This window comes from Seriola lalandi, unplaced genomic scaffold, assembly GCF_002814215.2.
Source record: "Seriola lalandi dorsalis isolate HSWRI2012SDOR001 ecotype SW California unplaced genomic scaffold, Sedor1 jcf7180002054663, whole genome shotgun sequence".
Classification (NCBI taxonomy): Eukaryota; Metazoa; Chordata; class Actinopteri; order Carangiformes; family Carangidae; genus Seriola; species Seriola lalandi.
This window is the reverse complement of record NW_019525216.1, coordinates 1231444-1360899: the sequence shown is the minus strand read 5'-3', so window position 1 is coordinate 1360899 and position 129456 is coordinate 1231444. Positions and strand designations below refer to the sequence as shown.

The 129456-nt window shown below is 40.2% G+C and overlaps 3 protein-coding genes across 13 annotated transcripts; 1 reads left to right on the top strand and 2 right to left on the bottom strand.

Annotated features, from left to right (window-relative positions):
• Positions 1–8336: 8336 nt before the first annotated feature.
• On the top strand, positions 8337–53857 carry mpdz (multiple PDZ domain crumbs cell polarity complex component). Of its 11 annotated transcripts, none has more exons than XM_087177938.1 (49): positions 8337–8423; positions 10881–10966; positions 12701–12867; positions 15358–15519; positions 15854–15993; positions 16449–16662; positions 17072–17194; positions 17496–17696; positions 18356–18458; positions 19163–19251; positions 20024–20258; positions 23111–23197; positions 23493–23572; positions 23803–23949; positions 24891–25061; positions 25841–26029; positions 26305–26514; positions 27615–27773; positions 28140–28292; positions 29742–30086; positions 30492–30603; positions 31553–31751; positions 32829–32870; positions 34213–34320; positions 34789–34869; positions 35006–35183; positions 35326–35436; positions 37605–37694; positions 38843–38908; positions 39173–39244; positions 40048–40228; positions 41317–41513; positions 41670–41761; positions 42652–42730; positions 43136–43204; positions 44073–44168; positions 44266–44340; positions 44596–44704; positions 44911–45056; positions 45753–45836; positions 47015–47208; positions 49793–49940; positions 50030–50116; positions 50240–50336; positions 50443–50606; positions 51267–51371; positions 51710–51804; positions 52041–52164; positions 52313–53857. In XM_087177938.1, the coding sequence occupies exons 2-49, from the start codon at positions 10951–10953 to the stop codon at positions 52457–52459; spliced, it is 6339 nt and encodes a 2112-aa protein (XP_087034064.1). In that variant the 5' UTR covers positions 8337–8423; positions 10881–10950; the 3' UTR covers positions 52460–53857. The 11 variants fall into 11 exon arrangements, with proteins under 11 accessions (XP_087034064.1, XP_087034061.1, XP_087034056.1 ...); XM_087177935.1 differs by lacking the exon at positions 37605–37694 and adding an exon at positions 36478–36564 and having other exon boundaries at positions 44073–44147; XM_087177930.1 differs by lacking the exon at positions 37605–37694 and adding an exon at positions 36478–36564 and having other exon boundaries at positions 44073–44147; positions 44509–44704.
• Positions 53858–69093: 15236 nt separating this feature from the next.
• Positions 69094–73861, bottom strand: lurap1l (leucine rich adaptor protein 1 like). The gene is made up of 2 exons (XM_023421062.2): positions 73351–73861; positions 69094–70605 (listed from the first exon to the last, which is right to left on the bottom strand). Exons 1-2 carry the CDS (start codon positions 73567–73569, stop codon positions 70216–70218), a joined length of 609 nt encoding a protein of 202 aa, XP_023276830.1. The 5' UTR covers positions 73570–73861; the 3' UTR covers positions 69094–70215.
• Positions 73862–74287: 426 nt separating this feature from the next.
• Positions 74288–79401, bottom strand: LOC111665957 (5,6-dihydroxyindole-2-carboxylic acid oxidase). Its single transcript, XM_023421123.1, has 7 exons — positions 78837–79401; positions 78121–78443; positions 76576–76780; positions 76320–76487; positions 76051–76230; positions 75780–75926; positions 74288–75663 (listed from the first exon to the last, which is right to left on the bottom strand). The coding sequence occupies exons 1-7, from the start codon at positions 79189–79191 to the stop codon at positions 75476–75478; spliced, it is 1566 nt and encodes a 521-aa protein (XP_023276891.1). The 5' UTR covers positions 79192–79401; the 3' UTR covers positions 74288–75475.
• Between the last annotated feature and the right edge of the window lie 50055 nt (positions 79402–129456).

The following is a 129456-nucleotide window of genomic DNA, read 5'->3' as shown; positions in this document are numbered from 1 at the left end:
CTTACCTGAAAATTGATGTTTTGACTGTAAAATCTGCACACTTCCTCTCACAGCCATCCAAATTCACATGCAAGATCAGGGAGGAAGTGGATATACATGAAATTGATCACATGACTCTTATGTTATCCCTTATTGGTGAAAGTGATGCTGTTACAACTATCCCTTTGTTACAACCATCCCCGGTCTCCCCTACTAGGTTAAATTTAGATAAAGACAGTATCAAGGTGATAGTAAGATGGAATCAGCATCAACTGCCGGAAGGAAACAGACAACGGCCCCCCTGTCCAAGTCACACCTGTTCTTCAATCAAACCCCCCCTTTGATCTCCAGTCTAAAAGGTTTTGTAGCACCAATAACATCACCCTACGCCTGCCTTTGTTCCTGACAGACAAGAATCATAATTCACACTGTCTCTAGAAATCCTTGTCAGGTGAGCCGAAACATATTTTGCTTCAGGAATTCAAACAAATGACAAAAGCGGTGTTTTTTTCTCAAGAGGACAGTCTGGGCTCAAAACTAATTCTGGGAGAAGTACAGTACAATGCAACAAAGACTCAACATTACTGTGTACCAAGGTCTTGCAACCTTCATCAGATATGAATGAAATGCGGGCGAAGGTCCTGAGACTGAAATGTAATGTCTTTGTTTCTGAACGAGCTTTCCATTTTTCAAATGTGTCGGCTTGGAATGGCTGGAACACCAGCACCTGTGAGAATAAGCGCACTTAACAATAAGAGTGTGGAAGGCTGAATTTGACATTGTCATGATTATAGCAAAAGCAGCCATGGCAGCTTTATTTAAACAAGAACTAAACCATAATTTGAGTTCCTCACAGTCAAATGTGGCACAATCTGTTAATCTATACAATTTATTTTGCATCATTAAATCACTTTGCAGATGTTTCTTAATGTGTGGAATACTTGTCTGTGTTTAACTTCAGCGTGCGCACGCACATGACTACCCACAGTCAGTGGGCATGACATGCCTGCCTACATTCAATATTACATCAGCTGCAATAAACTTCACCAAGCAACTCCTACATTTCTTTCACCCACTGTAACATTAATTCTTTGGCAAGGGGATGTTCCAAATTTCAACTCACCCCCCACCCCCACCCCCCCATACACACACACACACATTTAAGAAAACCAAAATTAACTAATATTGTATAGAGTGTACTCTCAACTGACTTGTAACTAATTAAAATGGCTCAAAAAGGAAAAAAGAAAGGTTAAAGTCAGTCCAGCTTACATGGTACAATCCAATAGGCTGGTCGTGATTGTTTGTATTTGAGTGTGCGGGTGTGTGGGAGTCCATGTGCATACAGACTCGTTTTTTTTTTGTTTGTTTGTTTGTTTGTTTTTTTGGAACAAGGTGAAAGTTTTTCTTTTAAATCTCATTCGACGAAGACATATTGGAGTCAGTCCTAATAGAAATTCTTGCATAATTTAATCCACAACAATTCTCCTATAAATCAGCTGCTATCCGCTTTAGATTCATTTGTGGCCCAATGAATAGTGGTATAATGATTTTCACACAAACTCCAAAAAAAAAAAAAAAAGATTCACTATAATTCAATACACTGCAAATTGAAAACTCTCTCCTCTACTGGATGAGCGGGAGCATGTCCATGGATCTGTAGTGAGTGTGTGGGAGCAAGGCCAGATACACACTCCTACTGTCATGCAGGCAAAGGTTGTGTGCTTCCTTGCGTGTGTGGAAAAGTGGAAAGAAAAGATTTGAGAGCACTGGGTGTGCTAGGTGTGTTTTAAAGTTTCTAGTGCTTCTATTTATTGATGCATTTTTTAAGACGCGGGCTATGGCTTTCGAAATCTTTGCCACTTCTGCACATAAATTGTCCGAGCTGCTGTTAGTAATGCTCCATCGCATTCTTAATGGTTTTGCTAATCCTGGTAACATAAAAAAGCTAAAGTTTGCATGTGTGTAAACATGTCAAATGTAATAAAAATACCATAACAATAGGAGTTCTATTAATAATCTCATATATACTTACAGTGTATCTGTGGGTTCCTTGATATTTGGGTTTGACCTTTCCCTGCGTTTAAACGCCCACATGACTGAAAAATCACTGCAGCAAAAGACACACGGCAGCACATATAAAGACACACCACAAAGCAAAAGACTGGAGCTTTGTACTAAAAAAAAAAAAAAAAAAAAAGGAGACTTCCTCAACCCACATTTCAGTGTTTCAGAACAGTTTCTACTTGTTGCACTCAGTTTATGCACACTTGTTAAAAAAGTTTATTTTGAAAAGTTAAGTTTATCTTAATGGCGCTACTACAGCTTTTCATCTTATTTAAAGCTGTAGGTACGTTTGAGAGAGGAGAGATCAAATTCAAACACACACTAATAATGATACACATCCTTGCTCTTCTCCCCCTGTTTCAGAGTTCTCATTGGTTAGATAGATATCCACACAAAATCACTAGAGAGCAAAGGGAATGGTGCTACGACTGTTTCTGCAATTCTGACTTGTTATCCACATTGTTTCTGGTCAATACATAGATTTTTACAACAACTTTCACATTGAATACGTTCTGTTATTAGTAAATTTGCGGAGTTGAGTGCAACTTCCTGTGCTTATGCAGGAATAAATCTGACGTTCCAGTTAAAGAAACCAGTTGTTTAAAAGTCTAAAAATCGACTAAGAAAAAAAACACAAAGTTAGCAATGCGTTAGCTAGCTACTTAGCTAGCTGATGAATACAGTGGAGCATTCATTAGTTTAAAAAGCACTTCAACAAAAAGCACTACAATATTTATCATCATGACGGGCATCCACGGACATCTCTGGTGCTCTCTCTTTAAAGTTTGGTATGAAAATTAAACAACGAACCAAATGTAGAAAATACACAAGTCACACTATGTTACTGCAACTATAGTTTAAAAAAGTCTGGAAAATATTCAGATGCCTGCATGTAGCCACAAACTTTCTTAATAATTACGAAGAAAAAAAAAAATCCTTTGATAGAAGCCACACTCCAAGCGTTATCATCCTGTCAGTTCAGAGCTGCAGAAACATATAATTAAACACACACACACACAAAAAAGATAAAAAAGAAAAACTGACATTTATTTCTACCACTGTGTTAACATATAATTAAAAAAAGTATTGATGACAGCCTAAAAATGTGTAATTACTAGCATTCAGATGGCAAACTATATTGAGGGATAACCTAACATTATTAAGAACATTAAAACAAAACATCATCAGCTGAGCTCCCATTTATCACATTCTGTCTAGAGAAATATGCCACCGCACATATGCACTTACAAGCAGCTTATTAGCCGTGTGAAGCACAAAGCTAGTTACATGAAAACTCCAAAATTTTCATTTGTTCAACAATTGTGTTTGACCAAATACTTGTATGGCTAAAGACATTCCTCATCACCCTCAGCTCTACTTTGCATTTAGTGCTAATTGGCAGAAGCTAGAAAGTGAACACGCAAAAGTAAAAAGCCTAACATTGAAAATATTATAGTTAATAGCTAAATCGAGCATGTTAGCATTGAAAATGTGGTCGGCAAAGATATGACTATGTTGTTTTGAGTGTAAAATAAGAGAAATATACATAAATTAATTTAAAAATAAAACAAGATTAACAGATGATTATGCCACTTCAAGCTAATCTCCATCTCCAAGTCTATTGAATTTTTATTTTTTTTTGATGCAGCTGGATAGTAGAGAAGTATCTTTGTGATCAGATTATGTCTTCAAAACAGCAGTAAGTGCAGTGAGACAACCTGTGGTGTTTTTCTAATGGCATCTGCAAGACAAACAAATGCTCTGTGATTTGAATCTATTCATTAATATGGTATGAAATTTAAAGATGATGATTAGGTGAACTACAAACACTAACGTGTGCCACTTTATGTAAATGAACCAACTGTGACCTTTTCTTCCTCAGCAGTGATCAATACTTGCATTTAAAGAACGAGTGCACATTTCATTCATCATTAATTCATCAGTTTTTGTTTTTTTTTTCCAACATCATTAAATGCAAATATTATCCTCGCTGCTGCTCACCTCACCTGCCGGGACTCAGGGTGCATTCAAAAGCCCTTAAATCTGAGGGGCATTCAGAGCACGACAAGATGAAACCAAGAAGAGCTAGCTTTAGGCCTTTCCGGCTGCCAAATATTCTAAGGTCAGATATTGTGGGGACATGGGTCGGTTAACTGCTCTCGAAGCTCTTTCAAGTGATGCAGGTTGTAATTTCCTCTGAGTGTAATGTTACAGAAACTTCAAAAGAAGATGGAGGCAATAAATTGTCCCATTATAAGCCACCATGCCAGGTTAGCTAACAACGACCTATTGCACAGCTGCCAACTCTCACACACTGACAGCAATTGACTGTCATTGCAAATGGAGAAAAGAAAAGTTCTTTTTCTCACTTGTTTTCAAGTCGCTTGTGATCAATATTTCTTTCATTTGTTAGCATGCATGCATGAGTTACAAGAGGGAACCAGTCTTGGTTATGAGGAGAGGATGAGTCGTTTGTTGTAAATAGGGCTCTTGAGTTATTACATTTATTATTAATTTAACAATTAGGGAAACTGTACCTTTGCTATATTGGTCATATATCTAGCAGTCCTGCGTCATACAGTTCAATAGTTATCAAAGAATGTGTACAATTGACTTGATTTTTAGGATTTTTAGGATTGGCATTACATTTGGTGTGCACATTCATGACCCCAAGAGGCAGAAGCTGATTGGTTGTGATAACCCTATGCCCTCTCTTCTGGCGCCACCGTAGACATAAATTTTTTTTGTTTCGACCACTCAAAGTCAAAGTCTACAAAATCTCCAAAAGTCTCCACTAGATTGGCAGTAAATTTCATCTGCACATTCGCATTCCCAACAGGAACAGACCTATCGATTAGCTATGACCCCTGTGACCTTTCTTTGACAACACTATCGGGCAAACTTTCAATTTTCAATCTTCTGGCCCCGAAGACCTACTGACATAAAGCAAGAGTTACCTCTAGGGCCAGCATCAGGATAACGTCCTGATTCTCAAACTCTTGATTCTCCTACACTTTCAGTCGCACTTTATTGTTTTATGCCATTTACTACCGTTGACCTCACAGCTGCATTTGAAAGCTTGTCTTGTAAATTACTGCAAAGTGCAATAAGAATTGCAAAGATTGTTCCAATAAAACCAGGACCTACTACTACTTTGTGAATTTTTATTGGCCAGTCCTATTGTATGGAGAAATAAAATCATGATGTCTGATTCCTTCTGTCAGCCTTTGAACATCTTTGGGGAGGTTATAACTTCAAAGGCTATTTCAATGTTGATGGCTTTATTGGCAATAAATCAAGACTGGCAGACAATGCCAGCTTTCAGTCTGCCAATATGGTTCAGTCATTGAATTTGTGATTCCTTCAGGACATTTCTTTATTGCACCATATGACTTCATACACCTAGCTGGTATCCAATAAAGAATGGAATGTGAGATTGAGTTCCTTTAAAGAAAATGTGTGTTTTTCAGGCATTGACGTCATATTTGTAGCAGAGATGGTTGTCATGTTATTACTAAATCACTGTGACCTTGAACAATCACTCCTACGATTAATCTCCACACTAAGTTGCAATCAAGCACCGTCAGCTAAGGTATGAGAGTATGACTGGCACAACGTGCTGCATGTCAGTTATCTATCTATGGACCAGTCACACTGTAGACATTTCGACCTGTCAGACACACTATTATTAATAATAGCATTAATCATGTCAGCGTGCCATTTAGGTGTGCTACTTCCCCGGTGTGTCTGCCTTTGTTAATGTTATTAGTTACACCTGCAGTCAAGGAGAACGTCTCATACTGGCCCCAGAACAACCATGGAGACTGTCAAACACTGCTACAGCTTTAACTATGCTGAACTGGGTTAAAGGAAATGAACAAATGAAATGAAACGCTAGCAGGTATGAGCACGTTGAGAAAAAAATAAATAAATAAAAAGACTGAATAAAACAATGAAGATTTGAATCTGGTTTCAACAGATTTGGTGTGTCATGTTACTAAGCGGCCTCAAACAATGACTACCGCTAAAGGCCTGTGATAGGCAGGTACAAAAATACAAAATGCTGAAGCTGCCGAGCACTGAGCTGAGATGTTTTTTTTCTTCCCTTCTCCCTTGTTTCAATCTCTCGTCTTTTTCAGCGTTTGGCTGAGTCAGACTTCCCACATAAAAGTGGCTTATTGTCAAAGTAAGAGGGGAGTTATAGGGTGGATAAGAGGGAGGTAGAAGTAAAGATATAAATGGTGAAGGGATTTAGTCAGTATCAGCTTCCTGAAAGCAGCTTTTATCCCTCTCCTCCTTGTTGAAATGACTTCTCACTGAGTGACCCCGCTCCATCCTGCCATCCTCTGAGGTCTTGATCCATGAAAGCAAAAAGTTCTGGAGTTGGTCGCATTGCGGCCAAAGGGCAGACCCCGATCAACAACCAGGAAATACAGTCCTCTCTTCTTGACAATGAAGGGAAAAACAATGCAAATATAATCAGAGTATTTCTATTTTTGTGTTGGAAGAAATGAGTCATGAGTTAACAGGCAACAGCTTCTATCCCAGAGGGCTTTTGAGACATTTCATTTTGAGTAACAGCTCATATCAAATTTGATAAGCATGGAGCATTGCTGACTGAAATAGAGTGCATAATCCTATAAACAGGACACATACAGAGAATTCTGGTTTTATCAGCATGCCATGTCCTTTTTCCAAGGTGCTTCCTGTGCCTAAAAATACTTGCAATCAAAATCACACCGTGTATCTTTTAGTGCACTTCAATGCTTGTTACCAAAATATGTTTAGCTTTTACATGGTCCTGTGTGGGAGTCTGCATTAACTGTTTGTGTATGAGTGTGGGTGAGTGTGGGTGTGTTGCGTGTGGTTGACATATAAACAAAATGTTTGCTGAATTTGGATCATTAATGTTTTATTTGCAGGATGGCCCATGCAACTCTATGCAAGACTCTTTCACATACTCATGTGCCCAAATCACTGGAAACAATATTGTTCACAAATTATTTAGTGGGAAAAAAGTGACAGTCAACAATGACACATTGATGAGATCTGAACCATCACACAAGTTTGTGTCAGTTCTACCAAGAATGATTCTCTTGCAGCAATGTTTGTAAAAAGCCTGCATTAAGAATTCAAGTCGAAGCGTTACCCTTCCTACATAGAATATTTTACACAGCTCGGGATTTTGCTTAAGGGCAAATAAAGAGTACACCACTGCACCTGTAACACTTATTACCAGGCACTTTTGTTTCATTTCGGGAACCCAACTCAACTGCCTTAGACGAAAGATTTTAAAGCTTTGTCTGACAGACTCATGTAAAGAAGATGTCCTACTAAGCAACTTTATTGTGAATCACCTCTATTGTTCACACTAAAACAAACTTCATAAATGCTTTTGTACTCTTGGCTGAAATATTGAGTTATGGGCACAAAAGTTAGATGTTCCGTAAGCCTACTTTAATAAACAGACTTCCCCAGTGTGAATCCAAGAGCCCTAGATTGTGACAGGAACTTGCTATAGCTTACCCTTTATTATTTAAAGCTGTCTCTCATTCTTTATCAAGTCTATCTGTCATGTCTGCTCTTGGGACTGATATACTGTAGACTCCACTCAGGTTCAAGGCTGAATTACCAGCTTTGCAAAACAGAAAACTGGCCTGGACCCTGTAAACCCCAGGTTCACTGTGTGTCAGCTGCCTTTTAGTAATTTGATTACCTGCAAATTTGTGAAAAGTGTACACCACTAAATTACAATATCAATTGACTACTACTTTATTTTGCAGCTGTGTGACCTCGTCTTGAGAAGGCCCCCTGTTAAAATCTAGTTCTAACTTTTTAATTATTTTAGTTTATATTGTGCTCACACTGAGCATTTTCATAAATAAAAAATCACAAACTGGCTCATTTGGGGTTTCTGGGGTCAGGATACTTAGGCAAAGGCAGTGTTCCAGTATAGGAGTAGCCTAGTGGTTATTTTCTGGATCTACATATAAAAATATAGGCCTAATGAAGCTGCCACGAAGCCTGCTTTTATGGGAACTTGAATGCAACACGGGCTTAACAACAAACTTCTGCTCCATACCTCCATAAAATGTCAAATGGGCCACATTAGATTAATTTTATTTATTGTATTATTTGACTGTAGCCTTGGCTGGAGTTGGGAGCCAGGTTTGACATCTCAGGCCTAGGCGTCAGCACAGCCAGCAAGCGGCGCTTCAGTCCCAGCTCTACTCTGCCGCTATCGCAGAAAATGTCCATAGAAGATCGAGTTACACTACGCCCCATCTTTAAGCCCCAGTCAGTGCGCCGTTAGCCGCAGGACAACAGAGGATAGGCTAGGACGCTGGCCGCCGGGAAACTAAAGGCTCCACACTCATGTAAGTGGTAATTTTCTGATAAGTTTCGCTCGAGGAAATGTAACTGAACATTTTGTAATTAAACAAATAACTTCAGGTTTTGAAAGAGTCGCCTTTGTTCGCTACAATGTCGCTAATGAGGGGGAAATATTCTGAGACGCCTGTTGTCGCGTTTGGTCACTACGCAAGAAAGACGGGATTTAAACAGCTTTAAGTGTCTCTTTTCAACTGTAAAGTGTTTTATGTATACTGTAAGTAGCCACCGTGGGTATTTTTAGCCACAAACCAGCGATACTACTTAACTTCTTTACCGTCTCCTCGTCGGAAGCCTGTTGCTTTCTTGCTCCATGGATGAGATGGGGAAGACGGAGGAGGAGGAGGAGTTGAGAAAAGCGGATTGTCCCAAGTGTCTTGGCGACTATATTAAAAATACTAACAAACCTGACTGGTATTACTAACAATACACATAGCTAATATATACTGTAGAAAACGCTTTACTAACATTATAAAGTATTATGTAGGGAAGGGACGTAGCCTCGTCGACCGACATCGCCTATTATTTTGGAAAAGAACTTGCCTACACGGTAAAATGACAACCTGTTATTATTAGATTTTTGTGGTCACGGCAAAGCTCAGCCACGACTTCACCAACGATTATTTTCGGGGGCAAATGCACCTTAAAGCTCCCATGCTTTGGGTTGAGGTTCACTTTGAAACAGACGCTAACGAGTTCTTTAGGCCTTTAGTGAATCATTACAAGCCATTGTGCAGCTTAAGGTGAATCTCTTCAGCTGCTTTAAAAGAGGAACCATCTACCGTACTTTTTTACAAGACCAATATATTAGAACGGACACTCAACTTGTGTCCCTGAAAGCAACATATATAATACTCTATTGTCTCTGTAGTATTGTAATAGCTCAAGAGAAAATGTAAAAAAAATAAATAAATAAATAAAGTAGGCTATAAAGCCACTATACAGATAAACTAATTAAAAGCCAAGACCATATCATATTACAATATTATAGGATTGTGAAATGTATATAGCCTATTTCTATAAGACAGAATATCAGTCAGTTGAATCATCATTTAGGTGGTTATACAGTTAATTAAATAAGTGTTTTAATAGCACTAATAAAGTAGTAAAGATAATCATATTTATGCAGCACTGATATCTTTTCATGCAGCAAATTATCAGTAAAGAAAATCAGCACTGCTCCAAAATAAGTTTGACTTTACACCTGTACATGAAACAAATTCACAGGTTTAAGACAAGCAAAACACACAGCAGCCACATACTGTATTTAGAAACCTCATTTGTCAGTTGGAAAGTTATAACCATACAGCAGATGAAGCAAATGGAATGAACATAAACAAACCAGTGCTGTGGTGATCCTGTTGCCACATGCACTGTAGCTATTCTAAGAGTCTGTATAGGGCTTTTAATTATCTTACCGATCTCCTTTAATCGTGTAATGTCTCCCTGAGTCATGCCATGCTTATAACAAAGCCACTTCTAAAGTCAAGTGTAATGTTCCTGAGATGGGAGTTGACAGGCATCACACCCTTAATGAAAGCATCAGTCAAATGTAAAGACAAAACCACCTTAATATGTTATCATTAGGCTTTAAAGATGTGATGTTTAAAGGTAGGTAGATAAAATGCTTATGTATGTAGTTTAGCTCCTGTCTTTGTATTACGAAGCAGCTGCATTTTGAATTACAGAGTAGCATAAATGTAATTTAGATATCTAGATAAATGTATGTAATGTCTAAAAAAAATCCCCAAAAAATAAATAAAAAAAAGCAAAACTAGTGTAACGCGACACTGAAATAATGACGCAAGAAGGTTGTTATGTTAGGTTTAAAATAACTGATAAGATTGTTTGCCTGCATGGGATTATTAATCATCAAAATGTTGTCTCAGCAAGAAGAATATGGATATATTTATCTAGAAGAACAATGGATATTCATATTCAGACATGAGCCAAAGTGCATTGAATGAAGTCCCAAGAATGTAAATTCCCAGGTGTTAATCTATCAATAAGAGCATTAGTCAGCTGTAAAGGAACCAACGACCTACAGTTGATGTGTGCTCAAACAGGCTGCTTGTAAAGAGACTCGGTGGCACTGTGCTGGGACTCAGTAAATAGCTTACAGTTCTTTAGCACAATGATTACTCTGTGATTTTTTGATGAACCATTCTTAAGAGATAAATATGGGCCAGGCAGAAAGAAAATTTCCCTTTCATGTTGACCTTTTCAATAGAGAATGTGAAAGAGGTTGGGTTCAGAGGAGAATGAGCCTTTGCTGCTCTTACTTTCTGTTTGTATGAGTGTGTGTGTGTGTGTGTGTGTGTGTGTGTGTGTGTGTGTGTGTGTGTGTGTGTGCGTGCGTGCGTGCGTGTGGCTGAATTTGTGTCCTGATATTCAGTTCTCTGATTGTTAAGAAAAAATCATAAAACACAGTTTTTTCTTTGCAGGCCTTGAACAAGGGGAGAGTGTGAAACTGCTGTTAATGGAGAGAAATCTCATTCACCTGGAATAAAGAAAATGATTGAAACTATGGGTAAGTCATCAAGTACATTTTACAATTGGTGCATACCACAGGCTTGTATCCCTTACATCTATTAAATGTTTCTTTTTCTTGCCTATTTCTGTCACTTATTAAACTGAAACAGGCCAAGCTTTAGCATCTCCTGTTGTCACGGTGACATTATTGTGATGCCATTACAAATACTCAGTCTAATAAAGATTCAAAAATACTATGATAAACAAGGCACAAAATGAAATATTGCTGCTGTGCACTAACCGAGACTTCTTTTGTTTTAATTTCACTTTTTAAATGAGCAGTTTTTGCAAAGGGGTTTGGTCTAGTCAGTTGGGTATCCGTCTTTGCTGGCTCTGCATCCAACATTTGGCCCCTGCTGTGAGTTTTCTCAACCAGCGTAAGAGGCCCTGGATTCAGTTCAAAGCTAATGGACTGCCAATGTTGCCATATCTGATAATGTTGCTATATATTTGATTGTGTGTTTGTCCCCATTGAGATGTATTTTTCCAGCTGTCAAGAAAAGGAGCCAACTTGGTGTGACCAGCCTAATCTTTAAAGCTGCAACCAGTGGCCACTCTCAAGACAGCCATGTTTACCCTGTACAGTTGGTCACAATGTGCAGGTTGGGGCAATGGGGTATTATGCACCAGTTGTGGCTATAATCATTTCAATTCTAGTTTTACCTCACAGTTAAAGAAACTGTATTTGAAATTACAGAATTCAAATCTGACAAAAATGAAATTAGTGAAAAAAAAAAAAAATGGACATTTAAAATTTTGCCATCCCTACACTCTACTACCAGAACACCCTACCTTTTAGAACTCACACAAATGCAAACATACACACATACGTCACACTCTGGTGGGACTCCTCATTATGCACACTGAGGCGAGAGTAATGAAAACAATACAGGTACCTGCATAGGGTCCAGTGGCAAACAGAAAAAAATATCTGCTGAGGCTCAAGTGTTATTGGCTTGTTTACAACCTTTGTTCAAACAACAAAGCATCTCAGTGCAAAAAGTGCTTTGGACCTTGTGCACGCCCTATTAGGTGTTAGTCACAGTTGGTGAGCTTTGGAAATTGCTTGATTTTTGTCCAGATGACGTTGGGCTGGCCCAAACTCACTAACAAGCCTCTCTGGAGTTGCTCGATTGTGGGGCTTATGCAGGGTCCAGCAAGCAAACTGTGGCCGGCCTGTTTTTTTTTCTTTTTTATCTTTTCCTCTTGATACCCATTCTATGCTCCTGTGCAACCCACAATTGACCCTAAAGGCAAAAAAAAAAGGAAATATTGCTATTCTGGAAACAAACAGTGTGTTGAAAATAGAGGGTTTTTTTTTTCTTGTGGTGAAAAACCTGATGCTACGTGATTTCAATATAGTAAGGTCTGTTGAGCATCAGTCAGCCTTAGCTAAGCCTACAGGTTGTGATGTGTGGCTTTCTCCATCCTCCCTCTATGCTTAATTTACATGTCATTGTTAAACATAAAGACATAAATTAAAAGGCATTTGCCAAATGGTTATGGGAAACTGTATATTTTTAACAAGCACATTATTGAAGGTAACATTAAATAAGGATATTTAAATGAATAGATAAGGTCATTTCCACACACCCTTCGCTGTCTCACTATCTCTGCACCGTACTGATAAAGCCTGTGTCTCACCACCCCTTTCCACGTCTTATCAACCCCCCCCCCCATCCACTCTTTCACTCCGGCCCGTGCTGTCACTAAAATATTCGACGGCTTGCAGATACACAGCGTGCCTTGCAGGCAGTGGAGCGTCTCCAGGCCAAACTGAAGGAGCGAGGGGAGGTGCCCACTGAGGAGAAGCTCAGCCTGCTTAAATCAGTGCTCCAGAGCCCCCTCTTCCACCAGATCCTGGCCTTGCAGAAGTCTGTCCAGCATCTCAGAGACCAGGTGAACTCCATATCCATACACTCCTATCCATAATAATGCAATAAACATACCTACAGGACTGTTTCATCTACTAAAAGTTAAGTCTTGATATATGTAATACAAGGGAGTGGTGCTGGGTTCCCAGGATGCCAAGCCACCATGGGAGGTCATGAAGAGGTTACAAAATTATGGTCACGTGAAGTTCTGCATTATTAATAAATGAGTATAAACTTGCCACAATGCCAGATGGCAGCGTCATACTTTGTGAGTACACAAGTAATATAAATAGAAGTCATCATGTTTGATGAGAAATAAAAGCAAATTTGTCTTTCTTTCTTCTATGCTGTTGGACAAGGAGGGGTTGAGGCAGGAGAGGGGGCAATATAACTTATCACCATCCATTTGTATATATGTTCTGTATGTCTGTGCAGTATTATGACTCCATTCATTTTGTTGCTGTGGTGCAATTTATAGTACAGGATTTTTGTCTACTACCAGTGTGTTCAGAAAATAAGGCCTGTACTTCAAAGACAGAGTTGAGTGGCATTGTGGAGCAGTCTATTGTCAGTGGTTAGACCATAAGATCATCCAGAAAAAGGTTGAAATTGAAATTCCTGCATTACCTGTGTCTCGCTATTTATCTTCCCTGTTTCCTGGGTGACCTCCCTGATGCTGTTTCTGGCTCATGTCAGGACACACGCCCCCACTCCTTTCAGTCTCCATCCCCAGTTGTATTGCTGCTATGGCCAAATTGCTGTCAGGGTTCACATGAGCCAGATATAATATGGGTACATGAGCAGAGATAGTTGGTCTAAAGACGGGAACTCTTTTTCAAGCTGATTCTCCCCCATTGAGAATTGAACATTTGAGTGGAAGGAAAAAGCTCTTAAGTCACAGTGGAAAGGGGCCAGGGTAAGCATTTGAGAAATAGAGACGAAAATATTTGAGCTATGCAGTGGGAGGCAGGGATGCTCAAGCTTTTTGCCCCTTGTGGAATTTAGATTATAAAAGCCCTGCTGGCATTTTTGTGTGCTGGCGATTTAGCTTATTTCAAAAGGGGTACATTCCTGTGTGTGTGTGTGTGTGTGTGTGTGCTGATGGCTATGTGTTTGTTTTACTGAGCAAAATTCATCAAGCAGCCATTCATCGTAAAGTCCCCTCAGTTCTTAAAATGGACCCATTCCATGTTGTGACAATGGTAAAGAGACATATTTCAGAAACTACAACAAATACATGTTCCTCTGTTATGTCTTTTATAGAGCTTCCAAACCCAGCTGCACTTGTTTGCCCCCCTTAAGCAGAAACAATTTGGAGAGAGGCTGCCTTTTGTGTTTTGTTGTGAGACAAGAGCCAGACACATAAACACACACACTGTCCGTCTTCTGGCTCTGCTAGTTAGGCCTTGCTCAGCCCATGTCGCTATGGCGACAAGGTCCCTACTCTCCAATGAGAAAGAGGCCGCTGCCACCGTGTGAAGTGGGGCAGAAACAATTTCTTAAATGTGCAAGAACCAAACTGGAACTTTAATCCTCTTAGCAAGGCCCCAGCTAACAAAGCTTATGCATGAGGACAGCAACTTAGCAGCATGCTACGCTAACTTAGCCCGGCCCATAGGGTTTTGTTTGCACTGTGCAGCACTAATGTATCCTGTCCAATGGACTTTTGTTTCTGAGGACCAATTTGGGACTGTATTTAAAGGAGGCATAATTTTACTGTACATGTTTCTCAAGCTCTGAAAGTTATACTGTCAACTTCCTTATGCAAATGCACAAGTTCACAAGGACAGCTTCTGCTTGTCAGTGCCATATGCCAAATAGAGTGTTTATGAAATTATCGCTGCGAATCGATATGACCATCTGAATTGAATCCAGTTCAGATGGCCATAAACATTACAGCCTTTGGCTAATGAAATCGGAAAAACACTGTTTTATGTAGTTGTCGCATTCATGTAATTCATCTGTCACAGAACTAAAGTCATTGCAGTAATTAAAACCCAAGCACATTAAGGCATCCAGATGGCCAGTGATGCTTTTCCCCCACCATGACAGAAATATTGTATTTGGAGCCTAGTCATTGTTGGAACATCAGCTAAGTGCCATTATCTCCTGAAGGATTAGGCTGCCATAGATCCAGCTAATCATGGTGGGACAACAAACTATCCGCCATCCCTGTGGTTTTAGACACCCACGCCTCAGGGTTTTTGTGCCTAAAATTAAACTTGATAAATGTTTATGTTCATCGTATAAACGAGCCATGATGGTTTTTGTTTAAACTTTTAATTGTCTTTGGATGGGATTAATGCCAGAATTACTGTGGTGTCCAAGATCAGAAATCCAAAGTTGTTTGATTCAGCATTCAAACTGGAAACCAAGCCACAGCTTTTATAATGAAGGTCCAGTGTCCTTTTCAATTTGATTTGCCACTATAGTGTTATTTTACACGTGTATTTAGGTGAAAACGCATATCAGAATAATCTTTATATTATATTATACTCTTTATTTCTTTTTTCAGGGGAGCGTCCCAGCATCACGTGGGAGTGACCCTGCCGATCACATCACAGCGGCGAAGCCCAATGGAAGCCATGTCTCCTATTCAGATATACCAGCTGCTACACACATTAATGGGAAGACGTCAACCGAAGAATTCGATCATATTATTCAGTCCATGGCACAGGTATAACCAACTCAAACGTCTGTGTTATGATGTCAGTGTAATATTAAAGGCTAATATAGTGTCGTTCTGTCAGGTCCCAGTAGAATTATTACAGCATTTTTAAATGTTTTGCCTATTTTACCAGATTAAGACAAATCAGTATCTCATCTGTGAATAGGTAGATCACCTTGAATTAGTCTTCAAACTAAAGACGGTCGAAACCCCAGACAGTGCTCTTCCCTCTTGAGGCACTTCAAATAGACTTCTGAAGGCTGCCTGTAGCTTTGATGCTATAGTGAATCACCACGGGGGGCCAAAGTGTACGTGTGTGTGTGTGTGTGTGTGTGTGACACAGGGGCGCTACGTGACACATGTGGAGCTGCAGAAGCCAGTGTCAGGAGGTCTGGGCTTCAGCGTGGTGGGCCTGAAGAGCGAGAACCGCGGAGAGCTCGGCATCTTCATCCAGGAAATTCAACCGGGGAGTGTGGCTCACTGGTATGTATGAATCAACATGCCATCATTCATACAGCTATGAAAGATTTCAAATGTGATTAAAATCTTTTCACAACAAAGTTAGCATTCCAGAAAGTTTTTCAACATCTTGCCAGTTGATGAATTAGAGTTAAAAAGTTAGAGAAATTTTTATTTTGCTTAGACTGTGGCTTTCTCATGTATTCTTTGAATGAACCATAACAACTGTGGAAACTATTCTTTTCACAACTTCAAAACATTTCCAGAGTTTAATGAATTTAATTAAAATAGGAACAAAAACTAAAATATACAATTTTAACCTTCAGAGTAATTGAACAAAATCTAACCAAAACTGCAAGCAAAAATGACAAAATCACAGTGTCACTGAAACAAGTATCAGAGACAGAATGAGTTTAAGTGTCAGACAAGTGTCTCTGACAACATTTTCTAAATGACACTCTCTGCTTCTGTCCATACAGTGATGGAAAGCTCAAAGAAGCTGACCAGATCTTGTCCATCAATGGCCAGCCCCTGGACCAGACAGTGACCCACCAGCAGGCCATAGGCATCCTGCAGAGTGCTTCAGAGAGGGTGCAGCTCACAGTGGCAAGAGGACCAATACCTCAGCTGACCAGTCCTGTGGTGTCCCGCACGCCCTCTGCTGCCAGTACACTGTCAGCCAACTCCAGCGCGGTATAAATACATTCATACAGCAAACAGAGAACAGTGCTCTGTATGAGAACATACAGGGTTCACAGTCTGACCAGACGTTTAAGTGGAGACCTAGACTCTTCCAGTTTATGCATATGCTACGAATATGCACACATGCTTGTTTTGACATTCACATAACAAATCACACATATGCACAGACCCATAGAAGCATCTCAATCCACCACAACACCATATTTCCAATGAATACACCTTTTACATATTACATATGTACATACATATGGATATTACATATCCAAAGCCAAAGCTTTTGTAGATATTTAATGTTTTAACTGGATAACTGAAACTCTACGTTCTTAATCTCTCAAGTATTCCCACAACATTTCTAGACTTCACACTAGCCGTATTGTGTCTTTCTTTTTCCTCTACCAAGTGGCAGCACGTGGAGACAATTGAGCTGGTCAACGATGGCACTGGCCTTGGATTTGGTATTGTGGGAGGCAAGACCACTGGAGTTATTGTCAAAACCATTCTCCCTGGAGGCATAGCTGATCAGGTGATCGCATTAATGCATCTCTATTTTCTTTGGGAACTGGCATTGGGAGGCTTTAGCGTTGTTAATAGTTATTTATACAGAGAATACTATAAAAAGATGATTTTTTGGTATTTTATGACACTTTCAGTGTTGTAGAGAGATGACTCTTGTCAGCTGGGTGTAATGAGAGTGAGTTAATTGCAAGCAAGCACAGAATTAACTGTCACTCTGTCTTTTCTTTGGTAGTGACAGTCTCATTATAGGTTTGATTTCTACTGGAACTACACAGACTAAGACTAAAAAAAAAACCTTTCTACCTCAGGATGGCCGTCTGCGCAGTGGAGACCACATCCTGAGAATTGGGGAAACTGACCTGTACGGCATGGGCAGTGAACAGGTGGCACAGGTCCTCAGGCAGTGTGGCAACAGGGTGAAGCTGGTGGTTACCAGGGGTCCCGTAGACGAGAATCCCTCAGTCTCTGCGGTAATGCCTGTGGTGCTCCCCACTGTCAATGAACAACAGGTGAGAGAGGCTGTTTCACTGTACTGTAAACCAAAAAAGTGACAGGAAGTTGATACACATCCTTATAATCAAATCAAAATTGATCTCACGATTTGAAGAATCCCTATAGTAAAACACTTTGTCAATATCAAGAGGATGATTGATTATCATATATGACACACATTCAGAGTTATACACTTATATCAAGAACACTTCAGACCTTAAGTTCAGGTCTTTCATCTCTAGTTTTATCTGTTCTTACCTCTTGACAGCCCTGGATAAATGGAATTAAAGAATATTGCAGGTTATATCACCTGTGACTCACATTTTTGAGTGCAGATGCTGCTTTACTTTCTCAGGAACAGCACTTCAGCAGCAATTCCATGGCTATTCTCAACAGTCAGCCCAATTTAAATGTGAATGAATTTCAGTGACTCACTATATTTAATGACGAACACCCTTTTGATGCCAGACATAAGCTGTGTGTTTTTTTTTTTTATTGGCTGACAAGTTCAGAGAACTCATTAATCAAAGTTGAAAACTGTGTTTTGGTTAACATGTGGTGCAGTCAGATGACTCAAATGTCATGACTTGCTTTTCAACTGTTGTCAAATGATTTATCCTTTACTTTTATTTGCTTAGTTGATGTTGACTTGTCATTCGCATTCATCTTTTCACAGGGCTATGAGGAAGATGAGACTGAAGCGTTTGATGTGAGCCTAACCAAGAATGCCCAGGGACTAGGGATCACCATTGCTGGATATGTTGGAGATAAAAATTCAGGTGAGTACCTTCTCACAATAGATGATAATTTTAATAAATTAAGCATCATATGATAATTAATTACATACATACATTATACATTTAAAAGCTGCATTGATCAATATTTTTCTAGCATATAAACAATGGATGAAATATATCGGAACTTATATTTATCAGGAGAACAGAAACACAGCTTGAAATGAATGCTAATGTTGCTCCATGTCTAATGGATATGGCAGTCGTTTGTAAACACTTTGACAATAAAGCAACTTTATATGGTGGTGTCAGTGTTGTGTTTTTAGCTTTTTCCACTGCTCTCAATGTGCAAAAAAGTCAAATAAATAAACAAAAACAAGCAATTAATGCAACTTTCAAATATGTTTTCACTTCTATCTGCCTTAAAAATTCTAGCCATTAGCCACAATAAATAGCACCACAGAAGGCCTTTTATTATAGCATGTTATATTCATTGAATGGAATTGAATTGAATATTTAACTGCCTTGCCTGAAAAGTGCTCTACATTCTTTTTATTTCCAAGGTAGGCTTAAGTGCACCGGGTTCAAAACATCAAAGTTTATGACTTATAAACATGCTGTCTGACTGACTCTTACCATCAAGCTCTACCACATCCGTTTCCTTTTCTCCTTGTGTCTTATTTAATGTCATGATTCATGGCAATCTTCCTCATGCCTTTAATGTTTTTTGTCTTGTTTTGACTTCTCAGAGCCCTCTGGTATTTTTGTCAAGAGTATAACAAAAGACAGCGCCGTAGATCAAGATGGCCGTATTCATGTGGGAGACCAGATAATAGCTGTAAGTACCCCATTATGCTCTTTGTAGCTATTACTATTTTCTCTGTCTTCAATTGCATGAGGTAAAATATGCAGGGAATGTTTTGGATTATCAATTACAGTGATCACATTTACTCATTCAGTCAGTGGAGGGAAATAATGAGATACATAATTTTGAATAATTCACAATTAACTGATAGTTCATAAAGTGTTTTTGTGACTGTGAATATTTATAAAAAAAAAAAAAATAATAAAAAAAAATGAGTCTTGAATTAGCACAATGGAGCAATTAAGTTTTAATTTCATTACTGCAGGACATTAACAATGAAGTTAAACTGTGTGTAATTTCCTTCATCTTTTGAAACACCATGTTAATGTCGGCCTGTTTTTCCTCAAGTTCTCCCAAACTCTTGTTTTGTTCGGGTATATTGATGTGTGTGTGGGTGGGTGTGCTTGATTGAGTTTTGTCCTTAAGTATAAATGATAATGAGCTTTGGGACTCAAATTAGGAACTTAATTGGCTATGAATTTATTAAATTGTTCTCACCTGCCCACAATGATCTAAATAAATAAAGTGAATTGCTAAAATAGATTGGAATACCCATGTGCAGCACTTTGTTGTTGTTTGTTTCTGTGTATGCCTGCTGGTTTTTATAATCACTTTGATCCTTTTTATTTCAATTTGACCTATGTCAAACAAGAATATTGATGGCATTTAAGCACGTTCGTAATGTATGCACAAGGTCTTTTGCCCCGATTAAATCCATTGGCTCACAAATGATCGCCCTCTGCAGGTTGATGGTGTAAACATACAGGGATACACCAATCAACAGGCTGTGGAAGTGCTCAGACATACCGGCCAGACAGTCCATCTTAAGCTGATCCGGCGGGGCTTCAGGCCTGATGAGATCCCCCCTGCTGTGTCCCCCAGTGTCACCATCCTGCCCCCCTCTACCACCATCCCCACCACCACCACCGTCATGAGGGAGCTCGAGCTGGAGAGGAAGAAGGCTGAGGAGGCTGTGGAAGGTAGGATAAAGGATAAAATGAGAGAAATTTAATGAGGATAGGAAAAAAAAAAAAATAGAATCCTTGTTCCTCATCATCCTGTCAGGAAAAAAGTGTCATTTGATGTGTAAATGTGGCTCAGACAGGAGTGTTCATGATGCAGTGAGGAGTAATTTCCCTGTGACTCCAAATGGAAATTTCATTCACTTTTATCACTATTGTTACAGCACAGAAACAGAACTTTCTCCAGGCACATATTAAAACAACTGACTTGAGTTGCACTCTAATACAGTCTAAACTGATCAACATTGTGATAAAATACAGAATGAGAAAAGTGTCCCTCGAAAGAATATGTAGCAGGTGTATTTACTCTGCCACAGAGAGATTTATTTATTAATATGTTGAGCAAACATTTTGCACTGGGAGTTAATATTGAAATTGACTTTTTGCCATTCAGGGGGTTCCTCTAAAATTGAGAGAGTGCATCCACATTACTCATAATTTTCCCCTAATAAGAGAGGGAACTGCACTGCTTATTAGTATATTGTGTTTTCTTATACTGACAACAAACAAGAAAGTCAGAGAGTAAACAGAAATATTCTCATCTCCCAACTGTCCTGACAGGACCTTCAGACTATTACAGAAGCAAGAAAAGCAATTTGCATAAATTGTTTTGTGTCAGTATTGACACAAGTATGTGGAGATTGAAAGTGATTAGATTTGGCACCAGGACGTTCTAGCCCAAAAACCTGCAGAAGAACTAGCAGCCAGCAGTTGACAGAAAGAGACTGACGAGTAGGGATTGACCGATATGGTTTTTTCGGGGCCAATACTGATGCCGATTATTGGTAATCAAGGAGACCGATCACCGATATGCCAACACAAAACTACTGCTGTATAGGGACACTCACCTAGGATAAATATGAGAAACCCCTCTGAATAATGTGATACAGCTCCAAACATTACATCCTCCCAAATGTTCACACAGTTGAGTCAACAACTGTCTAAAACTATTTTAATAAACACTGAACATTATAACCTTCATGAAGGAGGACTTACTGCAAGGCTGTTTTATTACTCTACTCTAAGTTTTATCTAGATGTTCCTAATAAAATGAGAAGTGAGTGTATATTAGTAATGATTATTTGTTTGCATAAGCTGCAAACTGATGAACTGTGAACGGATACACCTGGCAGCCTAAAGATAGTCTTTATGACTTTTATCATATTTTATTATTATCACCAAATGTGTCATCCCTCCACTTTTAAAATGTAACGCAGTAACACGTTTACTCAAATACATTTTAACTGACTTAGTTTTCACTTTTGTCTGAGAACATTTTTACACAGTGATTTAACGTCTACTGTAGTAAAATGTCTTTTTAGTAACAGTGGTTAGTGCAGTGCAGTGTCTCATCTCCAGTCACTGGAGTTTCTGGTGGCGTTTTTTGTCGCTCTGTTTAAACACAGTTAATGTTGCTGTTTTCTTCATCACAGTGGATAACTACCCGCTGTACATTTACACTTACATTAGTTCTGCTCCAGCACCCGGCGTTCTCTTCGCCTTTGAGCGACTTAAACTAAATCAGCTGTTGTTTTACATGTTATTTAGACCTGCTACTTACTTTAGTTTAGCAGTTGGCGCTAGCTTCCTTCTCTCGCACCCTTCTCTCTCTTGCTCGGGGCGTCTTGGATCAATAGATTAACTTTTTCATCGGAGTGTGGTGTCGTTTTAACATAAGTGTAGAAGACTGTGATGGTGTGATGTTTTTACAACCTCAGTGATGTCTGTTCTCGTACCTCCGACGCACTACTACCGTTTGCTAAAGGGAGCTGCTGTTTGTTACCGTCTGTGTACACAGCAGCCTTCAGCGTGATAGGCTATTACTCGTGACGTGTAACCAATCAGATCGTATAGTGGGCGGGACACTGCCCCAGACCAAAGAGCGGTGACTACAGACCAGAGACAGGCGGCTGAATTAGACCCAAAGTAACGAATTTTTAAATAAATTAATTTTATTGGTCATCGGTTAAAAAAATAATGATACCAATAATCGGTAAATGCTGGATATTTTCGATCCTTACTGAGAAGTAATTTCTTGGCTGCTGTCAGAAAATAACAGTGCAGGACTTTTTTGTGAGTGTAATATACAGCATAATAAAGAAAGAGATAAGAGGCTTCTTCAAATGCACTACAAAAGGGCACAAATTATCATTTTAAGTGGTTATATCTCTACAGCTCCCTGGGTGCAAACAGAACAGTTTAGTGAGTAATTAATTCACATTTTAACAAACCTTTAGCTTAGGGAACGAGATGATACAGTAGGTTTGGTGTACAAAGCTGTAACAGGTCATTTAATGGTGTGTGGGATATTGAATGAAACTATGCACTTAGATTGTTGTCAAGTCACTATTAGGGTTGTTGAGTTCCTTTTCACTTACCAGACTAGCTAGTATTAGTTTAATGTTGGCACTTAAAAGATGCTGATGTGAAGTGTAGACCATGGCTTGCTCGGGCGCATAAGTAGTAATTTCATGGGCGACCAGTTTGGTGCCCTGTGGAACTCCAAAGACATAAACAGTACCATGAAGTAGTAAAAAAAAGTACCAGGATCATTAAACATATATTTAAAGTCCTGGAGTGTTTATCGTTATTGTTAACATCATCAGGGACATGCATATTCTTTTTGGACCGGTAGGGAAATAGGTAAATAAATAAACACATGCTTACTTTTACAAATTAATTCAGCACTGATATATATTTTTGTGTATCTTTGTATGTATATGAGCTGTGAGTGGCTGTGTGACTGTAATGTCAGGTGTGTGTGCTGATGCCTGATTCCGCCTGACCGGCTGTTCATTGTGTGTTTACAGTCACTGTAGATGAAAAGCCGCTCCAGACAAAGAGTGAAGGATCTGATGTCAGCCCAGCCACGGATAAGCTAACAGAAGACAAAAATGGTAGGAGCTTGGATTCTTCTTTAAGTGCATCAGCCAAGATACAGGGAGCACACATCTGACAGATAAGTTCTTCTTGTTGGGACCATACTGACTAGCGACACACAATATGAGGAAAATACTGAGATGGATGCTGTTAGTAGTTTCACAGACAGTGTAGGAGGGGAAAAAATTAAGAGGCACAGATAAAAGTTGTCTTGAACACATCACAAGTCCTTTGAATGATTTATCATAAATTTGCCTTTATTTTATGTTGTTTTGTATATTATTACAAGCACTTTGTATTGTGTTTTCCAAGGGATGAAGTTAACACTCTTTGAAGAAGAAGAACTAATGAAGAAATGGCAGGGGATTCTGGGTCCAAGTAATGAAGTTGTAGTAAGTTTCATTTTCAAAGTGGATTCCTCTCTCTCATGCATCAAATTATACATACCACAACTTTGTTCCAGTGCAATTGCTTCTTAATGGTAAACAGCTCAGAACTGGTATCATAAAAGTAAGGATGACCTTCGTAAGCAATCAAAGGGGCTTAACTCATTAACATACAGTATTTACAGATAAAACTTTTCAACCAGCTAACTGAGATATGGTTTGTTGTTTCATGAAAGGTGGCTCAGGTGGAGAAGTTCAGTGAGAACAGTGGCCTGGGGATCAATCTAGAAGCCAACAGTGGGCATCATTACATCCGCTCTGTTCTACCTGAGGGACCTGTTGGTCGCTGTGGCAAGCTATTCAATGGAGATGAACTGCTTGAGGTACGTGGTCACTTCAATGAAATAAAACATTTAACTACCAACAGTGTAGACCTTTTTATGTTACATTTGCTATTAATGTTTACAGAAGTTTAAATATTTATACTTATTTAGAAAACGACTTTGCTGAGGGGGGCAATTATGGACGTTATGTTACAGTGATATGTAGTGTTTACATCAAAAGAGAGACATGAACAAAAACATCAAAAATTATTAATGCCTCACGACTTAAGTTACTGTATATAAAGATTAAATGCAGTGTTTGTATTTCACCCACAGGAACTGATAAAATATAAACTATAAATTAAAGCTGCACAAAGCAATATTTCTATATTAACAAAAGATGAAGGTCTGATGACTAACTATGTGTAAGATGAAAGCAGGCTCTCATAGTGACAAAACCACAGAGAATCAACGCCTGGGCGCATTTCCCTTCAGTTCCACTGAGCATTTTCCCATCTTTCAGCACTTTGTTTTGGATTTACAGCCCGCAACTTTACTGTTTTGCAGCAGGAAGTTGTTTTCATCAAAAGAGATATAAAATCCCACTGTATTCTACCTACTCAGCACCAACCAACAGACTAAGTTAGCAAATAGCCAGTGAACACAGTTTAGCATTTAGCAGCTAAATTGCCAGATACAACATTTCCCTCAGGATTTGGTGCAGATCAGACTACAGCTAAATAGAGAGTGAATATTAGACTGAAATATGTCAATATGGCCAGAAACATAAAATAAATGCAAATGTTGCTCCATCTCTGCTGGATGTATAAATAGGCAATTGTTTGCTAACAATCACAACAATTTTGTTGAAAATGTGTCAATATTGAGTTTACAGCTTGTTCTACTCCCCTAAAATAGCCCCAAAACTATTAAGACTGCTTTAAGCCCTATATATTGTACTTATTTTCGTTCTGTGCTAAGATGATTATTTTCCGGCACAGGTCAATGGCATATCTCTGATTGGTGAGACACACAAGGAAGTAGTAAGAATCTTGAGGGAGCTTCCACTCTGTGTATACATGATATGCTGTAGGCCCGCCCCTCACCTGCCAACTGACACGGATGCTTTCCAACCAGAATCAGAGGCTTTGTCCACAACACCTAAATTGAAGGTATGACTTGGCACTGCTACGCTATAATAATTTTTATATATATATATATATATATATATATATACATACATACACAGTATGTGTACACATATACAATGCTATGCTTAAATATTATGTTTGAAATGCAATTTTTTTATAACTCACCATCACAAAGAATTTGTTGTTTGAAGAATAAAAATGTAAGATTAATCTTTTCCTTCTCAAGACTAAAATCATGCTGACTATATTACTAGGAGAGCAATGCAGGAGATGGTACATATGAGGAGAGTTGGAAAGTCCTTACATCAGCTTGACATACAGTAATGCATCATGAAAAATGTTTCCTCGCCCCTGTATATAAGCAAGGGAATATGATTGGAGAACGATAAGTCCTCCTCCTCCTTTATAACCCATCAGCCATTATTAGCTTAGCCTGGGCTGTCAATCGCTCCATTGGCTTTCCACATTGCCAACCGTGATGGATTAAGACTTAGTGATAAGCTGGGGAGGCTGAAAGTTTATTAAGACCAATTCTAGTAATACCTCACCAGCAGTTGCCAGCAACATTTGCTAGATATATGAAACATCAAAAGCAGCTTTCCTTTGGGGAACGGGTTTTCATCTCTCCAGCTTTATCTGTGATAATGTACTAAGGCCCTACCATCCCAAAGATATTTTCCTTTTATCTACTGCCAGAAACCTGAGCCAGAAACACAACTAGAGGGTAGCAGCCTATGGGCTGGGAGTAAAAGTGGGGAAGGCATGCTGTTACATAGAGATTTTGGGTTTTTCCTCTGCAGAAACAAATAGATCTGAGCAGAGTGCTGGTTGTTGAAGACTCAGAGGTGAACACAGCAGCCGCAGCGACACAGGATAATGTGACAGAGGAGGCAATAGGATCTCCTTTGGCTATGTGGGAGCTGGAGATCCAGAATATCGAGCTCGAGAAGGGAGAAGGGGGATTGGGATTCAGCATTTTGGACTACCAGGTGGGAATTCTTATAGGGAATTATAGATAGTCTCATGAAAAACAGTACATGTTATTGTGGTGGCAGGAAATATAATTTTTTGGCTTATTTTACACAAATGTGTTGGTGTAGTGTTAGTTTAATAAATGTTGCTGCATTGTTTATATCGTAATCTTATGGCATACTCTACAAAGCTTACCAAATTTAAAGTGACTTTCCTGGAACTTTCATCTAAGTTGAAAGCTGTGATGGTTGACCTCTTCTCACTTAACTTTACTGGGCCGGCTCCACCACAGGACCCACTGGACCCTGCCAAGACGGTGATCGTGATTCGCTCTCTCGTTCCCAACGGTGTGGCCGAGCATGATGGCAGACTGTTGCCAGGGGACCGACTCATGTATGTTAACACCACCAACCTGGAGAACGCCAGTCTGGAGGATGCCGTTCAGGCCCTGAAGGGGGCCATGCTCGGCAAGGTCCAGATAGGAGTCGCCAAACCGCTGCCTGTAAGCATTAGCATTAGTATTCTCTCTTTTTTCTTTGCTTTAAATCTGTCTGAATGTACAGTAGGAGGTAGAGTGTGACTACTGCATTGGGGGTAAAGGGACTCGTATATGCGTATCTGTTGGCGTACACTAAGAATTTTATACATGCTTTTGTGATTTTTTTGTTAATTTGTTCAGCATGCCAGGGATTTATCACTGTGTGTGTGCGAGGTTGTGAGTCAGGCTGTCTTTATACCATTCGACCTAGTAACCAGTCACAAGGTTTCAGTTTACAAGGGCTTCAATTTTTCATGCTGGAAAATGGTTTAGCATTCCACCCACTGGTCTTTCAGAGGAAGTGACCAGCCTAAAATGCTCTTTGTCCTTTATTTCATGATTATATTCTTGAATTTTCCAAAAGCACAGACCCTCTTGTTCATTTAAACACATCGGGGCACCTGTCAAAACATTAAGTCTGTCCAGTGGCATGTTCATTGCTCCAGGCACCTGTACTCTTTGTACAGGATGTTTCTCGCTGCAAAACTGCTCGCATTCTTTCGGCTTTAGAGCTGCATTTCTCTTGTATTGAATCTGCCACTGGATTACACAATGAGACCTCTGGGCTGCCAAGGTTAGCTGGATTACAGAGCTGTAGGAAGCTTCTGTGGGGTTATCCAACTCTCCTGCAGGACGTGGAATGTACTTCTGAGGGGTATTTTGCTGTATTGCCTCTCAAAATTGAGCCTGACAAGTGTAATCCTCCAATATGCCGTCTTACTTTTCCTATACGGTCTCTGTCTGAGCAGCATGCAACATGAAATCAATATCCAGAGCTCGTCCTTAACAATACATGTGAAATGTTTAAGAGCTGTTCTGTTAAGAATTACTTCAAATAAATTGTGAATGTGTGATTTGGAGCATTTTCTCTGCTTGAAAGCATAGACCAAGATCATTCTTTAAGTCTATAGTAAATGTATAAAGTTTCTTAATGATTCCTAACATCTTTCTCCCATTCCATACTAATTTAATACATTTTTTTTTACTTGATTTGGTCATAAAAACAATCGAAAAATAAATTTAATAAAGCTGGAGACACTGAAAGAATTTCTCCGCTTTCCTAGGGAATATGTGGATATTCCCAGTCTCCACACCCATATGGTGAGCAGGAAATAACATCATCATCCACCATCCATTCATTTGACTTCAACAGTATTTTGGTTGAAGAAGGAGAGGAAGAAGATCTGGCTGAGGGCATCGTTTACCGAGCAGAGCCTGCATTGGTTAGTTAGCTTTGGGAGTATCTGAAAAATCAATCAGGATATGTTGAAAAGGGGGACAACAAGTTGTACATGTGATATTTGCTTCTGCCTAATTATTTACCAAGAGTGGTCTGTTTGTTTGTTTGTTTGTTTGTTTGTAATCATGCAACAGTTAGCTTATATAGGCAGTGTGTTGACGTTAAGGGATTTGCTGTACTAGCAGTATTCTGTAGTGAGATAAGTTAGATAAGTTTAGCATTAGCGACATTAGGGTCGTAGAATAGCATGTTAATTTCAGCTGTCTGTGATTGGATAATTCACCAAGTTTCTCATTATTTAAGACAGGTTTTCTGTCCCAGTTAGTGATATGATCATCTATTATCACAGATTGACACCAGTGAAGCAGACCTCTCTGATGACAAGGTGTTAGATCATACTTACTCTGGGATTGAGGACGACACTTTCCAGGCATCCATGATTGCACTTCACGGCAGCGGCTGTAGTGCAGACCTGGATTACTTGCACTCATCCACACCTAAGGTAAGCAAACATTTATATTCTTATATACCACAGAGTATAAGAAAACTGAAAACAGAAGCACAGCTTGAAATTATTCCCTCATTCCATTACTGCAACAGTAAGTGCCCTTTGTTCGAATGAGCTGTAAAGCATGTAGTCATTACTCCTTTGTTTTTTTTGCTTTCAGGAGCCAAAATGTCATGAGAAATGTTTTTTTCTCTCTTTGTTAAGGCAGTAACAACATTACTGACTTTGTTGTTATATGAAGAGTATAGCTGCGGTTGATTTTGTTGCCTTAGGTGCCCCTAGAACAGCAATTCCCCAAATGGATATTAAATTATAAGAAAATAAACAAAGAAGAGCAAGGGCTGCACGAAGTGTTTTCCTAGGGGTATCTGTGCTTCCATTTTAACCAAAGGTCACAGTATATGGATGACATAATACAATATGGATAATATGGATGTTTTTTTTTTTTCCTCTTTCTGGTCTATACCTGTTTATGGAACGACAATATAAAGGTCACCTGGGGTGTTTAAGATCAAATAGGCATAGTGAGTCCACAAATATAGCCTCAAAGTCACCGTCAGTGAAACAGTGACAGCTCTTTTACTCATGATTGCACTGATAGATTACAGTCGTGTTACTTGATTTTCTGGTGTCTAGCTTTGGAATTGGTTGTACAGTTCAAGACCACAGAAAGATATATATGAACTCCATATAAGCACTTTAGCCACTACACTCTCTATAATAAGGAAACTTTGCCCTTGGATGAAAATAACAGACCAAACCAGACCAATAATGTAATTTCTTTCTGTGAAATTTGTGATTCATTTATATTATTTGGTTTACTGTACATATACCATATACTATCAACACTCAACTATAATACAGTTGGATTAAAACATGCACAATATACTAGAAACTGTCATTTTTTTCAATGTTGATTGTAAATTTTTCTATTTTTATTTGTTTGATTATTTGTTCATACCTGACCTCTGCTTTGCAGGGATACCTGAGAATACTTACACCTATAGATGTCACAGCTCAGCACATCCCAAATTTATAACACTGTTCTATTAAAATTAGACTCCCCATTTCTTGTTTTTTACTCAGCTTCACATGTCTGCTTATTGAGCCCCACGTGTATTACATATTTGCATATTTTAACTTTTAAAGATTCATACTTCTGTTCTGGCCCCCAGAGGGAATTGCTTGCAGAGATTCATCACTAGCCACTCCGGTTCTAATAAAGTCTCAAATGCTGTTATAATGAAACTACATTTTGTGCATTTCACTCTCAAGATCACCAGTAATTTCTGCTGTTCTCTATTGGCCACTGATGGCTTTTCTATGGCTCATTACAAGGAGGGCAGGATGGCGACTGAGCTAGATGAATCCCCCCCTGTTGGGCAATTGTCTAACTAACAGAGGGGAACGTTCATTCAGCTGCTATGCTATGTTTTACCCCAGCTGACAGCTCGCCTGGACTTGTTGGCTGATCACCCGCGCTTCACAACACCGTCCGGCCTCGGAGACAACACTCAAGTGTTCTCACCAGAGAAGTCGGCCTGTTTCACCCCTCCGAGTTTGAGAGGTCACGTCCCGGCTTTTAATGCCATATTAAGCAGTTCTGATCAGTTCCTGGCTCAGCACTCGACCAGAGAGGAACCAGTGGAGTCCTCGAACTCATTCAGCCCGTTCGCTGAAATAGGGACCAGATCTAACGTACAGGAGGAACCTGTGGAGTCCCTTCACTACCAGAAGGAGCCACCCATCCCCTTTGGAGATATTGGAGATATAAAGATTTTGATGAAGGTGAAATAATCTGTCTAACTACCAAACATAAATTTGGAGGATGTAACATATAGTAAGTCAGTAAATCTTTAAAAAAATAAGATGATGTTTAACTGATGAGAGAGTTGTAGTGATTGACGTGTGGTGAACATCAAAGATCTGTCAAGGTGCATTTAAGGAGCTACAAAATAATCATACTTTTAAAAGTGGAATTTTAAAAGGTAACATCTAACCTCTCCTGAGTCGAATGTGAGGCTCTTGTCAAATATTAGATAAACAAAATTTGAAGCTTATTTGTTTTATATTCAATTCCACAGACAGTTCATTGCACCTGCCTTTTCTCTAGAGATGAGCGCTTCGTCTGGAATCCACACTAATGTTTTCATTTTCTTTCATGAATAACTGTGTTGAATTATCACCCTCAAGGACGAGGAGGCCGGTGTGAGAGAATCAGCAGAAGACGGTGACAAGGCAGCACTGACCTCAGGGAGCAATTTTGAAAGGACTATCACAGTTGTCAAGGGCAACTCCAGCCTTGGTTTGTGATAATTTCTTCACACTCTTTTATTTGTTCTTCTTTATTTCTTTTCTCCTTATCCTTCACAGAAGTGTAAATGAGGTTGTAGCACTGAATGGCGTCTTTGGCCTTTATTTTTGGGTTCTGTTTCATGAATGCCAGATTTGCACGATTTTTGGCTGTTTTCCAGTCTGAAAGGGTAATTCCATTGCTATACCGGGGATTTGCATTTCAAAACCTGCCCACGGGGCTGCTACTGGTTCAGAGAAAATTAAGTTTTCACTTCTAAAACAAATAGGTGTTATGAAGATAGTTTTTAAAATCCTCAGTGTCTCATTGAAAACAGTACCCCATTTTGCTCTTTAGTACTCTTTGAAGGCCTTTATTTGGTGGTCGATTTAAAATTGCCTCCATAATAATATGTTTGGGATTTGTTTCCTTTTTACAAAATCAATTTCAAATCCACTCTTAAACAGACCACACTAATGTTATGATTTCTGCAAATTAACTCCCGCATACTGTGCTGTTACATTTGGGAGTTTTGTTTCAGGCTTCAACCACACCGTCTCCCAACTGGATAAAGAAAACCATTTTTATTTTAACTTTTTAAGTTTTAGGTAGACTCTCTAAAAGTCTCTCGATATATCATGCCACACTCTGAAGTTACTCCATTGAGGATGGTATGAAAAACCAAATTTGTGAATGCTGTTACACTTTCTAGGATTATTTGCTCTGACATGAAGACGTTTTCTCCTGGCAGAGCTGAAAACTCTGATTTGTACTTTTTCATTCATAATGGAGTTTCTCTTTAAAGTGTCCCTATAGATCGCAACTGAGCACAGTTCTATGTTCTAGGAGTTCAGTTTACAACCAGAACCAGTTGCTGTAATATCTTAATAAAGTATTTGTAATCATTACTGATCCAAATCCATGATTGGGGTGTAACAGATACTTGTGATCTACCTTAAAGGCATGACGGTGTGCGCCATGAAAGATGGTTTGGGGATGCTGATCCGCAGTATCATCCACGGAGGGTCAATTAGCCGCGATGGACGTCTTGGTGTCGGTGACCTCATCCTGGCAATCAACGGAGAGCCCACTGCCAACCTGACCAACGCCCAGGCTCGTGCCATGCTGCGAAGACACTCTCTCATTGCACCGGACATGGGGTAAGACACTGTGAGACTGTTGATAGAGAGCAGATGCACACATGGTTATTACTGAAACTCTACAAGGTATGAGTTGAATTTGTCTGATAACAGTGCCGCCATAATGCTGTGACTTTCAGTACCAATACCAAAATTATGTTTTGTGATACTGGTCTGAAAATACAATTTAATAATGTGAAAGCAAAACGTGTCAAGGTTCTCAAATGCTTATGTGTAATGTAATGCTTTCTAGCTCTACCTGAACAAAATGAATATAGTATTATCAAATCAGGATCTGTAGAATGAGTTTTCCCATTAGGGTTTCATTTGTTTGAGTTTTAGCAGGAGCTTGATTGTCCCCTCTACCGCAGCTCTGGTCTGATTTAATTATAGTTCACTGACATTTCTATGAGTGGTACATTTTCATAATGCCTTCTTTAGTACACTGCAGGAGCTATTTTGATGTGAAAGTTTGACACCTGCAATGAGATATCTGAGACCAGGAATATGGCATTTGGGCAAACTGTGTGTATATCTGGTTTTTGATTCTCTCCTGGTATTTAAAAAGTACTGAGGTAACAGTGCCAAGGTCTTGTGATTGTTGTTCTTTGCTGTTGAAAAATGAATGGTGGTATAACCACAGAGAGTAGCAGAGCTGTCTAGTGTTTGCCATTTTTTTTTGAAAGTTAATGCGTATTGCACCTTAAGGTCCAACCTCAATTACATCAGGATTGCTTGTATGCATATCTTGCAAACAATACATGTTGCCATTTGTAATATATGTATTGTATGTATTGTAGGGTTCTACGCACATGAACTCTGGGTGATGTAAAAAGGTGTTACAGAGTTGCAGTTTAATAAGCCAGGGATTTCTTTCTTTTTAAATGTGAATACAGGCTGAAAATACAGACAAAAGTTAATTCTATTACTTCCACTCCAATTTTACTGCCTAAGCTATATGATGCATTTAAGGAGTTAACATTCCTGCCAACCTTTTTCAAGGTAAATCGGATGTGGTATTGTACAAGTTCTGCTTGCTGAACTAAACTTGGCAGTGTGTTAGCTTCGGTGCATAAAAGCCAACTCTTCACATTCTAGATCTGCTTGTTCACCTGAGGACGATCTGTGCCCATTTTATGTGTGAGTATGACTAACTTCCACACTTGTGGTGTTTCAGCAAGAAGCTGCCGTCTTCGTTTTTTTTTTTTTTTCCTTCCTCTCACTCTGTCCATCTGCTGCCGGGCTTCACTGCAGTCTGTTTAAAGAGTTTTATCCAGACACAGAATTATGAAGTCACTTCTGTTCAGTGAGTGAGGGTAAAAACAGTGAAAACTACAAAATACAATACTTACTGTAAATGTGGAATTCTGCTGATTAGGATGCTGTTTTTAATATCATTCAGATACCTTGATTAACATTTCCATTATGCTGTGACGTTACACTCGAACATTAACCAGCATATATTGAAAAATTGTCTTCCTGCAACAGAACTTAACACACAAAGTCAAAATAATTTCTGGATAAATCTTGACTGACTGCATCACTTACTCATTGTGCTTATCTCGCTGCCTAACCTCTTTTCTTTCATTCCTGTGACTAATACGACGAACACAGTTTCTAACTCACATCTTAAACTCACAGTTTTTAGAGTGATCATTGGTATTTAAGCTCTCCCATATCTTTCTCTGCATGTTGTGATGTTCTTAATGACTCATCCATTTCATCATTTCACTGGGATTCATTTCCCTCTCTGTCCACATGCCGGCATCTTTAAAAAACCAAATCAACCCATCTGTTGAAGCTCTGTCACTCAACTGTGTTAATGTGCCCTTCAGAATCAACTCTGAAGGGCGGAAATGGGGTTTTAAGTGGATATCAGATTTTGTCAGTTAGCTTTTAGTTGATTTCTTAGCATGAATTAGTAACTAACTTGTGAATTAATAATATACGCCCTTCAAATTTGTCACATGTTCATCACACAATAGGTGATAGGAGACATGATTTGCTCAGACTTTTATGAAGGTAAACATCTGTTTTGAACAGTCAGATGTCAAGAGCCTATATATAATTCATTGACATCTCACCTTGGGCTGTTGATAGGGAGAGAGGATTTGCTGAGAAACAAGCTGAGTTCAGTGTTGCTGCAGTCTTGTGAGGTAAATCTGATGGAGTTGAGAAAAACAAGCCTCTGAATTTGAATGAGCAGATTTAAAAGACGCTCTTTTGTTTAATGAAAAAGGAGGTAGTTTTAATGCGTTGATACCAGTTTGTACTTGACTGCCGGTTCTCTATTTCTGGTAAATTAACATGCGAGTTCAGTGAGAGGGCAGGGGCATAACTGCCACTAAGGTGGGTAATTGCCACTAAGGTGGGTAATGGAGTTTCTAAAAATGGAGAAAGCTAAATTGTTTGGTTTAGTTTGACTCATATGAGTGCATATGTGTGTGCGTGCGTGCGTGTGTGTATGTGTGTGTGTCTTCAGCATTACTTATGTTCCAGCAGAGTATCTAGAGGAGTACAAGGCCAGCCTAGAGCAGGCTAAAGATGATGTCTTCTCTGAAGCGGCTCCACTCCCAGTTCCAGCACCAAAGTATGTTCTCACACTCTACCAGAATAACTTTTCTCATGATAGCCAGATAAATTCAATGCGGCACTGTTGAGATTTCTTGTAAACAAACAAAAGTTAAATTTACATTAGTGTTTCTCACCAAAACACATTGTGTAAATCCACGAGGCCAAAAAAACATGTTAAATTTATTTCCGCTCTCAAAAAAGCCTTTTTTTTTTTATCGTGCAATGTTTACATGCACATTTTCTAGCTAGCAGTTTTCTTCTTTCTTGTTTTTGTTGGGGCATTGCAGTGCCTCTTTGTGTGTTACCACCACTCCCTATCAATCAGTAGAAAGATGGGAAATAAACAAAAATGGGACTCTAGTGATCAAATCTCCACAAGCTTCCTTTAAGCCCTAGAGCTTTAATGAACCCCTGACAATCGCATTAATAAATTTTTTTAATTAAAATTCATCAAACTTTTCTTTCCTCATTATAATCTATTTAGAAATATTCCTAACCTCCCTGAGCGTGAAGATGGGGAGGGAGAGGAAAGTGCCTCTTACAGCAACTGGAACCAACCTAGGCTGTGAGTACTTACGCATTGTATCTAACCTTCTGTGCTTTTGTGAACACGTCCATGACACAGTTTGCAGAATCAAATCATTAAGAGTCAGAGCACGGAGAGTAAAAATCTAGCATGTTGATACTGATACCTTCCTCAGAGTGGAGTTGTTCAGAGAGCCAGGCAAGTCCCTGGGCATCAGCATCGTCGGAGGCCGAGGGATGGGCAGCCGCCTGAATAATGGAGAAGTGATGAGGGGGATTTTTATCAAACACATTCTTGCGGACAGTCCTGCTGGACAGAACGGGACCCTGAAGACTGGAGACAGGATTGTAGAGGTAAAGGAATTCAAGTCACAGACCATGGATACATGACTAATAAACCTGAGGTTGTTTTTGAGAGAAATGAAGAAAAATCCATGAAAAAAAAAAGAAATCCAAGTGCGTGCCCAACTCTTTTTCTCTGATATCTCTTTGTCAGGTGGATGGTGTAGATTTAAGAGATGCTAGTCATGAGGAGGCAGTGGAGGCCATACGCAGGGCAGGCAACCCTGTCTCCTTCTTGGTCCAGAGTATTATTCACAGGCCTAGGGTAAGTCTGTGTAATACTTCTCAAACCAATTACTAACCCACTCAAAATCTAAAGGTCACAATTTCTTCATCCTATACCTTTTTTCCACCTCCAGTAAAAGTTAAGTGTATCTATCTGCACAGGCCATTCAGGGCACTTTCAAAAACTCAAATGTAGCCTACAACCCTTGTAGTATCTGGTTTGCTTTTGAATGTTGAAAGAGAGTCTTCTTTTATAACAGCAACAACAAGCCCTGCTTGGCATTTTAAATATATTAGTGAGTTTTAACCTAAGTACAACACTCACTTGAAAATCACCGTATCAACAACATCGTTTGTTGTTTGAAAGTGCCCTTAGGCTTTTAAAGCATGACTAAGTAGTTTCCTGCTGGGGCTTCTACTGGCTTGGCTCCAGTGTTAGATCTCTTCATAGTCAATCACTTTTCATGCATTGTTATCTGTGAGATATTCCCACATGCTTTCCTTAACATTCTGGTTACTCATTAAGCCTTGCAGCAACTCATAATGTAATGTAGCACATTCAGAAGGACACAAAGAGGGGGGTTAATACAGAATCACATATTAAACTGTGGAGAATTAAAAAAAAAAAAAAAAAAAAAGTATTTTAAAGTAGCTCATTTTAACAGGAAGCCGTTCTGAACAGAGAGGCCCTCAACCCCCACAACATACAGCACACCATTTCCAAACTGCAGACAAAGTTAGCAGTGGAGAAGTTAGCCGTTTACCTCAACAGCCTGATGTTTCCAAAAACAGAGCTAAAAGGAGAGTGAATATTGGACATACATTAATCACGTGGAAAGATAATATGATTATGTATGTATTTGCCAGTTCGGTGAGAGATATTGATATCACTTTCGTGTCTGTCCACTAAATCGGTTGCTAGCAGGCAGTTAGCTTAACGTAGCACAAAACTGGAAACTAGCTTTAGAGCTAACTCTAAAATGTCTGTTACTTCATGTGTTAATATTTGATTTTTGTAACTACGGTTACATTATGAGTTGCTTCAACCCTCCATCTTTGTTCCTCCACACTGCTTCCTCAGCCCGAGTCAATATATAGCCCAGCTCCATCGCCTGCTGTAGAGAAAAACACCACTGCTTTCACATGCATGCCACATCGCACATGTCAGGTAATCTGTCTCTTCTCTTTTTTGTCTCTCTTCTTTCTGTTGCATCAGCCATCCATTACACTTAATCTTTGTTGCATTAGGTCTCCTGCCTCCTCTTTCTTTCCCTTTCTCACACAGTCGCACAGCCGAGTCTTTCTTTTTTTAACTGCATCTTAGATATACACCTAATACTGACAAAATAGAATTGGAGATTCCGTGTGGGAGAAAAAGAACTGCAGGCAAATTTTGACATCCAGAGATCCTTTCTATTTTCTATCACAGAAATAATCTTAATCGTAAGAATGACCTGACCCACAATGATTTATTTTTTAATCAAAAAGGTCGGCAAGCGGTAAAATCAATTTTGTCACCGGCAGTTGTGTTTTAAAAAAAGTCTATGCCAAAGGTGTGTAATGCTGACATTCAATACATATCCAGACTAGATTCCTAAAGCAATTTAACCACAGGGGTTATTGAAATTGTATTGCTACCGACGACGACATCTTTCCCATTTACTAAAAAGTCACTGATATTGAGTTGCAGCTCCTCTGAAATTCATCAGTCATCATCCTCTGAAATAGACTGAATAGTCTGGAAAATATCGTTCTGATTGGACGATATCTCTAAGTGCTTTAGGTGGGTCAGTAATGCCATTTTTAAATGCAGCCACTGTGGGCCACCTAGAGAGCATAATAGCATATCCTTGCTATTTCCCTTTAAGTTTTAAATCCTTCTTTTGTAAGTAGTGAATAATCTCTGGGTAGCCTGGAGGAATCTTTGAAACATTTTGTTAAACTATTTCAGAGAAAGAGGCTTTACTCTGATTTTTTTTTTTTTTTTTTTTTTTTTGATGTAGAGGAAACTGCTGTCCTGAAGGAAACCGCTTGCTTTAATGGTTCCTCATTTAAATAAAACCTGAGGTGCTTTTGTCCTTCGTACACCCCTCGCTTTTTTTTTTCTCCTGGACGGCCTCCGATTCAATTTTGACATAAAGACTCAGCCATCACATTAAATATTCCTCATGTTGTCAGCTTGTTGATCCTGTGTGTTGCTTTTCGAAGCCACCCCTGCCCTTTCCGCAGCTAAGTAGCCACCGCGGGTCGAGCCTTTGCTGCACTAATCAAACCTACTTAGCACCTGCCCTCCCTCAGGTTAGAAAGCTACCCCATGTCTGTGTCTGCCTGCTTGTGTATGGGTGTGTCTTTTGCTTGACCTGCACTGCTTTGACTTGTGTGTGTGTGTTACAACAATATTACAAATAATTTGGTTTCAGTCTGCATGTCGCTTTACCACATCAGAACATATTCAATATCAAAATGCCCATCAGTCCCATTAAAATGGGTCTAAATTGTTTCAAAATACAAACCCTTTTTCGCCTCTGCTTTCTGACAGGAAAATGATTACCATAAACTTTCTGCATCTGTTTGTGTGTGTGTGCGTGCATTTTTATGTGTTTCTGAACCGGCGCTTTTTCTTCAGCTGCGCTTTCCCGCGTCGCTATGTTGCACCAAACAAAAAAAGTAAAATCATAGTTGGGGCTTTTACTGTAAGTGCATTTTATTTTCCTTCTGTCCCCCAGCTGTGAAGGCACATTTTTTTCCTAACTACCCCTGAAACATCACCCTAAGTGTCTCACTGCTAATGTAAAGACGACAACTTGATGAGACAGTAGGCAGTCAACACAAACGCTGCTATTATGTGAAGAAGTGTAAACTGCAGTATCTTTTTTTTCAGAAAGCCAGAATTTCTGGCAAAACCTTTTAAGCTCGATCAATGGGGAGTAATGGTCAAGCTTGGATAGACATGCGGTGCTGGGCAAGCTTTTTCACTCAACACATCAATGTTCTGGCATGGCCCAGTGTGTGTGTGTGTGTGTGTGTGTGTGTGTGTGTGCTTCAGTTCTTAGTCTGGTGTTGCCAGACTCCTAGCTAGCTAGAGGAAACAAGCGAAGGTTTTATTTATTTATTTTTTTTTCTGTGTTTAAGAAATGTGGAGTTTTTCTTCAGTAGTAACATTTATAAACAGATGGGTTTTCATCACAGAGCATATGTTGCATGAGACTGGTTTTAGTCACTCAGAAGAGTTACGACTTTGTATGAACTTATTAATATTTATGGGATTACTGTTTTGCGGTATGCAGCAGAATGATACAGCATCTTTCACTATGTGGTGACATTGAAGTGAATATTATGAATTTGCTCTCCCTACGTACGTGACACAAATTAATGAGAAGTTTATTATTGTGACAATCTGATCGAGAGTGCGGTGATTTACCTTTGTGTCGTCTTGTACACAACAGTCATCGATAACGGACTCCAGCGAGGAGAGAGCAGCAGCAGCTGTGAAAAGGGACAACAAGGACAAGGTTGGTATTTCCAGTGACCCTGCACTGACAGCTTGTATCAGTGTTCTGTATTTGTTGTTGTCTCACAGTCAGCTATCGGAAAGTGTTGCTCGCTGCAATAAGATCCAGGTTTGAAATATGACAGTGTTTCAGATCAAGAGTCGGTGAGCTCAACTTTTCAACACGAACTCGGGATGCGCTGTGAAAGTTAACAGCGGCATATGTCTGTCATATCTGTGTATGTGTTGTCTTCTAAAGTTGTTGCCCTTTGTCTCTTCTCTGTAGGAGGGTGACAGTCACAGTAGACTTTTCCTCCGCCTCTCCCCAACTAACCCTTTCACTCCTACCCCGTTTAAGGTTTGTGGGTCTCTGTGTTGTTCTTCCCGCTTTTCCTTTCCGTGCATGCTTGTACAGATGTGTTGATTTACTGTGACACAGGTCATGGTATTGGATAATCTTAACATGCTGTACATGCATCCACTTGTATGTGTCCTAACATCTCCTCTGTCTGTCTGATTTCCTTTGTGCATTTTTGTGAGAACATCAGAAAATCTTTTGTCTTTTGTTTTTTTTCCACTTTCTTTCAAAGAATAGCTGAATCAACACTCAGATCTCAGTTGATTGGTGGACTTAAGCAAATTGTAGATTTTTGGCTTAGTATCACAATTCAATTATCTAAACATGCTTTGTATTTCTACGCAACGTGATATTAATCAAAAGTTCGATTATGTTGCTCTTGTTTTTCAGGTAAGTCTATTATGAAAGTCTGATGTGTGAATATTTTGATTATAAATGATTACAGCACTTATAATGAAGTAATTCAAATGACTATTTTTGACATAGTTTAATTTTATCATAATTTAAGGCTGTAGCTGAAACAGGCTGATTAGCCTACTTCTGATTTTAGCCTCTGGAACCATATTACATAACTTTAAATTATGTTCCAACCCGAAACTAACATACTCTGCTCAAAGTGATGAAGCTGTTAATGTAAACCAAGCATATGGCCTCTGTTGATTACATCAACAACTCTCATGTGCCTTCCTATCCCTTTAAACCTGACATCAATTTGATTCAAACTTAATTGCAGAGTGAAATCCTCTCTTTCTCTGTGCTTTGCACTAATAAACTATTTTCCAACTCCATCTGCGGCGTGACAGCCGGCGAAGCGTGAAGTGGCGAAGGCATCTCCCACCAGCACTGTCCTCCCCCTGCCAGTGGTGCCTCATGTGGGAGAGACTGATACAGACACGCTGACAGAGATTCCTGGCAGACCTGCCGAGGCAGAGGAGGAAAACGAAGAGGAGGAGGAGGTGGAGGACGAGTTTGGATACAACTGGAGTGAGTTCACTTTGTCTATTTCTAATGGTGCGGTTATATATTCACTTAGGGATGACAGTAAAAATGTGCATTTAGTTATATTTTTGTCTTTAGTTTTAATTTATTTAATACTGGGTAATTGTAAATTAAGCAGATATTATTTCAAATATGACACATGTGAACTGTAAACATGTGAATGTGACCAGTGACCAGTTTTTGACTTAATACATGGACATTTCACCTAAATAGAGTCAATTAATTGAGACAGACAGGATATTTATATGCTTGCGGTCACATGCATTGTCACATAACTGCCACTAGAGGTCCCCCAACTTCCATGTTAGTATTGCCTGCTCATAAAATCCAGCCAGTCTGCAATAAAACTACACGGATTCACATGCTTGTGGTGGTTGTATCTCAGCAAAACCTGAAGGACTCAATGCCCCAATTAAGCTATTAGCATCCTGCAGACGCTGTAATGTCAGCTGTAGGATGAGCTCTTTGATTCAAGGAGAACCGGTCATATTCAACTCAGGCAACCAGCAGAAAGGACAGACTTCCAGCCTTCAAACACCTGGGACTATATCTGTCTGTATGTGTGTGTGTGTGTGTGCCTGTGTGCGCATGTGTGTGTGTGTGTGTGTGTGTGTGTGTGTTAGGGAGAGACAGAGCCCATCCTGCGGGGATAAGATTGATGAGGTTGGGCCCAGGGAGGTGAGTTGTGGAGATTAGTACAGGACTGATGGTTCAACAGTGGCAGGGAGCCCAGAACAACAGGAGCCCATTGGTCTGAACAGCTATCTAACACACCAGAGACAGGAGAGGTGGAGAGAGAAAGAGAAGGGACGTGAGTGAGAACAATAGAGACAAGACTGAGACAAAAAAAAAAAAAAATAGAAGGTGAGACCGAGACCAAAATAAAATCTGCAGTCTGACATTTAAAACTTTTTACAATTTACTTTTTGTGACCATGCATCTTACACCTGCCCCCTTTTCTAAGCAACATGACATGAATTGATATGGGACACCAGGATCAAGATAAACCTGGCACTATCCAGCAGCATTGTCATCTTGCATCCGTCTGCCACGACTTCATCTGCCTCTTTCAGAGAACATAATCCGGCGCTATGGCAGCCTCCCAGGTGTCCTACACATGATTGAGCTGGAGAAAGGCAAGACAGGCCTGGGCCTCAGCCTGGCAGGGAACAGGGACCGCTCTCGCATGAGTGTGTTCGTGGTGGGAATAGACCCCAACGGGGCGGCCGGGAGGGACGGACGCATGGTGGTGGGGGATGAGCTGCTGGAGGTGAGCTGTGTATTGATTGTATTTCTCAAGTGATTGGTCATTTTGTCAAAGCTTTTTTTCTGATGTTTTCCTTTTTTTATCACCATTTTTGCATTGCATGTTCACTCTTGGTGATAAAGTGTGTGTTACTGAGCAATTTTGTTTTTATTCTGTTAGATCAACGGGCAAGTCCTTTATGGCCACAGTCACCAGAATGCATCCTCCATAATCAAGAGCTCTCCATCCAAAGTCAAGATCATCTTTGTGAGGTATAAAAACACTTCTTAGCGCTTCTTATTAAAGCATCTATGATCACATTTCCATGGCAACAGCTACTAAATTTTACTATTGCTTATAATAATAACATGAGTAAGTTTATTCTAGGTCTATTGTAATGCTATTTAAAATCCAATAGAGGGAGCTATTGTAATTCAACAGAAGGATGTACTTGAAGGTGAAGTAATGCAATAAATATTCAGTAGTGACGAGCAGCTTCTGCCACATGTCTCTGTGAAAAAAGGAACGGATTTATTCACTTGAAATCATTAATCCACCAAAGCTTCTCCAGTAATTTAGTCTTTTTCTTTTTCTTTTTTAAATATCACATAGATCAGTCAAGGTGACACTTGACTTTGTTACAGTGATTCACCCAATTTGTAGTGTGACAACCAGAAAAGTGACAAAATAAAGTCAATCTGCATACTAAACAACCCTGGATTTTTTAGTGCCTTGTTTATGGACAGCTATACTCCCACAATGCAATGCACATAGAAACTGCAGGAGCTTTTAGAGGATTTTGAATGGTGAACACCTTCCGGAAACAATACCTTTGTAGGGGCAGTTTGGATTATTACATCATTTTGTGAAGGTATAAAAGAGTCCAGTATGATTTCTTTAACACTAACTGCAGAAACACTATACTGTAAAGAATAGCATATAGTTCATACTGTCTACAGTTAATATGTAACATTACCACAGACATATCATGACCCTCTTCCACAAAGTCCTTACCAGATCACGCTACTTAACCTCCTACTTAACTCGCATCCCTTTCCTGACCCCCTGAAAGACACACTGTGATCAGCGCGTGTAAATCACGGCTCCGCTGTCACGAAGCAGAGGAGCGACGATTTACGTGAATTATGACTCTTTGAAACAGGAACACTGAGGCGCTGAACCAGATGGCTGTGGGACCTGTGAGAGAACACGAGGGAGACACAGCGGAGCCCCACGCTGAGGTACGACTCTGCCTATGGCCACACACGTTAACACACAAATTACACACGTGACGCACAAGTGCTCAAATAGAAGGCCTCATGGGAATGTCATAGACAAAAGTTCCAGCTGCATACAAACTGCGAAATTCACACAATAACCTTTATTGCCGTTTAAACTCTACCCTTAGGAAATTCAGCGTGTTGCCTGTGCCAAGCTCCTGAATTGTTTTCATGTATGTTTGCTCCCAAAAGTCACTTTGTGTGGTCTAAACTTCCCGTGCCTGTGTGCAACTCCCAAGAAAACCCAAAAACCACAAACAGTGGTGTAGACACTCACAGTGCTCCACTCCCACCAGCCAACAGACACGCACACCAGCGCCAGTTATTTACTCCATACTGTACCGACTACCTTCTGTTTCCTTACAGCTAGAAACAGCTGCGGCTAATGGTGATGCCGACGCTTCAAAATATGTCCATCACATCATAAAGCTGAAGGTGAGATACACCGGACCCCACACAAGACAAACCCTGTCCCTTTGAAAATGCCAAACTAAGGACAATAATAGAGTCAAACTCTTGGAAGCAATGCAATAATGAGAGAGATGTTCACACAAAAAAAAGTCAGTGGGGTATGGCAGAAAGACAGAGAGGGAGCACACAGGAGCAGTCGAGTCTGACAAGCTGCCAAGACAAGAGAAAGGAGTCAGAACATTGTCAAATAAAAGAGTGCATAAATAAAACAATCAGTGTATGGGAGAAATAAAAGCAAAGGAACAGATTTTTACTTCATGTGGTTATTATTATTTGAAGTTTTTTTTTTTTTCCTTTTCAAATTTCATTCTTCGAGCACCACCAGTAAAACTCCACTCAGCTCCATCACATTTGGGTGGCAGGAGACATCTCACCAGGGGATATCTCAAAATCTTACCAAATGAAACTGACAATATCTGCATGGCTAGACACCACAAGAGGTAATTGGAAAAACATGCCATTTGTGATTCAGGTGAACGGACTAAATCTAGAGAAATAGAGTGTGACACGAAACAAGAGCGAGAGAGAAGGAGAAAAAGGGGGAACTTTGCTGGAAGAGCTTTAGCATCTGGATGGGACCCCCCCCTCCCCCTTGTCTGGGACCATCCATATGGCGTATTAAGCGACAGGGGATGACAGTGTAGACGCAGCAGCATCTGGGCAGCTCATTGACATGACGTACACAATCCCACAAAATCCTCTATAGGAACAAAAGATCAGGCTAATTATCTTTTCTGGAGATAATAGTGATGAGTAATGCTTGTTTTCAGTAGCTGGTGCAGCTCTTGTTATTTAGCACCTGTTTCGCACTAACGCTGTTTTTCTCCAATAGGAGGACGGAGGACTTGGCATCACCTTTGTCGAGGGAGACACTGAGAGCGGAGTTGAAATTCAGACTATATCTGAGGTGAAAGGACACACAGGCAAAGTATGCATTAAAAGAAAAAGAAAGAAAAAGAAAGGTTCATATTCATAATACAGTTAATTTTGGTTTGCTAATCAAAGATGTGATCTGTTCCATGTAGGAGGGCTGCATGAGACCGGGGGACAAGCTCTTAACTGTGAATGGTGAATCAGTGCTGGGGTACAGTGTGGAAAAGGTGTCATTATCTCTTACTATCTTCAGAAATTTGGATTTGTTTACACTGTGTTTCTTAACGTAATACAGATCAAATACGATCCTTATTCTCGGTGGTATAATAATTTAAAAAACAACAGCTGCCGCAGTATAAAGACAGGGTCTGATTAGTAACTGTGCTGTGTTTTAGGTCAGTTCTCTACTGAGAAAAGCCAAAGGTCCAGTGAAGCTAACCTTCTCTACAAATGAGACCTCCTCCTCCTTCTCCTCTCCCCAGTCAACCTGCCTGGACGGGGGTTACTCAGATGGTGTCCTCGCCAGCCTGCCCAGCATGCCTAGCGCCGCCACAGCTATGCTGAGCCCAGCAGAAGCAGAAGCAGTCACTAGTGAGTCTCCTTACACTTCCAAGATTTGCTTGACTTGCTTTTAATGATTTAAAGACTGAGTTTGGTTTCTTATCCAGGAAGATAAATAATGTATCACTAGTCATTCTATAGGCAGATAACTAACCCAATTCCCTGCTTTTAAACTGAATAGATGGCACATTTTTTTTTGTCATTATATCTCTATACTTTTGCTTCATCTATTTTAGGCCTGAGTCGCTCCTCCACCCCTTCCACTCTGGCCTGTGACCCAGCGACCTGTCCCATCATCCCCGGCTGTGAGACCACCATCGACATCTCCAAGGGCCGCACAGGCCTGGGCCTCAGCATCGTGGGAGGCTGCGACACCCTGCTGGTAGGAGACAGAACAATATGAAAACAAATCTGCTGATGTGGCTGTGTCACTTTCCTAATGGGCTACTATGATCTGGGGGGAACACTGTTACTAGTTGATTGTCACCAGAAGCATCCGTGGAGTCAAGTACAACCATGGCAACACAAATATTGTTAATAAATCCGGTATTCTCAGTATTTAGAAGTTACATGACTGTACTTTGTCAGTTCCCACGATGCCACCCACTTTGGTATAACTATAAGCCGTGGTGGCTCAGGAATGTAGGAAATGATGTTGTCACAGCCGTCCTCCTCCTCCTCCACCCCACCCCCCACCCCCCCGCTCCTGCCATCCTTTCCTCAGCCCATCTATTCTGTCTGCTCAGTCAGGCTTGGGGGAGCAGCTCTTTGTCTGGCCTCGGCCGCAGCAGACAATATCCAGCCCTGGAATGTAACCTCTGAACCCCAAATGACACTCGCACTGGAACGCAGAGAAAAACACCCTGGATGTCAGCACCATGCACACTGAGAATACAAAATAATGTCTGTCTGCTGTCAAATGCAAAAGAAATTCACGAGTACTCGTGGTTTTTAAAGTCATTCTCTGTCTCCAGCGTGGCACTTGTACAATCTCTAATTTCCTCTAAGCAAACCGTTACTCCTCACCTTTGTCTCCTCTTTTTCATATTTATTTGCTCTTCTATCTCTTTCTCTCCAGGGGGCCATCATTATCCATGAAGTTTATGAAGAAGGGGCAGCCTCCAAAGATGGCAGGCTTTGGGCAGGAGACCAAATCCTAGAGGTGCAGTATAATAAGCATCACATATGACCTAGATTAAAAAAAAAAAAAAAAAGAGGCATTACACGCTTCAATAAGATGTTGCGGCCTGAGGAGTTTCAACATGAAAGCTTGGGTTTCAAAGTTCAATCAAGGATCATGTAGTTTGATTCTGCAAAAATGTGTGATAAATGAGCTGATATATATCTCAAGTGTAAGTGATATCATTATTTGGCAACAAAAAAAAATCTACTGGCTGTTGGCTGTTAGTGAGTCAATATACTGAAGGATGAAGTGATTATAAGTCGAAAGTCAGGAAGTAACCTCTCGTATGAAGCCTGTATGTATTATGAGGATTGACAAGTTAAGTATCTCGGCTCAACTTGGATTTGCCCTCTATTTGACCTCATGCTTTGTCACAGAGGGAGGGCAGGGGTGGAGCTCAGGAGTTTCATTATGGTAGCTCAATCAGACTTGAACTGAAAAGTGCACATGCATGCATGCACGCACGCACGCACGCACACACACACACGCACACACACGCGCACACACACACACACACACACACTCTTATGACTTAATTGCCCTCTACTATTCATTTCTGTCCCAGAGCCAAGCTGTTGTGTTTAGAAAATACAGTCAGAGAGAAAAAGTGAAAAGAGCGGTTTCCTGGTCCACAGCGACGCTATTAGTTACTATGGGAAAAATCCTTTGTATGTCCATGGCGAAAGCTAATGAGGTATTTCCCCCGTTTAATGTGGTAAAAAAAAAAAAAAAAAAAAAACGCTGGACATGGGTCCTTGAACTGACGGGTTGAGCTTCTCACAGTTTTGTGGGAAGGCTGCTTCCCTTTAGTTAAACTCAAGTGCTCTAACATCACCCTGTGGTTTAAATATTATGAACCAGTGTCCAGATTTGTCAGCAGTTTGGGTTTCTACAGAAGAAATGTAACCTCAGTGGTGATAGGAAAATTCAGATTTAGCATTAAATTAGGCTGTTAGCACATTTCATAGTCCTCTGCTTCTTCCACTTTATATCAGGAACAGAAGAATAAGCATTCGCTGCTTTGCTGAATGGGCAAAAATGGAAATGTGCTCAAGCAATTTTGTATTTATGAATTCAAAATCAACCTTAAGTAGTTTTTAGTTGGAACAACCTCATATTGCTGGAGCACACAAATGTGTACGTTTTTCTCGTCACAGGTGAATGGCATCGACCTGCGTGCAGCCAGTCATGATGAAGCCATCAATGTGCTGCGGCAGACGCCGCAGAGGGTCCGGCTGTCTGTCTACAGGGATGAGGCCCAGTACAAGGAGGAAGACCTGTGGGACTCATTCACTGTTGAGCTGCATAAGAAGCCTGGTCATGGCCTGGGCCTCAGCATTGTAGGGAGGAGGTGAGAGAGATTTATTATTAGCATTACTGCTTAATGTGTAGTATGCACTTATCAATGTACAACAGAAGATTTATTATAATACTGAATAAGCTTTAGATATGAAAATAGTGGAAAAGGTATTTGTTTTTCAAGAGCTTGGTTTTTTTTTGTCATATTAGGAATTTTGCTAACCCTTTAAAATGCTTTTAGTTATCCAGTTCTACCAGATATACATTTTTTAAAAAATTGTTGGTACTCTGGTAACTATTGTGTTAAAAAAAAACATGTTTAAAGAACCGCCAGGCTACAACTATAAATAATAGGGAGGTATAGAATGATAAAGGTAATCAGGCGAACATAACTACCTAGTAGTGTAAGTGTCAACATAGTAATTGCACTGTTTTTCTTCCTTAATGCAGATCACGGGACCAGAGGTAACCTATTATTAAAAACCCTTACATTTAAATATAGAGTAGAAGAAGTAAATAGACTTAATAAGTACAAAATCATATGTAGTCAGAGGTGTGACCATGTATTTGTTTTTACCATCTTTAGACCTTTCCCCTTATGGAATCCTTATCATAACTGGGTTTAGTTACCGGGGAAAGCTATTGTATTTTTTTTTTTTTTTTTAAATGTTTACATATAGATTCATAAAATTTCCTTTTGTCCCACACGACATGTCTGTGAAAGATATGAAAATAAAAACAGCAAAGAAAAAAAAAAAGTTCAGAATCCTCACAGCTAACTGGAACACATCACGCTTAAACGGCTTCTAAATCCTATTTTATGGTTGAATGAATATTTACCTGCCTGGCTGGATTGCTGACATGTTCAACATCATAGAAATGAAAAGTGAGTCAGCACCTCACCAGAGCTGGTTTGTGTTCCACTCATTTTCAGTGGCACCAGTGGCAATCGGGACCCCGGCGTATCGCCGCAGACAAGCTTGTAACCACATGTTCACTTTATATAGGAATGTTGCTCCTTATGTCTCCACTAGAGCTGTGGAGGAAGATTTACACGAGTCTTACCAGGACGTGAGCTGGCAAATTGTTTTAAACATAAAATCAACTCGCACTTTTATTCTGGTGGAGAATTTATGGGTTAAGGCACATGTGGGAAATGGCCTGCTGGTCCACAGGCTGGCAGTATGCTGCTGCCCGGTGTGTGCAGTGCGATGATTGATCTCACCCTCAGGATAAGCCTCAGGAACGGTTTAAGCAGGCCACACATGCACATGAACTACTGATTATGTGTATGAATGTGTATCTTTGTGTGTTTTTTATACCTTTCTGTCTGCAGTCTCTGCAGAATTTGTTCAAGTGTGTAAACGCTTGGAACCAACACATTTGGGTCCTCGTAGGACAACTGCACTAAAATGCAGGGGAAAAAGGCCCAAGTTGGGGCCACAGTTAGGCCAAATGTTTGGGCAGCAGTAGGCAGATCAACTGTTAATGCAGTTGTAATCGTTTACCTCCGTCACAGCGTTTTTGCTACACAAGTGGAAAAAACAAATGAAATGCTCAATCGGATGGAAAAACAGAAAAGATAACAGACAACCTAAAGCCCTCTGCTAAAATGGAAAGCGCAAGCTAGCAGTTAGTGGTGAGGAGCTATGACAGCCAAGTATCTCTGGCACTGTGGACTGAGTGGGATCGAGTTGCCTTGCTTCACAGCTTCTGATTTCGTTAGTCTCGATCCACGTGGAGACTGGCACCTAAGATATGCAAAGTCTGCAGGAGACGTGCATTTGGAAAAAGACGTAGGCTAAGGATTCATCATCTTCTCTGTAGTCAAGTTAATGTCCCAGAGGTCTGTGTTAAGAGCAAGCAAAGGTTTTGACAGTGTTGACCTTTGACTGTAGCCAAACATGGACATACTGTATTTTCTATGACCCCTCAAACTGCTTTGTAGACGGACATTATGAAGCTTAGATGCAGGTTTACCACAAGCTGCCATCTTGTCAGATAGTAGAGCCTCAAAACCAAAATTTGGTCAAAGCTTTAAAGCATACAGGGTGCTGAGGTTGCAAGCGGCAATCATCATAGCTGAGTTTGGCAGGTGCAGACACCCATCAATCAAGCCCCAAAACATACGTCTCCTAAAGGCTCAGTATACTGTATCCTTAATAGAACAGTGACTCTCAAAATTGTCACCAACACACTTATTAGAGGACGCAAAATAACTGTTAGTTACAGCGCCAATAATGTCTTCTTCTAAATAATACACAGTAACTTCTCACTTGTGTGTGACTGCAAATTGTTCACATGAAGCAAATACAGGATCCAAGATGGAAAACACATTTATTGAGGTCACAGTTTGGGTGGGTGGGGGGGGGCACTCTTTGGTATTAAATATTCCATTTCACCAGCTGTTTGTCAGTGGTTTCCCAAAAGCTGTATTCCATACTTGTGCAGAGGTCCATTGGAAAAATTTGAAATTGCTGGATCAGTAGTGTTTCATCAATTACAAATTCAAAATCAGAACTCTAGGGAATGACACGGATAAGGTCAACGAGCAGAGTTGTCAACGTAGACGTGCAATACAGTAACAGATAATGTTATCTCATTTCCATGCCTTTTCTTTCCACCTTTCCCTCCAGGAATGACACAGGAGTGTTTGTGTCTGATATCGTGAAAGGAGGTTTGGTGGACACCGATGGTCAACTGACGCAGGGCGACCAGATCCTGTCAGTCAATGGTGAGGACGTCAGGTCGGCCACTCAGGAGGCCGTGGCTGCACTGCTCAAGGTACAGCTACCCCAGTGAGAGTAAAACATCTGCTTTAAACTGCGCTGGGAAAACCAAAATGGAAAACAATGTGGCATTTTGTGTTGTAGTGCTGCGTGGGGCCTATAAAACTGGAAGTGGGGAGGTTTAAAGCTGGCCCCTTCCACTCTGAGAGAAGGCTTTCTCAAAGCAGTCAGGTAAATTATCACTCATTTAACATCTATCAAGGATAAGCTTAAGGCAGAATGGAAATCACTCTTATGTAATCCCTGAACGGAACAGAAAAAGAGAATAACACCTCTGAATGCCTTTTGTTTCAGATGAGTGAAACAGGCAGTTCTAAGGCGGCCTCTCAGTCGTGTTCAGACTCTGGAAACCTTCCTGCTGACCCTGACAAACTAAGTCAGAGTCAGGAATGTAAGTATCTTGAGTTTGCAACCATGAAGTAACACGCGGATATTAATCAAACCATTAATCCAATAATGTGAACCATGTGTTTGTTTTTACTTTGACATTTTCTCAGCTCCGGAGCATCAGGACACCAGAACAGTGGAGTTCACTAAAGGTCCCAATGATTCTCTGGGTATCAGTATCGCAGGCGGTGTGGGCAGCCCGCTGGGGGATATACCCATCTTCATCGCTATGATGAACCCTGTCGGCCTGGCTGCTCAGACCCAGAAGCTCAAGGTACTAGACGTATTCCTCCTACTCAGTAAATTTTTTTATTTGGCTTCCAGCCTAAATGAAATGAAAAATTCACATACCAGTAATTCATGTGTGGGATTTAATTTGAATGTCAATTACTTACAGCCAAGTCATTCCCACTCACTTTAGTCAGTTGGTGAATCTCAGACCCTCCAAAAGGTCAAGAGCCTGCCGCCTTTAGCAGTGAACTTTGCAGTTAAATGACAGACAAACTAACAATTGTAGCTCTGTGTGACGCAGGACCGGAGCAGGACAATAGCCACTACGATGGATCATAAATCTCCCACTCCTGCATTCAGATCCTTAAGCCTACAGAAGGGCTCTTTGAAATGAATAGGGGGAATCTTGAATAGTATATTCAAGCTGCTTCTATCCTTTCAGCCAGAGTGAGAGATGAGATCGCTACATAATGAAATTACTCATCTGAAAACAAGCATGGTTTTGCATTTGTATGGCGCGGTGAATTCAATTTTCAAATAGTTAGCAAACATTTCATATCCAATTATCGTTCAGAGTTCGTCAAATGTTTTGGAAGTAACAGTGAAGCCGTAGAAGAAGCACCAGTTCTCCACTGCCGAATGTGCCAGGCCAGTTTTCCTCATGTGTTCCCTTTGAAATTGTACTAAACTATCACTTTTCCAGATTGGGGACCGGATTGTCAGTATCTGTGGAACCTCTGCTGAAAGCATGAGCCACGCACAGGCAGTGACTCTGCTCAAGAATGCCACAGGCACAATACAGCTGCAGGTCTCTGTGAATGCACACACACACACACACACACACACATACACACACACACACACACACACACTTTCTCTCACCCTTTCTGTTCTTATTAGATAAAACCCACAGACACAGTTAGATAATCTGCAGCTGAACTTGTCCTGTATATTTTATCTGCGTACACAGTTTTCATCTGGGAAGAGCAGTCGAAGGTTACCAGCGTCACACTTTGAAGTACCATAAAACCTGTCTCGCTCATCCAGCACTACCACCGTGCTATCAGTCGTTATCTTGTCAGTAAATCAAGTCGGCCATACCATAACTGTGTTCGCTTGTTTGCGTGTTTGCTCGTGCACCTGCAGGTGGTAGCAGGTGGTGACACAACCGTGACGGGTCCCTCTCAGGATCCGGCAGCTGTGGGTCTCACACCCACCTGCATTTTCCAGGACGACCTCGGGTATGAACTGGTTTATTACACAGACAGAGTATTTTGATGTGTTTCACCCCTATCATGCTGGTCTGTATCCCTTACATGCTAGATTTGAAATGTTACAACATATTAAATTCTTGACGCACCTTAACTTTCAAATAAAAACCGTAATATTCAGATATTAAGAGACAGCATGTTGCAGGGTTTTTTCTCTATTTTGACGGTTTTAATAATGCTAGGGAGTGTCTCTGTGATTCCATCAGCCCACCGCAGTATAAGACCATCACTCTTGAGAGAGGACCAGACGGACTAGGTTTCAGTATAGTTGGAGGGTACGGCAGCCCCCATGGAGACTTGCCTATCTATGTTAAAACAGTTTTTGGAAAGGTAAGTGGAGCATGACGCAACAATTTATCTTTGCAGATCTCACAGACTGTGTGTTATTAATCAAAATCCTATGTCCATGTGTGTGTGTGTGTGTGTGTGTGTGTGTGTGTGTGTGTGTGTGTGTGTGTGTGTGTGTGTGTGTATTTAGGGAGCAGCAGCGGAGGACGGGCGTCTGAAACGGGGAGACCAGATCATGGCCGTTAACGGGCAAACTCTGGAGGGCGTCACTCATGAAGAAGCCGTCGGGATCCTGAAAAGGACCAAAGGAACTGTCACACTCACTGTGCTATCATAGACACACCTTCGCAAACACCCACAAACATCCGCAAACGCACACATACACTCCTCACTGCTTTTCCCACACTCCTACTTGCACCCGAACTTAACCTACACCTTCAAAGACTGAAACTTTAAAGGAGCAACACAGAGGGCAGGCGTAGTGTCGTGTCTCACCGCAGTGGAGCTCAGGCCGGCAATATTTCACAACCAGGTGATTGTGTTACAATCACCAGATTTTCAGCTGTGAAAATATGCAAACTGAAATATGAACAGCCACACACTGATTACTCATTGTAGCTTTGAACACTGTGATCCATTGAAGCCTACTACGAGTAGCTTTACATGCAGTATATGTCATTATAAAAACTTGTCACTAAAACAATCGCTCAAATTGATCCTAAAAGTAATATGTTAATTAAATATACTGTATGAATTCATAAATTGTTCACCATATAATTATGTTTTAAATCTGTTGTTACATGAATCTCAAAGATGTTGTGAATAGTATTAGAAACACTCCATGACTGGAGTGAAATATTCACTGGACACTGTGACTAGTATTTTACCATTTACTGTATTGAGATACATGGATTGGAAGATTGTTATTCTCAGTAGCAGAAAACACCCTCAAGCAATATCAGAATATTTTGACAGAGGAGAGGCCTATTTTTCCAAGGGTTTCTACAGAGGTACAGTCTTGCACAGGTGAAAGTCAGAGTAAAATCAGAGCATGAAACAGCATGAAAATACCCTAATGACTATTTTAGCTGATAACATTATTATTTGTCTTTTATGTTGCACTGCTGTTGGCAGTTCATCATACTTTGAATTTCCTGATGCTGATGCTGCTGTAACGGTTGGTGTTACATGATGAAGTCACTGTTGTTTTAGCAAAAAGAGATGTCTGGTGTTGTAAAATACACTGTGCATCAACAAATTTCTGAAGGGAAAGATGTGAAATCCTTTAAGTGTGTTTTTAGTGCACACTGCATGAGGAATTGTGAATGAGTGAGTGTGTTTGTGTGACCTACTCACTGAAATATAGTGCTGCTAAAGCTGATGTATGAGGTATTATGTCACAGTACTTGGATTTTGTAAGTATTAATTAATGTTCACTTAATGAAAGTGCACGGGAGAGTAAAGAAACTGTTATTTAGGTTGGAATGGATGAGTGGTTCTTCGTGTCAGATGGATTGTAGAATGGACCTGAACTCTTTTTGACCTTATTGTTTACCCAAAATGAAGACACCCAGTGTGTAGTTTCTGAAGTCCTTATGCATTTGTTGTGTGGTCTAGTGTCAGAGAGAGTTGTCTGTTCTCTGTCTTATCACCTTAAATGTGTCTCTAGTACTGTCAAAGTGACAGTATTGAATTTATTCACACTGAATTAAATAAAAGTGACCTTTGGATTCAATCAGTGTTCCACTCCTGCTTTGTCTTGTACTTCACTTCCCCTTAATGAATTAATGTGACCTAAAACACATGTCATCATTACGTCCACCAAGAAAAGTAGCCCATCAAACCCTCAGCCAAATAACAATAAACTTAAATATGACCACATAATGTTATTAAATGAATAGCAGTCATTGGGCATTTTGAAATACAGGGCAACTTTCCAAGTGCACTAGCTCTTAGTCAATCTGACTGATCCATACTGAATGCTAAGGTTATTGTACAGTATACATCACATTTCCTGTACATCGCATGGATAATTTTTTATCTGGGAGATAAAATGTACTGTCGCCAGAGGTCATGTTTAAATGAAATGGGAATGGATGTAATGCAGGTGCTAAGGCAAGTTGAAATGTACATGAACAAAGATTTATAACAAGGCCATGTGGAACATCACGTGTGGTCTTGGCTTGAATAGACCCTCTGTTGTCACTTAATAAAGCCCACATAGACAAATAAAATATGGCATCCCATGTGTCTGACAAGCACAGCTGCTTCACAGCCTGTCACATGGTTAGTGCGAAGTCCTGTGCATGAAGTCCATTTCTTAAGTCGGTTTACAGCAAACATGATGGCTACCAATTAATCAAGCAGGACCTTTGAAGTCCTGTGTCTAATGAGGTCTGGGCTGTGTTCAGAGTCAGTGGGCTGTTGGAAATGAACAATGTAGTACCTTCATAGAAGAAATGCACATGCTCAAGTGTTGGGGGGCTCCTAAGGTCGAGAACCACACTGTTACCTGCAGCTGCTGCTAGCTAAACAACAAGCTAGCTGCAGCCTGCACTCAACAGCTGAGCCTTCAACCAAGCACCTGTTGTTTTAATGGTCCCAGTGGGTTTAGAGGTTACCCAGCCTCCCTCCAGGATCAGGGGACGCAGGTTGGTTTACACAATGTTTGCCTGAACAAGCCTTAGATGTGAGATCAGATGTTGCCACTGCACAGTCATGCTCCACTTGAATGTGGGCAAATGGTGTAACTTTTCTGTGACGGTGCCAAAGCTAAATCACTTAAAAGGACAGAATTATCAAGCTGCCAAGCTAGCCTATGTGCATTTACATGGGATTTTCCCATGAACAAGACTTCTTTGTTGACCTCATAAACAAGAGTTATGACAAAGGCACTGTTTACATCCTGTTGCATTACAAAATGTCAGCTGCATAACTAATGCGGCTTTAGATGCAGCCTGTGAAATAAGCTTGTCGTCGCATGTCCAAACATTTCAGAGCCAGTATTATCATGACTCATGCTAGCTCCACACTGGCTATCAAGAGGTTAAGCAAACGGAAACCCATAGTTGATGATGGGGCCATGATGACTCATGCCTAATGGGACACCATTGTGCATGTTTGACTGGCTAGCAAGGGTTTGCTCTTTTATTTTTTTAATATCACAGAGCAAATAGGGACAAAGTGGTGGAAATAATAACACCAACACAAATGAAGCGCATACAAGCAGTTGCGCTTGTATTTACTGTTTTGTGTCTGAAATTTTTAATATGCTTCACAGTTACTGCCTACATCATTCATCTACCGAGCACCTGATCTGCTTTGTGGACTCTCCAACGTCATGCACCAGAGTCTGATATCTTTTTGCATGGATCAGGCATCACCTTTTCATGGTGAGTTTCTTTTTGTCTTAGACAACAGAGGGTCTTAAAAGGTCATCTTTCCAAGCCTTCCCTCACAATGACACATTCTTGCATACGCACACGAGCAAGCATAATTGAATTTCCACTGCGGCAGTGGTGTAAAATTGCAGCTAGATGAATGCACTGCTCTACAAGAAGACAATACTTCCCCTTCACCAGCTTTGAGGTCATTTGACCTTCCTGCACCGTGACTCTGTTGCCTCAAGTCTTGACTTAGCTGTCAGAAAGATTAGCACATCACAGGCGTGCACAATCCTCTGCACTGTCTGAGTCAGCACACATTAGTTGCTCTTTAACTGTCCTTCCTCTCAACACAATGGTGTAACTGTAGACAAATTGGCTGGTGATTGTTGGTGACATCAGAATTCATCCACTGGAGACAAACATGCCAAAAGCCAAGAACATTTATCTCAATGAACATTTCTATCTTGAACTAATTTGCAAATGAAATGACTAATAAAGATTGGAATGTGAGAAGAAACTCATTAAGCCAGTTCCTAGTTTTTATACGCAAGTACGATTAGGATTTATTGAAGTGATGATTAATAACCACAGACAATGAGAAATGAGTCCAAACCTTAAGGGGAATATGACCTCAGACTGGTAAACACGTCTTACAACTCAAACCGGGAGTGGGGAATTACTTGCTGGTAGAATGAACAAAACGCATTTGTGTGATAAATTTTACCCAGCCTTCCCTATAAGACGTGTCATTTGTTTACTCTAGTTTTACATATCTCGCTTTGGCGTCTTGTTTCCAGAACAAACAAAGAGACATATAACTATCCTCCTTTATTTAGATGCTAACTATTATATTTTTCTGAGTACGCAGCTGAGATACAAACAAACACATACTTTCCTTGTCCTTCACAACCTGAAATTATGCCAGAGTCATACTTTGCAGACAGGAAGCGGGATGTTCTCATGATTTACAGCGAGGTTTTTCCTCAGCCACAGCTCAGCAGACAATCTCACGTTCCTTGACTGTTAAAATAAACCTGGGAGTTAACCAAAGCAGCGATGACATCATGCAGGATTGGATTTCCTCCTCACCTTTGGTGTGTTTGCACAAAGTGGAGTGTGAGGGCTGAGGAGTGTGTTTACACAGACAACAGAGCACATGTTCAATGAGGGAACACCAAACACTGACATTAAATGTTTAGTGTTGAACACTTAACTGTCGTTATTACATGTTAGCAATGCAAACAGTCTACTCAGCTGAGACTATAACGACACACTAGACAAGACAAGTTTTTAATGACCCATCCATCTAAACTACAGTCTATCTCTGTCTGACCCTTCGCCTGATAACAGGAAGCTATTTCACTTTAAGGCCACCTCTTGTCTTAAACACGCCATGTGTGTTTCTCTTGGAATGTTTGCATTTCAGTTACAGCTTCAAATTACATCACCACGGCCGCGGCCTGATAAGGCAGAGAGTGTAATCATCACTTTATGAGCTCTGTGTAAAGTAATGTGGTGACACAGTTGCTAGGAAATGTTTGTAGAGTTGAGGATAGAAGAGTCACCTTTGTTTGCTTGTGAGAGGTGCACATATCTGACCTCGTGAGAGGATGTGGCTGCAGGGCTGTTGAACCAGCATTCATGGAGAGAAAATATAGACATAGGACTTCAAGAAGTCAAATATAGAACGCCCTGGTGCGTTGAGCTTAATGCTAACATCAGCTAACATCCTCACAGAGACAATACCGGCATGCAAATGTTTATCAGGTATAAGGTTACCATGTTTACCATCTTAGTTTAACATCTTAGCATGCAAAGACTTGCAAATAAGCTTTCAGCATTCAGCTGAGGTGGAGACTGACATTAGTTTTCCAAGTATTTTGTCATAAGAAATTTTAACCCACTGGTTGTTCTATCGAGAGAGTCAGAGGATCACCAAAGTTATTATAATTCCCATTTGTAGTTAATTTTAGGGCATTCCATCCAACAGTTGTTGACACATTTCACTCAAAACCAGAAATTGGAACCTCATTCTTGTGCTACAGGAAAAAGTCTGAAGATCAGGTGGTATCCTCAGTGGAACACAAATGTCTGTACAAATATTTTGCCAATTCATCTAGTATATGTTATATTTCACTGAAGAGAAGTGTTGGTGACATTAGACGAAAAGTCAGCAGATCACGTAAGTCATTAGGATTCATCCTCCTTCAATATCTGCAACAAATTTCCCAGCAATCAAACCAATAGTTGTCAAGACATTTCACTAAATACCAAGACTGTCAATTTTATGGTGACACCAAATAACAAGTCAGGGGATCACCAAAGGCAGTAGGATTCTTCCTCTGCTGTCCATGACTATCTGTACAAACTTTTCATCCAGTAGTTAATAACATATCAATGTGAACCAAAGTGGTGGACCAACCGACACTAGAGCCATGCCAGTACTGTATCATACCACTGCAGCGTGCTTGCTCCACATTTGTTAATTGCCTGTATTATTGACTGCCATTTCTCTGCACCGCTGGTTTAAAAATAACGTATCCTATTGATTTTTAAGGCAGGATGGAAAAATAAACCAGTGAAAAAAACCCATTGAAGCCTAAGGCGCTCGCTGCTGTTTGAACTCATTTTCCATCTTCGTTGAGAAAACCTGCCTGTGCCATTACACTGAAACGAGTGTCAAATTAATTGACGTACCGTAAATAATCTTTTTCTGAAAGTGGTACTTACTCAGGCTTTGACTTGAATGTCTAACTTTTGATTAATGCGTGGCTCCTTTTATTATTCAGAGGATGACATTTTTAGAGCCCCTGTTATCATTCCCAGAGTTACAACCCGGGCTTTCACCCCTCCTTAAGACTGGGTTACAATTGTGAATTTTAAAGTGGGGTGATACATACGTCATTTGAAGCTGTCAGCTCTCGAAAAATGAGAAAATTGTTTTGGCACATTCAAACCTGTCATCCCAGAGAGCTTTCATCAGCCTTTGATGCATGTTACCAAGTCATTACTCCAATCACACAACCATTATCTTAACTTAACCTATAATTGTTCATATATAGTATACAGTGAAACAAAGACTTGATAAAGTCATAAAATTAGCCTCTGTGCAGTTACTGAGCAGCTCATCGCTTAAAAGCCTAAAGGGTATGTTTGTGCTACTCTGTTATTATTATCTGTTGAGTTGCATCCCAGTGATAACTTGAAGATGCCAAACAATACAGGGAAAGGTTAATGTTGGGATTTTGAGGGCACTGCAAGGCTACATTCTCAGACAGACCCATAAAAAGTCATTAAAAAGCCTGGACCAGCCATTGGTCTGGAACAGCCACTTTCTAGCCGTAAATGTGCGTTAAACTATAACTATTTTGGTTGGTTGGTTTGACACAACATGTGACACATAAAGTGTCCAATAACAAGTATCATTCTAAAAAATGACATGTTTAAAAACATAGTTGGACATAAAGCAAAAAAAAAATCAGAGACCACAAGAGGCTGAGCCCAGGCCTCAGCAGCACTTTAAAACATGTTTACATGTCCCCGGCCAGGTGAACGTACCCCTGTGGTTCCTGTCTGGTTTGTGCTGTTAAAACATTTGCTGCCACTGCACATTCTTCCTTTTTCTGAAGAAGATCACAGATGCCAGAGAGTTCTGCTGGGTCACTGGCTTTTTACCTCCTGAGTGGATTCCGAGCATTAAACAGGTGTAACCAGGTCCTCTAGTCATTGTAAAATCAGGCCAGGAATGAACAGGAACATGTTCCCCCTGCTTTCATCTGCCCTGCCATCAATGCAAATGAAAAGACGACTGCTAATGGAGCACCCATGGGTGTCACTCTGACTAGATTCCGCTGATGGTTATCTGACATACCTCTGTTTGATGGTAACATTAGAAATAAAGATAGAAATGCAACTGGGTGACAACGTTGCATGTTCTCTAAAGACAAAAACACGTGCTTTAAACTGGACTGTAAATCCACCCTAGGCGAAAAGAATTTAAAGGGCTGTTAAAGGTGAATGAAACAGGAATTGCATTCCAAGAACATTGAGCATCGATGAGTGGATTTTTTACCTGAACACCTGTCACACCTACATTAAGCCAACAGCAACTGAAAACACAATAGTTTGTGTATGCATGTTTTTTTCTCAGAAGGACTCTTCTCTACTCTGATATTTTCCAAGGAATCCATTCATATGTTGCAAAGCTGTTAAATACTAATGCAAACACTGCATGTGAACACAGTTTGTTTAAATGCTCACACGTATGGGCATTTGATAATCTTTCCTCAACAGTGAACGCCCTTCAGCTACTTATGAAGCACTCCTAAGTTATTTGGTTAGCAGCACATTCACTCAGCTTATGCCTGAGAAAGTATCAGAAGGAACGTGTCATGCGCATGACACAGAAGCTGTAGGGTATTCAAGGTAAAACTTTCCATCAGACTTGCATGAACCTGCTGTGTGGAAGTGCTTGAACAGATTAATGCTCTCCAGAGGTGTTCGCTATGTTGATCTAGTTTCCTGAAGGCAACAGCGGTGTCACCATTCATCATCGTTTAGTACAAGAAAATGGGATTCATTTTGGCTAAATTACCACCTTGCTTGGCAGATTTGTTTAATGACTTTGAGGACAAATGCAGACATTGGCCCAGTCAGTGTTGTTGTTGTTGTTGTGAAAGTAATAAAGTCAGCACATTTCTGTTTGGTGACAGCGAGTGAACTGCCAACAGACAGGGCTGCAGGGCCATGCTAACACATGACACCATTCGGGAGCACTTTCACATGACTCTTCCTCTCTGTACTACTTTGTGATGGAGCAATTTAAATGATATGTGTCTTTCGTGTTGCGTGAACACAGTCCTCCTTTGAATGTTGAGGTAGAAACTTAACATCAATTTAACAAATGCACATAAAATAAATGTGTAAAAATGTGTGCTTCTCAACAGTAACCTGTACATTACGTACAAATACTCCTTATGGACAAATTAAGTGCTATAAAATGTCCATCAGAAGATGGAGTGTCAACACTGCCACAACAAAAGTAAAAGCCTTTTGCAAAGCCTTGCAGCCACACAGCTATCCTCCCACTGTTTTCAGAGGTGGGCTGTAGTGGAATCCCTGCTATGTCGCATTGCTTGCCAAGATCCAGAGATTCCTCATGAATTTATTTTTCCTAACGTGAATAAATAAAGAGCTAGTTGCTGCAATGCATTAAACACTGATGATTTATCAATTTTCTACTATTCTATTGAGCCAGTTTTTTATAAGCATGAAGCAATATCAAGGAGGTGGAGGTGGAGCATGATGATTATGTTGACCTTGGAAACACATGCAGTATTTGTATAAGCAAACACATGGTAGCCTATATCTGAGACTGGGGCTACCTTCCCCCACCCATATATGACCATGTTTTATCATGTAATCCAAGTTACGTACTTGGATCATGTGAGGGCATTTGACATGTTTCATTCCTCAAAGGAGGCAGTGAGACAGGGTTGAAAGCTCAAGAAAATAATATAGTAAGTGGTCCTTGAGTTTAGAATATTTTATGACAAAAATTTGTTGTTGTTTGTAAATGGTCAGTGGTCCAGTCTCTCAATCATTCGTAAATATTCAGTACATATCTCTAACATTGTAATGATGTTGAAGGTTTGGGGATTCTTTCTATGCAGGTATCAAAGGATGTGGAAATGTTCCTGCAAAGCCATTAGTAGAGTAATTCACGGCTCAATGGGCTGATAGTTTTTAAGGCAGGGGAATCTACCTTGCTCTTCCAGCACTTGTACCCTATCAGCAATGTGCACGATCATTTGTCTTCATTAGACTATAAGCAAAAGTACAACATCCTCACCCATGTGGCCACGGCACTCAGAGAAGGTGGGGGCAGAATATCTAGCCATCTATCTACATAAGCAGACAGGTTGTCAGCGAGTGGTGCACCAGTGATTCAAACGATGATCCTGTACAGAGGCAATCATTAACGCAAACTGCCAGCGGCCTGAACACTGTTAGGTCAGCTATCAGTCTCTACAGTTGCCATACTGTGTGTTTTAAAGCTGATGTCACCTTGGCTGGCCTGCCACTATTGATCATATGGATTAACCCTAACCCCTGCACATGTATACAAGAACCCACCAAGGCTGCATTATTCAAAAAAAATATCTGCACTATTGACAGAAGAAAGACAGTAGGTGAACGACGTCACTGGAATACACTGCTGTAACCGCTCCCTGACAGCAGAAGTCTCCTGAGTCCTATCAGTAACAGCCTGCTAAGAGGCTTTACTCCCCCCTCCAGCACAAAGAGCTGTCTGTTAGGCCAGGGAGACATCCCTGGAGTCAGCCAAGACAGGTGGCTATCCCCACAGGGTATGTATGTGGGGGCTGGGAGGCTGAATGGAGCAATCGGAGGCAAGTCAAGACAAAAGCACGGTGTTATTTTAGCAGTGTGGGTTTCCAACTGTTGAATGCCTGGGTTGAATGTTTGGTGCAGAGAAACACCACAGCAAAGGAAGAAGAATAAGAAAATGATTTTTTGAAAATCTTGAATGTCACCTGCAGCCTGGACATGTGAAAATGCAGTTATATTCAAAGCATTATAATTTTCTGAAAACCTTTCAAATAGCGACTGTACACAATTTTTTTGTGGGATGTGGTTGTTTATTCATTTATTTATTCATTCATTTTGTTTTGCTGAAGTAAAGGGGGAGGGGGTGGTATTTTCTTTTGTAATTTATATATTATTTTCAGCCTCCCCTTGCAATATTACTTGTGAGAAAAAAACAGATCAAATATTTATAAATTGAGGCATTAGCTTGCACAATGGGTCATAATGTAAACCTGGCAGTAAGTTGAAAATGACTTATCTATGTCCTATCATATCTAATGTTTTGAGATCAACTCATTCAAAACTGTTGTATTATTTTGACGTGTTGGGGAAGGGTGTCTTGGAGTTTTTTCCTAAGTCAAGGTGTAGGCACAAAGGAAATAACCATAACTCTGGGGATGGTCCAGCTGTTTTGAAAAGTAAGGCACATGGTTCACTAACTTTCTTACACTCTCTAGCATGAATATATGATTTTTTTTAGACATTAACAAATGAAAAAGACTGGAAATCAAATTCAAATTCATATGCCGACATGAGGAAACTCTATCCAACTATTTCTCCAAAATTACACACTGACTTTAAATCTACTTTGCTTTTGCTTGCAGACTTTCAGGTAGATGGGGCCTGACTGTAATTCAAACCTCCTAAAATTACACTGCCATGGTGGAGGTCATCCAAATCCTGCTCAAGTAGAAATGATCTTGTGTTTTCATTGAAGCTTTGGATTTGAATGAGGGCGGCTTTAAGAGGGTGCCAAGAAAACCTGGCCAGTTTTGCATCCTAATCCCCCCCGGATATTAGAGGTCCTTTACCTCTTGAACCAAACCACTTGAGCCAAATCTTCAGGGTGCTGTTACACCTGTTTTGAGTTGCAGAGGAGGGCTTCGGTGGCAAGTTTTGAGGTTTGAACTTGGATGACACTGGGAACCTTTTTTTCACCAGTCAGGGCTACCACACAGGAAAATAAGTTTTAAGTTTGGCTTGAGATCAGACCTGAATGGTGAATCCCAATTTGTACCATGCTTTTGTGCATCAGGGCTGAAGGGAAGAACTAGACCTGCTTTGTCTGTTTGTCTGTTTGGATTTGTTAAACAGGGGTTCTTGAAACATGTGTTGATCAGATAGAAACATCAAGAAGATGAAGAAGACTGAGAATGAGTGGAAATGGCCTGATACAAGTGGAATACTACAATGCCATGAGAAGGTCTCCCTTTGCGGGACAGTGATGGGGGAGGAGGGGTGAAGTATTGGTTCTTTCCCAAGAGGATCACATCTCTTTCCCATGAAGGATGACAGTTTATGAGGGAGTGCAGACAGAATGGTTGGGAAATCAGGATTCTATAGTGACAAACAAGCTGCTGCTGGACTCTTGGACAATATGTGTACAGCAATGAAGATAGAAGAGCAAATTTGAATGGTCCAGAATGCATATGGGTAGAAAATTACAGATTCAAGAAAGGACTACAGGACTCCTCAGATTGAGGAGCTTGACGCGACAACAAGTGAATTACAAAATTCTTCAGCAGAGTTTTTTATGAGCCTTGAAAAAAATGGAAGTAAAATAAGAGGAGTAAACACAACAAACATGTACTGGGAAAGCTATTCTTTTTCCTACTGGCAGCCACTTGAAATTTAATATGTCCTGACTTGAAAGAAAGCTAGCTCACATGTGGCCAAATGCAAATGTGCACCAGTTAAGATAATAAAATAATACAGCCATGGAGAAGCACTCCAGGCAGAGAAACAAAAACATGAGCTAATATCTAGCGGGATGGTAGACTCTCCACATTAGTTCACCACAAAGACATCAGATCAACATTTCTTGACCTCCTTGGGTCAATCAGTTGTAATGCTTTCCTGTTGACCCCAAACTGCCCTCATTTGACCTGAATGAGTGTCCAGGGAATTACAAAGCAGTCATCCACAGGGAAACATTTTGGTCAACTATGTTTGCCAACCAACTTGCTGCCCCAGCTCTGCTCCTTTAATGGCACAGGGTCATCTTGTTGCCAGGAAACACTTGAAAAGGCTTTTGATGTTTTGGCTTGCCTGTTGCTGGGAGAGTTTCTCATCCACTCTGGCTAGGAAATTCTCAAGTGTGAGAATATCTTAACAGGCTTGTCTTGTCTGTTATTGGTAGCATAACTGTCTTGTTTCAAATCACAAAACAAATGCATGTACATGGCCACCCCAAAGACAAATTTGCAACACAGCTGAAATAATCACACACACTGTAATGCAACAACTCCTGTAAACTTCAAAGCAACCACTGTAACACATATTTCTCTCCGTCTCTTTCATGACTAACAACTTGGCTGTCAAAGAGCAAAGCAAAAGTTCAAAAGCTCTGACAGGGTCAGCGCCTTCTGTAGAAGTCCCTTTGATTTCTAATATAGTCATGGAAAAGCTTCCTGGCCTGGATATAGAGAGAAAAAGGGAGTGTAAAAAGAGGGGGATCAAATGGGATAGAGGTTTGTTTTGTTCTCTCCGCTCTATCTGTTGAAGGTCCATGGCTGATGTAGCCGGCTGTTTAATCTCAGCTGGATCAACGGCTCGGCCCACGGAAGTGTGGTCAGGAAAAGACCCCCAATACAGAGAGTCATCAAACACAGCCAGGTTGTCAGAAGGTGACTCAAAGGTAAAAAAAAGGCAATGAATGGAAGGTGGTTTGAGAGAATATTGGAGGTACTGAGCTAAATGAGGAAGTATGTGATGTGTGTAAAGAATTCTAGACTATACATTTGACCTGTAAAAGTCTATCAGCATGGCTTATATGTATAACAACCTGTTAAACCTATCTTTATGATTGAACTTACTGTATAACTGCTCTTGAATTATCAGTCAGCAGATTCACTATGATGCCCTCTACCTGCATTGTTCAGGGTATGCAAAATGTGACGAGCCCGCTGGCAGTAAATGGAGCAATGGTGAAACACACTGATCTCCAGGGTAAAGGTTACACTCTTGTGACTAATGATGACTTTCTAGCCAATCCTTAGCTCCTATCACAATGGGTTGTAAAGGAACTTCATGAGAAAACATCATAATAGTTGGAAAATATGTTGACATTGGAGGTGGTCACAGTGTATGACTGGTTCCACCAGTTTGTGCCTTCAATAGAAAATTATTTCACAACCAGCCATTGATTGCATTCTGCTTGCTTTCTGAATAGATATCAGCATCAGCTTAGGTGAAGTCCTTCCTATCTAACACTAACTATAACTAGTGATTTACAATTGAGTTGCACCATTAAAGGATAAGGAATGTCAGCTAGTTAAGACTTCAGTAATGTGTAAATTAGTAAGGAAGAAACATTGTTTGCACTAGCAAAGCACAAGCAATCAATAGTGTGAACAGGAAGTTCACATTATCCAGCACAAGCTGTTGCATAACTGTCAAGAAGTAGGTGTAGGAAGGTGTAGTAAGTTGTAGGGGGCAACCATTACATCAAGCTTTATTCTTCATCCTTAATAGACATGACTTTGTTTTACTACTATATGCATACATGGAGAAATACGTTTTCAGTATACTCTCATTCACTGAAACTAACGTTTGTTTTGCCTGTTAGTTCAGTTAGCTAAGTGACAGCTGGCAGTTACTGGGTGTAAATAATTTGTGACAACTAAAACTAAGCTATGTGTGGTGCATCCTATTTTAATTTAGTGATTCATGAACTCCAAGCACCAACATTCAAACTTGGCTGAATTGGAACTGACAAGCAGATAATGAAATTGAGTGTAGCTTTCTGGGAGATTATTTTCTGAGCACTATATTATGTTAGTTGTTGTAATTGGTGTTTATGTTCATTTACAACTTGAAGGGATGATCGTTCACGTAGCATCATCCCAAATACTGTGGGTAGCCAAATTTAGTGTCTCCCAAATTCAGATTCAGATGTAATTATTAGATTCTCAAACACCAGATAGAACACCAGATAGATCTTATGCACTGACTTGTAGTCTTTGTAGTTAAAATCGCTTAAATAATAAAGCACTCCCTGTGTTCCATGTTCATTAAAAATAACCCTGTGAACGATGAATGGAATGCAGCTTGACCAGCCTGGGGGGTAAGTTCTCAGGCTGTCCGCTGTCTGTATTTGGGTTTCTCAAATGTTTTCCGTGAAATGTTTACAGAAGCTTCCTCAGCGTGTTTCCCTAAATCTCAGCTGAGTAATTTAAGGGAGCAGAGACAGCCATTGTTAAAGTCCAATATTTGCACTGACGGATATAGTGTCCAGTCTCCTTTCTTGTGGGTGAATACAGTGGTATTCACGAGGCTCTTTAGACGTGATTCATGGTTCCACAGCCTGGCAGAAGGCCAACTTCTTTCAAGCCTTTATCTCCCCAAAACCATGGCATACATGGTAGACATAGGGTATATGACTTCCACTTATGTAATAATCTGATCAAAATGAAGTATTTCCTTGGTCTAAGTTGAATGCTATCATCGCATCAGCAGTGCAGAAAATCTCATGTGAAGCACAACATTAGGACTGTGGCTAACCTTGACATTCATTAAGTATTTTTCCTAGACGAAACGAGATATTCATGCTACGGGACAGGCCTTATTAAGTTTTCCACGGCTTCATAAATCTCCCAACGTGGAGCTCCTCTTGTCTGGGAATGTAATAAGGCTGAGATAGTGGATCTAATGTGCTACATCCATCACAAGTATTAGCATGAATGTATAGCATACAGAGCCATCACAAACATTCATACTTAAGTTGATCATGTAATGCACTGGACTTACATTCACTTTCATTTAACAGTAATGTTTATAGAGTTCTCTAGTCTATTTGAAGTTCCTGGAAAACTAACAGAACTGTGAAAAAACCCAATGGCCCATGGAAAGAAAAACCTAATTAAACCAAAATAAAGTTACTTGACTGTTGTGTAAAATATATTTACTTGGTATCTGTGGCTTCCTGTCTGAGGGGTCCACTGTGCCTCTGGCTCTTTTGATCCCCCCTCTAAAACCTACTCCAGTAACCCATATCCTGTATCCTCATTTGGTAGCATGGTGACAGTTTCCCAGATACCAGACAGTATTGGTTTCCCTTCATCTTGTGGCACAGGCCCAACTCCAGTGTCTAATTTGCTAATGGATCCCTGCTGGAAGCTGCTGTCTCGTCTGTACGTGAGTGTAATTATTTGTGCTCAAATGATGTAATTGGGGACTAACAAAGGGAATGAATAAATCATTATTTTGCACTCTGCTCCCAAACACTGGATAAATGCAGTTGATTTTTCTTCTGTTTGCTTTTCACAAAGCCTGGATGTCATTCACCCTCAGCACAGGATGACTATAATTGCTGACAGCAGAATTCAACAAACTTGGGGTAACTTTACTTCTGCAATAACAAAAGTAACAATTATATGGTAAAATGTACTTTGTATTTGCTTGGAATGAGGGAACAACAAAGTTAAGCTTGTAGCTTGAGCAAAAGGAAAAAAAAAAAAAGTTCCTTTTTTCAAATGCGACTGGATGGTTCGGTGAAAGACAGCACTTTGTCTCCACCACAAAGGCTGTATCAACTGGTTCTCCCTTTCATGTAGGAAATGCACACTTATAAGAAAAGGCAACTTCTGTTCATGTGTGGTGTACCATGTAGCTCTCAGGAAATTTGACTCAGGCCTATTACAACATAAAACTTGCGGAACCTGTTCTGTATGTCCAATTATTTCAAGGCCACTAGCTCTAGTCTCAACATTTTACCCTAAGGGATATTAGCTATCAGTCAGTCAAGACACGGTTACATTTGTTAAGACATGAAATTTAGAGAAGCTGAGAGAACTTTTTGTGTTTTAATTGAATTGCTGACAAGCAGGTCATGGAGCCATTCATGAGGCTCTTTGGTTTAGTGCCCTTAGCCTGGTTCAGCTTGACAGGGAGCTTAAGCTTGCCAAAGCCTCTGGGAGCTAGAGATAAGGAAAGGCAGCATAAAACCAAATAAAGCTGCTTTGCACTTGGAGTGAGACAAAGTTACAAGTACACTTAATGTGTCTGGATAAAGCGATTATATCTGTATGGGACTAATGCAACACTAAAAGTGTCCTTTGTGTCCAATCTGTTTTTTTCCCCCGGTATATTTCATACAATGCAAAAAAACAAAAAAAAAACAGCCACACACTCAGAATACATCCTCAAAATCCTTCATCCATGATTTCACAAATGCTACTTCCAAATAAGACGAGAACCAACCATGAGACAGCTCGATGGACGACGTGAATGACTGAAGACAAATCCCAACAAGGCAGCATTTTCCAAAGCCAAACCCTAATGTCAGATCCCAGTATGAGACCCAGTGAAGTATTGTGCACCATGGCCACTCATTCATTTGCAAGCCAAAGAGACCAAGGTTCTCATCTTTCCAGGAACGACTTTCCCGCTATTCTGTCTGGAATTTCAATTATCACATGAAAGATAAGAAGCTAGGGTGATGAATATAAATGAAAATAACATTACAGACCATTAAATATTCTACATGACTGGCATTTCAGCTCCAAGTCTGTCTTAGTTTTGAGTGGTGTTATTTTAAAAATGATTCAGTTCAAGCATTGCACATGATTCCACAGTTGCGATGCCATCCTAGCTATTTTCCCAAATGGCCTTCATCTACTAATAGCTTGGTCATTTTAAATGGCACATATACTAAGCAGCCATCTGCCAAATTTAGAACCATCTTCCTGGTTTTGTGTTTTATCAAAGGAACGTGACATGGAGTGACAAAGTTAATTAACGAGGGCAATTTTCAATGCCACATTATACAGGGCACCACAAAGTCTGACTTCATTATTCAGAGATTATTCCTGACTTAAATTTACCACAGAGGGAAAGCACCATAATGTTCACTTTCCATCTCATTAAGATTCCATAACAAGGTCAGTGGACTGCTTTTTTTTGTTTCTAAAAATTGACACCAACCCAACAGTCCAGACCATGTGTTAGTGTTTCTTTGCATTTAAAACTTAACACAATGTGAGCCAGAAGAAAATTAAAATATATTATTTCATTTCCACAACAAAATCAATTAGCATTCAGTAAAACTGTTTTCAAAAGCAGGCAGCATAAAATACAAATGTCAAACAAATCAACAAAAGGAGTTTAAAACTAAAAACAACACATTTATGTACAGCAATGTAAAGCTCTCATTGACAACAGAGAATTAAAATGTGCCTGCAAAGCAAACATGTGTTTCACTTATGTCCACCATCAACATATCTCCCATCTGGTGTTAACAGGGTTTGCCTCAGGCCTAAATTATCTATAAGACAATCAAATTGCTTTGGTTTTTCAGTCAAGCATCTGTGCTTTCAATGTGCAACTAATCTCTTGTGTGTAAGACTTTGTGTTCTAAATTCTACAGTTGCTGAGTCGGGTTTAGCTTAGGAACTTGCATCAGTCAAAACATTTAAAGTAAAAAATAATGAAAAGCTTAACATGTACAGTAGGTGGTGCTCGGAACTTGGCAATGAAGCAAATTGCACTTGCTGTAACCAACCACTTTGCCACTTTAAGCAGTTTAGGCTCTTGAATCACTCAGCATTAAATGTCCAATTTTCCAAATGGCTGCTAAATCCTAATCTACTCCTCTACTTAGATCAGCCGATTGTGGTTGACCTAACACAAAGTCCAAGTTGAATGTTCCACAGATAAAGAAGGAAACTGCTGGAGTAGCTGCTTTAATTCACCCTTTCTTCAGTTATTTCAGGCTAAGAAGAACTCTGTGAAAAAAATAAACTGCTGAGGTATTGGATAACTTCTGGTCTTTCTGTATAATAGAGCACCTTTTTAAAAGCATTAATCTTCATGATAAAAAAATTAAGACATAAAGACTTGTTACAATATATTCACTTGCATTTGCAGTGACATTAAGTGGCAATGGTTTGATGAGGTGAGTAATTCCACAACATAAGGAACCTGGTTTGAATGGAAAAAGTAACATGACTTATTTGGTAGGCTATAAAGAGAAAAATGTGAAGCATGAAGGAAAAATAACCTGACAGTTGTATTCATGTGTCAAAGTAAACAACACATTTTAAAAATCTTTCTTCACAATATAGCTCAGTAGTCTGTAACCACCGTGTCTAGCTTATCATCATTATCCAAAGCAGTAGTATTCATCTGATTCCACCCTGAGTTTCAGTGGTGACTTGCTGAAAGAATCACCATCAATAACAGTTTTATCCCCAAAACCATCAAGGTCTGTAGGTGACGGGTCATCTGGGAGGTCTTCTGCTAGAGTGTCCAGGTAACTACCTACAGACAAACCATCTAGGTTGTCACTGTTGCCATCATTCAAGCTGCTGAAGCTGCCTCGTAGTGAGGTACCGTCCTGGCTGTCTGATAGGCTGTACAAGCTGCCTGTCAAGCTGCCATCTTGACTGGCAGCGCCTCCTTTGTCTTCTATCATCCAACGGATGGACTCGATGCCCTCGTTGATTGACATAAGCTGCTGCATCAGCTTCAGATCAATGGCTCGCAGATGTGCCTGTGAGTTGAACAAAAACATCTCAGTTAGGTCATGGTACTTGAGGATGATCAAAAGTTAAAAGGAGTAGTTTGACCTTTTTTTGGAAATGCACTAATTCACTGTCTTCCCGAGAATTAGATGAGAATATTGATACCATTCTGATGTGTAATATAAGGCTACACTAGGCAGCTGGTTAACTTATCTTAGCATAAATATAGTAAAGAGCAAGCCCCATTCTGTCCAAAGGTAAGGAAAGGCACCAAATAGCACAGCTGAAGCTCACTATTTAACACATTTAAAGACAGAACTTTGAGGTTTCGCAAATGCTCATATGGTGCACACTAATATACCCTTCTGCTAGCTTTAACATTGTATATAAAATAGAAATGAAAATGGTATCAATCTTCTCACCAAACTCTTAGTGTTTCCCTAAATGTCAAACTGTTCCTTTAACACAGCTACTACATGAAAAAGCATGTCCTCAGAAGTAGAATGGAAGTGAACAAAATACAAAACAAGATATATTTTCATTGTTAACTATTGTCAGCATTGAGGTTCAAAGTGCATTTTAGAAACAGCAGCTGAAATGACTGCTCACACTATATGGTCTATTTAGTAGCTGTTTTCAGCAAAAGAAACATCAGCGTTCAAGCCATGATGGACAGGAAGTCGTTAAAATGCTCCTGATAAAAAAGGGGGAAATTTAATCATACAATTCCACGACAACTAAGCAAACTCCATCAACTAATGAAAACCCTGTGATATAACTGATGGCTGCAGAGGAGCTACGACCTTGTGGTGAGGTTTTTTTTTTTCTCTGCAACTGTAAGCTTCCTTATGTTCTCTCATGGATAGAACACTGTGTGCTATTTTGTTTTGACTATCAGGCTTTGTTATGAACAAAGACATTTAACTGTGCTACCGGAAAAAGGACTTGTAATACCCATGTAACTGCACAGCCAGGAAACACTTTTCGTCCAGGATAATGAATGACATGCCTACTTTACACAGTATGACCATATATTAACTCCCTGCCATGACAAACCATGCCATTGATTCTGGATGGAAGTAGACAGCCTATAGAGTCATTCAAAGGGATTCCCCTGTGTCACTGGGTGACAAACACCACCCAGTCAGAACAGCTGTAACATCCTGCCACACTGAAAATGCATTGAGGCAGATGAAGGCAGACAGGGCTGGTACAGTGTTCCAGAGAGCTGGCTTGATACAACAGCCTTTCTTTGGAGTGGATTTACAACCAGCCTCCATTTAGCTCATAATGCTGCCAGTGTGTTTGTTTTGCGAGTATTACCACCCGCTTTATACACACATGGAAGTCGAACAGATGGAGTTGTATTGAAATTTTAGTCCTAACAGCTACCTCATGTTAATAAGATGGCACCAGTGGGTCGGCATCACAAAATAAGTTTAGGAAATACAATTAGTGCTGCATAATTTTGTCTGCAGTGGATAGTAACAGCAAGTTTAATTTGTCATATGAAACTAATAAGAGCTGGCCCCAAACTTTTTTGGGGGAAAAGCACATTTCAGAGTTCATTTGCTTCTTTGATTGGCTGTAGATTATTGCAGTCTCTCAAATAATGTAAAAACTTGTGTGCGTGTGTGTGTGTGTGTGTGTATGTGTCTGCCAGGCTTGTGCACACCAAAACTGATTGGATTAGTGATTAAGCTGTGAGGGAGCCACAAAAACAGAAAGGCCCAAGATGGCCCAAATTCGAAATGAGCCATCTAACAATAACAAACCACTGATGGAATTACACTCAGTTAATTTTAAAAAGTCAATTAGTTTTTCTTCATATCAGCAAAATTAAATGAATGTATGACTGATGGTAAATTTGACAAGTCAGGTGAAAACATGAGTTGATTAAACCAAGGTACAGGTTATTACATTTGCAAGGACAAAATGAGCTAGTTATAGGTCTCAGTTGGTCTGTCACATCAACATAAAACTAAGCCTATCAACACAAAGTCTCTGGATGATTGGCCAGTCTGCTGGTCATGATACAGCCCTACTACAGTCTGCAGAACTCGGTCAACTTGGCCATCTGCTCAGGAGTCCTAATACCTTCCGTGACCTTACTTAAAATGGAGCTGTGCTGTGACTATGGAACAAGCATGGCATTTGAAAACAATTTAATGGTGAGTGTTAGCAGATACAACCATGTAATCATGAATAGGTAATTACACAGGCACAACTGGATTTGACAGAGTAGTTTGAATCACAAGGAGGTGTAAATATTCCCTGAGGTGAGGAGGGTTCATTAACAAAGCTCTGACTGACTGTGGTGTGCAGGTGTGAATGGCTCTCACCTACTGACCAGTTTCATGTTGCTTTTAAATACAACTGGGGCAGAACAGCCATCAGGAATTTTGCATTTTACAACCACATGTTGATATATAGACCTGTTGTGCATCCTGCATTGGCTTTTCCTACCCAGACTGGGTTGTTGATAAAAACAGTACAGTGGAAAAAGCAAACATCAAATTTACAATGCTAAATAGCCATGGTGATAGTTAAGTTGTGTTCAACATATTTTTCTATTCTTTTAACGTTTGCAGATAAGTACTAAGCTTGGGCAAATGCAGAGTAAAGAATTGCGACCTAGCTGGTAATTATAAGTCGGGAAACTTGCTGTGTCGCATATACCATATGTTTTGTTCTATTTATGGCTATTCAAAAACTGTAAAAGCCAAAACAAAACAACCCGTTCATTTAAATAGGATACATATAAAGAAACTTACCATTTCTTGCTTCAGGAATTGCATTTTGCTCTCCAGTCTTTTCAAGTCCGCAGAATTAGAGCAAAGTTTGCAGTTCACTAAATGCGGTGCTGCCGATTTATCGTGCTTGTCGTGATATTTTCCTCCAACAAGAGAACGAATGAGACTATCCGGGACTTTACGACCCAATTTTGTCTCTATGTCCTTCAAATCAGGTAAAACGCTGTTATCCTCGTCCATTGTGGACTGTCAGAAAGATAACACAGTTTCACTGTTTGGGTTGGACCCGGCAGAGGAGCAAAACTACAGAGCTGCGACCTCGGAGATCTTCCCACTGATTAGTTGGGGAACGCACGCGAGCAACGGCCAAAGAGGAGCTGATTCAAAGTAACAAGAAGTCGCACCAAGCGCGTGCTACCTACAACTTTATCCACGCAGTTCTCAGAGTGAAGTCCTGAGGCAAACACACTTCACCGCAGTAATACTAACAGACCTCACAAACGGACCCCATTGAGGCGCCTGACCAGTAGTGAGGCAGCTTAATGACAACGTGCTCTCCGTAGACCCTCCCACAAGGGAGCTTGGTCTGAAACCAGACACCAGACAGGTGAGGTGTGGTGAAAAATATGGTAGGCAAGGGAATATATTTTTCAGGCGTTACAAATTAGGAGCATTGGGAGTCCAGTCATAGGCAAAATGGCTAGAGCTAAAACTCTCCACATCCTGGGGTGAGCACTGCAGGCTGTTCTGAAGGAAATTTACAAATGCAAGATGCAAGGTGAAGAAATAAATGCGCAGGAAACACGTCTGCTCCGTAAATGGTAATAGATTCTATAAAGTATGTATTAAGGTGTTGTGTACATAAATATATTATTATATTATTACCTTTTTAGTGTATGTTTTAGTGTATTTATTAAAGTATATTAATGTCAGTGCAAAGTCCAACAAAACCACTGTGTATAGGAGTCAAATTTAATCACTTAAATAATTTGGCATGCACCCAGATCCAACAACATTTTGGCAAAAGTAGAAATGTAACAAACAGAATAGCATTAATGACCGTTTCAAATAAATTCAGTTTAAAAAAAAAAAAAAACGCTGCATACACAGTTCAGTAAGGACTCAGGATTACAACCTGTTGACCCTCTGCAATTTGCTACATTTCTTCCCGATTTTTGTCATTTTCTTTTAATATCTTCATTCATTACTACTAACTTTTCAGGTCATGTGGATCAATGTAATGTAATACATCATATTAAAAAGGCATATCTCTCCTAATAATTGCTGCACAAGCAGTTTGAGAGGTTGAACTATTGCACCCCCTTGTGGATGTTGTGGCTCTATTACATGGGTAGTGTATTGTTCAATTATTACTGTCAATCACTTGTGTTGCCATTATGCAACTAAACTACTGTGACTGTGAAGTCAGATAAACAGAAAGTGATCTATCCTATAAACATGGTTGAAGTTGTAGTTGCTTTAGTCTATGTTTTAATTATTTTGCATGTATTACTCTCATATTACCTTCTCTATTACTTTAAATGTCTCCAAAAAGTTACAGAACATTCTGGATCACTTATCAGAATCTTCTTTACACCTGATCACCTTTAAAGTGAAACATCAAGCACTTACCTACACAATGCACTAATACCACTGCTGATACTTTCATGACATTTCAAAAGCCTGACTAGGATCAGAGTTGAGCACCATCTGGTGGCATTGCTTCATACCAACACTTCATTTGCTCATGTTCACCTTATTTGAACACAATTTCCATTTTCAAATTTTCCAGAAATCTGAAAATTGCCAAGAAGCAGCCTTTGCTATTTTTGCAAAGTCATAGGCTACCCCTAAAGACCACTGCATGTATTTTTACCTTTGCATTATAAAATCTGATGTTAAAAAGGAATTTACGTCCATATGGGAAATGTAAAAGTAAATTGTTCACATCAGCAATATTTTTATAGAAAAATGAACCATACCTGTTTTTGATATAGTGACATGAATGCAATAAAAACATGATTTTCAAGAGTCTACATGTTTTCTGGTGAGAACAGATTCAGGCTTTAAAAAACTGCGCAGCTGTGTCATTGCAAATGTAAATAGAAGAGGCACGAAGGTGAGGCTCTTGTTCAAAACACAGATCTTAGACGACAGATTGGCTCTTTTCATCGTCGTACCGCTGGTACTGATCCCCGAGCAGAGGCTGGTGGCCCTCCATCTTGTAAGATTTGGCACGCACGGCACATGTGGTGGCAGCAAAAATGACTGCAACAACCACAAGGGCAGCGACTATTGCCATGGTGATGATTTCAGTCATAGTGAAAGCTTGACCTAGAAAAGTTGGAAGTAGATGATTAGTACCCTCGTCATCTGCATTCATTCAGCGGCAAGATTGAAAGCAGCCCCACAAAAATGTGATGGTACTAGAGGTAATCCAAAATGCATACCTGGCCATTGAGCTTCATAAGAGTAACCAAGATTTTCAGGCGCAGTAACAAACATCTCAGCGTTGGTCACTGGAGGCCAGAAAGGCACCATGTTGTAGGCCCTGTTGTGACCAATGGGGGCGTTTTCTTCAGGATACACTGCCGAACCTGTCAAGAAATAATTCAAGTTAGCCCACATGCTCATCCTTCTATCAACAGATTAAAAATGCATGAAGAAAAGAACAAGAACAAATGTCTTTTTTTTTAAACTAGATTTTGTTGATAAAAACACCTGGACTGTGTCTCCTCAACCATTCATCAAAGATGGCATCAGTGTAGGTGTGCAGCAGGACAAAGATGGGGTCATTGGGTGAAAGGTGGGTCTGACCTCCTGTCCCATTTAGGAACAGATGGGCCAGGTTGTGGAGGCTCCTAACCACAGGGTCATAGTTCCCCTGGGGGGCGCTGTAGCCTGCCAAAACAACATGAAAATGCATAAGAAAACGGAGGAACACTGGATGTAAGACAGGCAGAGGCAGAAATACCTTGTTCGCCACTCACCTTCAATTGTGTTTCTAAAGCTTTCAGAGGAGGTGGAGTAGTACGGCGGTGTGTCAAAAGTGTTAACCTGCAGACAGTCCGCCACATCCTTGGGCTCTGGGAGACGCTGGACCATCGGCCTGTTGACATTTCCTGCTGGGTTCCTCCTGATGGGAGATGTCTCAGTGTCTGGAAGGAGATAAATAAGAGACAGAGTATAGCAAGAGAATAAAGAGGACCACTGTAACATCACATGGTAAAAGAGCAATAGTCTTACTGTTGCAGATGGTTCCCAGTGTGTCGTAGTCTCCTACGCTCTCACAGATGACCCTCCACTGGGAGAAGATGGAGTTAGCGCTCAGGGAATTCATGTCAAAACTGCTCCTGGCTCCCATTAGGTCATCTGTGCAAATGTCACATGTGCTTCCACCGATGGCAAAGTTCCAGTAGGGCAGGGCGAAGGAGGGGTCTTGCAGCATATCCTAGTTGTTACATATAAATGAAAGGATGGCTGGGTTAGTGTTTGTGAATGTGAAGATCAGGGCAGGGAACCAGAACCAGAGCACCAAGGCTTTAAGCAGGAATATAAGCTTCCCAGAGTTTGCTGGGGGCTTTATTTGTATTGTGCTGCCAAAAGTATATTGCAATCCCCTTGGGTCCAAGTATCCATGAAGTCTCATTTAATACTGGTGTCATAAGGCAGCAGATAAACTGGTTATCTTATTCACACATTGCGATTTGCTGTTTCACACAATAGCTGTTGACCATGCACGAATAAGCCATTGAGGAATCTTTATATGCAACATATATATCAGTATTTAAACAACACAAAATGCATGTGCCACCAGGGCAGAAAACGGATTAGTATAAAGTCATGATTGACATAATGATAACCTAGTGCAAAAACTTATATACTATATATAACATGTTAGTATAACTGAGATATATACAACATATATAGGTAAAGTTATACATGTCTCAATACAGAATTTATAAGTAAAATTATTCATCAAGCTGAAGGGAAAACTAACTCTTTTCACACCTGTGAATCACTTACCGTTCCTACCTTTGAAAAACCATGGCTAAATGACCAAATCCCATCCTGAAATCCCACAACTTTTGATCCAAAAAGCACTAATGGATCCTAACTGCTGCTCTTGAAGCCAGCCATTAACACACATGAAAAGAGTGAGCTGTTCAACTGAAGCCAGATATTTTTCATCACCTGTTTCTGAGCAAAATAATCCACTGCATTATTAAAAAATCCAGGACACTAAAACCAGACAGGATTTAGTTGTAACAGGACAAGAAGCTGGGGCATTTTGACTCATTTTAGTTGATGTAGTTCATCTTGATCTTGACTTGAAAATGAGCCACTCCCTCCCCTCAAACTGTGCCTGTCAGTGTGCTTATTCAATAGAGCAGAAAAAAAACAGGCCTACTGCTGTTTTCTCCAAACCGATGGTGTGCTGATCAAATCGAATCTGTGTCCATAAAACGCTTAAAATCCCATTTTGTGCGGTGCTCGGGTATGAAGGCGTGAAACTGCGCCGTCAATTGTAATTTCCTCGCCAATACAGTTGTGGGGAAACGCATTACACAAAACAAACAAGAAGGGAAAAACAACAGATGTGCTGAAGTAGGCCATTAGTCGGTAAATTAAAAGTAAACTAGTCATGTGACGATTACCCCTAGGCAACCACAAACAAATCAATTACAATAATTTCTTTATCATCAAACACCCAATCAACATCACAACTGTTTTTTAACAGAACTGTTGTGTAAATAATTATAGTGCTATTACTCTATATACAAATCTCACCTGCATGTCTCTCTCCAGCTGCAGCAGGTGGAACCTGTGCCAAGTGACGAACCCGGGCCCCTCATGTGAGAAGTCCACTCCCCCGAAACTGGCCTGTCCGGCACCCAGGAAGGTTTTGCCGACAGAGTAGTAGTGGGACCACACGAAGTAATTGTAGATGGTGATGTTCTCAAACTGCATGGTGTTGCCGTCAGGCCCGAAGACCTCCGTATAGCGCCGAGTGGCGATCACAAGGTCCGGGTGCACGGTGCGCTTGGCTTGGTCCAGCGCGTTCACGAACGCACGCTTCTCGTCCGCGCTGAGCTGCATCACGTTTCTTCTTACTGTGGGATTATAGAAGAGAAAAATAGGAGCAACTCAAATCAGTCATCTGGAAATCGGTTTTTAATGACCGAGGAAAGAATGTGCGTAACAGGCAGTTTTGATCATTTCATCATCATCGTTTCTACATTTCGGGGTTTAACTATTTCAGAGGTAATTCGACTTTTTTCATGGTGCCCTAATTTGAATGAATCTTTCTAAAATCGTCTGTCTTCGTGTGATCGAAACGGAAATCCTGGTAAATGGGCCAAAACCAGCTAATCAGTGTGGTGTCTTTAAGGAGTGCTGAAGTGGCACTGAGCAATGGCGGCGACCCCCCCTGGATCTGCTAGCTGACTTTATAAATTTCTATGAAGAGATTTAATAAATAATCGATACTAATATTGATCACTTACCAACAGAAACTCGCTGGTCACAGTTGGGCCCTGTCCATCCGTGTCTGCAGCGGCCGCAGCTGTAACCGCTGAAGTTCCCATTACACTGACAAGTACGGTTGAAGAAACGGATGGGCCATCGTTCCCGATCATCCCGTCCGTCGTGGGGGTACTGAGGCCCGTGCGGCCGCGCGTCAACCGAGATGGACACGCACTGTCCGCGTCCCGTGCTCGATCCACACGGGTCGTTGTTGAGTCCAGAGGGTGACGGACAGCACTGTCCACTCCGGAGTACCTCGGGTGTCACACACTCTCTGGGGAACTGAGCGCTCACGGCCACCGCGCCCACAAGCACCAAAAAGCAGCACCGCCACATTATCCAAATCGGTTACCAAATTTTACGCACGGCTGCAGCTGATTCAGAGTCTGTAGTAGCACCTGGATATTTTTCTGCTGATATACACTTCAGTTAACACTTTATCGAAAATGAACGCGCATCACTTTCAGCACTTGAGTAATTACTTTCTCTGTCAACTGAGTGTGTATGAAACTTCCCCTCCCATGCGCCCAGGCCCCTGCTTGTATTTCCCCCAAAAGCAGCGAACCATCGACCTTAAATACCGGATTAGCGCATGACTACCCGGATTTCTGACTCCCGCGTGATCCCATCACATAACATCATATTTCCTACTGGGGATGGAGGGAATGAAGGTAGTGTGATCCGGTCATGCACATTATTATTCTTCTAAAGACTCACTGGACTTCTGCAGTTGCCTAAACGAGCCCAATATTAAATGTCAGGAAGTCTAATTGATGACAAAATTTTTTCAGATTAAAACGCAAATTGTGATGAATGACTACAATACCCACAAACTTTAATGCGTGTACGTGGACTGTAACGATTCAGCACGGGTTTATGAACACTGTATGAAAATTAATTTGTTGTGAAGTCATAGAGGTTTATAAATACAGCCTGTGGCACAAAAGTACAACTTTGTGGAATTAAAATAATCAATTCGGTGCTGCAAGCACACTCTGAAATACAGTATGGGTCTTGTTTACATTATCTACTATTACACTTGTAAACTCTCACATTTGTCCATTACTGAAGATCCATCTAATGCCATTTAGAATAGCATGGTTATTCCAGTATATTAAAAAAATTCCTCCCACTGTATAAAATACCAGCATCTAATCTTGATTAAGCCTCAAAGGTTCATGTGTTTGTTAAAGTGATCATATTTCAGGTCATTTGACTTCTCAGGAAGGCCTCTCTCACTCTCCCACCTCCTCCTTTTGCCAAGCTCTAGGCTGCTTTTGAGGCCACGAGCATGTGAGACACGGATGCATGAAAGGAATTTATTCCACAAAAAGAGATCTTCTAGGAATTCAGAATTCTTTCTATTGTGTCTGTATTTTTCAAATGAGTAAAAGATTAATCAGATACATCAGGTGCAGATTTGCATGCATTCCCTCTGCAATATACTTAAATAATTTTTCTTCTTACTGTTTTCATAATACAGTGCACCACTGCATTTGAACTGTATCATCCGTCTTTATGTATGGCTTGCACTTGAAGGTTTATGGGTCGATCGGATCTGAACTGGACCTTTGATTTATGGTAGTCCTGGGAGGCTTCCCTGTGTGTCTTTACACATTGAATTTAAGTAATATGAGTCTGCTGTGCAGTGGACATCAGCTGACATGAGACATCCATGTCTGTTTGATTTTCAGGCTCCTTCAGACTTCAGATGGCATGGATGTTAATGTGAACGCTCTTAACAAGTTGGAAACTGGCAATGATGCAACAATCCCCCAACCCCGAACAGCTCCAATATGACATAAAAGCACCATAAGCCTTGTAAATGCACACATCTTTCAAACGCCACTCATCCAATTGGTAACGCACACTTTTTTTTTTAGCCTCCTTGCGGAAGACGATGTCATCAGGGTTATTTCCTCAGACTTGATGTAGCTTCTCTTTCGGTTTTTCCATGCTGAGCAGTACTGTTGACGACAGTAAACTGATCTCCATGTGTAAAATGTAGTGGTTGGCCTTAGAAATAACACTTCACCCAGCAGTGTAATGAATTTCGGGTGAAAGTGGAGTCAGCGAGTGTAAAAATGTGTTTAATTATTGTTAAAACTTACCTCTCTCCTCTGCTCCCCACTTACCTTTTTTATGCATCGTCTGTGCAGCATTCATTTGAATTCTCCCTCCGGATTGCCCCTCCAGCGAGTGCCCCGTTTGTTTATTTGCCTCACTGTTGTGCAGGTGAAGGAGTTGGGCTGAAAACAAAAAGCTTTGATTAGTTTAAATGAGTTGATGATACCAGTGGCAAAATCTTGATTATTTCGGTCTGCTGCGACTCTAACCTGGAGGCTGTTGTGAGGGTAAGGAAAATGATTGGCTGTTATTGTTGACAAAACTTGCAGCTATAACCCCCGAAGGAGCCAGAATGTAGGGCAGGATCAGTGAGGCAGGTTCTTTTCTAAAACACCCAGAGTCTTACATCCACTGCAGGCTTCACTATGGCTTGGGTTTTGCAGAGAGGCCAGCGGATAGTTTGAACAATAGTTTTTTAATTAGCAATCGGAAATTATTTCATAAAAACTAGGACATGTATATCAGATATCCTCAAGGGGATCAACGCCCACTAATAAGCAAGCGGATGTTTCACAAATTCGCTCATCACATGAAGGCGATGGGGAAGGTCTTTCAGGAAAAGGAAAGAACAAATCGATGTCAGGTTTTCAGCTCTTGTCACTTCAAAGAAAACGGAATTCCAGCAAGAGCGAAGCAGCAGATAACCAGTGTTGCTTAAAACAACAGAACAGCCACTAAGGCAGCATGAATAGCAGTTAAATGGCCCTATTAGACACAGCCACGTTGAAAACAAACAGAGGTGGGAAACAACTTTATACTTCTACTGGAACGGTAACTATCGCATTTTCACACAGCTGCCTTTGTTTGACAGCTGTAGTTACTACATGCTTTTCCGATTAAGATTTTTAGATTAAAAACAGGATAAGATGAGAAATTGTTAAAGAACCGGTGCTCTCAAGCTCCTTTCAAGAAAAGAGGCCTCTCGTCATGTTTCCGAGTTTTTTTGTTTTGTTTTTTTTCCACCAAAGAGTGATTTTCTTTATGGGATGGTTTGATTCAAATAACTATTTGAGGCTTAAAGAGGTTTACTTTAACTTTTCTGCCCCATTAATCATCTCATGACCCTTCATATACATCCTGTGACCTTTTGGTGTGGGCTCCACCCCAATGGGAACCATTGCACTAAACTAACATTAGTAACATAAGTAACTAGCTCCACCAGCTACAACACTTACACTTACTGCTTACGCGTTGTTGCATAATAAATCATAATATGACAATTACCCAGTTTGGCTACTTACACTTTTCATAGTTACGTACATTTTTGCAGGACTTTTACTGGAATATTTTTACATTGTTCTTCTGGTTCTTTTACTTAATAAAAGATTTATACTCTATCAGATCTAATGTGTTGTTTGATGCAGTTTGCTCTAGAATGAAGATTTTTAGTTATGAAGCAAAATTGCCAACTGTGAACAATGCTTTTGGAAAACAAAGTGCTTGTAAACTTGAAAACATTCATCATTTAAATTTACTCCTCAGGCATAGAAGAAAAAAAAAACATGATAACAATGCTGTACTTTTATAAAAGGAGCAACTTTATCCAGTGTGATTCAACGCACTAAAAGGCAAGATTCTTAACCCAGTCACATGTGTTTCACATTGATTATCATAATTCCATTCGGGATGTATCGTTTCATAATTGGGGCGTGACGGCGAGGATTACACAAAGCTACGCACTAAGCTCATTCTCATGGAGTACATTTGAAAATACAGCCACATTCCTCATGTATGTGCAGTTCCCATGTTCCCCTTTAGAGCTGGTAGGAGGCCCATTAGCCTGTCAAGGTTGTTATGACCATTTAAACATCATTTGTCTGCAGTCTCCATCTAGTTTTTCTAAATTTGAATGAACGAATTATAGTTATTTTGACCTTCCAATCTTATACTGGCTCTAAATGACTTTTCTATGATTTATCACCACAACAAACTTGTGGGTATTTAATAATTCAAGGTGCTGTTGACCTGAAAAGGCACTGCAGTGTCTCTAAGGTCACATTTCAGGGCAGGAAGAGCCAGCCATTTACGTACAATTCACCATAACTGTGTCGAATGAATGTACATGCATACGATATGGATCTAATACAAACATATTATCTTTACATTAGAAACAGTGAGGCAATTAACTGTAATACAAACTAACTCCCTTTGTTGTCGTACGAGAATTTATCAAATAATGTAGTCTATAAAAGCTAAGTTTGTCAATTATCTTTAAATTCATGCATATTAGATTAGATCGACAAATGTAAAAATATATTTACAAAATATCACACTAATATTATGGCTGAAATAAGATCTTATGTCTTATAGCTGAAAACAAATGCACACAAACTGCAACTATGTACAACAATAAGAAAATCCTGGCGCAGGATTGTTTATAAATCTACTACCATTATTTTGCCATGGGTGCTAGACGTGTACACGTCTCCTCTGTAAATCCCGTGACCATCACTCAACCGACCTCCCTTTCATCCCCCACCCCCCACCCCCCCACCGCCACCATTCTGTGCATGCTCACGTCTGTGCATGTGTGTGAATAAACCTTGGGCAGGATAGAGGATCATGTGAGAAGATGTGACTCGGGCTTAATGGTAATCCTTGCCTTTGGTGAAAATGGCACAGTGGGAGTCATTAAGAGGGAGCTATACAAGCGGTTCACATGACTGTCTGACTATCTCTCTCTCTCTCCTCTCCTCTCTCCCGTCTTCTAAGACAATGCCGGCAACTTTTTGTCATTCTCTTTCACTTTGACATCACAGGTTGCATTCATGCCACTCATTTCATCTCAGCCCCTGCTTTCCCTCATGTTCATTTGCTTCTATGCAAATGGGGGAAAAACAAAAAAAAAAAGAAGAGATTTCACAATCTCAAAGAAGGAGTCCCATGTGGACACACTGTTATAGCTTCAGGCATCTATGGTATAACAAGACTAAGAGTCTACAGTCATGCCAGAAGCTCTGTGAGGCTGTTGTTAGGCACAGCAGTGCTTCAAGCTAAATGGTAACATCAGAATGCTAACAAGCTCACAATGTCAACGCTAACATGGTGAAGCTTAGCATAATGTTTACCATGCTCACCATCTTTGTTTAGCATGTTAGCTGGCTCACGTTCGCAAATTAGCACTTAAGACAAAGTACAGCTGAGGCTCTTTTGCAGATATTCACTAATTAGCTAAAGTGTTGGACAAACTGAAATTTTGATGTGAGGATGGCACTAGATGAAAGGTCAGGGCAGAACCAAAGTTATTAAAATTAATCCTGATGGGGGGCATGAATTTGAGTACCAAATTTCAAACAGCAAGCCATCCAATAGTTGTTGAAAGATTTTACTCAAAACTGAAAATGGTGAGGATGAACCTCTGGGAACCACGGATGTCTGTAAATTTTTATGGGAATCCATTGGGTAGATGTTTGAGACAGTTAACACTTTGACCTGTTGGAGGTGCAAGATGAAAGGTGGGACAATCACTAAAGTCACGAGGATTCATCCTCTGGCCACCATGGATATGTGCACTAAATGTGATCTGTCCAACAGTTGTTGAGACATCACAAAAAAAAACCCCCAAAAAAAACAAACAAACAAACAAAAACCTCATGATCAGTAGGATTCATCCTGTTGGGAGCATGAATGTCTGTACAAAATTTCATGGCAATCCAGTAGTTGTTGAGATATTCCAGTCTGGAACAAAGCAGTGGACTGACCAAAAGGCCAATGCTGCCAACCACAGAGCCAGGCTGCCAGCAGGGATAAAAACAAATCAGCAGTGTGCGGCCGCACAAAAAGTCAAATTCAATAGAAGATTTTAATCTCAGAGACAATATTCTCTCTGATGTATGATAGCTACATTGTGTATACAGAAGATAAGGCAGGGTGAAAATGATTCTATATTAGTTTTTCACACAGGTTGGGCTGCTATTTTATACCATGTTCCAAATCGTAGAAAATGTAATTATTCCTTTATGAACAGAGTGTGAAAACCGTATTATGCTGAAAATACATACACGTAATATGAGTTTTACAGAAAGTTTCACTGAAAGTTCACCACCTAATTGAGCTGCTAGTGAATGGATGTCCTGAGGGACCTTCTGCTTAGGGAATGGAGCAAGCTCATGACCAGAGCCCTGGGGGTATAGGGCTGGGGCAGTGTAAGTGTGTGTGTGTGTGTGTGGGGGGGGTTCTTATCTCCCTGCACACTGCACAGTTTTTTTGTTTCATTGCTTAAACTGCATGCACATCATAATTTGTATATACCAGCAGCTAGAACCGCAAAACTCTCCTCTGGGCACAAAACAATGAAGGATGTGCATTTTATTTTTCCAGCCATCTCAAATGAAATACCAAGACTAAGGCAAAGACCAATGATGTGTGATGCAAATACACAGTAGGTCTGTTACCTCATAGTGATAACATTTCTTAAATAAATTTGCAGTGATCATGACTGATATATTTATGCTGAGGAGAAATCAATTTGGATCCTTGAATGAAAAAGAAAACACTCTATTAAGGTTCACACTGTTATTGGTGCAGGAATAAAAATAAGCCGGGGGAATAAGGGAATGCATTTCTGTCGCAAATCGTATAAGCCTATGTGCTGGGAAAGACAACAGAGACTTTTGAACAATAAAATAATTAACTCTCACAATGGTGTTTTCTTCTGTGATAAGCATATTAACAGTCACAAGCCTGGATTCTAACACAAATTAGCTGTGCTCTGTAGTGGGGAAACCGTAGCTGTGGATGTGACAGAATGCAACTAGTTTGACTATGGTGTATAAAAACCTCTGAATAGGCACTGAATAAAACAATGAGTAAAACTTTGTTAAATTTATTTTTGAAAAACCGGTCTCCTGAATCTCCTCATCGTAAGTGTAATTCAGTATAGTAACCAGCAGAGGACAGTGACATCTCATGTAAAGATTTGCACTAAGACAAAGATCCCACCTGTGTTTGCAGCAGTTCTGGGTGAACATCCATCTGCTGTACACAAACACACACTGTGCATTATAGACACAAAATCAGTCTCCTTTTTAAGCCTTCATGTAGCTGTAAACAACCTTTTATTTTTGAAGAATTTCACTTCTAAATGAAAACTCTTTCAATGCCTTTCTTAAATCATCATGATTAAAAATGTCCAAATCCCAAGTTTACAGACACTATGATGCAAGCAAAGTCTTTATGGTTACAGCATTGTAACTCCCATATTCACACTGCCAGCACCTTTTCAACTTTTGCACTGAAACACTGGAAGTGTGCAAAGGTTGGTTAAAGATAAATTTGTGAATGAGAGAAGGAGACAGGAGGTGAGGTAAAAGTGCTTCCCCTACAAGCTGGGTCAGAACTTTTTAGGCGCCTTACTTCACACCAGTTTTGCAGAAATACAGAATAAGCATTTCATGTGTGAGTCAGAGAGAACTTCATTTGTTCCGCCAGTGAACTTCTCAGAATGTAGTGCCAGCTCGGGGGAGACTGACACGCTGATGAATAGCAAAAGTTAGTCCCTCAAATGAAGGCCTCCGTGAATATCGGGATACTGTCTACTTAGCACATGCACCAGCACCTTAAATCTGCTGCTTTCCAATACCAAAGCACTTCAGGTGATTTACATAGCAATAATTTAAACAGCAGAGGTGCTGTGACCGAGCGTTAAGCAATAAAACACAGAGATCTACCGCCCAGACTGCTGCTACCACTTGATTGCTTTTTAACAGTCATTAGTCTTGCGGGAGCCTCTTGAAAGGGCATCATTTTTCGGTCAATCCTTTGCTTTCCTTCACAGATTTTTTCACTGATGTATGAAAACGTGGAGGATATTGACAGGTACTGTAAATGGGAGAGGTCAGGGTAGTTCAATGGGAGTTGGATGTGTCACAGATCATCGCAGACAGCAGCGGTAATTAGTGAGGAACACTAGTCTTGCTCGGGGATAAAGCAGGGGAAACAGCTGGGTTGGAAGGTTCTGCCAGCCTCAGCCAATTAAAACGCTGCATAGAAGTAGATGATGACAGGGATGGAGTCTGTTCATCATTACTGGAGAAACACAACACTTTTCAATAACCCAATGCTGGAAAAAGGAAACAGTAAGAAATAATGGTGAAACGATTGTCATTACATTGCTGAAATTTTGACCATATTCAGTTGCACTTATGGATAGGGAGCTTAGCTTTGTGACTGAAGTGTAATGGAGAGGCACACTCTGCAGCTAGGCCTTCACAGTGACCAGACCTCTTTCCAATTAACCACCATTGGGAGATTTTGGACAGACATCTTAGACAGCATTGAGCACTGAAGCTATTCTGGTGGCTCATGGTGGTCCAACACCTGAATAAGACTCTTTTTGTTGGCTTCTCTTTCATTTGTCACCAATCTGTATTTTGTGATACAGCACATTTCCTGGAAATTCAATTGAGAAACTGTTTTGTTTTTGGGTAACCCAAGGAAGGAAATACCACACAAATCAAGGTACTTCATCACATTGATTAATTCGGAGACATTAAAGGGATAAAAACCGTATCATGGTACAAATATTGGTGAAATTGCTTAATGGTTGACAAATTTGTACATTCTCACATCCCTTACATCACCACTGAAAATATTCTCAGTTCTGATTGGCTGTAAGGTGTGGATCAACTTCAAGTGGCCAAACAGTATTTGTCTTACCATCAACACCACCAATAAAAAAGAAAAATAACTTCGCATTGGGAATCACCCCCTGAACTTAATTTAAAATCTGTTTTTATAGCATGAATCTGGATGTCCAAATGAACTAACTTATCAATTAATCAAATAACTGTGGTGAAGCTAGAAGCCAGCCATCGATTCAAACCATCCAATACAAAGCAGTTGCACATTCCATTACAATTATGGAACAAACAGGTAGTCAGGTGTTACTGTTTACATACTGCCAAACCCTACTTTCTAATGCCATTAACCTGTCATCATTTTGGCACATGACTTCCTTTAATAAACCCAATACTGTCATCACCTTGTTTTCTTCAAATGCTGGTCCCACTGATACCCACATTAGGTGTCCCCTCTCACAGCTACCTAAAGCCCACAGTCTCCCTGAACAATAGAGTTGGGAGAAAGGGACATGAGATCAAAGGTAGTGGGGAAGGCTTTGTGAATTCCCAGATCTGGATGCTACTGAGAATCTTTTGGACGGATGGCATTCACTGTGTGTCACAATGTATGGCCAATGTTCTTTGAAAGAACATTTCAGACTTTTCCTTCTCAGCTAAAGAGAGATATTTCTTATAATGTGCAGTATAGGTGCAGTATATGTGGAGAAATTCACCTCAGTCTGTGGGCGGATGAGAGTCAGACACTGATGTCTTAGAGAGATGGAGGTACATTGCGTGTCAGGGTGAGGCATACATGAACGATATAATAAAACTGAAATGAGCTCCTGACTCCTTTTCTACTGATTATAGTCATAGTAGAGTTTTGTACATCTCTGTAAAAACGTCATATTCCCTTAGTGCTATGTCACATGTGAGGTGATAAAAGTTTTGTCACTGATACCAACTTTTCAGAAACTTAGCCAAAACGCATTGGCAACATGTTTATCTGTGCTCACACTGAATAAACTTCCACTTCCACAAGTATGTGCTAGAGCTTTCCTAAAGGAAATGAATTTGGTAGAACTTCTAAATATAGACTTGCCTTGAGCTTTTGCTGCAACATATTTTATTTTTGACTTTGATTTTAACTTTGATAACAATCTAACCTCCACACACAAAAGAAAAGCAAAACTTCTTAGAAATAATAACTAGCTTGTCATTTTCCCAGACTTGTGTAATGAGTCAAGGTAGGTTTCCAACCTCAAAGGAAGAATTCAGTAATGTTTTACTTTCCAGTATTCTCAAAACTATCCAGGATTATTAGACAAAATTCACACAGAAAGCAAAAATGTCTGTATCCTCACTTGCACAGCCCTAAATCTGCCTTGCTGCACATTTCGTCTCTCTTTAACAATCCCAGACGTGATGAGGTGCCGGCAAACACGATTCACCTGCCACCATCTCCCTGTACCTCACTCGGTTGGCGAGTCATTTATTAGCACTCCATTATGTCACGTAGCCAAATGTATTTCATTTGTTATGCGTGCTGGGGTGACGAAGGTGGAAATGTTCTTGCTAATTTAATGCCTATTGAGACAGAAAATTGGATCTACTTCAGGGAGCCGTGATGAGTGTCGTGATGCCCGAGCCGCCAATTTCTGCCCAAAATTAATTAAAATGAAATTTCCATGGGACCTGTGACAGTCGCCCATCTCCTGTACATATTTCTTCATAATTGGAATCACAGTTAGTCTCTAGAGGAGGAAGGGGTTTCTGGGATGTCTCAGGGAACCGTAAGGGATTTGCTGAGGTGTGCACCGGAGAGGGTTCGATTGTGCTTGTAAAAAAAAAAAAAAAAAAAAAAAAAAACACTTTGAAACTTTGGGACATAGTAACAAAAAAGACTATCTCATTTCTGCAGGCAGGATGACATGAATGACTTACAGTGTGGTTGTGGCAGAGTGAAGGACAATGAACGACAAGCCCACTTACACTCAAGCAGTGAGGACAAAACCAATACATCAAGCCAAGACAAAAACATACAGCTGTAGCGGCAACTCGTGCATAACTAATGAGCTGAAACATGAATTGATGCTTCACTACTTAATATGCTGGCACAGCATGAGCAAAACACAAGTAACAGCAACAAGCCATTAAACACTTTGAGTTTCAGCAAAGGTGTGTTGCTTTCGTACGACTGGATGCGCTTCTACAGCTGTAGCAGTGAATCCGTTTGAACAGCAGCATTTCTAAATAAAAAGATGTTGCACCACAGTGGACTCACTTTTCTGTTTTTGTGTTGTGGAAACCGGGCCTTCATCAGTGGACCATAATGAATCTGGGACCGGCTTCACTTTTATTACATTACAGCAATAAAACACAAGCGTATAAGTGGGAATTAACTGCTGTTGTTGCAACAAGCTATAACAATTTACATTTAATGCGCTCCAAGGACTAGCCAATTAATTGAAAGAATATTAAAAAATTAATTTGATCACTGATCAATTTTTTTGGTTATCTACTGTACTGATGATGTCATCAGGGTCATCTAAGTTTGGGCTTGAGACTTTTAAATGTTAACAGAAGAGCTGTGTTGCAAACTGGAGGCTCTGGAGGCGACAGAGAGGGTCTGACAGACACTACTGAGTTGCTTTATGGGAAAATGTAGGATCTAGTGTTTTTGGAGTTTGAGCCACACTCGGGACTAAAAGTCGGGATTTCTTGACCTCTGCTGCATCAGTTTTGACCATTCTGTCTCTGTCTCATCTGTCTCTTGCAAGTCCCCCAACATCATCAGCAGCAAACGCAGCAAAAACACAAAACATTTGCTGGTTCCAGCTTCTCAAATGTGTCAGTGCTGCTTTTGATGCTGTATACCACTGTACACAGTGTGCAAATTATACAGTGACAATCAAGAGGAGGGGCAACTTTGGCTCCAGGGCTAAAGGGAACCCAGTACAGCAGAGGCATGTGCTTCAGTCTTGCTTATTTAATGTTTAATGTCTGCGGTTTGGAGATGATGATGATTTTCTCTACTCTGATTTCTGGTGAGATATTTGATCATTTGAACATTTATTGAAATGAACTCATGTGAGACCTTTTGTGGGAGAAATCACTATTTGGTGGAGCTGTTAACAGCTCATACATCTGAAATGTGACCCAGATTAAACACTGCTTCTTATTAGATGTCAAAAGCCAAAAAGGTTAGAAACCACTGGTTTAATCATTAACAATGTGTTGTATTTTAAAAGTTTGTTACACTATCCCTTGTGTAAAATCTTCATCTTAGAAGTAACTACAAACTAAAAATAAATGAGGAGTATAAAGTACAATATTTTATTCTCAACTGTAATGGAGTACAAGTATAAAGTAGCATAAAATGGATATACTCGAGTAAAGATACCTCAAAATTTTACTTCAGCAGTAAATACACTTAATTACTTTCCACCACTGCTAATGAAATTATTTAGTCTTCAGCATACATGGATTTGATAATTGATCAATTCCCCAACCAGGTAAAAGATTTCCTTAGTGAAAACAAAGGGAGTGTCGAAACAGCAAAATGTACATGACTAACTAAACCACCACAGCTGCAGAAAAGACTATCAAAATGAGATAATAAATGATATTGATGTCAAAACATACCTCTAGAACAATTAATCATCTATTGACTCACTGCTTATGACCCTTGTTTACGAAAATAATATGTGACATTTTACAGTATATTGGTAATGGAATGCCAAGCCAGCATTGGAAAAGAAGGGCGCACTGTCAGCTTCGTCAAATTAGCTAGCTAGAACTTAGGGTAAAAGTTAGAAACTAGCTAACATTAGCATTCATCCATAGATACTTTGACACAATGGAATTCAAAAACTCTCAAGGTGAGAAAGTGTTTTAAACAAGCTAGGTAGTTATTCACCACTACTTACATTTACCAACAAGGTTTGCTTGCGCGACGCACATTAGCAGAGGCTAATGCGAGCCAGATAGGAGTGAGGCAGGCAGACAAGATGTTCAACTAACATTAAGGTAAAGAAATGGTATGGTCCACTTTAGGGGCGTCTGAAATTATATTACAACATCCCTCAATGCAAGAATATAAGTAATATAATGTATTATATTTACAATTACAGGTAAAAAGGATAACATCAATGTTTTAACTGTTGTTTTTTTTACCTCTTTTGTGGTGGGGTCCAAGTCTTAATCAGGGGGATCAGACACCCCCCCCCCCCACTGTAATTCAAACCCTGCCTGCACATTTAATATCTTTGGGTTTTAGACTGCTGTGCTGGCTCGACAAAACTAGCAAAATGAAGATGTCAGCTTGGTCTATATTGTCAGACACTGTAAAGACTAAATGACTATTTGATTAGCGGGGGAAAATAATTAGCATTGATAATGATAATTGATACTGCACATAATAATTTTAAACCTTCGTCTTCTCTTCCAAGTAAATTTGGCTAACCTGTATAAGTCTATATGATCATCTGACGGCTTGTGTATGTTGACAAAGGCGCTTTGTTCAGAGATCTAAGCAATTCATTTGGTGAACAAAATGTCATTTCCACAGGTCCTTAAAAAAAAAAACAACAAAAAAAACAGATCCATGTTGCTGTTCAAAAGATGGAACTATCCTTTAAAGCTTATTCCTCAGCTCTGTTTCTAAATCACTGATTAACACATGATTTGCAGTTATATCACTACAGAGATAACTGGAGCGCGATCCATCAGTTTTTTTTTTTAGTTTTTTTTTTACCTTTCATCCATTCAGTAATCCTTAGTAAAAGATCAAGCTGCTTTCTTACCTTTCTAGGTAGACAGGAGCTTATGTACTGTCACAGGATGGATTTTGGGCTAGACCTGAGCTGTCTGTAAAGTCTGCTATTTTCTTTTTCTGCTATTTCTTTTTTTTTTTTTTTTAACTTGGTCAAAGCAAAAGTGCTCATAAGTTAAATTAAAGGCTCTTTAAAAATGACTGAAGTTAGAGCAGGTGCATGCACGCACACACCTCAGAGGAAACTGAGTCAAATATTAATGAAACAAGAGGGAACTAGCACAGGATTGGAATATGAACCCAGAAATGCAGACTGTCGCAGAAAACAATCCAGATGAATTACATTAAGAGCTCAGAGTGATCAAAAAGTGAAAAAGGAAATAATTTCAGCCCTTAGACTTTAAATGAGACAACAAACATGTGACAACTGGGATTCCTGCTAATTAGGGACCAACATAGCACATGATTTTTGTAGAGTTCTTTTTAACCCACATGATAGCACTAACCAAGCAATGAGCTTAATCAAAGATTTAAGATTTGGTTTTTATCTGTTGGGGGAAAGTTACAGATTCAGAATGTTTTTTTATCTTTTGCAACATTAGTCTATGCAAGTATTTGCAGCTACCATGAAGCGAATGCTGCACCCTCAGGGCCCCCAGGCTTTTTTCTTTTGCTTATTGTCAAGACTCATTGCTTTGGGTAAGAACAAGATGCTTTGAACCTCTATATAGGTGCATAAACTCGCATCCTAACCCAAATCCTAAAACCCACGTATCTGCCCTCATCTTCTTATAAACTATTCAAAAATCATTGAGTGCAATTTGGGAAATTCTAAATAGCTCTTGCTGTTAATTATTTCAATTATTTGCAAGAGAATCAAACAGAGCCCACACTGCACTGAGACGATTTATCTCAGCAGCAGACTATTTCTTGTCTCACAGTAACTGCAGTCTGCAGTTTTATCATGTCCCATAGCTATTTCTGAAAAGCAAACAATTCCTCTATTCCCCTTGCGTAGGCAAGACGAATGTGAATAAATTATCCCTTTTTGATATGGATATTGAAGGGAAACATATGTTTAACATCTTCACTGATGTTGACAATATCAGACTAGAAGAAGAGCAGTAAAGGCACAAGGTACTTAGTGGAGGTTGGTATCCAAACCTGCGTGCAAGTCACAAAACAGGCATGTAGGGACAGTAATTCATCAAGCCTTCAGCCGCTGTTTATATATGATGGTTTTGAGGGAAATACTGTGAGTAATTCTGTCATTCATACATCAGACAGAGCAGCCTTGATGCTGAACTGAAGCCACAAGGAGAACGTGAACAGAGCAGATCAGCTGGGTGGGCGGCAGACCGAACGCACCTTGAAACAGAAGCGACTTTGACTTTTTAAACTGAGTCTGCTCACTGCCTTCAACAATTTCTTGTCCTCATTCCTCGTGTTTCTTTCAGAAAGATGTTAAAAAAAAAAAAGAAAAAAGGAAAAAAAAACACATGGGGCCACGTATGGTGAACTGCGCACAAAGGCGGGCGAGCATGTGGCGACGTATACGCAGGTGGTCGCAGTGACAGACAAACAGGCACACACACTGCCATTTGAGTAAGAGACAATACCCTGTCTCTTCTTCCTATTTAGGACGCTTACATAAGCAACAATCGTGAATTATGCAATGCCCCCCCCATTATTAATTTTTAAATGCCTCTCTCTTTGAAGCCACTATAATTGGGCATTTATATGTTTTGTGCCTTGTCTCTGTATCAACGCTCTCTGACGTGAGTTCAGTGGCAGCAAAAGGAAAGTCTCCAAAGCAGAGCACACGTTTTCTCCTCATTGCTATGTGGCTCAAGAGTAAAGCCTGAATCTCTCCGATTAAAACTAAAGCAGAGGAGGTTTCATCCTGTCATAGGGAATAAAAATTGTGACATGCTGCTTTTTCCAGCACTCGGAAAGTTTCACAGAAAAATCGTGCAGTTGGGGGAAGCACACTAAAGTGTGTTGACTCTGTGACAGCTGTCATGAAGCTCTGACAGCTGTTGTTAAGCTTTGTGTATTTTGATAGCGCTACATTAAAGGCTTTATTGCCACAGAGCAGGTGTGCTAATTCACACCACAGTGAGGTTTAGTCAAAAAACAAAAAAAATGCTCCTCTGATGCTTGCTGCTGTGCGTTGACGTCATGTCACTGCTAAATTAGCCTAGGTGTCTCAAAATGCTCCCTGGGAAAATAAAGCAGAGAACATTTGCAAAGCCCAGGGTCATTTGCAAAGCCATCATCATAACACTATAGCTTCAATCTAATGCTGAATCCTTATTTAGTTAAAGTATATTGTATGCAGTGAGGCGCAGTGATGTACAGTTGAAGGTAATCATGGACAAAGTAAAGAACACTCCATCAAGTGTTAAGGTTAAAGTATCATTTAAACATAACGATAAAAAGAAAAACCACGAGAGATTTTAATTTGAAATGTTTCTTTTTACTCTTATGAAAAAAATGCTTTAACAGTGAGGCTTCTTGTATGAGAAGGTCTAGTCTACAGAGGGCAAAATGTCATATAGAATTCAAAAAGGTATCACTTCATAATACCAAAGCTTGCTCCAAAACTATTCTAGTTGAAAACTCTATTCTCAACAACGTAAATGGAAAAAAATTGCGCTTTTCTGCAATTTCTGGCGGATAGAGCGCTGTGGAATGCACTGGAAAAGTTTGTAAAGATTGGAAGACCATGGCATTCCATTTGCTTTTGTGAAAGATAAACACATTTATAATAACTCTGCTGAGCAAGCCCATATTAGAATGTTGGGCTTCAAGTTCAAATGTGAGAAATGTAGACCCCTGAATGTGGCAGTCGACAGCAGGCCTGCATGTCTGACCTCTGTGGTATTTGTTATCACAGTCTCAAAATGGAGAACAAGAGGGGAAAAAAAAAAAGAAAAGAAAAAAAAAAAAGGGGGGGGGTGTCTTTCAAAAACAACCCCTGGGCTACGGTGAGTTAATAGTCTTGATCATACACTACAATCTCATTGTGCACTACGACATGCCCGGTTTCCCCACAGGCATCATGAAATTTTCATCAGCATTGGCACAAAGGGAACCTAAATACGTTTTTCATCATCAGTCGACATCCATCATTCATATGGTAATCATCTGAGGTCAGAAGCCTTAAAAATCACAAACGTATACAAACATGATTCCAGTGGTTCCACTGGCTGCTCAGCATTCCAGGAAGTGTATCGTAAATGCTCGATGATTAACTGCGCTCCCCGAAGTGCAGTCTGCGTGTAAGTAACCGTAGTAACATTTAAAAGGAGGAAGCCAGGCCTTTCTCCTCACACAGACGGACAGTGAGGGAAGACTCCTCCATCATGCCTTTGATCAGAAATGTACCCGCTATTGTGAGATGCCCTCAGGCCTAATTAAATATTAAACCTTTTATTGGCTCCCACAAAGGTATTTGTAAATACATTTCATGCCAGGGAAAGCATCAAAGATTCCAAATTCCCCTCCTGACACAAAGTTGCTGTTATTGCTGCTCAACCCCACCACCCCACCCAAACCATTTACGCGCATTTAGAATGATGAAAGAGGAAGGAAATTGCCGGCGATGGCTTCCAGGGGAATGGATAGTATATACATCTCAGTCTATCAGTGAGAGATTATATGTATCGCGACTTCTCTAAGGTTATGAAATGAGGTCATAATACAACGCAATATATGGGGTTGCCGAACACGTTTACAGTGATTGTAATTGTGATCATCAGGGGAAAAAAGAAAGAAAGAAAAGAAGTCAAGTTTTTACTGAAGCCGGAGAGCAGATACTGTCGGTTCAGAGGCTGCGCAAATTGCAGCTGGTGTAATGCACATTGTTTGACTGCCTTCGTATCTGGGAGTAATCACAGTGGCGAGCGGAATGAGTGGAGATCCGCCCCGTTCGGCAGGAGGCTGACTCGCGAGGGCGCAGTCAGTCAGTCATAAACAACAGGTGACTACATTTGGCATGTCTGTCCTGACAACGCGCCTTAATTGATGGTCTTGCCTGACTGAGCTGATAAATCAGTCGGGTCCATCATCAATAGAACCGCCAGCTATCAAGTCATAACCCCAGCTTAAATAAATGGAGGGGAGCGTGGTATAAAACATATATTGGCCTTCACTTGCTTGGTATATCCATAATTCACAGGCATAAATTATACTGCCTCTTTCTCATTGCCGAGTCTGGCTGTCCCCTTTCGTTTACGGGCAGGGGAGCTGAAGTGAGTCAGCTGGAGCATTGTCAGAGCACGCAGTGGCGAAGTTCACATGACCCAGCAGTAGATGGAGCCCGTCGCATTGGCTTCATCTGCAGCGTGAGCCTCGCTCTCCCCAGAAACATTACATCAGTGATTTATTTTTCCCCTCCAGCTCTGTATCATCACCATTACATGCCATTTATGTCATTAAGGTTGGTGTGTGTTTGTGGGCCTCTGCATGTGTGTGTATGCGCGCTCCGCTTCTGGTTTTCCACACCGAGGAGCACAGAACACAGCACGAGCATGTTATGAAAAAGGAGCTTACTTTCAAAAAGCTAAAAGACTTTTAGAATGAATATGGGTCATAGGCTGCATGCCAATTAGTTGTATTTGTCATCCCCAATTTATACAGTAATTTTCCATCAGATCCCCTGGGGTAAGTTAGATTCAACTTTTGACCGCTGTCCCTCTTAGTTGAAGCAGTTTATCTGCTTCTGGGGCATATGTTGTCATGATTTTCCTAACTGCATCCTCTGACATATTACATAATTTAACTTCCTTTTTTTCTTTTCTTTTTTTTTTTTGTTATGTTTTGTTTTCTTTTGGCACAAATAATTTGGATTTATGTCGCCATACTGAATCAATACCGAATCGTTGTGCAGGTTATTTGAATGCTGTAGATTGACAAAGTTGATAATTGATATTCATCCTCACATGATTGCATCTTTTTTGCTGCATATTGGCATTTACATCATTTCGTATGTGCCTGTATGTCCACACAAAGTGCATCTATCTTTTATCATTATCAACATAAAGAGCAGTAATTGATCCACACTGTACTGTAATAGCGACTGAGCTCTGGTGCTTCGTTGTTTGTTAGCCTGAGGACCGCTATGGGAGATGAACACAATGGGAGATGACATTTAAGAAAGAAAGAAAAAAAAGAGGAAGTAGTAGTAGAAGAAGCAGTGTGGAAAGCTTCTGGCTTGGGCACTGAGGCATGGACGGCACTTCTCAGTGCTGATTACTGCCACAGCTGAGGAAACCTGTGGGTGTGAGGGAGAACCCGTTGGCATTTTGAGCTTTCTTTAACAAAGCCTGGATAGAGTGGGCTCACAGCTTGTCGCATGCTTGGGAAATGTTGCACCACAAACAACAAGCAAACAACTGGAGCTGCTACGGCTGCGTGTATAACCTGGCCAGTTTGGATGCTTCCATATACACATGTGCACCCTCTAAACTCTTGCATATTCTTGCAAATGCATTTTTTTTTTTTTTTTGTTCCTTAACCGTCACAGACAGTTTCGCACACACACCAGTATCCACACTCACAAACATTTGCACAGCAGTAGTGTCAGGTAGGATTGCTGAAGATACATGGTGGAATCATCAATCACAAGAGCCTCCCTCTGGCCAAATCAAGTTTGTCCTGGTGTGAACAGAACGCAATGCCAGCCGAGCAGAGACAGGCCCTCGCTGGCTGGTGGGTGCAAAGGGGCATGCCGGGGCTTTTCACAACATCTGGGGGCACATCAGTCTTGTGGCAGATGGATGGACGGACGATGATTAGGACAAGGCTGTGGCTTTGTAAGTTCAACTTGGACAGAGCTTCTGCTGGTTTTCAGCCCACCCAACAGCGGAGTCAGAAAACAGCTGGAGGCACGGGGAGCTCATTGTTCAACCCGCATCAGTCTCTGCAAACTCCACCTCTGAAGGAAGTCTGGCTTTTTGCCTAAACATTTTGGATTGCAGAGCTATGGCACTTGATTGAAATGACCCTGGGCAGTTATGAAAGTAAAAAAAAAAAAGAAAAAAAGTTCAGGTTAAATTGCTCAAAATGTGATGAGTCTCCAATCGCCTTTAGAATGTTCTGCGAATTCAATCTCAAGCCACATTCATAAAAGTGTTGAGCAACAGTACCGCTCTATCTTCTTGTCATAAAAAAACACACCGGCGTAGCTCATACACAGTGGATACTGCTGCTTTCCTCAGGAGCAGCAGAGAAGCTGAAGCAGTACCATGCTGTTTCCATGTTACCAATTCTGCTCTGCATTCTGCTATTTGTCAAGGTCAACTATTTCATCGGTGTGGCAAAGAAATCTGGGCTATAACCATGTTTGAGCAGCAGGATTTGGGGAAATGAGAAAGCTGAAGTGCAGTTCACAAGTGTAATTGGTCTCCTGGCATCTTCACACAGGGCTTGATTAACATGCCTTTGAAGCATTCCAGGCACATTTTGCCCATAGAACAAAGACAAAGCAGATAATGATGATCAGAAATTTCAGAATTTCTACCAGTTACTGACAGACAAGGTATTTGAATGTCTCGGACATCTGCCTTTGATCTGAATTGATAGATACACCCAGTCCCTTTAAGGCGCAGTTATAATCAAAAAGCCATGATTAAAAATGGCAGTATTTGGGGTGAGTCATATTAGGGTTCTACCAAGCAAGGACACAGAGCCTTTAATGCCCGTCTTTCCTTAAACCAATCAGTATCACAAAATCACCATACATATAAGTTACAGACAATGGCTGTGCTGTGATTTTGACTATATTACCTTGTAAAAACCATCACTGAGAGAGAAATCTGCTGTGCAGTCAGCATTAAGAGGTGTGCCTGCAGAGGGAAAGTCCAACCTTGTGTTCATGGAGCAATACTGGCGACTCTCTTCTATGGAAAGTAGGTAAAGGTTTGTCCAAACAGTCGTTAGATTTGTTGCTAGCTTTTTTTTTTTCTTAGTTGCTAAGGGTCAGAAAAATAAGGGGATATAGTGACAAAGGCGCTACCTTGGCAACACTGCTTGTACATGCAACGAGCAACGACCAATGGGGAAACTCCAACACTTGACCGGCAGACCAATGGTGTAACAATGGCAAATGACATTTATGTATGGACTTGTTGGGGAAACAACATGGAAAATTGACCAGAATATCACGGGGGTAATTGTACCATTCATTCCACACATTGGCAAAATATTTAGTGCATTTAGCTGACTCATCTGACATTGCCAGCACTTAACTACCAAGAGGCTTTGAAAATAACTGTTCCAACATGTTAAGTAATTCATCGCTGTTCTGTATTTGTACAATGAGACAACCCAAAGCGGAATCATTTGGGTCTTAAATGGAACTGGGACTGGAATCAGTGGTAAATCCCGCCTTATCAAGAAATATTTGTAAAGTACCCAGATTTACAAAAAAAAAAAAAAAAATCAAAGTCAAAGGACCAACTTTTTTTAAGGTTGCATTCAATCAGAGAACACTGGAGAGCATGAGAGCTCGATTCAGCATCACAGGGTCACACAGCTACACACATTTTCACTTAGGAGGTGCCTGATTCAGCCACAGAGCTCTAATGTATGACACTGCACAGCTCCGCGGGAACAGCTGGGGGGGACTGAGTATCTCGCTCGATGGCATTTTTACACTAGCTATTGAGGGAGGGAGTATAAACCATTAATTTTCCCCATCCTGACGTCTAGAAATGCTTCACAAATAAGAACTGTTCAATCCATTATTTTCACTTTGTTTTATGAATCTTCAAAGGATGGTTACAGTCAACTGTGGAGCAAACCAGTGATTGTATATTTCTTTGCAAATTAGTTCCAGATTCAGTTCACCTTCTTCTAGTGTTTCGGTCTTCTATTGTCTGTATTGGTTCATCAGTATTTCACTGAACTAAATGTCATCTTATACCTTGGGTGGTAGATGCCCTACGCAAAGTAGCAGTGATCAGAGCAGCAATAATTATCTGATCGTAAGCCTGCTGTCGAGTTATTTTTAAAAATGAAATGGACTCATCCCAGAGAGTAATTCAGCAGATTCTGCTACATACAGAAAATCCACCCTAAAATACAATTTGGTGTGATCACAGACTGCTCAATTAATTGACATAAACAAACCTCAGATCAACACACTAATCTGTGTTATTGTCAAAAGCACAGCTCCACATAAAAGGCATGAAAAAATCCGTTTGGGTGGTGCTTTTTTTGTCACAAAGCCACATTCTTTGGTTCATTGTCAAGGCAACACCTGTGAGATTTGCCTTGTATGTGTGTGTTGTTTCTAGCAGAGGGAAGAAATCTGTGTTTTGTGTTCATGTTCGTGCTCGTGTTCAAGTTCAAACAAGACAAGAATATGCAGATTCTGTTCTTGGGGTGGATTTTCCTTTTGAGTCACCACATTATATAACTATGCTATTAAAACATTGCTTTTAAACTGGAAAGCAAATAGAAGTGAGGAGGATTTGGAGAACCATGGCGGCAATTCATGTCAGTCACATCATGTTTGGAGAAAGACATGCTAAAAGCAAACTCAGCTTGAGATCAACTTCATTTCCTGTGCTTGGCTAAAACAGATCATTCTCCCTAATGCACTGTTGATGTCATAGCAAATTTCCATTACAACAGAGCAGGTTTATGGGCTCATTCTTATTTAATTTGCAGGTGGGCAGAAACCTATTCATTTTTGTGACATTGGAAGTGAAGATCAATCACTATTACCTCTCATGATCTCCTCCCTCATTAGCCATTTAGGTCTATACAACCAAAAAAGCATGAACTGGTGATAGACTTTGAGTGAAGTTCCAGCACCTAAACATTCCACAGGTGGAACTCGCTATATGTTAAAGTTTTAAAACCTTCACCTCCTTTTCAAAACACGTCAAATCAGATCAAGGCAGAAAATGAGGTTAACTCCTCTTTGAGCATCATCCAGTTTAAGCCAGTTCTGTTTTGATCCAAACTCTCACACACAGTATACGTATATCCTTGGGAGTACAAGTGCTCTTCGTCTGCATGCATATTCAAACAGAATGGAGAAGAAAGAGGGTAAACAATTAAAGAGACACTGTGCATACGACTGAATCTGGAACACTACACCATTAATAGAAGGGAATTAATGTAACACCATATGATACTCCGGTGTAGTACACTACAGCCGCTTACAAATTGCAAAAATGGAGATGAGCACGTGCTGGGATCCACGCTGTGCAAAGCATCCTTAAAGAAAGCTTTGTCCTTCACTCTTTTGGGATATAGCAAACATTATGGTAAGGGAAGTATAATCACAGTTATGTTAGAATTAATGAACCTTTTATTTCTTGGTGGAGTCAGCACAAGTGCTTCGTCTTGTATTACTTTCACCCTGCTTTCAATATTTTGCTATATTAAAGTGTGGCTAAGCTGATTATGTCATGACAAACTGCTGCTCCTGGCTGCAGGTCATTAGTTTCACTGTCTAGGGGGTCACATGTGGGATGTGACAGTTTTCTTTTTGTTTTTTTTTTTTTGTTCAAAGTTCAATAGATGACTTAATTTGTTGCCTTGGAGAATGAATTAATTAGATAATGTCATCACCGCAGAGGAATCTGCTGAGTAAATTGAAATGAAATAATCTGCTGCATTAATTCTCTGATGCCATTAGCAGTATCAGCCTTATATTCATACAGTACCACTGTATATTATCTGTATTGCTCAATTCTGCAGCTTCATTGATTTGAACCCAATCCCAAATTTGCCAGGGCCTTGATTTCCATGACATTACCAGTTATTCTTATTCTGTAATGGAATGTTGATTAAGCGCTGCATGTTTAATACCAGCGTTGATTATGAACACCTGCGTGACCTATGTCAGGTGAGTGACACCAGGCAAATGTTTGGGGCCCCCTGATGGCCTCTTATATTGGCACATTTACAATGACAACTGTTAACCACCTTAAACTTTCCATTAAGGCGCTATAATGTGCACTGCCGCTGCCCGAAACCCCCCCTAAGTGAGGCCACCGATGATGTGCTAGCATCTGCTGACAGCCTGTTTCAAATAGCCTGCATGTGAGGTGTTCAAGGAATATCGGTTACTTGTGCCTTCTAACAATAGTCTGCATGTGAGGGTTGGGGGGGTGGGGGGTGGGGGTGTTCTTTGGATGGGCTTCTTTGTCTGGGACCACCCAGAGTCTAGATTCACTGCTACAGATAGTACAAGATAATATAAGTCCAAATCTGTCACAAGCTCATAGACTGCAGTGAACAGGAATACATTTCTAAAACATTTTGGCAGTAGTTTCTATAAATATGCACTTAAAGTCTGGCTGTTAAATAGATATGTGTTTTTGTCAAATGTTCCCTTCCACTGTGTGTTTGGATGGCCATATGGGGGTTCTGTTTATCACCCAAAATGTGTCCAAAGAGGAAAAAATAAAACAAGAAAAGTGAATGAATCACCACATTCTGTTCTTTGTTGGTACAAATGAAGGCAGCGCTTTTGAAGTCACTTAGGAGTTTGTAATTCCCAAATGGAGGACTGTTTGAGCTGATGTTTAACTGTTCAAACACAAGTCTGAACAACTGAGATGAAGAGGGAGCAAATATCAGCAAACCGTGCATAAAAAGGAAGCCTCCTACAGCTACTGATGTCTTTGAACAAATTCTTAATTTTAAAAAATCCAATAGTTTTTTTCTTAACGCAGCTGGCCTGAATGCAGTTCAGATGTGTTCTAAAATAGTGTCTCTTCAGTGGCAGTGTTACGCTACCTGCAAATGTTAGTGCACTAACCCGTTGGCCCTGACTCAGATAAATGTCTTCACACACACACAAAGGAGGCAACATTTCGGACAGCCTTGTCACAATTGGTCACACCCCCTTCAATATTTGATGAGGTCAATATATTTCTTTTTGTTTCATGGTCAATAATGCATTGAAATATCAAACGATATTTTAGTCTAACGTGGTCTATCTAACGTCGTTTCCATCTTGAAACACTGTCAGTTCTTGGGGAGCTATTATACTGGAGATCAAAGCGTTGCAAGGCTCCTGTTTTTACCCGACTGCATAAAAGATCAAGGCTTGTAATGAGGCAACCTGAAAGGTGATAGTTCACAAGATGAAAGTACTGTATCGGCTGCTTTGGGTATGTCAAAGAGATGTGTACTATTCTGAAATTCAACCATCAAATGCTTCCTCTGTAATAATGATCCTGATTAAGATGAATTGTATAATATGCACTTGATCTCTGCTCACATTAATTATATTGAGCTATATCTATGTATGTTATCTGATATGGAATACCTTCAGACTGAGATGGTTCTTCATATGCTGCATGCAAGAAGATTTTGCGCACCTATAAGATGATATCATCAAATAACGCCTGATGAACCAGTCTGCTGAAGTGCAAAGTCATTAACTTTTGCTGAATGATCCATTGAAGGTATCAGTTTAAAGCTTCCTCTGGGGATACATTCTCAACACTGTCAAATCAACTGGTCACGTATGGAGTCCCAAAGTGTTCAATATTAAATAAACGAATAAGAAATTAAGAAATAAATGAACACCATCTAAACTGTATAATTTAGTTGATGAATGAATGAATTCCAATGAACCAATGAGTTAATAAATAAAATGGATAAAACTCAACTCATTATAATAAAGTTATTTTATTATTCTTATTTTCACAGCAAGAGTTTCATTGGAGTTAATTTTTATTTATTTAGCTTTGTTTTTATCTCAAAACACTAATTTTAAAAAGTCTGTTTTTATTAATTAATGGCTCCCCTGCAATGACACTTCTTCACTCAGAGACATTTTATTTTATAATCTCACTTTTTATGTCATGTCAGTGTCATGCAGGGAGCACGTGATTGGCTGAATTGTGAAAAGGCAGTGATAGCCTCAGGGTTACACAAAAAATGTGTAATAAAATAAAACTACCTTTTGAGTAGGGGCATTTTTCATTAAATAAAAATTTAATTAATGAAACACATTAACTTTTTAAAAAATATTGTAGTAATGATGAAACAGCATTTCATAATATTTTCCAAAATTATTTCTTAATTCTTTGGTTCATTTATATATTTTACACAAATTAGTAATGTAAGTATTTAATATTGTGCTTTAATCATGTAAACATGATCAAAGAGAGAGTGTGATCAACTAATCTAGTCGTTATTTTTGACCCCTGTCAGAATGAAAGGGCATTGTAATCAAGCAGGCAACACACAGTGATTTAATTCCAATGGATCATCAATACTGTGAATGATAACAAAACTGAAATGAATCTATTGGTCATATTGTCAGTCACGCTGTGCGCAGCAAGACAGCTCGGCCCCCGGGGGATATTAGCGCTTCATTTTCACTTAACCCTCTATGGGTGGGTTGTTGAGGCGTGATCAGACATGCAGGTGCTCTCCCAAGCACTATATATCTGTCACTCAAATGTCAGACATGCTGAAAATACTGGGAAAATGTCTCGTTAGCTATTGATTTACACATAAGTCCTCGATATGCTTCAGTCAAAATTAGGTAAATAGGTGTCTTTTTTGCCACGATTAACATTTTTGCTGTTGCTCCTTGGACCACGATGTTTAAATTTATAACTATATATGATAATGGAGGAATGAGGAAGTTAGTCACAACACGACAGAGTGTGGCTGAAATGCTGATTTTATGATGACAGTAGTGATAGCAAGGAGTACATTGTTCCTTCTTTTATATATATTTATGATATTTACATCATAAAGCCTGAGAAAGGTCAGTCAGTGGTTAATTTGACCTCTCCTCAGTGTTGTGAACAATGATTGAAAATTCCACAATTATCCATGTGGTTTCAAACACAGCGGGGCTCTAATTTGACTCTAATAATGCTCACACCCCTATGGTTAATTCTGTGAAGGGCGCAGCAACACACTCAAAATATACGTAACTGTCAAGAACACCCACACTGCTTTCTTCAGGGTGTTGGAAAAGAATGGCTTAATTGAGGAGAGCCATCTGGAGGAGGCATTACAGTTAAGACCATACCAATAACAATAGACCATACCGATCTCATCTAATGTAGGAGATGGTGCAAAGACATTTACTCCATGCTTATCGTCATCTCTGACAAGCACCTATATTGATATTTACAGACTAGAATAACATATTAACTATATTAGTCAAACATGTTATATTAATATAACATGTAAGAACATATAACAAGAAAAGATTCATGATAGCTGTTGTAAATGTTATTTTCCACCGTCATTCATCAGCTTATGTTAAGGCAGAGATGGTATATAACATTAAAGTCAGGCAAGGTGATTGGCTACTAACTGGTGTCTGTGGCACAATGACACGATTGTGCAAATCGTGGCATTAAAAATGCTCTGAAAAGAACAAGAAAATGTGCCAGAAGAAAAAGATCTGGTACATGTGATCATTTGGGAAAGTATGTTCCAAACGAAAAAAAAAAAAAAAACACCACAGCACTTCGGTGTACTGACGAGCTTTTAAGCTCCGTCTTTGAACTTAATACATTTCGAGCATATTCATTCCCTGCAACATTTTTTCCTACGTTTTCGGTTTCCTGCAAACACAAATCAAAACTAATCTTAAGAAAACTCCCTCTGGTTGATGAACACTTTCAAAATATTGGGTACAAATGCATAATTCAGGGAGCTACTCGCTACATGAAGGACAAAGAGGATGTGCATCGATATGTCAGGACAGATCGCATCTGGACAAGAATGTTTGGGAATCCTCGTCTGACTTCATCTTTCGTCTCCTTCTGTTTGACGCTCTCCCTCCTTTTGATGCTCAGTAGCAGTAAGGCTGTCTTTACTGAAGTGTGCAGCTGACTGTGGATCAGTGAGCGTAGCATTGCCATGTGAAATACAGTAACTCCTGGACTTTTTGGCTTTTGACTCTCATCTGACTTTCTCAAGGCTAAGTAAAACAAATCATGACATGTTAGAGCTGAACGTATTTATATTTGTATTATATTAATACTTTTTTTATTCAAGTTAGTCACTTCTAAGTAAATAAGCCGAGTTTTATACTGTGTATAAAAAAAATGATTGACTAAGTAAACATGTATTATTATTAATAATGGTTATTGGCATTACTCAATACTATTTAATTACAGCAATAACACTGGATTTGGTTAAAAGATAATTGCAGGTAATAGGTCAGTTCTGGTACCGAGCCTTGTGGGTGCGAGTTTGCAATATTGGACCAGTGCAGGACTCTGCAAAGTTATGTTTCTTATTCCACAACACCCGTCTTTGCTCAAGCATAAATGTATCAGCATCAGCATGCAGACAGTGAGTATATTAACCTCACAAGAGCCAGGAGTTTAATTTCTGCCTGCGGGCTTAGGGAGTGAATGTTAATTAAATAGAGCTGAATAGGTTTGCCAGCAACAGTTGTCATTTGTTGATTTGTGAGCTTAATAAGTGTTGGGAGGCAAAATTTTCTACCTTTGGAGAGACAACATGCTAGCTGTTGCCCCCTCTTTACAGACTTCATGCCAAGCTTAGCGGCTCCAGATTCATTTACTGTAAAAACATACAGAATAATTTGACACAATATATTACAAATAACTTGCATATATTTTTACTCAGTGAATGACCAATTGAATGAACTAAGTCAAACGTGATGTCAGTCACTATGTTTACTTTCTCCTCATGATGGCTTGTCTCTGGTCTATTAGACAATTAATGACACTTGCAACATGCGACAGAAAACCTACAAGGAAGTTTGAAAAAATAAATAAATAAAAAAAAGAAGGTAGTATCAAAATAAGTCTGCTGCCTTGAAAACCCTGTTCAATCTGTGCTCTCTTCTGTCGCCTATTCTCGCTCCATTTCTGTCAGTGAATAAAAATAATAAAAAAGAAATGGAGCACTGCGATATAAAAACATTTTTTTCTCACTGGGCAAATAAATCTAGTTGGTAAACATGCTTCAGCCTCCTGTTTAGTGGCTTTGAAGATTTTATAACACTTTAGAGCTGCTGCTTTAACCGTGCTTACCATTTAGATATGAGCTGTGCCACAAACTTTGAATATTACCAAGCAATAATAACATTAAGGGATCATTTTCCACATTTGGGTAGCCAGTGGAAAAGTACTAAACATAGAACAGCTTTAAAAAAAAAAAGAAAAGAAAAGACAATTATGTGCAGCACAAGAGATGATGATAATAACAAGACAAAGAGAAAGCCCACAAGGGGAAAAACAATACAGTTACAATGAAAGGGTGCAGGAATATTAAACATATGAAAAGATAATTTCATAAGGATACATTTGTTGATTCACATTATAATTAAGTCTAGTTGATGGACATTGGAGGTTATGATAATATAAATGTTGGTGCACACTGTATTTTTTATACAATATGCTGTAGCTTCAGCTGCTTTTGGAGCTGCTTCTTAAGCTCCTGAAACCTGATTTCTGTTGTTTGCTTCAAAGCAGATAGAGAGCAAAAGCCGTTCACCCTTATGTGCCAACTTTTTGATAAGCACAAAGAGACATCTTAACCACTTGTCAGTCAGCTACCGTAGCAACAGGGCCAGGATACACGCTGGCCAACAAAACAAACAGCCAACACTCTTCCATCTAACCCATCTTGGAATAAATGGACAAAAGCAGCGAGGGAGGCAATAACCAGACTACTAAACCTGCTCCGCTCACACCAGTCCACCAGCCAATTCAGCATCAAGACACCCAAATGATATTGCGCGTGTGGAGGCTCGGCCCAGCGAAGTGTAAATAAGCATTTCCACGCTCAGCACCGGGTGTATAACATGGTGTCAGGTAGCTACAATGAATGTAGCGAGGCAGAGGGAGCAATCAGCCAACCTTCGCCTCGCCGAGATGGAGGGCCACCGCCGCACACACAAACAACCAATCACCACGGGACAGTGATTGATGTCTCATCCCGCTTTGAAATCTATCACCCCAACCAAGTGGCTGTCGACACCTCGCCCGACAGATTGTTAAACATAGCTTAATATGCATCACCCTGGCAAATAGCTCATTAATTCTTTATTATGTGGGCTTGAGCTGTGCAAGCCATTGTCCAAACCTGTGTTTAATACATTAACTGCTTTTGGTGTCAAGAGTGTGAGACATGTTGAAGTAATAATGTATTCTATTTTCTTTGTTTTTCACCCTCATGAAAAATGGTTTCTAAAAATCCCTGACCATCTCGCACAACAGAGATTGTGAATGTGAAAAGTGATACGGCAGAGTGGGAGACAAAGAAAGGAAAAGGAGGGAGATGGATGATATGTGATGACATACAGCAAGATTTCTGGCCCCAACACTTCATTAGCAAAAATCCAATGCAACTCTACTTGCGAGCGTGGTGAGGCAACACTGCTGTTTATTCTTAGATCTGTGAAATCACATTGCATCTTGCCAGTGTCATTTATGCTACCTCACCTCACCATTTAAAGTTTACCGAAAGACTCCGAATAATACAGGCAGCCACTCTCTTCTTGCCAGGGTTTTTATTGCCCCCTTGATATTTCCTAGTAGCTTACTCCAGCTCAGTTCCAACAAAGACCTATTTGCAAACACTGTAGGTATGGCAGAGTTAGTCAACATAATTGGTTAATGCACTTTGGCATCCTGACAACAGTAAGTCAAGCTCCTATGGCAGTGCCCTTGCAGTCCACATCCTGCACACACTGTGACTTATGTAAGGTAAAACCTTGCCTAAAAGGTCTGAATGATGAATGCCAATGCGACACGAGTCGCATTCGTTACAAACGTGGGTAAAGCCACCCAAGGGGCAAGCGGCATCACTTAGTTCCTCCACCCACATGGAGCGTTCGGCTTATCATCCACCATCTTGACAAGTTGTTCCTCATCCCCACACTTATATGCCCTCCTCGACCGCTTGTCCCCTCCCTCTCTTGGCTGGGGAAGTCACAGAAAAGGGGGAGGAGAGGTGCCTTCACGGTGAGGGTTATTTTTCTTCCCTGATCCCTGTCTGATAACTGTGTTTGCTCTTTTGTGTCCTGGGCTACTCTTAATCAAGAGGAGGTGGAACATGGAAAGAATTTGGAGGGGCTGCTGATAAGGAAAGCATCTTTTTAACATTTTTTTTCTTACATGCAGGGTTACAAACGATAGGCAATTTGGGTGTAGGAGAGGCAGATAAAAAGGGTATAGCACATTAATGCAGATGTATTCTGTTTTAGCTTGAGTACTGCAGACAATACTAAAGCCGTTCAGTGAAATTATCTTTTTGCCTGGACTCCAGTTGGTGATGAAATTGATGGTGTCTTTCGATAATAGTCTCATTGCCTTTGTGATACTGTAGTACACGAGCTACATCGTTAATCATGGCACAATTTTCTTGTTGGTGTAGGAGAGAAAATTAAGCCTCCTCCATCTAGTCATGTAATGGACACATAGCACGAATCTATATAGTATATACAGTACATGCAAGTACTGGGTGTGAACTGGGGCAAATTGCAAAGGATGACAATCATTTATTTTTGAGCGCAGTGTCAGAGACAGGCGGGGAACAGACACTAATTTAGCATTTCAAAGCCTTTCCACTATTCACATCCGACTTTATACCTGTAATCGCCTCACACAAATATATTTTTAGCCTCTTGGATTCTGCTGTCCCCACTGGCTGCTTCCCCAGGGAAATAACCGTTCCCGGCGCTGACATCCGCGGTGTGTTCTCTATAGATCAAAAAGGCCTGGTGCTGAATTGCCAAGGCCCCTCAGGGTCCATGCTGCCAAACACATGAACTGTCTTTGTTAATGCCTGCTGGTCAACCATCAACAACTCCTGAATGGGTTTTACTTATTTTCCTCGGACACGCCACACTGAAAAACATCACATATTGGACGAAGTTACATGGCCGGACAGGAGGCTAAACTTGATCTGCGGTGAGTAAGATCATGACTGGCTTGAAGATGTAAGCGTTGCGTTTGCCTGAGATCAAATTTAGCTTCCTTCCCTCAGTTTTTTGAAGCTTTTCGTCTTCTTCCCACCCACTCCCATGCTTTAAAAACCCTAATTAAGAGAAAAGTATTTGTGTGTGGGCTCCTACTCAGTTCGGAAAGACCTAATCATAGAGCATCACTGGCATTGTGGGAAAAAAAATTAAAAAAAACAAAAAAAACAAAAAACACGGCACTTGGCAGAGGGGTAAAGCATTGGCCTGGATTCTGAGGAAAAGTTTGTTCTACTTTCTCTCCACTTTTCACTGGTCTCACTGTGCTTTGTGTTTGTTGCCCCAAAATCAGAGATCAGCACATTTGTTTAATGTGGAAATTAACTTTCATCCTGTCATGCTAAATTTAACACAGTACAAAGCAACCTTTTTTGGAAGGGAGTCGAATGGCGGTGTTTCTCATTTCAGGAAACCTTCACAAAGAGAAAACAAAAGAAAAAAAAAGAAGAAAAAAAAAGAGACATATTTAATTCTCTTTTTCAGCAGCAATTTTCAGAAGTAATTCCTGCAACATTGGCCCATCAAGGAAGCTCTCTTAAGATGTAGAAATGAGGGAAACATGTAGGCTCTTTCATTCAGAAATCAGAGGCGACCACTACTCATTTATCCCGTTTGGTGTAGGTTTCCTGTTAGCTGCAACTCTGTGTTAATATTCCACTGCAAAATACTGAATATTTCATTTATTCATGTGTGCGGGAATGAAACAGAATATCCTGACTGTGTGTGTATGTATAATAATGTGTCAGTTGGATTGATTCTGGTAGTGAATTCATCTTTATAGGTCAGTAGTCACTCAGCCTGTAGTTCAACAATTCAGCAGTAAAACGTACAGTAAAGACACTTTAACTTTCCTTACAGTATATACAGTACAGAGGTCACATGAAAGATGTTAAAGGCTTCATTGCCTGAGTGAAGAGAAGCCAGTGTTTGCACAATGATCATCTCAAAGATATGCACAGCTTTATTCCCCTTAGCCAGTCTGATCTCTCAGTAGACTCACAATCTTTTCCCCTGGGCTTAATTATCTGCAAATGTTGGGAACAGTAGGAAGAGGGCAGTCTTAATGCGTTTCCGACCGCTGTCAAAAGCAACTCATGCTGCCAGTCACACAGACATGAAGGTGCCGATGCTTCATCATAGGCGGGTGTAGTAAGGTTTTCCTTTTCCCCACCAAGGCCAAGTAATTAAAAGGGAAATGTATAATGTAATGTATAAGGCTTCTTAATTTTCATTTATAAATAGTCTGTTGTCTATATTTCAAGACAAGGCTGAAAAAAATGTGAGACTTTCCCCTTCATCAATATTCACAGGCACAAATAGTCAGCGAGGCCTTAATAAATGTGATAACATGCCCCCCCCCCCACTGTCCCACATGAGTACTGCGTAAGATTACAATGAAAGATGAAACACTGTTTGTATAACAGCACCTTTATTATTCATATGTTTCATTCTGAAGTGGCCTCCTCATTAATCTAGGCTAATTATGACTGTAACACTTTGGAGACTGGATAGCGGAAACATGCTTGGAGAGAGAAAACGCTCTCTCAAAGACACTCAAAACAGCTACTGAGGCTGTGTAATTTACAGCAAGCTGGCCTAGATAACAAAGCAGCTTGTTTGTGCTTATGCATGGATCTCATATTCCCCGTCTATTTTGCACCTATAGCCACTTTTAGCTTCAGTCTAAATGCAAGTCAGGCAACCAAAAAAAAAAGAAAGAAAAGGCTCATTTGACAGTCACATCAACTTTTTTGGGACTCCTCTTTAAGCCACAGCAATTATATCACCAAAATGAGAGCACTAGAGAAATGATTAAAACATCATAACAAGCGTCGAGAGGAATTATTTGCTTCATTACGCTGTACACACATCAGGACAATTTGCACATCAGGACGAGTAATAACAATAAACTAATAAGAAAGCCTCCCATCAAGTTCTTAAGTAAGACAACAATATGTTTAAATTACAATAAAAAAATAAAGTAAACAAAACATTAAATCAGCTGTCTTATTTAGTATGATCCTCCCCGCCAGAGGTACACGCTGCAGTCGCCAGGGGGGTACTTGGGAAGACTGTAGCGAGAGAGAGAGTAGCTCCACTAATGTGAAGATAAAACAGAAATTATTTTTGTTTTGATAAGAAAAAACACCGACTCTGCTGTAATACCTGAACACTACGTATTGCAACTGAATGTGTTCGCAAGTGAGCGGTAAAGAATAATGGATAAATGGTTGAAATAGAAAGCCGGATTTAAAAAAGTTAACAGTTGAAATCGTTAGTTAAGCTAATGAATCTAAAAGTAAGAGATAAGTGCACCTTCTGGCCTAATATTAGTACAAATGCCAAACTCAACACTGACAGTTCAGTTATATGGAATCATCACTTTTTTTATATATATATAATTAATAGTGTTAAATAACATCCAGTTAAAAATCGACTCAAGTGAAGACATTTGGACGCTGACAGATGGTGTTGATGAAGGGGAATGTACTTCACAGGGCTGTGTTGGATGTGTGGACTGCTCTACTGTACAGTGTCTCTGTGTGGCAGCTATCAAATAGCACTAAAATCTTGAGTTCTTCCAAACGTATTCGTGAGAATGCTGTCACACTGTTTGAGCCGCGAGGGCAGAGCAGGACAACACTGACTTAAACGGTGAGATATCCTGACTTCTTTAGGTTAAACACACACTGAAGACTACACTGTCAATATCAGCATTTCCTATAATTAGACTTGTGCCAGCCAGAGTTCACCTCAGAGACAATATGTACTTCCCTAACTTCAGTAAAAACATTAAATTCCCTGTGAGACCTGCTGGCAGACTGCTACTAGCTCTTTGAAAGTAAGTTAGAAAATTTAATCAGGTTGTTTGTGATCCAGTTTGCACATTAACTATTGATATCCCAAGCCTTGTGTGATAACATGGCATGGTAAGACTAATTACATTATATTATAATACTAATTACATTCCTAAGGGTCTCATAAAATTGTTGGCTGTCATTTCCATACCAAACTAACATCCAAGGGGCAGGGTGTGCATAATTAGCTTTCAAAATGAGATGTTCGCGCGTTGGATTACACTGTACTTATCCTGTCTGTGTCCCTGTGCCTCTTTTCTTCATCCGCATTGATTACAATAACGCAAGCTGACGACTGCGTGTGCCTCTTAAATAAGCAGATAACCCATACAGAAAAACGCTGTGCTTGTATGTAAATCTATGGTGCATAAACAGAGTACGGTTTGCTTTCATTTCCAGAATGGAGGGCCTTATTATTCTGGTTCTGCTGTATGACACTTCTGGGTTGTGTCCCAGTAGAGAACCTCGCTGAAAACTGGGTCGAATGTGAAATCGGCTGTTGAATCACGAACAGAGCAGGAGAAACCTCAAAATGAGGCTCGATGTTCTCAGAGAAGGTACGGTGGCAATAGAATTTCCCCCTCCTCTAATGATTTAATGATGGTTTCATCATATGGACAGATCTGACATTCAAAAGCTGATTTGTTAATGTGTAAACGAACCTAAGTACTGCTTGTCAGTCGAGCGATAGATAATCAATTACAAATTTTGCAGTGTTATGGAATTAATATGCTCTTTGAGCTCAACGTCGTGAAGATAATTAAACATAATACCACCACAGTGTGCTCTTTTAAAATCCTGTAATTTCAACACAGTCACTGTGATAATGAATGGCACGGACCCTTTTTTGTTGAGTGAATGTTCCCAGGATTTTCATGCTCTCTGAGATCAGTGCAAAATGAACTTGATGATAATATTCAAATATATGTGCACATAATTTTAGAATGCTCAGTGCAAGTCACCTCCAGATGTGACACCTCTGAGGCTCCATCTTGACAGTGTCATGATGTAAATTGGTCCCTGATGCAGTGTCTCTCTTGCCTGCTGGTGCATGTTATTCTCAGCTCTGATATAAAGCAGAAGTTTGCAACTGAATCTTTTCACCCAAAAGCTACCGGGGTTTTTAAGGTGTTGCAATGAAAAGCATTTTGAAGTCATTTTTTTTTTTCCCTGATATGTATCAAAACATTCTAGTTTAGCCTGTAGACGATAGAGTGACAAGTTGCACATCAAACGCAGCGGGGAGAGCAGTCATTAGAAAGCAGCTCTGACATGCTGCAGGATGTTCCAATAATGGTACAACAACTTGTGATGAGTGTTACCTCAGGTTACACACAGTGGTAGCTGAAGCTAATTTCTAGGGTGTTAGGTCAGGGGGTGGGTTGATTTGTCTCATAACACACTCACTTGTGAATAATGTATTTGAAGATAATGGGAAGTTTACTGACGCAACACTTGCAAAAAAAAAAGAAAAAAAAGAATAAAGGACTTAAGACTTGTGCCATGTCTTGTTTTAAGAATTTCTGCATTATTTTCTCTGGGAACTGAAAGCAGTTAAAACCCTGGAGTAGAACAATGTGGATGTGTAGCTATCATGCGTCTGACTGATCACAACAGTGTCTTGATTAAAGTTTGCCCTCTCTTTGACATGGAGGAATCTTAGTTGGGAACTAAACTGTTTCTACTGAGGGAAGGTGAAACATTACATTGGTTTCTTGTAAAGGTGCAAACACTGAACATTGGAAACAGCTTTTTCCAATGGGTTGACAAATTCAATACACTTCAGAGGGTCCTGATAATTAGATGTTACAGCTCAGTGATGCTTCACATTGTTTGGCTCCCTGTGGATTATTCTTCTTTTAAAAGTTCTTCGGCCCTCTACTATTCGTTTCACAAATGGGAGGCTGTCATGTCATGGCAGTTTCACCCTCAGTATTTTTCTAGGTTTTATTTACTGAGCTGTTGTCATTAAACAATTCCAATAATAATAATAGCTCAAATTATTTGATTATTCGAAATTTTGCAATGGTGAAATGGCAAATCATCTTAGTTTAGGAATTCAGTCTATGGGCTGGCATATCAGTGAATTGGCTTAATGTAAACTATGAAAGTAAAGAGTTTAAAGCAAACCATAGGAAAGCAGTCGTGAAGAAAATTATAAAGTTATTAAGAAACAGCTAGTTTCATCTCAATGTAGTTTCATGGTGCTCTAGCAACAACAGGTCAGGGCAGCAACTGCTTTTTTGTGACATCACAAAGTTTCAAGTTTCATTTAAAAGGCACAGTTTCTGGATGTGTGCATTTCTCTGTGGACTGAGAGCTTTGATACTTTAGTATTAATATAGAATCTAGACCTGCTCTATAATCAAAAAAGACATGGAAATCTGACTTTATACAATATGGGACCTTTAACATTTGCTCTGCAGTGACTTTGCTGTTTAGTAGTGTGTTGATCCATGATTTAAAGACATCAAGGACAATGATTTTTTAAAGCTGACTCAATTAATTTTTGACCACTTGGGGGCAGAAGAGCTAAATGATTACTTATATATTACATGGAGCAAAATAAGCATTAGCTTGAAGTCATGCCAAATGTTCATCCTTCCTCCACCAACTTCTGAATAAACTCGGTCTTTAGCCAATCAAATGTGCTACTTTATTCACAAGCTAGTTGCTAGCCTTTTTGTTCGGTCTGCTGTTTGTTGGGCAGGTAGTGTACAGTGGTTTTATCAACCCAAGTTTGCTCAAGAACAGCTGACTGTTGCTGGTGAAAATGGGGTTGATGAGAACCCTGAGACTGAAATGTGCAGATAATGTGTGGACTGTACAACCAAAACAATGAGCTAAAAGTGGCTAAAGGAAACTGCCCTCAACAGAAACAAACACAACAGCACTTGTGTTTGTACATAACACATAATACGTCCTATGTTTAGATTTCCTTGAACTATGACTACTTGTGCACAGTCACCTCTCTCCGAATCAAAGGCAGAATTAAAGCATGATGCTGTTACAGTGCTGGGCTGGGGTAAAGTCAGGTATAAAAAATAATATATGCAACATGGTAATATGGGTCATTGTGCAAGGTAATAATGAAGGACCTATTTTGTGGTTTAGTTATGAGGAAAACAATTCTATAGTACTGCAAATGCAGTTATTCGATTTAATATTATTTCTATTTAACAAAAAAATGGTTTTAAGCTTTAATTCCTTTCCGTTTTTCCCCAAAAGTAAACACACTATCTTGGCATTGCAAGAAAAAGTCCTGTGATTAAATAGCCTTTGTCTATTTCACACAAGCATATATTGACCACTGGGCATCATGAGGGGCAAAATGTAATGCCTTTGTCTACACGGAGCTAAACATCCAGATAAGTGTAGGGAAGGTTGATAGTACACTACGAGTGGTGATTAATTACAGAGCGAGAGATACTGAGCAGCATCCAGAAAAGTATCTAGAACCACAGTCAGAGACAAATAGGAGAGTCAGGTAATTCCAGGAACTGACACAACAAACATATTATCCAGCCGTTATCTTACCAGGGAAAAGTGTATTTGGAGCACTCGTTCAGCAGATAGACGGAGCACAAATTGCTGAATGGGTCCACAGCGCTCAAGCACAACACCATACAGTAGAGACCGTATCTGATGAGGTTCTGAGGCGGTACAAGGAGGTTAGTCACACTGATCAGGACATTCATTTCATAGGTTAATGGTATTGAAAACATGACATGGCAATACCAGAATTATATTTTCAAAAGAGATGCCCTCTTTTCTACTCGAATATAGAATTCCTTTCTCGTGAGCAGAGCTGCTTGTTATTGAAGTCAATGCCACGACTTCAGTGTCATAATTAAAGGAATATAACCTTATAAAGTTTTGCTTGCATGCATAATGTATTCTCCCGCATTCCGAGTTTAGGAAACAAATTTATTCTCGACATCGTCCTCCATTTTGCATGAGTCTGGAATAACACCGGGATTTTTCAAAAGAATAGTAATTAGGCCGTACACCTCGCGACTCAGCGTGCCGATATAATTTAATAATAGGCAAATTCAGCTGAGAATCCATCTGCTTTCTTGTGTTGAGTGTTGCATACATCTCATTCCGAGTTTAGGAAACAAATTTATTCTCGACATCGTCCTCCATTTTGCATGAGTCTGGAATAACACCGGGATTTTTCAAAAGAATAGTAATTAGGCCGTACACCTCGCGACTCAGCGTGCCGATATAATTTAATAATAGGCAAATTCAGCTGAGAATCCATCTGCTTTCTTGTGTTGAGTGTTGCATACATCTTGCACATTCACAGTTTAAAGAGGAATGTTGAGTTCCAGAATCACACAAGCAAATTTTGAATTCTCACACAACGCTGAGTGATCGAAAATAAGAGCATGCACTTTTATCAATTTGGCTTTGGAGACTGAAGTACTTTTTGACACTTGCTTCCCATAAACAACAGTTGGGGGTAAAAAATAGCATTTTCCCTGTGTATCACAGAGGCTGGTTCTCACATAAAGAAAACACGTCTTCAGTCGTCAAGCTGCTTTGTGAGCCTTCCAAAGGGGCTGCAGACAAATATACTTCACAATAGGAAAAAAAGCTATAGGCCTAGTGGGCTTTCACACAATCCTTCTTTCTGCCATTCCCTCACTCATAAGCCAAGTCCTAACAGTGGAGACTATTTTGTTCACTGCAACTCAGTTGCACCTTAAATTTCTCTGCACTCCTCCATTTGTGAGGCTTCACGTTCTGGCCAGAATGAGAGAGGGCATAAGGCATGCAACAGTGTGCCATCTCTGAATCACCAACAGGCAGACAGAAGGGTGGCATGCATCATTACTGTGAGTTAATGGAGCAGTATTTAAGATTCTGCATACATGCAGACTCCAAGGCTCCTTGTCCAAATGGTTGGAGGCTTTGCATCCTGCATTGTAAGCATGTGTGTGACTGCAAAGTCCGTATGTGACTTAAATGCGTTTTAATTTATAAACCGGGGAGGGGAAGTTTATTCTTGAGAGGAAAAGTGGAGGGCAAAGACTCTTATCACCAGCAAGATGTCCAGAAACATCAAGAGTTGGATTATCTTGGAAAAGGCCACCAGCTGTTCCTGCTTGTCTTTAACAATGCATCAGCCTGATGGCAATTTCCACTCCATCATGGAGCTCAATTTCCAAAATGTGCCGCCAGACTATTTGATATTTATCGTGGAATTGGCAAGTACCGTTAGCTTCTGTTCAGAAACGCACCAGCAGCCAAGACCCTGCATTACTCATGCACCCACAGTATGGTACTGTAGACTTTGGCCTATTAATTTTGTTCCAGGTTATGAGTAATGGCTCTGCCATTCTTTATGTGGCCACGGGGGTATTTACTTTTGATTTCTTAATCATGTAGAAACTCTAAAGTTCAAACAATGTAGGTCTGTGCTAACTTTGTCTTTGTATTAGGACTAATATTAATATAAGCAGCATTAAGGCAGCATGAATACAAAATCTACAGTGAATAATGCAATTTTCAGTTTAGCAACATTTTATTTCGAATTTCACTGTTATAAAACACAAAAAACAACATGGCACATGGGCTATGAATGCATGTTATCACCTAAGGTGACCTCATATTAAACCATTTATGCTGTCTGCCCCCCCCCCCGCATCAGTCAAGTGAAGAAGGCTGCTCCCTCTCATTCTCACTCTCTCTTGCCATTTAATCAATGCAGACTTACACCCACAGTCTTCCAGGGCTTAGACGTCAAATGATTAGCAATCATTTTGTTTAGGCCGCTGCCAAGGGAAACCTAACTCTGAGGGTTAATGTCCTATATGACACGAGGAAAGCTGAGGAGGGGGGATCTCCACACTTATCTGCTGATCAGCACTTTGGGTTATCCCCTCCTCAGGTGATTGATATTAAGTAAGGTGCTGCCGAGGTGTGAGGTTCACTGTAATTGTAGCTAAATTATTTTGAGAGGAAAGTTGCTTCCTTCTCTGATGCATATCAATGAGCATGCTGAAAGCTCGACCCAATCAATCAGTGCAGAAAGCCAAATCACTCAGGTTTGTGCAGTCAGGTTTTTGGCCACCTCCAACATGCTTCATGCTCCATTTCTTGGCAATGAAAAGCAGAAAATAGTGCACTGCTGGTGCCATGTAAGTCTAATTTGATAATGAGTTTTAAATATTTAACTTAACTGTAACTATAAATTGAAATTATTAAACAAAGTGCTCACTCAAAACCACAGAGATATATTGGTTTTGCAGTTTTAAGTCGACATGAAATCATTTTTTCAGGTCAAGGTTTTTGCCTGATAGCTATGATTTTGTCTCACCACCTGCTGTAATTGGTGGTAAACTGTTCCTCTCAGTAAGTAGAGGCACTACAGTCATCCTCTTGGGCAATCAACTAAGTCATTTAAAGTGCTGGCTGCTCTTTTCCGACGAAGCAAACGGCTCTAAATTTAGCTACGACTTTTCCCACACTTCTTGAAAAAGCCCAGTTTGGTTTGTTTATGAAGACAAACAAATATATTTGTTGTTGAAGGCCCTAGAAAACTTTCATGGTGTAATTATCATTCCTGTGAAATGCTTTGGAACAACATTTAGCACAAATTCTGATAAATATAACCAAATAAATTCGACAGTTTTTGGTCTCATTTCCTCTGACACAAACATCGCCACGCGCAAAATTATTCATGCCTTGTTTTTCTGTTATGCAGCTACTTTAGCAGATGCTGACCCTGACCCTCTAATTTAATGTAAAAGCACTGTATGAGACAAGAAGGGAAAAAGTCAATAATTATAATGGAAAGCCCCTGAGAGATGTTGGAGATCATTAATAATGGGTATAATTTCCCCACTGGCCATCCTATCGCATGACATTTGACAGATTATTTTGCTATCTTGAATGACATAAAACAGAACGACATAGAGCAGGAACACAAATGTTTTTCACAGATGGGGAAAAAGCAGTACCTGGTACCCAAGTACTGAGTTGTTTCAGAATGACAAGTTTCCTGATGTAAAATGACAGCTTCGAAGTATTTTAGTGTCTTTAATTTAGAAGGAACTATTTCTACAATGTCTGACTCACTGCTGCATGTAGACCTAATTACAATCCAAGAGAGACGAATACAATGAAAGACGGTATGCCGTCAGCTCCCAGCAGACAGTGTCTCTTCACAATAACACCCTATACTATGTGTTTTAGACAACAACTTTAGAAAGATGAGAAAAGCAAAACAGATGGAAAACTTTGCAAAGGTTAGCTTCCCCGTACTATATAAAAGCCCTGAACAGTGAGCTCATCCTCTTCTACAGTTTCAACATAACACATGAAATGCTGTAAAAAGCAGGTATGTCAGCAAGAAAAAGACCAACTCCATAGAGTCCAGGTGGAAACGATGGAGAGGAAGGGGCAGATGCTAAGAAAAGAAATGGCGGTGGAAACTGTTAATGAATGGCTATTGGAAACTCTGGGTGGATGCTGTGTTGAAATGCTTACTCGTCCGTGATTAATGACTACTAGGTTGCCGTAATAGGTACCACTGGGACCTCAGACACTGGCACCTTTTTATAGAATAGCCCCAAAAGAAAAAAAAAAAAAAAAAATTGAAGTCCCCATTACAGTGCTTCTTCAAGGAAAAAAAAAAAAAGGGTCTCAATGTGGCCAAGGGAGCTACAGTCATATCATAATGTAGCTTTTCTCCACACAGCAAAAGTGTTTTGTCAAATCAACTGATAAAATTAATCACATGAAACACCTGGATTTTTCATTGCTCAGCAACTTCGGGTTGCTGCAAATGTGGCCGGTTGCATTTTTCTGGCATGTTGTGATGAAAAATGTCAATAAAACGGATTTTGTAATTATGCGTGGAGCAGTGATTATTAGGAGGATACGAGCGTTTGGATTTAATGTTGCGTATTGACCATTGAGGATGGATTTGTGATGTCATCAGCCAAACCACCTCCAGAGGTGGTCAAGGACAGACTGTGATCACATTGAACACAGGTGTAAATGCAACTGCATCGTCCGTCCCTATACAACAGCTGCGTGGGTGGCAATTCATGATCGCACACAACTGCCATTCCAGTTGTCGAAAGATGACTTCTTCTCCCGCTTTGAAAAGCAAGCAAACACAGTGACGCAGCTTAACAGATGACTGCCATCTTCTTCTATTCTTCTTCTTCTTCTATCTTTTTTGGTTGTTTGTGCTTTTGGAACCACGCAAACAAGAGGAGGATGTGATGTGAGCTGGACAGAGTGAGCGGGGTCTCAACCGGATCTCAATGTGGACACTGGAGACACATTAATACCAGGTGTAAATGTGATCAGGTTAAAACCTAATACATAATAGCAGGTGTAAATGGAGTCTTAGTGTGAGCCTCAAATACAATTTAACCCTTTAGAGGACTAAAAAACCCCGAAAGGGTCTCTCGCTCATGAACATGAAAGTCACACACCAAGTCGGAAGCTTGTAGACTTCTATGTGTATGACCGCAATGCATGCAGGTTGCCAATAAATTATTCATATCTCTTTTGTTCTACACATTACCTAATCCTCAGAGTAAGGAACAGAGTGCATCTCAGGTTCCTATTAAAATCCATTTGACTTTAAAACAACTTTGACTGTGTGTGTGCAGCTCCTTACACTGCTTGGGCCAGAGTGTAACGTTATATCGTGGCTTCTTTATCCAAATAAACATTCATCTTTGCACTCCCAAAGCACGTTTGCGAAATACATAAATTCACGATATTAATCTTACTGTGTTCCACATGCAGTCAGGCACAGCAATTTAGAAATGAATTAATCACCTCAACACAATTGCCTTGTTTGCATTTTTCAAGGTTATTTTGAGCTGATTCCATGTAAGCAAGGTTGGTTAAGGAGAGAATATTTGTTATTAGTAACAAATAAACACAAGCTGTTTCGTTGGTTTTGTTCAAGTGCTTGAACTGGGGCATTTCTAAGGTGATGGGTTTTTTTTTAAGTTCATAATGTAGTTGGTAAAGATTTCAATTTGCTTCCAATTTGTCTCATTTCTAAACGTACTGCAGGTTACGGATTTGCAAATGTTGTTGTGTGTCTTTCTGCATGATAATTAACTTTTGAAATAACATTAACTGTCAACAAACTGCGGTCTTATCAGTTAAATTAATTTTATCAGTTAAGGCAGCGTAGCAAGCAGAGACCTTCTGATGGCACAGTGTAATAAAAGTTTGTGAAGAAACACAAATTCTAAAAACACAAATTACATGTTGTGCATGGACACAGGTTAGGGTTAGGTTAGGCTGAAAAGTTTTGTTAAGTTTTTTAAGTTATCTTAACTTTGGGTTGGGGTACGATGTTGGTCAAAGTATAATAAGAGAAAAATGTATTTATTCAATTATTTTTTAAACCGAGATGAGTTTGGAAATTGGACATTTGAAAGGTGCCCTTTGGAGTGTTCTTGTAAACAAACAAAAGTTACATTTACATTCAGATGTTTCCTTGAGGCCAAACAAAACATTCACAGAGCCAAAAACAATTAAAATCCTGCATTGTGTACGTGCACGCTTACTCGCTGGCAGTGCTGCCATTTGTTTGCACATTTCTGCACTTGTGTGCGCTTTACCGCCACCACGCCTTGTATCGCATTGCCTGCATGTGCATACTTGCGACTTCCTGTATGCGCATGATGCGAAAAATGGCGCTCTGTCGTAATATTAGCGGTCAAAAACTGCACCCCCTTCCTCCAGGATTTCACTGTCACATTTCAAATCAGGTCTGGTGTCTGTTGGGTATGATAACACTGCATTCACTGGAGGTAATCACCGCAATCTGACTGGTACACGAAAAACAAGATGTCACATGGTCAGATAAACAAACCAACAGGGTCCTCAGATTATCTAAACCACTTCGTTTGGATTAATACATTGCAGAGGAAAAAGGTTTTATCTTCCGCCTTTCTTTTCTTTTCTAAATAAGCTCACTGTATGATCGCCTGAATGCTTGTGTTTCTTTCTTGCCTCATCTGACTCCTTTTCAAGGGTCCTTTCCCAGAAGTCAGCATTTTAGTCGGTGATGACAGTGGTGTTACAGTTGCCAATACAACCAATGGATGGTCTTACAAAGTTAAAATGAACTGGAACGGAAAGATCCTTCACTGTGTGCAGATTTTCCATCCTGACCTCAATGCAACTGCTATTTACTGTTCTGTTAATGTCAGACAATCTGTTTGTTGTAACTCCTCATTCAATCAAGAGTGGAGGAGTTGGAGGTCAAAACACACATTTGCAAGTTTCAGTCTTTTCAATCAGTCTTACTTGGATTCTGGAGTGACAGACGAATGATAACCACCGCCGCTAACATTTCCTCGAGTTGGTTGTATAATTCACATAATCTGCACATTGGAGCGATGACTGATTCACAGATTGGTCTGAACCGAAATGTAAAGGTCTGTGAACTCCCCACTCTCTGAAGCACAACATTTTCTGTCAGACGTGACAACACTACATTATCTGGACATAATCAGAGTCACCCAGCTACATCCTCTCTTTCCCAGTTTACTCTATGTGACATAATCCTTCTTTGTTCGGTTTCAACACAGAGAGCCAATCTGTTCACAAGCTTCTTTGAAAAAGTCTCTTTTCATGGGCCCCCGTACAGGAGAGCATAAAAAGATTTGGCTCTGAGATTAATTGAAGAGGGACCTTTACAAGAAATGAGAGAAGGACAGTGTGATTGTCCCAAACCTTAGCCAGATAATAGTGTCTTGGCTGCAGGAATCCCTCTGGAGGTGTCTCTAAGCCTCAAACAATGGAAGAAAAATAACCTTGCTGTAGCCCATGCTGACACTGGGCCCACTCAGCACAGATTGGTACCATTGTGCCACACAAGCAATCTTAATTAGTTTTGACGTCACTGTTCTGCCGATTGTATTGATCTAGGTCTGAGGTTTATCTCTCGAGATCACAATTTGTGAAGAGAACTTGCAGTTTGAGGTTTTTTCGACCATGACCAATCAACAGTTTCTGGGATTTCTACCTCTCTCGTGAATGCGTAAACTAAACTGTATGTAACCCATCTGTGGCTCCGATTCAAACCAGATCTCAACAGCGCTCTTTCGAAACGTCCCAAAGTAGTCGTATTAAATCTTAATGAGTTCAAAGACCTGGATTCAGCTGACATTATTTAATATGCAAAACCTGCACGCCAATGGAAGGGGTGTTATATTAGATCTGAACTTGCCTGACCTTCCTCCTTCAACTTTAATAACCATCAGGTGACAAAATTCTATCTATTTCATGTTCATTTCAACAACTCCTCACACAGTCTGTGCGAGGAGTGTCCACGGTCTGAGATTTCAAGGTGGCTCTGAAAGGAATCAAGGCTGGAAGTCAAGCTGCCACGTGCCGCCACACCTACGTTATTCCATTTTCACCGGCCCCACCGGCTTCACCAAAGCCATCTCTCACTACTCTAAGGTCCTGTCATACATTCTTTATGATGGCATGATAACCAGGCACCGGATTGGTCAGGAATTCAGCTCGGAGGGGAAGGGGGAGACAAATGCAATGCTGTCAATATATCATGGGAGACAGGGACAGATTTGATGATCGCGGGCTGACTGAGACAGGTTTAAGCAGCAGCATCAGCAACCTGTTTGTGTCTGCCGTGATCCTGACGGATAAGCAATCTGCCTGCAACATCACCTCAACCCTGACAGAATGTGATTCAGCTTCAACTAGACATGAAAAGATGGCTCTCTCAGAGTGGATTGGGAACAAGCAGAAATCAATTCAAAAGACGCTGTTGAGGGAAACTCTATTTGCTGAGAATATATTTCTAAATCTGTAAATTTGTTTTTTTTTTTTTTTTTGTCTGCATGTGTGCACAAACCAAGGAGGTGTTTCCACATTTACATAGCAGGATCCATATTTTTTCTTTGCGCCACATATCATGTCAATGGACCATTCTTAAGGTTTGCAAATAGAGTTTAACAATAGTGTCATTAGAGCAACACAACATCAGTCATCAGGACAGAGAGAAGGCGTCAGCAAAGGTCTCAGCGGACCGTGAGTGCACGCCTTATGAACCCTCTGTCACACCCACACGAGATAGCCCAGCATACTATCTCTTCCTCCTAGCAAAGTAAGGAAGGCATCCGTAGCAGCTGCAGACTGGCTAATGGCAGCTGTATGCTAATGTCCTCTTCTGAGTCAGCAAACGCAGCCAAGTTCATGGCCGGCCGCCACAGCTTGCCATCTCCTCTGTGAGTCGTCCTCTCCAACAAGTCGAGGGAAGAGTCATGGTGGAGGAGGAGATGGATTTCGCTTCGTTTGAAAGAATTTGTGCAAACGCCGGCAAGAGGGTGTGCTGCCAGTTGATGGGTTACTGTACTGTGATGGGAAAGTTTGGGAATTCGAGTGCTTTTCAGATTCTAACTTATAAGGGTATATACCATGACTATTTCACTGTAATTGAAATAGAAGCAGTTTATAGGCAACTCAGGAATTTTCTATCTATTATCTATTATTTTGAAGTGTTAATTGTTTCCCCTTAATAACAGTGTGTTTAAAACTACAGCTGTGGCCCATAATCACCATCAAATCCATGTAAATTAGGTATTTGGCAATAAAATGGAAAAAAAAAGATCATTTAAATTCTAGTAAGTAATGCTGTCACTTAAAATTGCAGAGCTGCAACTCCCTTGTCTCTTGTCGCAATTCAACAAATGGAGCACACAAGTTGATAAAAAGTGCTGTGGCTTTAGCTCTTACTGAGTAAACATAAAATAGATCCTCTGATCTTAAACATACTTTTGCACTACTAGTCTTATTTAAAATAATGAGCAGGCCGTAACTACATGATTGTAGCTACGCGATTGATTGACTTGTTTGTTCTATGTATCAAGCCCAGCTACACATGCTCAGGTGGGACAGAGCCCAAATACTTTCAAACCAACTTTACCAGCCCAGGGAATCCTCAAAACATTTCACCTCAACCAATAAATTGGATTTATGCTAATAAGAAGTGGGCATGACTCACAAAAAGTTCATGACTTTAGTTTTGCTGTTGCTGTAGAGGATGCCTTGGTAGTAGTAGTAGTAGTAGTAGTTTAGCATCAGCATGAGCCTCTGGGTAGCTCGCTAAATTGAACAGTCGACAGATTACAGCTTGCAGGGTTTTTTTTTTTTTTTTTACAGTGCTGCTTTATGTAACAGGAGCCATGGATATGTACCAGATGTTAGGCAGCCATCAGTGACCACGGTTAGGCACGATTATTCTTCATGTCCCGAGGGGAGTGGATAAAGGGGCACTCGTTTGCTCCTGTGTGCGACCATTACACGTGTGTCTGCTGACCGCCACCACCTCAGTAAGAGGCACCAACTAGTGAGGACTGCATCAAAACCACAGTGCATTTTCTGCCAGTTTACATGTTACAGCATCGTGTTTGTTGTTGGTTCATTGCAGAACATCAGAATAATCATGGAGGAACCTCCTTTCAACCAAGACGTATTGTTCCCTTCAGCTCACTGACGAATCGACTAACTGATGCATTTCTTGTTCAAACACTGACAAGTGTTGTGATAGTAAATATTATTCATGGCTAAAACCTAATTACAGACATTATATGGTGAAACAGACTATTATGTAGCTGAGGAAGAGATGGAGTGGCTCTCATTTCAGGATGAAATACTGTACCTGCATATACTGTACTTCATGATCAAGAGTCTCTTTTTCCATCACTCACCCACTTATTTGCTTCTCTCACTTTGTCTGTCTCTGAGAACCTTGTGCCTACACACACACACACACACACGCACACACACACACACACACACACACACACAGCTGCTATATTTCTAACTCGTGTTCCTCATCATATAGTTTATACAAATTTATGAAAACAAGGTGAAACAACTTCAGCATGGTAAGCTCATTAATCAACAGTTCAGACATGATTTATCTGGTTCCTTGCACAGTCTGTGCGCTACATGCATCTACATGCACACACTCATGCACACTGTGATATGTAAATGCAGACAGATGCTCTTGCATAACATTTGCAACTCATTCCTTAAAATTAATAACCAGCTGAAAATGGAGCTCTCCTGTAAAGCAGGTGCACTGACTCCTGTCACTGGATGCCTTGGATAGTTTTTGTGGTTGCATGTTAAGGGAGGGAAAAGTTGCTCTTAATGGCCTCTAGAAGTCACCCAATAGTGAATGAGGAAATGACAGATCTTTTTTTGACCGGATTCTATTAAAAACACCAGTGCCTGCCGGCTCCCTGGCATTTCTCCGCAGGCTCCGAGCTGTCAGGGAATCCGACCCTTGAGCTCCATTCCTGTGCTTGACAAGGAGATGACACCGTGTCAGTCAAGAGATGGTGCAGAGATTTTCCCTAAAGCGGTTGCGGCACGGTGGTGCAATCCACAAGATGGCACAGTGATTCTTCACTATCTCAGGTAGCCTGAAAGTGACACAATAATTGCACTTTGTAGATGTGTTTGGCCTGTTAGGAGAGTTTACTCTCAGGGAACCCTTCAAAATGGCTGCGGCTGATATGGTTTAACGTGTATTTAACACAGACTCAAATGATCCGTCACTATTAAGCTTTGTCGACCCTTCCGAATACATTTCACAGTAGACTGATGTCAGCTAGTGTCTTGATTCTAAATATGATTACCCTCATGCCAGAATACAAGCATCCCAAATCTGTGTGGGCTCCTGCCATTGTCACACTTTGTTGTCAAAGTATCTTAACACCCAGATAGAGTGCAGGGATGATACGTCTTTAAACAAAAGATTTACTCTGCCTTGTTTTGATGTGTGAATAAACCGATTAGTTCAGCCGAGATAATGTCATTGTTATCGATCTCCTTCATGTTTATGCTAATTACAAATCCATAAATCTTTACAAATAGATTTAGCTAGTGATGGAATTAATCGTAAGCTATTCCGCTGGCTTTTTCTTTCATTCCTCCTCAGGTTGGTTGATGTCTTATGGATTTAGTGCTGTTAATGATGGATTTGGTTTGGCGGAGTTTGCAGAAGAGAAATGCAGGAGAGAACTTTTTTGCGAAACCAAGTTGAATGTATCCATTTTTCATTATCGCTGACACCCTGCAGTTGTTTTTGCATGTAAAAGGGGTGCATTATTCAATCATGAAGCAGCTAAATATAAACAGATTAAATTTTGAATGTTTGTCAAAGCAGTTCTCAGAGGGAACTGTCAGTGTAACCCAGTTTTAAACGGCTCTCTTGTGCAATCATTTCATATCATTGCACAATAGGGCTGTGATAAAAAGGGTCACAGACTCGTCACTAAATTCCGTTATTTTTTTTTATTTCGAGATAATCTCCGCCTGGCAGTAGTGTTTTTAATATCATGCTGTCCCTTTCACACATGATCAGCATGTTAACAGGTCATTTAACCTACAGTAGAATTAAAAGAGTCACTTTTAAAAAAAATAAAAATAAAGTCAGCTGGGGAGAGTAATGTAGCAATTTTACTTGTTTCAGGACATTTAGGGAAAACACTTCCATTTCATTTGGAAATGGCAATGTATATGTCATTTGGTAAGTGTATAATGTCCTGCTCAGATTAAAGGGAAATTATTGTTTTTGATATGTCTTTATGTGGTGAATATATTTGACTTGGCTATAGACTTATTTGACTGTATGGTTATTCTTCCATATCTCAATCTTCCATACAAGATTCTAAGAGGAAACTGCATCTGCAACGTGACACTGAAGAACTGTGTCTTGGCGTTTTCTTCATTAGCTAAAATGCAAAGCAGTGGCATGTTTACACATTGACCATGAGTTGAAAAGCCACTTCTAGTCCATGTCCCCTGCAGGTGTATTTCACAATGCAAAAGAGGAAATCAAAGATCAGGACTACTGTATGGTTTTCCTTAAAGTAGAAGGCCATTAGATTTGCCATGGTCAGATCAAACTCCCAAAGGCTGCACACCTCACCAATGGGGAAGAAACAGCTGCTGTTCATTTGAGAATGACAAATATTACACCTTTCCCTTGCCTCAGTAATGGATTTTTCCTTGTAGCTCTGACAAGTCGCCAGTGACCTTGACATTGAGCAACTACCCCTGGGGGTCAATTTCTCCGTCCCTCTCTCTGAGCCATCGCTATATAAAGTAAATGGTAAAAGTAAGGCTTGTTTTGACTGGTTTGCAGTGTGACGTGATTGACGATGAGCATGGTTTCTAGAATAAAGCGTCTATACTATGGGCTGGAAAAGATGAGAATTATTCACTGTTGGATTTGTTACTGACACTGCTTAAAGGTGGAGTGTTGACACAAAGCGTGAA

Coding starts and splice junctions, on each gene's coding strand:
- mpdz (XM_023421061.2), top strand. Junction 17,195..17,495: donor CTGGAGGCATAGCTGATCAG/GTGATCGCATTA, acceptor TTTCTACCTCAG/GATGGCCGTCTGCGCAGTGG. Junction 41,762..42,651: donor GTCAAGATCATCTTTGTGAG/GTATAAAAACAC, acceptor TCTTTGAAACAG/GAACACTGAGGCGCTGAACC.
- lurap1l (XM_023421062.2), bottom strand. CDS start 73,569: ATGGACGAGGATAACAGCGTTTTACCTGATTTGAAGGACATAGAGACA. Junction 70,606..73,350: donor AATTCCTGAAGCAAGAAATG/GTAAGTTTCTTT, acceptor TTCAACTCACAG/GCACATCTGCGAGCCATTGA.
- LOC111665957 (XM_023421123.1), bottom strand. CDS start 79,191: ATGTGGCGGTGCTGCTTTTTGGTGCTTGTGGGCGCGGTGGCCGTGAGC. Junction 76,781..78,120: donor AGCTGGAGAGAGACATGCAG/GTGAGATTTGTA, acceptor TGTAACAACTAG/GATATGCTGCAAGACCCCTC. Junction 75,664..75,779: donor TTATGAAGCTCAATGGCCAG/GTATGCATTTTG, acceptor CAACTTTTCTAG/GTCAAGCTTTCACTATGACT.